Here is a 110,633-nt window from a genome sequence, read left to right on the forward strand (position 1 = left end):
GATTGGCCCACAGGCACCCTGGGAGTATCCATGGTAGGATGGGGGACTAGAACCTGGGTCCCCTTATTCCTAGTCCTACACTTTAACCACAACACCACATTGGCTCTTGGCCAGAGAAGGAGGGACTGGACTAAACTCACCAGGGCACTTTCATAGCTGAGCAACAGCTTGAACCTGGATGTCCCCACTCCTAGGGCAACCTATTCAGCTCTGTGGCACACTGACTCCCTAAATGAAATATCCCCCACTTCAAAGCCGATCTCATTTGAATGTGGCTGCTGCATGGAAACCGAAGAAGATAGCTTTGGCTGCAAGATTTGGAAAACCCCTGCAGAAGGAGGCCCAGCCTGCCTGCTCACCTTCATCCCCACTGTTCACCAATCTCCATCTGCCTGGAGGCGCCTGGTCATAACCTTCAAACAGAATTCCATCCAGGCTCCTGTCCCGTCGCGCTTTCCTTCGATCGATGTTAATGGGCGACTGGTTCTGTCCCCCACACCCCGACGTGATCTCCTTCCAGTGAGAAGGGCCTAAAGAGACCAAGAGAACAATGCAAAGCTAGGACTTTGCAAATCGTGACTGAGATGAAAAGCAGCTTGCCTTGATTGGACAGGAGGAAGCCCAAGAACAGAGCAGCTTACATATACAGTAGGAAAACCCAAGGAAGTCTAACTACACACATTGTCGCACCAACTAGCATGATGTGGGCTTTCCCGGTCAAGGCCTGGATCAGAACATGGCTATCTGCCAGCTTTGGTACTTCTTCAAATGTTACAGTCCAAAAAGAGTTGCAACATGCAATTAAAAAGAACAAATGCACTGGGAAGTTCAGGTAGTCCTCGCTTAATGACCACAATTGGGACTGGAATTTTGGTTGCTAGGCAAAGTGGTCATTAAGTGAATCCGACCCAATTTTATGACCTTTGTTGCAGTAGCCATTAAGCGAATCACTGTGGGTGTTAAGTGGGCATTAAGCAAATCACATGGTTCCCCATTAATTTTGCTTGCCAGAAGCCGGCCGGGAAGGTTGAAAATGGCAATCACGTGACCACAGGCTACTGCAATGGTCATAAATGTGAATAAGTTGCCAAGCACCCAAATTGTGATCATGTGAGCGTGGGGATGCTGTGACAGTCGTAAGTGTGAGGATCAGTCACAAGTCAGTTTTCCCTGCACCATCGTAAGTCCGAACCATCACTGGTTGTTAAGCAAGGACTACCTGTCCTATTTTAAGAACTAAACCCTTTGGCAATATTTAGGAAGCACATCTTTCAGAACGCAAGGACTGTCTTCTGTTTGTTACAGTATGTACCAAACCCTGGGTCCATCAGTGGCTAGCTTCCTGTAACAAACAAAACCACAATTCCTGTATTCATATGACATGCTGTGCCCAGACATGATGATCTGGTTTACAGTACATCACCTACTAAATGGTTGGTTTGCCACAACAGACTGGACCTCCTCCCCAACCCCATTTAGGAATACATTTAGAGTATTACCGGAACCCAGCCAATGACTAGCATGTTATCTTCCCAATAGTTCGAAGGGGTCCTTGGTTGGATACCCTATTGGCTACTTTTGGTGGCAGTTGGCTTCAAAACAGGGCAAAGGACATTACCATTTCTAGCAATCCTCCAGAAGCTGCCCAGAGTTCCTCTTAGTGAGCCTTCTTTTCCTTTAGCTAATTTAGTTAATATATTATACCACCTTCTGAGGTCTCTCCTTCAGCTCAGCCCTACTCCCAAGTTGGTAAAACTCTTGAGAAAGAACTGGTAAGGCTGAAGATTGCTTGGATGAGAAGATGAGGAGCTTCACCTATTTTTCTGGGCCTTCCACTTTCCTTCAACGTACTCAACAAACAATTAGGATTATAAATAGTCCTTTCTTGACCTAACAGGTACCACTGGCAGGGAAAGCATTCTCCATATATATATTTCTCTGCTCCCAGATCAATGTTCATTGCTACCAATTATGACAACCTTGATGTACCAACAGGAAAGAGAATTTTCTTTCAGCATCTCCATCCGGCATCGGTTAAACAGAAGCAATTTATATTGATCTCTTTTTCTAAAAGCAGGATTCTGGTAAAGATCAACACTCTGTCAGAAAATTCTTTCTCTACAGATGCTACCCACAAGACGATCATTAGCTTTCCTTTGTTGCTTTTCTATCTTCCTTCTGCGACAACCTTCCTTAAACTTCACAAGCTGGGTTTTGCTTATTTATAATTCAACAGGATTTCCTTGCTGGGCCTATATTTAGTCTGACAGATTAAAAAAATGCTATTCTAGCACCTGTGACTGTTTCTAAAGAGCCCCAGCTCCATTCTCATTCTGTTTTACTTTTGGCATCTCTATGCTACTGGTTGTAGCCAAGAGGTAGGCAACAAGGGCCTGTGGGCATCTCTCTTAGAGTTGGTAACCTCCTTTCTCCACCTGACCATTTTGGGGTAAGTTTATTTTTAATAAAAAATCTAAAACAAGGAAGCCACCACACCTGGGACTTTTGCCAAAAAGGGTTCTGTGCTCCAAATAGATTCTAGAGAAAATAAAAAGGTGCCTCTGTGAGTCAGTGTTTTTTTTAGATGTCAACCCATCTGGCTAGAAAAAAAATGAAGATACAGAAGGAAAGCCAGATTGGTAGAGCTGGGCCACCAGAAAGAATGGTGGAAGCATGCTGTCTGGTTTATGACCTGAGGCATGGATGTTTTGAGACCGTGTCTTCACACCTGGCACCCACAGGATGGTCTTGAAATTCCACAAATGCCCATGGATTTTGGAAGCTTTTGTTCTTCAAAAAATGTGAACTTTTATTTAAAAGTTAATATTTAACTAAGCAGCCCATCAACCTCATGGATACTGGAGCAGCATTCAAAAGTATGACCTTCTAATAGACATGCATAATTTTAAAAAGAGGAGGGGGGGGAGGGAAAGGGAAAGGACCTGAAATAAACACAGAATAGTTGACTGTTAATTTCATTAATACCTCTGAGAGCAAAATATCTTAAGCTTGGAATACAAATATAAAGCAAGCGTGGGGTCTGATTCACATCATCACTAGTGATGGTCTCTCAAATAGTTGCTCCATATTGTACTGGTAAAAAACCTTCCTGGCATCTCCCAACCTGATGTCCTCCAGAAGCACTGAGACTACTACTTCCATTGGCCATGCTGGCTGAGACTTGTGGGAGATGCATTCCTACTGCATCTGATGGTACCGTGTTGAGACAGGGTATCTCAGATTACAGGTGAGAGGTACATTTGCCAAAAATCTTTCCAAGGAGTATCTTCAAAGTATATCTGTCGATTTCAGAACTCTGTCTCCAGTACTTACCACATTTGGGATCCTGGGAATCATAGCACCAAAGGCCTGGAAAAGCAGGAGATGTGGGGTGGAGAAGAGAAAAGTGTTAGCAAAAATAGGAAGATAAGAACTAACAAAGAACTAAATCTGTTGGTTCTGGTGGAAGAACACTTTGCATCCTCTGCAAATATGAACAAGGTCAAGTCACTCAAAATATTCCATCACAATCAGATATCCTCAGACAGAAGAGACAGAGAAGGTGGTAAGACCCTTCCCTCCATGAGGTCTCCTTTTTCTTTCAATTCAGAAAGTTTTTTTTTTTTACTTTTGTCCGTTGAAAATTCAGAATCTTCCAAGTCTGACCCACCTTGGATGTACCTGATGCCATTTCCACAGATGGCACCATTTACAAATGGTTCTCTCAACTCTTGAACATTCAAAAGAGTGTTGGAAGTTCTGGCAAATCCAGCATGCCTCATTTGCATGTGAATTGACATGTAAATTGAGTTGTCCCACAGTGCAACTCTGAGGAAGCTGTTTGTTGCCACTCCCACTTCCTTTCCCTCTCTTCCTTCTTCTCCACCAGAAGCAAGCACATGGATGTGTGCTGCTCTCCTCCGTTCTGGGCACCATGTGGTGGGCCTGGAATTCCCCTTTCTTCCACACAGCTCTTGGCAGCTGTAGGGCTGAGAGTTTAGGGCAAAACTAAGAATTTAGAAAGAAAAGAAGAACAAAGGCACTTCATCTTTTTCACCAAGATAGATATAACAAAAGCAACAATAAAGTCAGTAAGATTCTTTTTACTTCTTAACCTAAAATGTCTAAGCATGTGATTCTTCATGCTTGGGAGGGCTGAGTGTGTAAGATCCATAACCTGTGTTTCTCTGACGTGCTCATTGAAGCTATCTAAGATAATTTTCTTCTTCTGTGCCAGCTTCTCAGCTGTGTTATAAGCTCTGCTCCATTGCAGTGGTTTTAGCAGGCCACTAAATTGGCTTCAGAGGGAAGGAATCGCTAATGCGCTCTATGACAAAGCAAAGAGAGATTCCTTCATACCCATAACACTAAAATTTCAACCCAATGAAAACCCCACAGAAGCACAAAAAAGAAGGAAAACAAATCATGTGCAGGACACAAATGTTGAACATCCAGCTTGGTCAGGCCCAGGGTTCCCAACAGTGACTTACTAGGGCTTCCAGATTAGTTTTTCCCAGCCCTATGTGAAGATTCTGGGGTAGAAGACAGCTCATGTTCCTTCTGTATAACAAAAAGGCATCTCCCTTCTTTGTACATGGGGACAGTCAGAGACATCTTTGATCTATTTTGGCAGCATCTAGGGGACCAACAGATTGCAGTGCTGGTGCAATGGCATCGCCAATGGGGTGGAACCAGGAGGTTCAACTATTTTAGGATGGAGTTAAATAAAATGACTTCCTTCAGCTTATTACACCTCAGACCCAGAAAATCAGCCTTCTGTACTTGGCACCCTATGATTTGCTTCTGCTGAGCCTGAGAAGCTTGCAGGAGAAACCCTGTGAAGAACAGGTAGAAGAACTGGATGTGTTTAGCGTAAGGAAGAGAAAACTAAGGAAGAGACATGATAGCAATCTGCCAATCCTCAAAGGGCTGTCCAAAGGAAGAGGGGACAGATGTAGAACAAGAACCAATGGGTTGGAAGCTTAACAGAGAGAGATCAAAACCCAAAATAAGGAGGAATTTCCTGACTATTACAGGTCCTAGGTATTGCCTACTTGACTCATGGGTGTTCCATCACTGGAGGTTTTCAAGCAAAGGTTGGACAGCCATTTGTTCTGGGATGGTCAGAGGATTCTGGGCAGGGAGTTGGACTAGAAGACTCCAAAGTCCCTTCTCTGGGCTGCAAAAGGGTCCTGTGGACACCAAGCCTCAGCTGTATGATTGTTCTGCAAAACAGTCACAGGATGCTCAGTCTCTTGGGGGTAAAATCCATTGCCACTCACATCATTTTGTAGTGCAACATGTACAGTGTGTGTCCATTCAGTTACCCTTCAGCATCTGCATCAGCATTCAGCATCCAGTCTGCATGGAAATCATTTTGGCCTTATCTTAACTATGCAATGCAACTAGTGCTCAGGCTAGATTCCTGCTATAGCCATTAGTCAGCACAGCTCCAAGCATTTCTTGCAGCTCTCCACCCTTTTATGTAATAGCAGAGCTGAAGAACCAAGAAATGCCATTTTGTTTTTTAGTGGAGCAAAAGAAGAATTAAATAAGAATTAAAATCAGGTTGCAGAAGAAAGGAGGCGAGATCTACGGCATTTCTTCTGTAAAAAATTGACTGAGTGGCTCCAAAGAAAACAACGATTCACATACATCCATCACGCTTTAGGGACAGTGATGCCTCCAGCTGTTTCTCTGAGAATAATGTCAGATTTAGCTTTATTGCTTGCAATCCAGAATCATCAGGAACAGAAGACTGAGAAAGCTTCGTAATCAGTTGAGTAATGGAAAACTAACATCAGGAACTTTTAACTGAGCTGAGCTCATTAGAAAAAGGATTGGATTCTTCTGCCCTGATTGATGAGAAGGTTTTGAGACAGGCTCAGGTGGGAACATGCCGCAGGTAAGCCTGAAGGAGGTGCATCTGGAAAGCAGCATCAGAATTGTTTTTCCATTTGGGATATTCTTCTTTTTAAATGAAGTTTCCAGTTTCTAATCGTTCAACCCAGACCAGTGCAAACATTTGACAAAACTGGAGCCTGAAGGAAGTCTGGTTTGATTTCCTATCATACTTTGTTGGGGAACTGAGTTTATATTTAAAACAGTTTATAAAAATGTATATGCACACATGGATAGGTATAGATATTTTCCCCCAGGTTGCATTAGCAGACATCTCCATTGAGACTGTGAAAGGTGAAAGGTCCCCTGTGCAAGCACCGAGTCATGTGTGACCCTTTGGGGGGACGCTGCTTTTGCAACATTTTCTTGGCAGATTATAGAGCGGGGTGGCTTGCCATTGCCTTCCCCAGTCATCACCTGGATCCTCATTTCACTGACCTCAGAAAGATGGAAGGCTGAGTTGACCTGAGCCAGCCACCCGAGAATCCAGCTTCCGGTGGGATCGAATTCTGGTCATGGGGAGAGTTTTGGTTGCAATACTGCGGCCTACCACTCTGCGCCACACGAGGCTCTCTCCATTGAGACTATCTTTAGTTTATTTATCTATATTTTTATTTATGATATGGAGGCTATCAAATCCCCAGAATCTCAGAAAGGTCCTACCAGGAGGCTTCTGGGTACCAAATGGCTTGGCTGAGGAACCATCTATGAAACTTCACCAGGGCCAAATATTCCAGCAGCATTATCAAACTTTGTGTGAGTCGTTATGGCGATCTTCAGTGGAACCCTGGAAGTTGCTGTCTGAATACACCAGACCAGGGACACTTAGTAGTGGAGCTTCTAAGCTTTATGGCACAATTCTCAAATTGTGGGCCATGACTACTACCCACCACCCAAGAGGTTCACAAGCAATTTGGAGAGGGGGGGTCATAATTTAGTATTTCATGGATTAGGGTTTTCAGAGACAATTGAAGGGTCCAGAATTCCAATTTCCAATAGCCTGTTGACCACATGACAAACCATAATCTTTTCTTGTTTAACTTCCATCAATAATAAATCTGAAAAGCTTTTTCATCATTTATTGACAGCGATCTCTCATTGCTCCAAGTTCAATATTTGCATTTCTCCTCTGATTCTCCATGAAACCCACCCAGGTTTATTTTTATAACATCCCCTTTGCAAGTTGATTGACTTCTCACCCATCCTCCAAATGTTCTCAAGACTTCCAGGATTTTCTGTTTCTTTTTTTTTACATCTCCTTTAAACAAACTGGTTTCCATTTCCCTTTGCGATGCTTACTACAAATTTTACCCGAACGACAACTTTCTAGTTTCCCTTCCAGCTACTCTTTAAATATTTCTGCATGAGCTCCCACTTCTTAATTCCCTTAAGAAAAGGACTTCACCTGTTCACAATCTGAGGGGAAAAAAATCATTATCCCTGAGGGAAAAAAAATCATTATCCCTCCTGCTTGCTCTCCACAATCATTCTATCATACCTGTGAAAATTCTCCCCACCAGGATTGCGTAGTTATAGGGAAGTATACTAGTTTTCTGCATAGGGAGAGTCAGAAATGCAGGTGGAGCCATATTCCTGAATTTGGTATCTACTGTATCTACTGATTAAGAGTGAGGCTTAGTCAGAAGGGAAAAGTTTGCAATCCATATTTGGCCTACCACCAAGCTGGGAGTTCTGCACCAGCCATATCTGCTTCTTTTTTGTCCTGTTTTTCCTTAACTTCAATTTCCCTGGCACGTGCATGTTGTTTCCTTAAAACAAGGCTATAACAGTGGCACACCACTTCCATCGATTGATTAATTACATGCCATCCAGTTGGTGTCAACACAAAGAAAGGCCTTCTCCAGGGTGATCTGTCCCCAACTTGGTCCTTCAAGTCTCCCAATGGTGCACCCCTCATCTAATGTCTGCCTTCTCTGTAGCAGTGCCTGCCTTCTGGAATGAGGTTCTCTCAAAAGCCAGATTGTCACCACCCCACTGTTGTTTAGAAGGGCCTTGAAGACCTGACATTTTGTCCAGACCTTCGGCAAGGGAGAATGAAGACCTTTTACTTCATCCTTGTCCAGTTCGTATTCTTATCATCCTTTTCTTGCCCATGACACTGAGAACATTTAAGCTCAGTAGATGAACATGGCTGTGAAGCCACCAGAAGCTATGCTTGAACAGGAATGGTCAAAGTGCAGCCTATGCACACTAAGATCATCCAGCAAAACTCACTGACCAGATAATTGAGAATTTCAGTGATGTGATTTCAGGCTTTTTTTTTTTCCCAGTATGGAGGCTTCAGAGGGATATGGTACCAGTCTGTTTCTCAGAGGCCTCCTGCTTCCATCCCCAAACTTAGGTCCTCCTTTCTGGTGGCCCCCACAAAGATCCTCATGCAGTCTCCAGAAAGGTAGGAGGTGTAGCAGCAGCTTTTGACTTCATGAACATCGAAGGCCTGTCACCTCCCAGTGGTGTCTGATATTTATTTGAAACCACAGCAAAAAAGGCAGAAAAAAATGAGAAGAAGGAAAAGAATGAAGGCCAACTGTTAGCGGTGCATTTGATGAGGATGCTTGGCATTTAAGACCAAGGTGTTTTACTTACTAGAATGATGGGATGTAATGAGATGAGAAGAAGGGCATTCTGCTCACCTGTCGGTACCTTTCAGTAGCCAAATTGAAGGCTTCTGACGGAAGAGGTCTCAGGGACAGTTGCTTGTTGTAAAGACTTGTCACAGGCATTTGGAGTAAGGTGGGAAACAAAGCCACCTGCATTCAGAAAAGGTGTGTGCCAGCCTGTGTTGGAGCCCTTGCAGCAACAAAAACAGCAGCTCCTCATTCTCTTAAAAGTCAGGCCAATTAGAATGATTTACCCACCCCATCCCTCCTTCACTCTGTCGTAAAGCCTTCAGTCTTCAGGAGCACCACCAAACTCCCAATCTTTTTGACCCACAATAATATTCACAGAAGCTCATAGAAGATCTCAACTGACTTGCTATTTAAATCAAAAGCTAAGCTTGGCCGTTATTGTAGAAATCTCCTCTTGAAAAAATGGAGGAGTTCATTTCCCACTAGAGCGTCAATGAAACTGAATGTTCTCTTTTTATTTGCCCTGGTTTATCGCACATGTTATTTTTCTTTCCATTTATATAGGGGCTTTATTACTGGTGCTTTCAGAAGCCACCAAGCTCAGGGACTGTGAATAACTTGTGGCCTTTGCGTTCATTTCCTAATTATTGACCCTTAACTAAAGTTTATCCGCAAGGTCATTGCAAATTCTCCACTAGTTGTGATTGGAGGTATGCACCACGTTCAAGGCAGTGGGCTCAGCTTTCCTAACATCATTATTTTATAGAGTGAGTGTGTGTGTGTGTGTGTGTGTGTGTGTGTGTGTGTGTGTATTCCGTTGAATCATGTCCAATTCTCGGAGACTGCCTGGACAAGTCCCTGCAGTTTTCTTGGCAAGGTTTTTCAGAAGTGGTTTGCCATTGCCTTGTTCCTAGGGCTGAGAGAGAGGGACTGGCCCAAGGTCACCCAGCTGGCTGCGTGCCTAAGGCGGGACTAGAACTCTCCTACCACGCCTGATTGGCTCTTGGGCTGAGAGAGAGGGACTGGCCCAAGGTCACCCAGCTGGCTGCGTGCCTAAGGCGGGACTAGAACTCTCCTACCACGCCTGATTGGCTCTTGGGCTGAGAGAGAGGGACTGGCCCAAGGTCACCCAGCTGGCTGCGTGCCTAAGGCGGGACTAGAACTCTCCTACCACGCCTGATTGGCTCTTGGGCTGAGAGAGAGGGACTGGCCCAAGGTCACCCAGCTGGCTGCGTGCCTAAGGTGGGACTAGAACTCACCGTCTCCCAGTTTCTAGCCCATTGCCTTAACCACTAGACCAAACTGGCTCTCAGACCATATATTCAGTTATAAAGTCAGTGTATTACATATAGTTATATATATAACAGTTATATAGCCAGTTTATTACAGTCTTAGACCAGTACAAGAAGTGTGTCCATAAGTGATCTGTGAGCACTTACAAACCTATCTAAGAAATCGATGAATAAAGTTTGAGACAAAATTAAATACATCTATAAAACAATCGGACTAGAACCCGTGAGTAAAGTCCCAAAGGGGCGATCTATGTCTAGGCTGAGGAGGTATCTAAAAGGACATAAAATGTGATAACGTCTAAAATTAGAAAAAGGTGACAGTATCTAAAATTTATGTAGAGGGATGATATCCAAAATGACGTAAAATTTGATAATATCTACAATTATATAACATACATCTGTGGGGCAGGAGCTTGGCCTATCATGGTCCAGTGGCTCTTACATGCTGCTGCGTAAAACCTAGCCATGTGCGCTGTGATAAATGGCATTCATCCGGGCATAGGCCGAGTCTGAGTAATCAGGATATCTGCTGATCAGGAGGAGCATAAATCTGGTTTGAACATCTCTATAGAAAGAGCAACGAAGAAGAACATGTTCTGTGGCTTCCACCTCTCCAGAATCAAAGGGGCAGAGACTTTTCGCCAATACTATTTTTTTTTTTAGTATTTGCCATCCAATACCATAGAGGGGAGAGCAGGACATCGGGGGACACCATAGAGATTGAGTGCCAGATATGCAGAGAAGAAATTTTGTTCATTTTCAGGATGATGTAATGCACTAGAAACAGGTCAGTTGCCCATGGAACAGTTGCACAAAAGAGAAGAAAATTTTGGAACCCCCGTATCTGTCAAAATTAACTTCAGCAGTCAAATCTGTAACAGCTTCCTTTGGTCTCTCACAGCATCTCATCATCATAGAACAGTGTTTCCCGATTTTAAGCTGGGTGGACTACAACTCCCAGAATTCCCCAACCAGCATGAGCCAGAATTCTGGGAGTTGAAGTCCACCCAGCTTAAAACAGCCAAGGTTGAGAAACACTGCTTTAGAAACTTATTTAGGATTAGCCAGATGATAGCCCAATCTAGCTGGGATTAGCCAAATATAGCTGCAATCTAGGGTTCATCTAAACCTGCATTCCAAGGCCTGAAGAACTTCAACACACTTGCAGTGTCATGCTCCTGTACATAACCCTACATGCCTATCGGGATTGCCATATTAAATGTTTTCTTTCGAAAGATTCACTGAACTGGATATGCCAACTCGGTTTGTGTGGAGCAGCGAGCACCATCTAGTGACGGTGGCATCAAATTCCAATGGCCCTTAAGAAGCCAGAAAACCAGAAAAAAATCAAACTTAACTCCCTGTCTGAAAGCCTGCTCACCTCACCAATTTTTTACTGGCTTAAAAAAAAAAAACGAAGACCAACTGAATTACAAGAACGGCTATTGAAGGAGACAGCTGCAGCAAACTTTGGCATGGAAAGCAGTCAAATATGCCGATGCGAAGGATGCTCCTTTACCATAGCCAATTTTCACAGAGTGGAATTTCTCCAACACTGTTCTAAACAAAGCCTGTTCCTTGGTGAGAGGTTGGAAAGATGCTTTCAAACCACTTCCTTTCCAAACAAGCCTCAAATAAAGCTTACTTAGGCCTCCCTGCTTTACCACCACTCCACAGAGCAGTTTCCCAACCCTGGCAACTTGAAGAGGTGTGGACTTCAACTCCCAAAATTCCCCAGCCAGCTTTGCTTTGATGGCTGGGGAATTCCGGGAGTTGAAGTCCACACCTCTTCAAGTTGCCAAGGGTGAGAAACACTGCCATACAGTCCACATTTGCACACTCAACAATTCTCCTTCCCCTTGAACCAGATGCAATGCTTGCAGTAGCTAAGCTACCCTTCGCTTATATTTCAGCCAAGCATGCCAGCCTTTGCATTGACTTGTTTTGCATTGCATTGTTCTGGGGGGGGCGGTGAAGAATGAGAGAGAGAAAGAGGGAGGGAGGGAGGGAGGGAGGGAGGATCTTCTCTAAGTAAAAATTCTGTTTGGCAGCAAGCAAATGTGCTTTGCAGGCAAAAGCAAAGAGACTTCAAGTGGACCGTGCCACACTAAGAACGCCACACTCATTTATCTGTCCATTTCCCTGGCAACTCAGGAGCACAGAGGTGAGATGCCACAGACCCACAGCATGGAGAAGATGAGCCAAGTACAATTCAAAATCTGCAAACATCCAGGGGAGTGATCTTCTCCATGCAAAGGCTGGGTTTCACACAACACAATGAATTCTAAACCTGGCTTGACACAACACCTGGGATAGGTTGACTTAAGAGACTAATCAAATGTATCATGGAATCATGGAATGGCAGGTTGGGAGGGACCGTGATCATCTGCCAGTGCAGGAATCCCCTATTATAGCTACTACCATCACCTGCTCAATACAACTCGCTACAAGAATGGGTGGGTTTCCTGACACAAGCTACCCAATCCTAGTTTATCCTTGTCTAGCAGGTCATGTGAATCCTCCCAATGGTTAAACTACAGTTGAGGGATTTCAGGATGTGGGGTTTCCCTCTTGCTCCCATAGGCCACTGAATCAAGTGGACAAAATGAAGGAAATCAAATTGACATAGGATGGCAGGAAAGACAGCAAGGGGGGTGGGGGGGTCAGATAAATGGTCTGTATTTTGGGCTTCTTAGAATTGAGTCCTGAAGCTAGTAATAATGAAAGGCCTTAGCTCCAGCCTTTTCCAGAATCCTTTCTGTCCACCAGCTAAAAATCATCTTCAAGAAAAGTCAAAGGGGTTGCGCTTGGCTTGAGAAAGCTTACAATTTGCTCCAACCCAAAGATTTTTACGGCCAAATGCAAGTTAAGGTCTGTCATTTTCCTGCAGAAGCCAAGAGGAAGAGCAGTTGAATGTTTATTTCAGCCCCCATGATAGTTTTAGCATCTTCTGTTACCTTGAAGGCATCAGGCTAGCTTGAAGATCCAGAATAGAACAGATGCCAAATAGGAAGGCATTTCTCAGTTCTGAAATGTATTAATCCCATTCATAGGGCACATTTCCATTTTGCATTACATCTCATCCTTCAGGTGTTAGAAGGCAGCAGAATAAACAAAACTTCTTCCATCCTTAATAGATCCTTTTACAACTTTTTGGCTAGATTACTACACAGTGTTCTACATGGGCTGCCCTTGGAGGTGGAGTGAAGTTTCACATGATCCAAAATCAGGCTGCTTGTATTTTGACAGGGATAAAGGATTGGAAGCTTGTGCATCCATGCTTCAACACCTTCATGATTGCCTTCTGGTCACAAATTTTGAAGCATGGGTTGAAATTTTCGGTACCACAAAGTTGAAATCCCCTGTCATTTAGATCTGTTCCTCTATTTCTTATGGGGATGTTATCAGGATTTTTTTTTAATCCATTCAGTTGTGTCCAGTTCTTGGAGACTGACTGGACAAGTCCCTGCAGTTTTCTTGGCAAGGTTTTTCAGAAGTGGTTTGCCATTGCCTCCTTCCTAGGGCTGAGAGAGAGTGACTGGCCCAAGGTCACCCAGTTGGCTTCGTGCCTAAGGTGGGACTAGAACTCCCCGTCTCCCAGTTTCTAGCCTGATGCCTTAACCCCAACACCAAAGTGGCTCTTCATGCAGATGTCACCTTTTAACAATCCAATCATTGTCCTGGATTAGCCAAATATCAGACAGCTCTTCCTGAAAATGCCAAGAATTGAACTTCACTGGTAGAAGAGATAATCCACCACTGAACTAAGGCTTTTCTCAACCAAGCATTACACCAGGATCAAAGGAAAGGAATGCTGAACTAGCCCAACCCCTAGGAGACCCAAGCTGGAAACCAGCTAAAGTTTCAACAACTGAAACAAAAAAGAATAATTTGTTTTTGTAAAGCTAGTCCCACCAACCTCCACAGATGGAACTGGATACATATTGATTTTATAATTATTTTACTGTTACTATTATTATTAAAACTGTTAATAGTAGAGATAAGACTACAGTATGACACTTCAGTATCCCACTAAAGAAGACGTGTGAGCTTGGGAAAAAACAGCTTCTAAGTTGAAGCCGCTCTTGAAAGACTCCTGCCAGCCGCCTCCTTAAAATGTATTTCCAGATCTGCTAAAGTCAATTCAGCTCTGGCTATATGGATCTTCCCTGCCTGAAGATGAACCTTTCTCAGTCCGGTCAAGCCAGGATTTGAATTTGTTGAATTCAAGAAGCCCAGCACAACACTCACTTTTGGCATTTAAGGAAAAAAGGATTTCAACTACTCTGCCACAGGATGAACTCTTAACACTTCCAAAGACTGAGGTAGGGTGAAAAAAAAATGTGGACATGGGCTGAAAATTTACAGCATTTCATGCAGCTATGGAGGAGCCAACACAGTTCATTCATAACACTCCTTACAGCAGAAGGGTTTGTTACCAAAACTTTCTCAAGTTCTCCTAAAGAGATGCCCTCAAGCTCTCAAGCCCCCTGAAGTTTCTTCCATTTAAAGAAAGGAGACTCCTTCTCAGGAGTTTTGGCACAAAGATCTTCTCCTTAGTCAACTCTACCTTACAAAGCATGCACTTGAATAGAACTGACACCAGCTGAGGACAACACCGAGCGCTGGGTCTCCAACTGAGAGCTGTCACTGAATGAGGCAGACCACGAAAAGGGTCGGGATGCTCCACCTCAGGGAGTTAAATCCAGAAACTTTGACATTTGTGCAATAACATCTGCCAGAGGCCAACAGGAGTTTAGAGCAAGCAGATCATAAATGGGAGAAAAGAGCAGGATTAAAGGTAGATCGAGATCTCCTCCAAGCAGGTCTCAGCAAAGATTTCTCAGCTCCCCATTGCCTAACAGGAGCAGCGCCCAAATTCTTCACCCACCCCAAATTCATATTGAGATGAAGGATGTTTGGAGGAGAAAGCAGGAAGTGGAGCTTGGTCTGGAAAAATCACAAACACTATTCTATTGGGGGACTTTATTCCTGAACCCAAATTATTCTATTCCAAGTATATTGGGGGTGGGGGGGAGGGTCCAACCAGGTTCCTTTTGATAGATCTTGTGGTTCTGCTTCAAGAACCCAAAAACCTGCCCAGCCACAGTGTAGTTACACAATTGCCCCCTCCCCAAACCCTGAGGTTTCACCTGACAGTAGAAGTGTCACCCAAGCTCACCTGTTGTCCCTGCATGGACCATCCAAGAGAGAGCCAAAAAAGTTATCCCCAGAAGCCCTGGCATTTTCCCTGGAGCCTGGGAGACCTGAGACAAACTCTGTCGGGAATTCCAGATGGGGAGACTCCACCACACAGCTCCTGCGTGTCCTTGGCTCCTTGCTACCACATCGGACAACCCCCAGCACGGCGTGGAGGGCTCACGGATGCGATGCGTCCTTGGAATCTTCTTCGCCTCCTGAAACGGATGGAGGGTGCTCGGTCAGCCTCCGCTGTCAAAACCAGGCTGAGAAGAAATCCGGAGGTTCAGCCTGGCGGCTGTTAAATATTCATCGCAAGGAGAATGTGGCTGAGGCTTTTTTAACTCCTTGCCTCCTGAGAACTGGGCGGGGAGGGGGGGAGAAAGGCTAAAAAAAGATGGAGAAGATGCAGGGCCTATTTATAGGGGAGGGAACCCTAAGAGGAATTGCCCTGGATCCCACACGTGATCTCAACATTTGGTTGATTTCTTCTTGATTTCAATGGAGACCAAAGTTGCAGTGAGGCCGGATGCAGTGAGGAAAAAAAAGGGGGGGTCGACATGTATATTCTGCCCCCACCCCCAGCCTCTCGCTGTCTTAACAATACCCAAGAATGCAGCCTACATGCTCACACCGTTCCCTCCCGGTCTCTACTCAGTGAGAGAGCAGCCAGTGATGCTGAGCAGGAGACAAATGGAAAGGATGCTATGCAAGCAAGATCCCCCCCACAATCAACAACTGGCCCCTGTGTAAGGAAAGAAGTGGTTTTCAGCAGTCTATCCCTGAAGGTCACTTCCCAGTTTGAGTGTTGAGCATGCATTCACTTCATCCCATTGCATTGAAGGTTGATGGTCACCAAGAGCAAGGAGGACCACCAGCTTGCCAGCACACCTTCAGAAGTCAACCCCCAAGAGACTTGCCCAATGTCATGCACTCACCCCTGCAGTATTGGGTGCTAAATATAAAAAAATACCATGGACTGAAAGGCTTTGCCCCTGTGACTCCAGAGAGGTGGAAAGTGCAGAAGATGTTCTTCTGTGTTGTCTCTTCTATGAAGACATTCGAACCAGTTGACACTCCCAAGGTTTTCAAGTAGCTTCAGGAGCTTCAGTCGTAGCACTGAGAAAAGTAGTATATAAATTAAAGACGAGGGACAGTATTAAGCATACCTGTTCTTTCTGAAACAGAAGCTTGGTCTGAAGAAATGGTGGGGCTTGGGGTCTCTGTTGCAATCAAGTGACATCTCTGCAATCCCTAAAAGTTTTGGGTGCATTGCCCCTGAGCTATAACATTTAATGGGGCAGAAGAAGAACAATGATTAAATCCATTTTCATCTTTACCCTTATAGTCAGAGGAGATTAAATTCATGAAGAGTAGTCAGGTTACTTCTATTGAGCATAGAGAATTCAATGCAAATTGACTTGAAATGTCAAGGAAATTGAATCAAATTCAGATTACTACTCTTGGCAACCCAAACAAGCTGCACAGCTCTGCTGCAAAAAGAATTCCGTTTTTTTATGTGGATGCAGCAATGAGCTTTGGGAAGGATCCGTAGCTATGTACCTGCTTGGTGTGTCCAATTTCCTGGTTTGATCCTCAGCAGTTGCAGATAGAGGTGGAACAGAGATCTGCCCCTGGGGTTTCTTCATTCAGTACAGACCAGCCTACCCTGCTGCGTTACTGTTTTCTTGAAGAAATCTTTCCATCAAAATCTAAAAAAACTGTCTGGGAAGATTATGCCTCTGTGTGTCTTCTGCTGGGCTTCATGGAAGCAGAAGTCAAGGAGACTGCAGGTTGCTGGAGGAGATCTTTGCACGTATCTCTTGGCTCCCTCAACATAAGTGATGAGAAAAAATTCCGCATTCTTCCTCTGCGAATTTCACCAAAATTCTCTTCTTCTTCCAAAGATGTTTCAAGAGCAGCAAAGTCTCTTTCATTGTGCTGAATGACAGCAGGAGGGGGAAGAAAACTCACATGGAATTTTCCACATGCCACCAGTTTCAAAGTTCTTGATGGGGCAGAAGGTAATCCAGCTAGATCAAGCTGATGCTTCTGAGATGGTTTCCTTGCAATTCCGACCACCACCCATTTTTAAAAGAGACAGATAATATTCTGATTCTCCAAATGCTGCAGGTGTTCAACCTTGCCATGCAATCCTAGCAAGGCTGGCTGGAAATCATAGGATCAGTAATCCCAAACATTTCTGCAATAATCCCTCCTTTTAGGAAAGCCGCATCACCGTTCATCAGCACACAAGCTCCTGTTTTTGCCTTTTGCTCTTTTAAAAGAAAGCAAGCAAGCCGTGGACTGCAAAATGTCAGCTACAAGAAAGGGCAAACAATATTTTTCTGGCACATAATCATTGATCACTGCACATACAAGATCATTTCATGTCCATGCTGGAGATGGGGTGGGAACTCCTGAAGTGAAAGCAAATAGCAAAATAATTTTTTACTCCAAGTAGCCAGATTTGGCACGTCTGTGAATTACTGGAAAGCAACAAAAATGTGCAAATATCAGCTGCTGACGCAAAATGGATTTTGCTTCTACAGGCTGTTGAGGTGGCTAAGGAAATCAGACTGTTTGGCTTACATCAACCAGATTTCCTACCCAGCTCCTGTGCTCAATCCTAATTCCATGACATGCTTTCACTTTATGAAGACTAATGTTGCTATCTTTCCCCACCGCCACCAGTTTTTGTCAACATCTCATTTTTCAGACTTCAGGATTTATTGTACACGCACACAAATCTATACATCAAGTGACTTTGTGAGCAGGCTGCTATTAAAAACGAATGGCAAAGTGCTATTTCAGAGCTTCACCCTCCAGGGATGTGTTCATCCTAATGTTTCAGTTCGCTTGGGTTGGGAGGTCATTTTTTTCCTGGTTTTTAATTTCTTTTACTCGCCACCTGTCACTCTTTTTGTTTGGAATCATTCCAAAGATTTGGGGGGGGGGGGGTTAATAGCTAGATTTGAATGACAGGATCTCATTCTGCACTTTGAAGTTGCTTCGGTGTTTGGATCCCCTGGGAATTTTCCCTGCTTATTTGATCACCCTAGGTTATTCCAGATTTTTTCTGATTGTCCTTGAATTATCCTGCAAAACGTACTATCATTTTGTTTACCGTGAAGGGGAATAGCATGACATTATGCTGTGTGTGTTAATTTTCCTTCAGTTCCACCCCTTTTCTCACACAACACTCCTACTATGGCACTCCCCTTAACTAAGAAGAGGTTGTCTACTCTTGGAAAGTCAGACGGTTCTGATCCAGGCTTTTAAGCTTTTCCAAGTTATTTCCATTTCTCACCCCTAGTTCCTTGCTTTCTCTGGAACGGCTGGTCAAAATTCTACAGCCATATTGGGCATCTGTCTGTGTTCTCCCTTACTGGAGAATCTTCCCAAAGGATTTATGGGGTGCTGCAAAACTCTGGGGTCCTCCAAGTTCATTGACATTACCCTGGGAGGCATAGATGGGGTTCCCATGGCTATGCAAAGATGGCTACTTCGCAGATAAGGTTGCTTTGAACATGGCATGGGAAGTCAACCATTTTGGTTTTGAGAGCACCTGGTAGACCCATTCCAAAATTATCTACCATGGTAGAGATGGATGACTAGCTGATCTGGTCACGCAGGGTATGGTCTAGCATTCCAATGGATCTTTATGGGGTCCAAAAACATTTTTGCAAATAATTTTTTTTTTTTTAAATCCATTCAATCATGTCTGATTCTCAGAGACTGCCTGGACAAGTCCCTGCAGTTTTCTTGGCAAGGATTTTCAGAAGTGGTTTGCCATTGCCTCCTTCCTGGGGCTGAGAGAAAGTGACTGGCCCAAGGTCACCCAGCTGGCTTTGTGCCTAAGGTAGGACTAGAACTCACAGTCTCCTGGTTTCTAGCCTGATGCCTTAACCACTACACCAAACTGGCAATAATAATAATAATAATAATAATAATAATAATAATAAAAAATTAAACTTGTATGCAGCCCAACTCTCATAGGATGTTAGACAGTGCTGCTTTTTTAAACAACATGCTGGTTCACTTTCCAATTTTTAATTATTAAAATCATTTTTAAAAAATTCAAAGACTGGTAGGGCCCTGCTGCCTGCAAACCTTGTTGTCTAATCCTAGTCCACATGTTAATATAAGAAGTTTTATGACCTGAACTATGCACGAATTGATCTTGCCTACATGTGCCCTTAGCAGGCCTCTTTGGCCATCTGGGGGACCAGAGGATTTACTGATGGAAGAAAGAAAATAATCATTTTGGAGACAGACCCTCAATTTCTGATTTGTCCAGAGCCAATAATTAAACGAACTATTTATCCTTACTGCTTTTGCTTTTGAAATGATGTTATGCCCAACCTGATATGAGATGCTATAAAACTGAGTGCAGACACGCACACACACACAAAGTTTTGGGAACTATAGCTTCCTTAATGATGCTCTGAAGGACAATTCAAGGACAGCAAGAGAAATCTGGAATAACCTAGGGAGACCAAATAAGCAGGGGAAAATCCCAGGGGATCCAAACACCGAAGCAACTTCAAAGTGCAGAATGAGATCCTGTCATTCAAGTGAACAATTAAAAACCCAGAACAGCATTTTGCTGAGGCTCTTGTTTTTCCAACCTTTATTCTTCATCAGCTTAAGTTAAAAGGATTCTAGGAAATTTGCAGTTACCCGTTTCTTTCCCTTAATGTGCTCATTGGTATATGGTCTCATCCCAGTGCATGCATTTTGTGAGTGTATGTGTGTGTGTGTCTATTTCTCAAATCTATGCTTCTGTGCATGCCTTCTCTGCTATGCATCTTTTATAAACCTTTTCCTAAAACAATATATCTTGGTATGCGTGCGTCTGAATACATACGTTTTCGCCTACACTTTCCCCGAACATGAATGCACTTCTTCTCATCATAAACCCCTTTGTGCAAAGTCTTGGAGTGGCAAAAACTGAGAAACAGGAGACGATAAATCACATCAGCAAGTTTCATCTTGCGTACAGTCACGGAGGGTACAAATTGGTTTTATTAGAGATTGGAAACCCCTGATGGATTTTTGCTGAAAAAACAAAAAGAAAGTAATTGTGATTAATGGGCTTGATGATTAGAAAGGGTAGCTTATGGGAGAAGGGAATTATGATGTAACATTACAGAGAGAAGGTAAAATAGAAATGCATTTATAGCTGCTGTCAAAAAAATTGGAAGCCACTTCTTTATCATCTTTTCTTTTTCTATTTTCTTTCTTACTTATTTACGAATCTTCTTTATTTTGTTTCTTTTCTAATACTTTTATTGCTTTTATCTTGTTAAAAATTTATTCCCATAAATAAATAAACAAACGAATGGATGGATGGATGGATGGATGGATGGATGGATGGATGGATAGATAGATAGATAGATAGATAGATAGATAAGGAAAGTAGAAATTGGCTAAGGTGACATTCCCATTTCTCATCTATTTCCTGGAGCAATCGCAGGAAAGGCGAGGTTTGGTACAGCTGGTTAACTCTAGGAGACTGGAGGTAGACTTTATGAAGCAGATAGGGATTCTGGGTAATGTAGTTCCAATACATCTGGAAGGTACCAATGGCCTGGAGAATACAGAAAGTTTGGTTTCTTCTAGTCCCTGTCTCCCTGTGCTTTTCTCCAAAAGGAGTCTTTGTGTCTAACAGCAATGGGGACCAGAGATTTTTGCAGCTGCCCTGCAAGTAATACAAAAGCCTTCTTTAGAGGGTGAGTATCTCTCACCCCCCACCTCTCTGGTGCATTAGACAGCTGTGAGCAAAGCCAGATGTTCAGCCTTGGCTTTATGCTCTGAAAAAAAAAACATGCCTCTTGTTGAAGAGGCTCAGCAGTTTCATTTAGGACTTTTTTTAAAAAGTCCTTTGAAGCTGGGGAGAAGACTCCCACATTTCCGCTTCCAAAGGGCACTAGGCTGGACCATTGGTCTCCTACGGTGGGCAACCAACAAGCCTCTTTCTCATGCTGAATTTCCCAGGCCAACAGTAAGGGATGCTAAGAGTTGTATTCATGAACATCTGAAGGTCCATAGGCCCTCAACACTAAGAAAAAATATTCTCCAAAGGAGGATAGACATGACTGTGATGGCCATTGAATGACAGCAGAAGTGCCCTCTTTGGGAGAAACCAAGAACTGTGCTGTGTCTTTGAGAGACATTTCAGGAGTGCAGTGGGGTATAAACCAAAAAGTCTGAAGGACTGGAAGAAAGAAGTGGGTGGGGCCGGGCCAAAAAGAAGTCTGATTTAACTCCAACATCCTCCGAGTTACAACCAAGGTTCATTCATTAAATGAGTGATTCATTCCTTCATGCATTTAAATTGTGTTTTCTTCTTCTGACATATTAAGAATGACAATTCAGGAAGCAGGTCATACCCAAGGCTTTCAGGGAAATATGGGCCTTTGGGGAGCTCCCAAAAAGTGCATCCCCCAGAAAGAGACTAAATTGGGTAATTTGGGTTTCCTTCCTTGTGTTTTGACCTTGACTGCCCCAAAGATCAATATATCTATCCTTTCTTTAAAAGGAAATATTGGGAATGGTGCGGGGGCGGGAGGGAGAGGGAAAGTCTCTTGGCAGCTCCACCTGTCCAAGCAGGCTTTAATTGTTTTGTGTGTCCCTGTAATTCTGGAGGGGCCAAGCTGCACTCAGCAAAGCCAGTTCTTGGCAAATTCATTTGCTGGCTCGGCACACAGACTCCCATCAATTATCACTAAAAAAGTTTCTTGGCTGAGACATCCTCCTGTAAGGTATTTTTCGGTGAGGGTTGGCAGGAACAGCCCATGGCTTTTTATAGAAAGACTTGGCCATGGAATGCAGAAGATCTGGCTAATGGTCTAATAAACCACTTCAGTGGTTTGGCTGCACATGACGCTAAGCTGTGTTTTGCTTAACTATGATTTTCCAAATGAGGCGCATTGAACTGACTTTGTCCAATACACTAAGTCTTAAACCATTGCTTATTATACTGCAATGGCTAGATTTGCACCACACAGTTGCCTATGGTTAATAGAACTATGGCTTACTGCATTGTCCCACTTTTGGGCATTTGCCAACACGCTGGCAGATTAGACAACTAATCTATGCAAAAAAGGGGGCGGGTAGTTCATGGTTCAAAGTGCCATGTGAACCCAACCATTATCTTAGCAGGTTCAGTGAAACAGACCATCACCTGAAGCCATCATATTGTCTATTTGTTTAGGCATTGTGTATTAAAGGAATGGAGCCGCTGTGTTTTGTTGCTCCTGGTTGCCTGGGTGTCGTGTAAATCCCCCAATTTGCTAAATTAATTGACTGAATTTAGTTTGGTTTATTAAAAATACCCAATCATAGATCAAACACAGCCTGAGTTTAGAAGGATGTGCGAAAATCTAGAATGTACATCATGGGGCATGTACTGCTGTAGGGTAAGACAGAATTGTGTCCCCATCCTCCCATGTGAACCAGCTGACCTTGGTTAAAAAGGGTAACTTGATTCACAAAGTGCTTCCAAATCCCAGGCTGAGCAAAGCTGAGCAGTTGGCTTAACAGCAGGCAGTACAGCTTCCATAAGTTTGCTGCCAAACACAACAGATGTGGGTTGAAAGAAAGCAGCCAAAGATAGAAAACAAAAAGTCCGTCTTTGTCAGTTGTGAGGTTTGGGGGAAGCAAGAACACATACCTATAGGAGTTTGTTAGTTACAAACAAACAATATAAGAAACCTGGCTACTGCAAAACAAGGGACAGATGGAAAGAGGGCCTTCTGTTCAAAAGAAGAGACTAAGCAGCCTCTTCTGTAGGACAAACAAAAGCAAGAGATGCAAAGAGTTTGGATCTTGATTGGGGCTTGCGCTCAAAACCCAGCAGTCATTAGAATTCTTTCATTACGGCTTCCTAAGTTTTCTTTAATAAAAATTACTTACCAGAAGTTCTTAGATTCTTCTGCGCTTCTCTAATAGCTTCCATTGTGCCTGTTGGGAAAAACCTGAGAAGACTCCAGGTTGCTTTCTAGAACCACAGACAAGCAACCTGTGGACCTTCCGGTGATGCTAAATTCCCGACTATTCCAGCTAGCAATATCTAGCAGGGAGGGATGCTGAGGAGTGTTGCTTGGCAACTCCCAAAGGACCACAGTTATCCACTCATGCATTTTATCTATCTATCTATCTATCTATCTATCTATCTATCTATCTATCTATCTATCTATTTATCAGTCGATCATATTTTTATCACCGCCCATCTCCCCCACATGGGGGACCCTGGGCGGTTCACAATAAAAAACAATTTAAAATTCAATAAAATTATAAATAATACCAATAATCAATAAATATAAAATACAATAAAATCCAAGTAAGAGCAGATCAAATTCAACCCATAAAGGGGTAAGACCGCTCCCGGCAAGGCTAGGGAACTAATCAGCCCCAAGAATGGCTCTTCCTGTCATGAGTACTGATGGCGAGCAGGAGGGGGCCTCTATCCAGGTGGGAAAACGCATGCATAGTACTGAGGAATTAAGCAGCCATTCAAAGAGACACAGATCAGACCTGCCTTAGCTTTTGGGGTTTATCTGTCTGGGTTTTTCCCACGCTTCTTCGGTTTGTTAGGATTCTGTCTTATGTAGCAGCAATAAACACTAGAGACCTGTTCCTCGTCTCAGCGTGGTTCCTGGCTGTTAGGACACTTCCTCTCCCCACTCCAAGCATGGAGGGCAACAGTCTCACAACTGGAGACCCACATTGGGTGTTTAATTTTCAGGTGGCCATAGAGAACAAAGCTAGTGATATGAGATCGCCAGGTTTCAGATCAATATGCTGGCCCTTTTCCCAAGGGGAAGAAATTGGGACAAGAAAATGTGATAATGTGATAACACCTGGAACACTGTCTTAAGGGCTTGCAGACCCAAATTCAACAGAAGAGAAGCAGAAAGGTGGATGAAGCGTCCAGTGGATAAAAGATTCAGCCAGTGTTGTGCCATTCCCTTAAACTTACTTTCAAATGAAAAGATCAGAAGTCTGTGCCAACAAAATCATGGAAATGGATGAAGTTCAAACAGGAAGTCTGAAGAGGAGAGAAGATGAAAGGACTATGAAGACTGCAGAGAACAAGTACAAAATATTAATAATTATATAAAATGCTAATAATTATATAAAATACTAAACTTTTTAAGACATACATATATTTCCACTAAGGTTGAACAAAATCACCTGCTGATGGTAAAAACTATTTCTGAAGAGAAATAAAAAGACAAGCAAAGGAATGTTAGAGCAGGAGCCAAGCAATGTTGGCAGGAAAGGGAACGTTCCTGAAGATGAAAACCAAATGCATGATGGGAATATCTCTGAACTTTCCCTACTGGAGTTCAGCATAATGTTAGCCAACTGAGTTGGAACAGGTGGTGAGAAATGCAGCCAAGTCTGTAAAGCTCTGATCTGTAAAGAGAGGGAACGAGAGAGGAGGGTATTTCAGATGTTCGCAGACCTCAAGGGAGATGATGGTAGAAACTTTGGAAGAAAGGACATCCCTTCCTTTTGGAGACAGCTCAGGTCCAGAACAGCATGGGTGAAATGGAGACGGATAGAAAGAACGTATCTGCCCCAGCCCTCTCCCCAGAGAAGTGTGCCTATTCTGGGATTCAGAAGTAGTGGATAAGTAATACGTTCTTCTGAAAAAGCCAGCTGCCAACATCTGATGAAGCAGGAGCTGGAGCAGATATCGGAAATAGAACACAGTGGATGGGGAAGAGAAAAAGAATAATTCTATGCATTAACAAATGAGCAAACACTTCAGCATATCTTCTGTACTCTCCCCACCACCGTAAGGGTGACTTTTCTGATTTTGACTTTGTTTTCCTCACTTATCCCAGATCAGAGAGAAAGCATGGCTGTAATTCCCCATGCTTCTCCTTCAAAATCATTTCATTTCAAAAGCTCTGGAGGACCAGCCAGTTGCCTTGAAGACATGCTCTTAGCAAGCCAGCCAAGAACCCCCAATCCCAGGTTTTAATTGCCACTTGAGAGAAAAGCATTGATTTACGATATGACATAAAAGGGCCAGTATTCAGAGGATATTCATTCATTCATTCACTCATTATATAACGTTATTTTATTTCCTTCTCCCTCTGACATTCTTTTTACAAGGGCAAATCCTTTACATTTCTCTGTAGATGTCATTCATCTGTACAGATGTTATTCTGGGTAGAAATATGGATGTTTAAAAGATTGGTGTTTCTCCTAAGGATCAGATGTGTATTTCTATGTACACCCTATGCTCACCAAACATACATGAATTTTTCAGTACAACAAAAGTGTAAAAAGTTAAAGAAAAAATAAGGTAGAAAAAGAGAAATAAAAAACATAGAATTATGACTTCTACACTGCCATCTTAATTTTTCCCCTTCCCCTTTAACCCTTTTTAATCACCAAATCCATAAATCACCAATTCAGGAAGAATGAATATTTGTCCTGATGTGTGCTTGTCCCACAACAAAGCTTGTGCCACAACGAAGCAAAGTTTTAAAAGTTTCAAGCTTTTCTTCTACGTTCTGAAGGGGACAGGAGGAAAGAGAACACGCCATATGCAGAAAATTTGGAAGCTTCCGAGAACCATTCGTCTACACCAGTGTTTTTCAAACTTGGCAACTTTAAGACGTGTGGACTTCAACTCCCAGAGTTCCCCAGCCAGCATGCTGGTCTGCATTGTAGTGATTTACAATGTATATTTTGAGCAGCAGACAAAGTACCAGCTGTGTTGATTGTCAGTGCAAAACAGCCAACCACTAACCTCAAACTCAATAATTCAGGACTGTCAGTTGGATATGAGGACATCTTTGGATCCTTCCAAGTTTGCAGGATGATATCAGCCAACTGCAATTTGTTTGAAGCCATTGTTTTGAGCTATGATTTAAATTTATTCCAAGGGCCACACATCTCCATTGTTAATGTTACCCGTGCCGGATTAACAATTTCTCCTGCATTTTCCCCCAATGTTTGCCATTCAGTTGGATGGGGGGAGAATAATCAGCTTTTCTTTCTTTTGATTCAGAGGAGGAAGATTTGGTCAAAGTCTCACAGATGGGTTGAGAGGATTCAGATGTACGGAGGAAGAAAAAGCCAACACACGGTGCCACCCCAAAGCTCAAAACTGGAGGAAAAGAAATCCAAAAGAAATTCAAAAGCACACCAGCAAGGAAGTTGAAAAGCAGAAGCCACTTTCTTAATATATTTTTAATTAGAATTTTTCAATAGAGTAAAAGTATACAAAAGAAAAAAAAAGGAGAAAAGGAATGGAAAAAAGTTATGCCTTCCACCCCTCCTTCTACTGAGTAATTATCATCTTACACTTTTCCCCAACCTCTTTGGCCCCTTTTAATCCCCAAATCCAGAAATCATCAATTTGATTTCTTCTTTCAACAAAAAGTTCATATAAGGTTTCCAGTCAAAAGCAGAAGCCACTTTCAAAACTTTGGGGAAACTGCAGGACAGATTTGGCTCATGGTATTACTCATTGCAAGGGTTTTGATAGATTTAATTGTTGGCATTATTTTATTAGATTTTGTTATTTATGTTGTGTTTATTTTAGAAATGTGTTAAGGCCACCTAACTCTACAGTGACTCTGCGTCATGATTTATTTTCCCTTATCACTACTATTATATTTTATCCTGGTATTGCTTAACTTTTATCAATTAATGGTTATTTATCTTTGGGGTGGATGCATGAACTGTTACAGATGCTTTTGCTGAAAGTTTTGGAAGCTGCTGTCTGTATTGCTTTGGTGGTAGACAAGTAGAAATAAATAAGTAAATGTTCATCTGGGAGACTTCTCTTCCATCGCCACCACTCCAGTGGTCTCACGTCAACTGACAAGGGACAGATTGCAGTGGAGTTCAGGCCTCTGAGCAAGGACCACAATGTCCTTCCCAGAAGAGAATTGTCCTGTTTCCTGGCCATTGGCAGAAGCCAGGCTTCCTCATCACTTTGCCATCTTTGGGCAACCAGCAATGAAATCCCAGCCTTTCTTCTGGCAGAGACAGGCAAAGTCAAGTTCTGATGGAGTAGCTTGATCCACCTTGATCTCTTGTTAACCCTTTGAGGCAGGCCAGGTCAAAAAGCAGAGCATGGATTCCAGGAATCCTACTTTATTGTTGTAGATATACTAAAAGGATCTTGAAACTGCCCCAAGTTTCTCCCTATCCCAACTTATATGAAACAAAATTGAGGGATTGCTTGAGGTTTTTTCTCACCCTTCCTTCTATCTTTGGACCATTTTATCTCTTTTCCAAATCCCTCCTACAGTTCGTTCCTTTCTCCCCTCTCATTCCTTCTCCGCAGCAAGTTCTAAATTCCTTTACATCCCTTAATTTTCTTCCCACTCCTGACCTTGGGCTCCACAGCCCCAAAGTTATGTTGGGTCAAAATCTGCCATGTTCATTTATTTCATTTCCATGTTTGTTTACAGCAATATCATTGAAATCTTACAAAACTTCATGGCTTAAGAATATATTTGATACTACTGCCCTCTGCAGTTAGAGAAAGGGTATTGCAGGAGCTCTCCAAGGTAGAAAAATCAAGAGATTCTGACCAGATCAACTAAAAATGTGTCCAGCTGCACTTAAGAAGAAGATAGGTAATTGCTTTATGGCAGGTCAGATGTCTTGCCCATTCCACCCAGTACTTCCCACTCTGGACCAGCAATCAGGGTTGGTGGCAGAGACGTCTGCAATTCTGCCCGAGGCCTTAGTACATTGATGGGAATGGTTTTTTTTAATGTAATTTTTATTAAAGACTTTCACATAAGTAATAGATAAACATGAACTTTTACCCAGTAAAATTAAGAAAAGAAATAAAAGATAAAAGAAGAAGCAGAAAGGACACTTCAGGTAGAAAAGAAATGAAATTTCAAGAAGCAACTTCCAATCTTCTTTACAGCCGCTACCAATTCATTCTCTTGCCTCCCTCTTCAAAGTTACAACATGGTCCTCCTCTTCCCATATTCAACCCTCTTTAATCAGCAAATCCATAAATCACCAATTCATTTTTTCCCCATTTTCAGCAAAAAGCCCACCAGGATACATTGATGGGAATGTCCAACCCTTGAAGAAAACTTCAGCAAAATGCCAATATTAAGCATCGCTAATAAAATGAGTTTCAATTTTTTCCAGCTGCTCCATTTAGCCCTGCAGGAGTTTCATACCAAATCCTCTTGTTGCGGCTCCTTCACTAGTTAAGTCCTTAAGCTTGCGATAAGCCAACCTATAGGGAAGGAATTCTTCCAACAGAATGGATGAATGGATGGATGGATGCCCTACTAACAGCAGCAAGCTGAAATAATTTGGGCTTGCTATTAGCTTCCATTTTTGCCCCTGACAAGATCAAGAGGCATCCAAGACACCTTCCTGAATATAACCAGGGCTTGGACGGGGGACCACTTACAAACCTCTTTCTGATTATCTCTGTGAATTCCACGATGGCATCAATTCAAGTTAGAAATGTAAAATAATTTTAAGTCTTCTTAAGCACCTCATTTTGAGAACTGGTCTTCTATACCAGGAAGGACTATTAGAATTAGTTAGTGTTCACTTTCTTCCCTCAGAACAAACACACACAAAAGTTGAAGATAGGTTCCTCTCAACAAAACACAATTTATTTGGCATCTAGATGGAATGTCTCTCACAGCATCTTGAGAAAAAAGATTAGTACCCCAACCCACCCTTCTCCACCACTTCCCCAAAATAATTTTTTTTAAAAAATCAAAATATTAGAACATAAAATGTCACAGGGACCAACTTGTTACAGTATCAAATTTCATTTCTACATACTATTCCATGAAATATCAAAACTTTTTTTCCTCTTATGTTTACACACACGGGCCACAGTTCAGTTCAGCCACAAACCAACATCATGATAACCTGGCAAATTCGGCTAGGGCCAAAAATGTCTTCCGAAAGAAAATAAAAAGCAGTGACTCATTTATTGCCACGCTCACGCGCACACGCACATCCTTCACACTTCCCAAGCATTCAGAAAGTTGGGCATCCAATTTTCAAATTAAGATGTAGCTATAAAAGAGCTGTGAACATCGGAATGTGCCTTACATTGAGTCCAAATGTTGGCCTGTAGAGATCTGTTTGCCTGACCGCAAATGGTAACAGCTCCCTAGATTTTTCCAGTTCTACCTTTCCCGTTACAGCCTTGAACAAGCTGGTTTGTTTTTGTGAGAAATCAAAATAATGGGCAGTGGAGCAACTGAATGGGCAAGCAGTGGTTTCTCACCAAACCATGACTTTTTAGTTCATGTCATTTCTCCCGATACCTGAAAGTTGACAATATGGTCCTTCTTCCTCTCCACCTGTACCAGCCTCATCGAAATGCAGTGGATTTTAACCTCAGCCCTCCAACCTCCGTACCATAACTCTATCCCTTGTTTATTAGGATATCTGTACCACTTGAGAATAAAAACAAACCAAGAATTGGATTCAATGGAGCATTTTTTTTTCCAAAAGACACATTCAGGCAAAACATCCAGGTCTTATGAGGAGGGAATCCTGACCTCTATGCTGTGTACTCCCCAATAAAAAGCAAAAAAAAAAAAAAGAATCACACCCACGGAGAAACATCTTCTCTAAGAAACTGACAGCAAAAACCGAAGGACGTGTCAAACAAAGTTTGTAAGATGGAAAATGGCCTTCCCAGCCCTGGGAGCAAAAATCTGCTTTATGGTAAGAAATAGCAATCGACTGCCACGAGAGAGATTCAGCAAATTGGCTGAGTGTGGTGGGAACTGTATCCCAACCATCCAGTAAGCATTTTTAAATTTTATTTCAACATGGAAAATTTAAGGGAGCCATCAGCACTCACATCTAAGTGGTGTAGGAGTGGTGATGAACCAAAGAATAATCTGGTGCAAAACTCTTGATTTCAGGGAAGGGAATTTTTCAACAAAAAAAAAAAATGTAAGGATTTTGCAGTTTCAAAACTAAATGGTACCACTAGCTCTGGATCTGCCTGTTTCTTCCTACACTCTCATCATCTTGCACGGACTTGCTGCCTGGGCCTCAGCTTCCAATCTTGTGTTGCTCTTGTGCTTTGCTCAAGATCACAAACTCTCACCCAAGCCCACTCACACTTACACATATAAAACCAAGGAAAGAAGTCAGTACGTACAATGTATAAAACTGATGAGTGTGCTAAAAACGCACATAACCCGCTTTTTATTTTATTTTTTTCATACTTCAGAAATGCTCAGTATCTGCCCTGGATCCACAATTCTGACCACAGACTTTGGGAAGAAGAGAGAATTCTGCCTTTGCTACCAGTTTGAGACAGCCAGGAAACGGGACGGGAGTAGGAGTGGGAGAGAGAAGAATCCACAGGGCTGGTTTTCCTCCAGTGTCACGTGGCAATTTCCACGCTCATCCAAAGAGAGATTTAAGTCTCTGGCTCATTCCGGGCCTCTGGGCAAAATGGCTGGGAAAGTGTTGGCCACTTAGTAGCTTCTTAGTGTCTCTGAGGTTGGTGAGGAGAACCATTTTTCAATCAAACTTCCATATCCCATGGGGCAAGATCAAAGAAAGCCTGTGAGGTCAGTAAAGGGGAGCTGTGCAGTTCTACCTAAGCTGTACCTACCACAACTTCCGAGGGAAAGTATTGTCTAGATGCAACTGCCTAGCAACGTGATTGTTGTACCGTAAAATGAAATTCTAATGGATTCATGATTGTTTGCAAGCAAGTACCACCCACCATAAGAGCAATTGGGTTGGCTTTCTACCGAGTCAAGTCAAGATCACTGTGGTCTACGCTGATGGGCGACCACTTTCCAAGATTTTCAGCTGGAGTCTTCCCAAGCAATCCCTGGACATGTGGAAGATTAAGTCTGGGATTTTCTGCAAGGAAATCTGCGAGTGTTATTTACCAAGCTAGAACCCTCTTGTAAAATGGCCTGCACAGTGGACACACTCATGGAATTGGCCGAAAAGCCAACCCACCATCAGTATTACATCAGGAAAGATACCAAATGCAAAAGAAGGGTGAGGAAAAGGTTCAGTTGAAATGAGAAGGCACCCTGACACGTTAAGCACTGAACCATATGTTGCATGTGTCTCTCCTGTCCCTCTAGACCTCCTCCTTGCCTTTCATAAGGCAACAGGAACACACAAATGAAGGATTGGAAGTCAAGTCTCTGCTAACTAAATCTGGGCAGCCTACTCAGGAGGCAAGAGGCTAGCGATAGGTCTGCTTGGCTACATTTGAAATCAACTCAGTATTTACAAGTTCTCACCGAGATCTCTCAGTGGGAAGGGTGAGTGGATGTTCTAGGGGACAGATCCCTTGACCTTTCAAATTGGAGATGCCCCTCTCAGAGACTCCAGCTGGAATATTACTGAGGGTTTCTGGCTTCACGCATCTCCAAGCGGGTCAAATTCCAAACTCCAGATAGGTCATAATGAACAACAGGACAGCTTTTGCTAAGGTTTGTGAGGAAACCAAGATTCTGTATGATCTGTTTTCTAATCTTTGCTGTCTCCTGTTATAACAACAACATAAAGCGTCAAATGAATCCTGCAGTATAAAGAAAACATGAAATCTAACGACTGAGAATGAAAAGCAAATTAACAGGGAAAGAGCAAATCAAACGTGGACTGACTGGTCCAATCGCATCTTTTTTTCTTGGAAATTTGGTACCCCCACACCGTCTCAGTCTCAAAAGTCAATACCCCAATTAATAATGAAGAGAGAAGGGGGGGGGAGCTCATTTACAAGTCACTGAGTTAAAATGACCCAGTTGAATATCAAACGTCTTATGGCGAAGCGAGCAGATTGTTGATTTGGACCTTAGTGCCTACTTCCGGGAAACAAACAAGTATTCAATAAACCCATATAGTCCTTCTTTCCAACCAGGGGTGGAAGCCACATGAAGATGAAGACTTTATGGGCCCCACTGCCTGTCTCTTTCTCCTTGGGCTCAGGTTTCAAATGACGAGGGTTCTGCAAGCTGTTCAGATACCCAACAGCCCGAAGTCTAGTCTTCTGTACGTGAAGGTTAGCCAAACCAAGACTGGTAACGCAGGAGATCCAAAGTGATCAGCCACACACTCTTCCATTTCTTTCAGAATCTGTTTCTCGCAGATCCTAAAGCCCTGGCATCCAAGAAGCTTCTGCATGTAAAGTTCATCGTGTGGTCCTTCCCTTCCACGATTTACAAGGTGAGGAAAAGAATGATCCCCTTTCTCCAGCCCCTCCCCAAAATCTCTCCATAATTTTCCTCCTTTTTTTAAAAAAAAAATTAAAAACTCAACATCTTCTGCTCTTTTTCCACTGCCAATAGGGGGAAGAAAAAAAAAAACACACCGTTTTCACAACTTGGTTCTTCTTCTTTTGAAGAGGGCAACGCAGGAATGGGAAAGGACTGCCCCAGCCAACAGGTTCGAGGTTCAGCTAAAAGGAGAATTCGGAAAGCAAGACACAGAGTTTATTTCTGAACTTCAGTCCGTGAATTAAGCATCCACTTGTACATCTGCTGTGCAAAGAGTCGCTCGACGTTTATTTCTGGCCGGCAGGAAGGGGTCTTTCGTTTTGATTTTGTTTCCTTTATACAATGGTATTAAGAGAACAGTGACTGTGACGGCCGCCGGCAAGGTTCTCCGAAAGTGTGCTTTCACTTAAAGGGGTGTCTGGTAGGACGAGAAGGGTGCTGCTGTCAGCTGAGCTCTCAAGCTCCATCGGGGATGGGCCAACTGAAGGAGGAAGAGATTCATCAGGGAGCGGCAGAGACGTGTCGGCATTTCCTAGTGACAGCTGAGCGTTTGGCCCCATCTGGGAATGGACCCCATCTAGAAATGGAAAGGGAGGAGGAGTCAAGCCCCAAATGCATCCCCTTATGTTGTCAGCTACTTCCAGACCCTTACTGCTGACTTTTGTAGACTGGGATCCTGTGATACCATCCTGTGTGAGCCCCCGATACATGGAGTTCAACTCCCCAGCCCATATCACCATTGCTAAAATTCTGGAGTATATCAGGAAGGCAGAGTGGTCCACACCAAGACTAGGGAAGTGGCAGTTGTCTAACTACATCTGAATCTCCAACATTCTCCTGGATATATGCAGATAGACACAACAAGCTCTTAGGGTTGCAAGCAGAGGATTTTTCAGGACCTACCAAAGGACGCCGGAGAATTAACTGGACACTTTCTACCTTCAAAACCGGCACTCTGCCGCTGAGTGACCCTCGCTAGACTTCTGGTACTCCAAATTAATTCTTTATTGAAGGCCGAATGGGAAACACCGAAGCCAATGTCAACAGGAGGGAGTTGGGCAAGAATTCCAAGCAGAGAACAATACCTGGAGAACAAAGGACGTTGTCTGGGTTGATGGAAGCTTCGTAAGGTGGTGGTGGGTCATCTGGATGTTGAATATCTGGGTATTTGTAAGCTGTGTAGGGTGGAGGCGGGTCATGGAAGTGGAACGCTCCACCTTCACCATCATCAGAAAGATGCAGAGGAGTGAGTCCCGTTCCAAAGCCACCTGGACCATAATCAAAACCAGGCATCCTGCGGCCCAGGTTGAAGTGGTGCACTGCAAAAGGGGGGCAGGAGGAGGACATACAAGACCCATCAAACATCGTCCTTACGACTTCTTTTCATTCATTCTGCAAAGCCTCCAGTTTAAAGTGGAATAGTGGAGCTTTTTCTCTTCAGCCCTCAAAAACGGTGGAAAGAATTTTAACTTTTACTTTCCAAGTAGGTCTTCTTAGCGAAGACTCTGATTTTTCTGTTTAAGTCATGTTTCCTGTGTCAGCAGAAAACTGCACAGAATTAAGGAAGACCGTTGTTGGGACAGAAGGCAGATAACAAGGTGTAAATATGTCCGGGAAAGGGGTCATCTTACAACGCTTACAAAATGAAGGAATGGAGATCAAGGTGAAAGCAAGACTATGGTGCCAACCTCAAGGCCTGGTTTTGGATGATAACTTTACCACCAATATTAAGCTGGGTATTTTTTTTCCTGCCTATGCAAGTGTAATTAAATATTCAGAACCGTCGATGCCTCTTTTCTATACAGAATGCCATAAAACATTTCCTGAGGTCAACTCCCGATGTTTGACTGGGATATACTGTTCAACAGTGGCTACTTGCAAGGCAGATCCATCTCTCCCTGAATTGTTAAGAACTTTTCCAGTACATTAGCAGCTCTGCCACTGTTGAAGGCATTGAGGAATCTGGTAAGGAAATATCTCTGGAACGACGACCCAACAGGCCACAGGTTGTCTAGTGAGTACTAATGCTACCTTTCTTGTAAGGTTGCAGGAAGAGAATCTTGCTAATCTGAAAGTGCTCCCTCCTTCCCTGCCTTTACTTTCCAGGGAACTAGGGAGGGCCCCTTCTGAGAGGCTTTCTCCACCCTCATCCCTCCTCTGGGCTCAGATCTCTCTTATCAGCCCATTGTCTAGGCTGTGCCTCTTCCTCCTGTCTCCCAAGGTCATTCTCACGCCCCATTACACTTTCATATCAAAGAGAAGACTAGAACTTAAGTCTCCTGGTTTCTAGTCCAGCACCTTCACCGCTACACCAAAGCGGCTCAAACAGAGAACCACCCCTGGCTTTGTGTGGCATGCCAAGGGCTGCCCCCTATGAGCAGACAGGGCCAACCCCCATTTGAGGAGGGCGTGCAGGGATTTCAAGAGGTGAAACAAGGGCCTTTAACACGTGCAAGGTCAGACATAAACATTTGACTCTTACAAACAATTGCAAAACAGAGCAGAAGTGTTTGGCCTCACAAGCTCGGCGGGGAGGGAGAGTCTTCTGCAGGCCACCCTTTTAGAAAGATTATTTAGACACCTACTTTTGCTGGAAAGGGGGTTCCTGGCGGCAGCTGCTCAACCCCAACTTCTGAAAGTCTACAGAGACGGGCCATGGAAACCCTCATCTTTGAGGCGCCCAAACTTTCCAGTGGCCTTCATAAAAGGCGACCCACACTTACGGTTTGCTCCAATCAAGGATTCGATGCGCTCCCGGCGTCTCTGTCGCAGCCGATGGACCATGAACAGCAGGAGAGACAAAATGAGGAAAGAAGAGACGCAGCTGACGATGAGACGCATTCCGCTGGCCATGGAGTCAAACAGGCTGTTGCCGTCTGCAAGAGGGAAAGAGAACGGCCCCCATGAGAGAGGAGAGGACAAAACCTCTTGGGGTTCACCCTTCTGAACCAACTGGAGAGGGAAGGTTGTTTTTTTTTTGTTTGTTTTTTTAAAAAAAGATCATTCTACCACCAATAGATCTTTTTTTGGTTTTGCTGGAGCACTAATGGAATAGTTTTGTTGGAAACATCTGCATTTGGACATCTGAGCATGAGGATGCGCAGCAAGAGTTTCCAAAAGTCATAATGTGCCAGCCCTTGGGAGGCAGGCCAGGTCAAGAAAGAGACATCACAAGCAATGCTAGACCTCAGTTGAGATAGGAGGATCTTGAAAGCCTGACGTCATTTCCCCTTCCCTCTCTCTTAACCAGAGACAGTCAAAGTGGGGTATCTTGAGGTTCTTTCTCATGCTTTCCTGTTTTCCCGGACTGAGCTCATCTTTTACGAACAGCTGTCGTATATTTTCTTCAAGACACCTCTGTACTCCTCTACATAAATATCTTCTCGATACTCTGAATCACATTTAGATGGGAGTCTATCACCACTGGGGTAGGGTAATCATATTCTATGGATAAGTCAATTGACCGTATCAAAGCACAGGTATCAGCCACAGAAAAATACAATTAAATGAAATAAGGTAAGATACAATAAAATAAGATAAGATAAGCTACGGTGAGATTAGATAAAATATAGTCAGGTAAGATAAAGCAGGGATAAAAAAAAACACAATAGTATAAGATAAAATACAGGGCAGAGATATATAATAAAATGAATATCAAACTCGAAGACAGTATGTGTTTAGGTGAGTTCATCACCTCTGCATGCAACCCCAATGCAGAAAGGGTGAGATGGAAGCTTGTGAATGGGTTTGTTGGGGGTACCCAAGGCTGAGGCTCCAGTTTCCTTCTTTTAAGGTTTTTATTATTGGTCGGTTTTATTCTTGTTGTGAGCCACCCAGAGTTGTGTTCTAAGATGGGCGGATGTGCAAATCTTTTAAATAAGTAAGTAAATAAATTTGTTAAGCGAGATCACACACTGTTGAGCTATGCCTCAGCAGGAAAAAAACAGCAGCACTTGTATCTGAGAAAGGGGGTCTCAACCAGACAGTATTTCAGTCCCAGAAGAAGGTAACTTACCAGTCATTGGAATGGGCAAAATCAGACCTCTAAATTAATACATGCACATCTGCTCTAAGACCACTGAACTCGAAACCAATCTTAAGAGTTCGGCAGGCTGCAGAGGACTTTTGGGTATCTTCTATTTATTTATTAAATGTATGTATGCATTAAATTTATCCCCGCCCATCTCCTCCCATCGTTCAGCTGTATGGATTTCAAACAAGTTGCTTGAACCGCTCCTGTCTGGAACTCAAGACCGTGGCATTGCTCTTGAGACACGTCCCGAATGGCTGAGACAACCGGGCTCCAATGTGAAAAAAAACGCATTTGAACTCAAGATGGAGAGTTTCAGTCCTGAAACATTTCAAATTCGAAACATTTCGCGCACTTCTAGGCATAAGCGCTAAAAGGGTTGGGCATAGACTTGATGTAAGTAAACGAGTAAGGAGATGATAAGAAAAAAAAAAAGATCTATCTGAGATGCAAGATCAAGAGGGAGGAGGGAGGCTGAAGAGGAGGAATCAATTTCATCTGCTGCCTGCCAGGAGAAACACATACCAGGATCGGAACAGGTAAATTTGCAGCACTCCTTGGGGTCCTTGAGATAATGCTGACAGCCCTGCGGCCGCTCGCACAGTGCTGCCACGCACATCTCTGGCTCGCCGTTGTGACACGTGCAACTTAAGCAGGGGTCGTCCCCTTTGGGGGTGAAGTTGTAGCCTTCGTCGACAATATTATCTTTAATATCCACACAGGTCTGGCCTGAAACGGGGGGGGAAAAAAAAACAACTTCCTTACTTTGGCCGACTCTCTTCCAACAGGTTCCCAGTTTATCCACCAGGTTCGTAAAAGGAGAACAGACAACTTACTTCTCTTGCAGAGGAAGGACGATTTTTCATAGCAGTTTTCAGCATACCAGCTGTGAAAACCATGGTGCCGGAGAATTGGGAAATGGGAGCATTGAAATTGGGCACAAAGGATGTTTTCATTTTCAGACAGAGATGTACTAAATGTAGGGTTAGGGGGCAAAAATACTTCTGACGAGCCTGAGATGACAAAACAGAGGAAGAGGGTAGGTTACACTCTGCTGCGCAATCCGCTTTACCATATGCTGGAAAATATTACAGGTAGTCCTCACTTAACAACCATTTGCTTAGTGACCGTTCCGACTTACAACGGTGCTGGAAAAAACGGCTCACAACTGGTCTTCACACTTATGACTGTTGCAGCATCCCCACGGTCACATGATCATAAGTTGGGCACTTGGCAACCGGTTCATATTTATGACCATCACAGGGTCCCATGGTCATGAGATCACCGTTTTCTACCTCCCGGCTGGCAAAATCAATGGGGGAAAGCGTGATTCGCTTAACACCACATGGTTCACCTAACAAGGTGATTCGCTTAACAACCATTGCAAAAAAGGTCATAAAATTGGGTCAGATTCACTTAATGACTGCTTTGCTTAGCAACCAAAATTCCAGGCTCAATTGTGGCTCTTAAGCAAGGACTACCTGTAAAAAGCCTTTATAAGAAATACAAAGGATTGATCCATGCTGCTTTGATTTGACTTCTCATTTTCCTCACTGATACGTTAGCTAGTTTTCATTTGGTTTCTGCATCAGTTCTGCAAACTCAGCCAAAAATACTGGCCATAGGGTGATTAGGGAGTTTGGCGTTTCTCCCAGTGGGCAAAATATTCCTATACACATTTCCCTAGTCTGTGCATTTTTGTAACTCATTTCCCCTAATGCTTATAGCTTGAACTTTGTCCTGAAAACCTTGGTCATGCCTTCCAGCCCCCCTGGAAGTTAGCACCAGTTTATAACGTTTCATGTAACAAAAGTAGGAAATTATTAAATACATGGGGAGAGATAAAGCGTATTCAAGCTGCAGGAACAAGGAGTTTGATCAGGTTCGAATTTTAGCTAAGAAGCACAAAGATTCAGCCTCCTTTGGGAAACCTACCTTTATAAGCGACCTCCCAGTGGCCTTCAAGAGAGTTATTCCGGTTGGTGACGACAAACTGATATCCAACCCAGAACCTTCCATTGGAAATTTAGGGGTGGGAAAAAGACGGGTCAGAAAACTTCAGTGAGGATAAAAGACTGCGTTGGAAAGTTAATACAAAAAAATAATGCAAGGAATTTCAGAAACAGAGGTTCAGAATTTGTCTCGCATGTAACAAGCAGTTAATGAAAGCCCCAAGAGTGCGCAAAACATTTCGTAAGAACTACCCCAAACTTGAAGCACCCCACTTTGAGGTCAGAACATCCCATCCTGCCCTCGAAGCAACTGTTTCTCAAATAGGGTATGGCATTTCAAATTTGAACCGGTTCAAATCTAAACATTTTGCATACCACAAATCAGGAACGTGATGAATAAAATTAATAAAATGAGGAACCGGTGAGCTGAAAAGCAGAGGTCTCGTTTTGAGCCTTGAGAAGGTTAAGCATTTTGACAAGATAGCTGCCAGGGTGGTGGGACCAGTCGATCGTAAGCACCAAGTTCCCCAAGATGAATTTACAAGGTCCTCTGTCATCTTAATGGGACATCTGAAGGCCTAAAGGCATCGCTGCAATCAAATAAGATGCCACAAATTGGTGTTCGCCTTTGCTTTACTCAGCAAGGATGACGAATGATGTGTTTGTCAAGACTTTTTTTGCATTGCGTTGAACAAACGTTAACAAGGAAGCAGAAACAGTGGTCAACAGATGGAGGAACGTGCAATGTGAGATAAGATACTTGGACAAAACGGCTCATCCACCACAGCATGGCTGGCTGGGGCATTCTGGGAGTTGAAGTCCACCCACCTTCAAGTTGCCAAGTTTGAGAAACACTGCTCTGGGTGAACCCTGAACAGAATACGAATTAAAAGGGGATAGTAATCTCTGAGATACAAGCAGGCAAAGGCCAAACTTCACATTGCTGACCTACAAAGTTCGAGCTTCCGAAGCTGCCAGAGTCAATGGTGAAGCACCAACATTGTGTGCAGTGCACACACCCCAAACCCCCTCTGGTGTAACAGTGGGGGTAAGTGTCTTCGACCTACCACTCAATCCTGAAACCCTGTCCAAGGGTTGCGGGGGGTGGGGGGGAATTAAACATGTGAAAGGCTCGATGTTGAAAAACAGGATGCAGGCAATGACACACAGCAGCTTTGCAAGCAAACCTCAAGGACTCCTGTTGCTCAGTTAGCAGCTTACTGCAAGGAAGAAAACATACCCATCCAAAATCCAAAAGAAGAAGTGGTTTTGTTTCCCAATGAAATGCTGCCGTTCCGCGCACACTCACCGGCGTTGATCTTTCCTCCCAAAGGCCTTCTCTTCGGAGTCCCACTCTTGCTGAAGAATGAATTTCAGCTCCTGGTCAGTGGTAAAGGTGGCCAGGGAACCATTCACCTTCTGACATGTTTGCACAGCATCCCAGTAGTTCTCTCCATTTAAGTACACCCTGTAGCAACTGGCAGTACCCTCGTAGTGGTGCCACCCTGATGGACACTTCCCTAGGAAACATGAAAGAGAGAAGGGAAAACAATTTCCCACCCAGTTAGGACCTCAACACAAAAAAGCATGGTTTAGTCATTCCTAAGGCATTGGGCTTAGCTCAAATCTAGCAAAGAAGAGAGGCAGGACCTGCCCCGTACAGGATGCAGGAAGAGCATCATTCTAACACTGCCTCCATTCCAAAAACAATCATGTCTGAAATGAAAAGTCTAGCCTTGGAATGAAATATGTGCAGACTGTATCTGGAATTATTGCTGGCAAGGGTGCTGGGAGATACAGTTGCCCATTTTCCAGCAACGTCAAATCTCTCCTGGCAAATCAAAGTCAGCCTTTCATTCTCATACACCAATATTGCTGGTTTAATTTGAGGCATCTCCAGAGAGGCCCAACTGCCTGGAACACGACGTTATGGCAATCGAGAGAGCTGCTGACACTCAGCACAGTCAGTATTGAACTGGATGGATGGATCAATGGTTTGATTCAGTGAAAACTACTTCCCTGTGTTTCTATTTTTAAAAAAATGCAAGGTTCCTTCCTAGCAACAACCCTCCCATCCAAATGGATTTTTAAGTTTGGCCTTGAGGTTGAATCTCTGCCTATAATCCAGAGCAGCTTCTATATTCATGATTGCATTATCCTTTCCTTCTACATATTATTCTGTCTCTGGTAATCAGATTGAGGTGGATGTTCTCATTTGAGGATATTTTGTGCTTATTTTATGAGCAAGGGAGAAAACGGCTTGTGATATCTTTTGGAGACAGGCCAAACTGCATTAGCTTCACACTATAAAAAACGGGATTTATTTGCAGCGTTAAGAGACTGCCTGCAAGGACAGTTCACCGTGCTATTATCTTCCTAAAGGAAATTAATTGGAATTGCTTCCTTTTTGAGGTTTCATTTAATGTAAGTACAAAGTGACTATTAAGTTCTCAGAGACTTCTCAGTCCTGACTGGGCATCAGTTCCATACCACATTTGCCCCAGATTCCCAAAGTATCTTTCGTACAGCCTCCGCAGGTCCCTCTGATCAAAACCCAGAGGCAGCTTCTTCCTATTTGGAGGCAGGACACACACAAAAATTGTAGTGCAAGCTTGAAAACAGCCAAGAATCACCACCCCTGGCCCTCACACGTAGCTTTGGAGCATCATCTCCCCAGAGAACAGATTGGCCCCAAGCCTACTGGCCTTTCATAAGACATCAAAGAATTGGTTTGACCATCAAGCTTGAGAATCCGGGGATGTGGTAGAGCTTGTACGATGGCTATGCTGAATGTTGGTGGTGGTCCTTGTTATACCTCTGCTACTGACTGTGTTGTTATATGATTTTTTTAATATCATTCTTAGACATGATTCTTGTATAGTTTTTATATAGTCTTCATTTCTGTGAGCCAAAGTCATGTATTTGAAATGAGTGGGTATATAAATTGATGAACGGACGCATACATATATACATACGTACGTACATGCGGGTAGTCCTCATTTAGCAACCACAACAGAGACCGGCAACTTGGTCATTAAGCAAAGCGGTCGCTAAGTGAAACTGTGACTGTGTTGATGATCTTACTTCAGTTTCCCTTTGCTTTACAGACCCGCAAAGGTCATAAATGTGAGAATTGGTCATAGAATTATTCTTTCCTCACCACTGTAACTGCAAATGGTTGCTAAAAGAGAACTACACGTACATACATACAAACCTATTACAGCTTTCCCCACTTTTACATCAGCCCTTAGGCCCCTGTACCTCCTATTCCAAATGTAGTGTGTAGTTTCAACCACCAAAAAGTGGCCCATCCATTGCCTAGACCAAAGGTCCAAATTGATAACGAGGAGGTTTGGTGTCAGCCTAACAAGGGAGAGCAGACTACGAAACCGCCATATAGGTCAGGACTACCTTTATGGTAACAGCTGTATGTAGTAACAGAATCTTCCAAGTCTGAATGTGCTTCCCCATCACTTTATCTTCATGTGGACTAGGAAGGGGCTTGTCTGAGATGTCTTCGCACGTTACTTTCTTGGTCCAGACTCAAGCCCCTCTTTTCTAGCCATTGCCTTGATAACAGCTCTTCCTCCTGTCCTTCAAGGCTATTCTGTATGCCCTCAACACCTGGTTCTTGTTTCCAAGTCTGCAACTTACTACTAAATCGAACCGGCTGTGCCATGTTGATGGTATGGAAGCGAGTCGTGTCCCCTCCTCTTCCACGGCTGTGCCTGGAATCCACATTCTCCTTCCCGTGATAAATTCGTTGGTCCCCTGTATAATCTAAGAGAAAGGAAGTACGTGAGGCCTCAGGTAAGCCAGTATGAGCGTTTATTTTTCATATTTAACCACAATTTAATTTAACCACTAATGTTTCCTCAGAAAATAATTTAATTATCTATTATTAAAAATGTTAAATAGGCATATGATTTGCGTTTAGTCATGAAAACGTATAAAAGGGTGTTGGGAACCGGACAAATTTTACAAACGTTAGATCAATTCAGCTAATTCCTTTGGAATAGGTTCTGATGGTTACAACATTGTGAGATTTGCTTAACATCATTCTTTGCTTGATAAAAGTGTGACATTATTTTGCATGTGTGTTTCTTCTGTACCGTGATTCCTATTACACCGTTACTTTCATTAGTAACGTATAACAACAGACATAAAAGAGAATAAAGACACATGCAGAATGTTAACTGGATGTTAAAAGAATTTTTATTGCTCTGCTTGTGTCAGCAAAATTTTTGGCTCAAAACCAGTGGGCGAGATCCTTCAAGGTTTGCTGAGGAGGGCTGACCTAAATGTGGAGAGGGAATCTGCCAACAGAAATCTTGGACAAGCTGAAAATGCATAATATACCACCAGGCTATGCATTATTGAGGTGTTCCTAAGAGGAAAAGTTTTGAGGCAGACTCTGCAACTTTAGAAAATGTCATATTAAATATTTTGCCCTTTCTCAATGGGAGGCACAGTATTTCAACGGCCAGAATCCCTCCAGTGTAACAGCCGTGGATGGATTCTGGAACCACTTCTACTGGCCTGAAAAGAAAGCTGAATTCAAACAAAGCAAACCAACATCTAAGGAAGGTTCAACTTAGGTTTACCCATCATGCCCAACATCGCAAACCAAATCATCACAAAACCTGGCCTTTAAGTGGGTTTTACACAATATAGGTTACACTGATTACAGTTCAAGATTCACTCTATTTACAGAGGCTGTTGTCTAACAATGGAGAAGATTAGTTGGGATTTTAAGCACCTTTGAGTCATTGTTGATCCTAATAGAAGCTTTTAAGTTGAATTACTATGATAGGCCATTGCGTCAAGGTGTAGCCTTCCTTTGGTGTCTACTCAGCTTCTCCAAGAGTCACTTTAGCAGCAGAACAAGTTCCCGGCCCAATCATTACACAATCTGCCATGGGCCTTCTGTCATATCCTTTCCATATCCCACCTCTCAAGTTAAAGGGCTGTAATTAATGCCACATTCAAGAGGATACCTATATTGTTACTCAGTTCCCAGAAGGTCCAGGCAATACAGCCTCTGAATCACAATGAATGAGTGTCCTGACAGTTGTGATGACAGAGAAGATAGGATGGGAATGGCCCTCAGAGACTATAAATTATGGTCATGTCGTCTCCAAGCAAAAGCAAAGCTTCCTTCAGCGATAGCTTACACGGAGACAGACTTTTCTCAAAACGATCAACTAAGCAGGGGTAGATAACCCTACTGCACTAGACATGCATTGAGAATTTTGACAGCGTGCACCAGATTCATTCGCAAAATAGCTGCTGTGTTAGGCATGGCCAATCCCAAATCAAGAAGTCCCACACCTACAGCCACCTCTCAGGATGCTCTGCGCTACCCATCGGATCACAGTGGGACACAAAAGCATCACTCGAAATAAGTATGACCCTATAGAGATTGGCGGTTGCTTTTGCACCATGCTAGATCTCATTCTCATCATCACCATCTCAGATGGAGCAGAGAACCTTGGTGGGTACCAAAGGAGACAGCTGGAGGATACAGTGATATTTGTGGGCATCATTTTGCTTATCCCTAGATTAAACAATAATCAACAAAAATTATAATGCTGCAAAATTTAGCTAAGGGGCAGCCAAAAAGACTGCTTTGCTGGGATGGAGAACTGAAACACTGGAGACCTCAAAAAAATGAAACCATCTGTAAAGAATAAGGAACAGAGTTAAATACATGACTGAAAAGCCCCTAGCCACTATGTTCCAAGAAAAATGGGAAGCATTAAGGAAGGGGGTGTTTGGAAACCACCAGTGGTTGACTTGCTTATAAGTGAACTGCAAAACAAGAACACTATTTTCTCATTAGGTCTCAGCAAAGAGGAAAAGGGATTGTGTGTTTCTAGCCGTTCAGGGAGGAGCTGACAAAATTCGGGAGTTGAATCTCTTGATCTGAGCAACCACAATATGAGTGAGCACCCATCAGATGTTTGCTTGGTTTTGAGACAGCTTCTGCTGCTGCTTCCCCTCCCTTCAGCAGGAAAGAATCAGATAACAGGGGTCAAAAATGTGGAACTGCAAATATATACTGCATACATGTGCATGGACTGCCAAGGGCTCCAGAGGAAAAAAAATCTAAGACCTGTGACTGGGTTCACGCTAGGAATATGCAAAAATCCCAGAGTGGAAATGTTCTGAGGTTGGGACACTCTTATTTGAGTCTGAAACAACTGCTTCAATCATTCTGGAAGGGCTTCAAAGAGCCAGAACGCCCCCAAGCTCGAAGCAAAGCATTTTAAAATTCAAAGTATTTCAGATTCCAAACATTTTTGCACAGCTCTAGGTCACATGTCACATTGAGCTATAATGTGGTTTGCCAGCCCTTTGTTGACATAACATTTTGTGTAAACCCAACCAGCTCTGGCTTAGTCAAAACACCATGTTAAAACTTATGGTATAGAGCGATGTGTGAACCCAATCAAGGCCTCTAAGTCTGTAAACTTAAGCAGAGTTGGTGAAATTGCACATTTCACTAGATGTACAATTATGCCTTGAACCGTTTTAAAACAAAGCAGTTGAACATCCAGAATAGCAGCTTCTCACAGATGGTACCTCACTTGACACAAGCCCTAATTCTTTCCCTAGATGCTCTGGCTAAATTACTTTACTTCTTTTAATTCCTTCCCCATAGTTTATGTGCTTTTTTCGTGGAGTCTGGAGGCACTGAGGCTCTTCCACTGAAAACAAGCAACATGCAATAAAATAGGAGGTAGAAGTATTATATACATTAGCCACCTTGAGTAGACCCGGAAGGAAGGAAGGAAGGAAGGAAGGAAGGAAGGAAGGAAGGAAGGAAGGAAGGAAGGAAGGAAGGAAGGAAGGAAGGAAGGAAGGAAGGAAGGAAGGAAGGAAGGAAGGAAGGAAGGAAGGAAGGAAGGAAGGAAGGAAGGAAGGAAGGAAGGAAGGAAGGGTCAGTCTAATAATAATAATGAGCCAATAGCCTTCTACATTGGTTTATTTCTAAATAACATTTTAATTGTACTGCAAAGTGCCCCGGAAATTTTTCTGTTCCAAGGCAATGTATAAAGTATCTCTTCCTGACAGCCACGTATCTTCTAAACAGCAAGCTGCAAGAGAGAAAAATGCCATTCTTAAGCAAAATTGTTTGCTCGCAGGGGCTTCTAAACTTTAGCTCATGGGCTGCAGGCAGGCGCACCACTTGCCCCATCCAGAGCTAAACATGTTGCCAAGTAAACATGAAGAAAAACCCATCACTTCCCCTGCTGAAAAAGGTTGAGAAACTCTAAAACGCACACAGTAGTAACACACAGCCTTGAGGCTCTGCAGCTTGTGTTTTCTTGCTTGAACTGGCAAACCAGTTCATTCCTGCAAAGCAGCGGAACCTTGTTTTGTGAAACCGAGGCTTCGAGCACAAGGGAGCAACGTGTGTTGCGTAAATCCCTCCAGCAATGTCAAGCATGCAATCAAGGCGGTATCAGCTAGAGGCCTCCATTCTTTCAGAGCAGAAGATCAAAGATACGAAACCGCTGCTGGGTTAGGGGCATGGAGGGTAGAAGGGGCAAGCCCACTGAGAAGGCAAGAATTCATCAGTCCTTTCTTCTGGCCCAAATGCTTTGTAGTCCCATAGTTTTGATTTAAGCCGGAAGAATTTGATTCTCAAAAATCAGAAAGGTTATGTAACAAAAAGATGGGCTGGGAGCAGCAAGTGGGAGGAAATAAAAACTGAAGATTGAAACTATCAGAAGGGGCTCTCGACTGTTCTATTAAGATACCAAGTAGATTAAATTCTTCGGCTGCAAAGGAGCAGGAAGAGGCTAATAGAACAAGCAGGGTGTATCAAAGCATACCTAAGATCTCTGTAATCTGGGAAAGGGAACAGAATCCACCAAATTAAATCTCCAACAGATATTAAGAATGCCACTTAAGAATGACTACATGCACAAGAGAGATGGCCGTAGGTCCCAAAGTCATCATTCTGGGGATTCCGGAATATCACAACTTCCCCACAACAACAGCAATTGTCTTCTTTAATTTGTGCAGAACATAGCTCAGTTGGGAATCGGGGAAGAGACATGTGCTCCCTAGGTATAAAAGATTCCTGAAACTTTGGAAAGAGAGAGAGAAAGAACACTTTCTAGCCCTAGCATCTGGGCTGCTGAAACTGAAATTGACAATATCCTGCAAGAAATATACTGTAATTAAAATTACACCTTTATTCTGCACTGCTTTTTATACGAATAACTAGTTCATCACAGAATGACATCTGGCACATGTAACCCTTTTTTTAAAATAGTATAAACTATTATATCTCATTCTGGCAAGGCAAACGCAGCCAACCATATCCTGGGATACCAAAACATTCCAGTACAGAAGTAGTATCAGAGATGGAAGTCCAAAGTGCCTCTCCTGAAAAGAGATGAATTCCTTTCACTTATTTATGTTTCACTTTTTGCCGCTTAAGAGAGAGACTTCAGATGTTCCTTCCAGAAGCCAAGTGTGGAAGCATTCACGACTTGCTGTTGTTAACCACTATTAAGTTAGTTAACATTAAGTTAACTTTATTTGCAACACTTTGCTTTCAAACTGGTTTCAATATTGTATGATACTGTATGGACCATGCTGGTTGCTAATTGCCTGTGTTATTTTTATAAGCCTAGCCTGCACTTATAAACTCAGCTTTTAGAATCCACATGTTCAGAGACAGGTATGCCTTTCCCAATGGCTCTAAAAATCAGTCAAGTTTTTGCTTTTGGCTTCTTATATATTCCAGGCAATACGAGTCACTTCCTGCTAATGGCCACAAACACACTCTTGTTCTGTGTTAATTCATTTCAACTGCACACAATTTTGTTGAAAATCAAGAAGACGCTGCTCTGTTTCAAACCCCCGCGGAAATCAGGCTGCCAAAACTAACAGAAGTCGCTAGCTGTACTGAACACAACGCTGATGGTGAACACAAGAATACAGATGGTGAACACATGCCAACAATTAAAAAGAAAAAAAAAAAGATGCCTCTTATGTAATCTTACTGGCCACTTTGATTGTACGAAGCTTCGTTCTGCAGGCTTCCTGCCTGCCAAAGTCACTCAACATTCTGGTTTTTCAGCTTCAGTCAAAGCCAATTTATAAAAATAATAACCCAGCTGCAGCCGTATGAAGCAGAATTTTTGACTCATCTCAAGGTGTTTTTATATTGGATTTTGGAGCAGAGGGGGAGAAGTTTGCTGCTGAAGACCGCACTTAACGTTTGGGAGGAACCCACAACTCTTAGGGGGTGGGGTACAGGTGCAAATAGACAGGAATGGGATTTTGTCTGTCTGAGCTTTGTGGAGTTCTTGGCTTATAAAGTAACATTAATCTCGTTTTGGAGCTTCTGTAAACTTTTCACGTTCCCTGCCGCTAACTGGCAGAAAACTGAACCACTAGTCAGCAATTTGGGGGAGAAGAGACCATGCGGACATTATTTGGCCCTGGGAATGCAGGTGACTTGTTAAAAACCCAAAATACAACTACAGGTAGTCCTCGCTTAACTACCACAATTGGGACCAGAATTTCAGTTGCTAAACAAGTGGTCATTAAGCAAATCTGACCCAATTTTACAACCTTTTTGCGGCATTGTTAAGTGAATCACCATGGGCGTTAAGCAGACCACATGGTTGTTAAGTGACTCATGCAGTTCCCCATTGATTTTGCTTGCCAGAAGCTGGCCGGGAAGATCAAAAACGGCGATCACGTGACCCCGGGGCACCGCAATAGTCATAAATGCTTACCAGTTGCCAGGCGCCCAAACTGTGATCATGTGACTGCAGGGATGCTACGACGGTCGGAAGTGTGAGAACCGGTTGTAAGTCAGTTTTTTCAACACCGTAGTAAGTCTAAACCATCACTACACTAATGGTTGTTAAGTGAGGACTACCTGTAAGAGTTAAATTTGCTCAACTTAATTTGTTCAGAGTATATCTCCAGTATACCAAGAAAAGAGCTATGGATTAGAGGGGGTGTGATGTTCGGATCCAAAGTGGGCAAGGGTGGACATGTGGACACACCCTGTCCTCACTTCCTTACTCAAGCACATATGTTCCTGAGCCTACACAACTACTGCACAACCTCCAGCAAAAGCTCAACGCCTTTCTGGAGCAGACAACAGCTACAGGGAAGACACCCCCACGAGATCCGAATCGTGCGCTCCCCGGCTGCAGGCTAATTTAAAACAGACGGAGGAAAGGGAGAGAGACGTACATGCGCATCTCCTCCCTGGTTTTTGCTTACACAAATTCCGATGAATGTCCGGGAGCCTAGCAGACATGACTACTCTTCCCAGTGCCATTCATCTGTGGTGCACTTACTTGGGCAGCCAACTTCATCGCTTTCATCCTCACAGGTGGGCCACCCATCGCACTGCCACTTGGAGGGGATGCACTGGATTGAACCACTGCGGCAAGTGAACTGCCCTGGGATGCAGCGCAACTCTGCAAAATACAAGGAGAAGATTGCCCAAGACTCCAGACGAAAGAAGACCTGCAACAAAGAATGCCTCTGCTCGGAAACACGGAACTACCGTGCCCAAATTTAGCCCCTCGTGATGGTTTCGATGAGCAATGGGAAGGAAACATCAGATCTTCACATTACTGTGCCAGGAGAAAGTTTTGATTAGGTTTCTTTTTCCCCACCCTGGACGGTGGCAAATAGAGGTGGCTCTTCAGAACCCTGTTAAACAAGGATCGTGGGAAGTTACGATTGACTTCGCCCCCCTCCAAAATCGATCAGTGCTAAAGCAAGCAAACACATGAACTGTGCAATTTAGCGCAGAGTCAGAAATGTGCACCAAGTCTGCAGAAAACAGGTCCAACAGCCATCATTAGCCTAGCCAGGATTAACACCTTCACAATATCTGTCCTTCATTATATCTCAAATCAGGGAATATTTTTGCAAGAATCCATCAGAGGCTTAGAGCACCAGCATTCTCCTCTTCCAAACTAAAAGCAGGAGGTTTTGGCCTCGAGCAAATCTGGACACATGCCAATAGCTGTTCAAGCCTGAGACGCAATTCCTTTTCCTGCACATAAATTTGATTCAGAAAATAAAATATAATTATTTTGATACATGTGACTCTTTGTGTATCGCTCCCTTGCCCAAAGTATAAATTTGGAATAAAATGACTTCATGGCAAAATTGGAGGTAAAACAGGCAGTGGGAACCTGGCTCAAAACATCTATGGCGTCTGCAGAAAGAGAAATATCATACCAAGTGCTTTAAGAAGCATAAAACTAGCTCAAGTCAATGGGAAGAAATTTTTTTAAAAGGCTTATTCTGCTTAACACACTCGCTCAAAAGAAACGCTCAGGTTATATAGCAACAGCTAAGAACTCAGACGTGCTAGACAATGAGGGAGATCGCCACACGTTACACCACAATCAAGATAGTTCTGACATGTGTGTGTGCGCGCGCGCACGTGTGCGCCCACGCTTGCGCCCACGCACACTCCTCACTTTGCAAATATCATCATATTCTACAACACAACTAATCTCTTCTTCCAGAATGGAACAAAAGATCAGACTTGGAGATCAGGTGACTCTCTTAAATAATGCCCCAGCAGACAAATGGCAGGAAGAGTACGCATTATGAAACAGGCCTCATTACTCCTGTCAGTGATTCAGGTCATTCAACTCACACCATCTTCTTTAGGGGGGATTACAAGCATTTTCTACTGTTATTATCTTCACATTAAAAAAAAAAACCCTATGGTGTGAGTTGGGCTGAGAGAGTAAATGGCCTGAAGTTGCCACCCTACCTTCTCAAGAACTTTGTGGTTGAGCAGGTCTTTAACACCTTAATTACTACATTATCCTGGCCTTCTAATGGGTCCATATACCAACCTAGGCCATTACATGGATTGCTTTGTTTTGGTTAGTGGGTGATGTGTCAACTTAGGCACTATGATGTGTCCCAGATTCCTCCCTTGGTGCTCACCAGGTTTCCTGCCCTATGTGACTTAGGAAGAAAAATATTATTTTAAGCCTTTATTGTTTAAAAAGATAAACAAAAAGGAAGTTAGCATACTACTAAGTAAACCACTAGCATCATTATTTCCAACAATGCCTTTGGGCCCCATAAAGATCCAACCAGTGTGTAGACAGTATTCTGGAGGTAAATGTCATCGCTGGTGATTGGATGCTTTCTGATATGCCCAAGCAGTCCTTTTACAAACAGATGGGTCTCCCAAGCAATCACCCCCAGAGGCTCTCAACCATCCAAATGTCTTTCTGTCCAACCACCCACCTTCACACCCCTACACCCCCACTTTCACACCCAATATTGCCTATCCTGAGCAAACAACCACAAATACTTTTCATAAGTTTATCATAGCAATGTGTTTCCCTTCTACCAAGCCCAAACCATCAAGAAACATCTTTTCTTAACTTACATTTTTGCTTCATCAGACACATGGAAAGGCTAAACTGAGTACCACTTTACCAGCACAACTGAGCAAGAGATTATTGTTGAATTCACATCAAAAGGTTTCAGGCTATCTGAAGCTCTCAACAAACATAATGGGTTTTTTTTAACTCATTACAATTGATAAGGTACTTAAAATCTGTCTTGCTGTAACCTGCAACTGTCTTCCCCTTTCTCTTCCCCATTTCATCCCAATTTAAATCTTGCATCAGTTTAGCCACTCCATCCATCTGATAAGTAAGCTGTGGTAGCTGATGAAAGCTGATGCCTTTTAATAAAATGTATTAGTTGGAAAAGCTGCTACCAGACTCCTCCTGGTTTTTGGCTATTCTAAACTAACACAGCTCTCTTACAATTGCTAAGAAGGGAGCCAGGAGTAAGGATCTGCACATTGCTCTAGAGACAGAAAATGCAGAAGGCAGTTCCATTATCTTTTTTCAGCCAGCCCCACCAGCAGGAGCTGCCAAGCGGTCTTGTACCTAATACTGAACAACAGAAGCATCTTTGAAATAAAACTGTTACAAGAATAGCATACAAGGAGTCAATCCTTACCCTTGCCCAAACAGGGTGGGGTTTTTTGGGTTGAACTTATATATCACCTGTCCTCCAGGAGTTCAAATGATGCACCCAGCACTCCTCCCTCCAATTTTATTTATACACTAAAACATGTAGAATGTGATTAGATTCAGCTCCAACAGGATATTACTTGTTTATTTCAAAGCTAATTGTTAACATACAGCCTCATTCCTATGCATGTGTGTTTGGAGACACCACCTGCTTTTACCCAGGTCATACCCACAGCATTTAAAAAACAAGTTCAAGATTGCAGCTATAAATATACCAAATCAAAATTGCCTATTATATGCAGCTTTCCCTCAATCCCGTTATCGAATCTACCAGAACACAAGACTAATAATAAGACTCTGCCAGATGCTTATCTGGTCCAGACACAGATAATATCAAAGCTAATATTACCAGATAAAGCCAACACCATTGTATTCCTTTCCCACTGTTTATTCTTCTACTCTCTAAGACCCCCGCTGCTGACCAAAGCCAATTCAAATCCCCAAGAGGTGAACACTTGAAATAGACGTTTTCCAAAAGGCCTCAGTAACGGTGACAAAAGCCTGAGATTTGAAGACAAACTATTCCACATCCAGGTTAGATGTCACCTCCTAAAGAGGACAAAGCGTCACCCTTAAACTTGAGCCTGCAATAGGAAAGGCCGGTTCACACGTCAGGCTCAGCCAAAATGTGTTTGGACTTATCGTGCTGGTCAACCTGGCTACTACGATTTGTAAATTGTGGTTTGTTGTGTGGACAAGCCAACTGCAGCTTAGTCAATAGGCCACGTCTGAACCCACCCCAACGGAACCGGTCTGTGGTTGGCCTACGGAGCAAAGAAGAGATTTATTCTACATTCTGCCTTGTCCTACAGTTGTGGGTATTGCAAAAATACTTTGCAAACGAATTAATGATCTTTATAAATAGTTGGAAATATATGTTTACTACGTTTGAGCGCCTGGAATGTTACAGGATGAATTTCATCTTTTTACCCCAAAGCCCTTCTTGCTACCTGGGCTGACTGCGATTTACGTCAACCTTGCACAGACACTATTTCAGTCCACCGTCCTGCTTCCACTGCTACCACCCAAGAGCCAAGCCCACGTTTGGGTCCGTCATGCAACAGAACAAAATTAAAAGGAAAGACGGGAGCTGAACACTGTCAACATCCTATCACCTGATCTTTCATGTAGGGAATCACAGACCCTTTATAACCACAAATGATCACTTACGTATTTATCAAATTTGTCACCGCCCATCTCCTCCCACCAGAGGGACTCTGGGTGGTTTACGACAAAATAATCAGAAAGACAATAAATATAGAATACAATTACAATACATAAAAACACACTATATAAAAACAATGACAAATAACTAATAAAGATAGATGAAGATGCCAAAGAAAACGCCCAATTCCCCACCCATGCTATTTTCCACAACCGAGAGTTGCCCCGTGTTTTCTGCAATTTCAGTTTTCACTGGAAAACACTCCAGCTGATTCAGTCATTGGGAGCGGGCTTGTTCTTTTCAGTAAGCTACAAAGATGCTGTCCTTCAACAGAACATTCGCAGTTCAAAAGATCTTAGCCGCTAAAGTGGGCCCTTGATACCGATGGCTGGATGGCAACAGCTGTGTGTGTGCTTGTGATGGTCCTATTTCCCATTCAGAAATGTTGAGGAGAAGGTAGAGAGGAACCATTAAGAATGGAATTCAAGCAGCCCTCACATCTGCAGGTTTCATGGAGGACACCTCTGGCGTTCCACAACAGTTGCAATCAAGCAAGAGGCTTCTTTAAAAGAGTTTCAGGTGCGTCCTATAATCTTTCCAACATTAAAAATGATGTACAAGGAAATCATCAGAAGGGTCTCATCCATACAACCCCAACAGCGCTCCTAAGCCACTGTACTAAGCACGTATCAAAAGATAAGCCAAATCCTTCTGGATCGCGGTCCTCAGTTATAAAACATATAAAAAATTCTAAGCAGTGTGCGGCGGTTAAGAGAAGCTCACACATCCCCTGCCAATTCTGGCTGGGGATTATGGGAATTGAAATCCAAGGCATCTAGTAGGCACACCAAGCCGAGAAATGTTACTCTGGTCTACCAAGGTGTGATCTCACAATAACTGCGGCTTGGAAAGACCCCAGCGGAGTCTGAAAGCCACGGCCTTCTTGCACTTGATCCCTGAATGTGTGGCATTCAGGGATCAAATGCCACTGAACCATGAAGCTCCATTTAACTATCCGGATCAAGGGCTGTAGGCAGATCTCAATGAGCAGTCTGGGCAAGTAGATTCAATGTTGGCAAGGTGTTGCCTGATGTATTTCTGTGCCATTCAGGGCTTCAAAGGCAATGACCAGCCCTTTGAATTGGGCCTTGAAGCCTACTGGCAACCAATGCAGCAACTTCAGTACAGCTGTCATTCTAAACCAGTCGGGCTCTCCTGCCAATAATCCTGTCACTGCATTTTGTGCCAGCCGATCCTTCCAGACTGTTTCCAAAGCCAGACCCCTGTGCAGGTAGTCCTCAACTTACGACCATTCGTTTAGCGACTGTTCAAAGTTACAACGGCACTGGGCTTGCAACCGGTCCTCACACTTACAACCATCACAGCGTCCCTGCGGTCACATGGTTAAAATTCAAGTGCTTGGCAACCAGCATGTATTTACAATGGTTGCAGCGTCCCAGGGTCACGTGATCGCCGTTTGCAACCTTCCCAGCTGGCTTCCAACAAGCAAAGTCAATGGGGGAAGCTGGATATGCTTAATGACCGTGTGATTCATTTAATGACTGCAGTGATTCACTTAACAACCACAGCAAAAAAGGTTGTAAAATCGGGCATGACTCACTTAATGACTGCCTCGCTTAGCAACAGAAGTTCTGGTCCCAATTGTGGTCGTAAGTCGAGGCCTGTAGTGTGCATTGCAATCATCCAAATACAGGGGCTTACCAGAGGGAGATTTAAAAATAAAACACCCAGGCAAAACTTCACACAAAACTGTTACACTCCAAAATGTACAGAACAATGGTTGGGGTCATTAGACCCTGGAATAATCACTCTGGTTCAGACACTCATCTGAAGGAAGTCTTGTGAAAGCTAGTCATACACCTGCAATTTGAAATGTAAAAGCAATGCTTACCAAAGAGCAGGAAACTTAAATGTACCAACACTAGAAAGGTCAACCATCCTGCCATTAAGATAAATAAACTACTAAGGCCTGGAGGAGGGAGCCAAGAAATGTCTCCAGCCGCCAAGCTTGCATAACAGTTAATCCAGTATGTCTCACAACTGCAACTTAGGCTTCTTCTAAAGCTAGAGAACAGGGAAGGCAGCAAGTCGTGTTGAAACGAACACCATAATGCAAATTCAAGCCAGGTCTTCCAGCACCGTGCTGCTTACAGGTGTGATCTGCAGCATGGCTCAGTCAGTGAATGGAGTCCTTCCTTGCTTTGGAAGGACTCTTCAGCCCTTTCTTCTTCCCAACGGTGAAGCAGAAACCGAGAAAGAAATTACGTAAATTTCAGGATTCTGTCTGCCTCCCCATCAGCAAGGTAACTCTCCCAAAATCAAATAGAATGGGATCAACTTCGGTGTGACAGGAGATGGCAAGAGAAGGACTGGGGCTAAAAATGGGCCAGATCTGGCCAGGGAGCAGAGTAAAAAATTCCAGAAGAAAACCCACAACACATCCCTACGTTGATGGAGAGGCAACTGGGTGATGGCTCAGAACGTTGCTGACCGCTCCATTCTCGCGTCCTCTTCCTTCTCCTCTTGCTCACGGGGCCCAGAGCAGAGGATGTGCAGCTCACTTGTATTTGCCACCTGCATTTCTCAGGGCACACATACACACATGGCAGCAACGCATTACTCCTTCACACAGAGGAGGATACTGATGTCCCCTAGAGCTGCTGATGGTGAAGGGGCCAGAATGAATTCCAGACCCATCGTCATGCTCCCTGATCAAACGTTCCCAGAACATCTTATCGGACTTGCATCCATCTTCTGGCAACCCGTGTCAACCCACGAGTCGCCAGCAGGGAGGGGGAGCTGGACTGGAGTGTGAATCACCTTGTTTGGGCTAGGTGCTCCTTGCCCCAAGGTCATCTGGAAAGAAACCGCTCCAGCCATCTGCCGGCACGAGAAGGAGGGGCGCATACCTAAGGCGGTAGTGCGGGGGGGAATTTGAAGTCTCTGTGATTTTAAATTGTAGGAATGAGCGGGAAATGCCATTCGCAGCTTTTTCTCTGTACTGAATGCTTCGCTTCGTTAAATAGATTTCAAAGCAACAGCTTATGAGTCGTAATTGAGGGAAAGCTTGAGTGTTCCAGTCATTACACCCATGCTCTGTATGCTCTCCCTGTCTTGCTTGGTTCTATACAGTCACTCCACATACCAGCACCAGTGTGTATTATATCTGAACATACCCTGTGCCTAGAAGGACTCCGGTAGAATATTGGGAGACCTTCAAAAATAATCTGATCTTCCAGCCTGTTCTAACACAGCATCCAAGAACATTTTGCCTCTAGTAGCAGCCAGCTAGGTGCACTGGGGGAAACTACCACTAATGAAGCCTGAGAGCAACAGTCTTCCCTGCTAGTATTTCTCTCTAAAATTCCACTTGGCCAAGCAATTTAGTTTCTTCCAGATGTTTTGAACTTCAGCTCCTATTAGTGTCTGTCAATGTGGCATCTGGCCTAGAAATGGCAGCACAAATCGTCTGCAGAGCGCCAGGTTGCATTCAGCTGTCATAACTAACGAAGGGTGAAGTCAAGTACTGATTACTCTCATTGCATCCCCACAGATACTATTCTCAACCTTAGCCTAACCCTTCTGCATGAAATACAGGAATAATATTACAGCCCAGACTTAAGAACTACTGTCAAGATTACTTGGAATAGTGTACAAGAAGCACTCTGGACATTTGACACCTTGCATAAAATTGCTAAAATTACACAGGGATCCCTGAACTGTTGCCCTCTGGATAGGCTCAAAGTCAGCTCCCATAATTCCAAGCAAATACGCCCTGGCTGGGGAAATTCTGCCCCAAACCAGCAGGAGCCAAGTCAAATCTCCACGTCTTGTCCTCCTTTCTTTTACCCACAGAAAAAACGCACATCTCAATTTGACCCATATGGTTTGAACACCGAAGAGTCTCCCGCCAATTTTCATGCCACCTTAAAGACGAGACCTAGCCTAAGGAAACTGAACAAGAGAGGATGAAGAACATTTGCAGGACTCCCAGACATAACAGAAAGCCCGGAGGGGGTGCTAAATTGCTCAGGCTGGACCGGCTCAATCACAACAATCAATCCGGCCAAATTGTGTCCCAAGAGCCACGTGCAACCATTGGAGCTACACCGTACAAGACAAGACACTAAGAAAAATGAAGACTTCACCTTATTTCAGATAAATGTCTGTGGCTGAACATATATATATATATATATATACATACACACACACACACACACACACACACACACACACACACACACTTACATACACATACATACATACACGCAGGCAGGCAGGCAGGCAGGCAGATAAGAGAAACAAGCTCCTTTTGTACCGTTGTGAAAAAAAAATGCCCCAAAACAAATACGCAAGGAACTTTTGTTTCTAAACATTTACTTTTCCTCTGCTATCTCACTGTGTTAAATGCTTTAAATTAAGCAAGCAATGCTGTCACAGATACAGAAACAAACATGGTTTGAAGGAGTATGGCTACCAGCAAGGGGTTAGAAATATGTTGCCGGTCTTCCAAGGATTCAAGCACATGTTCCCACTGATACATAGATCAACTGGTATGATTCTGAAACGGGATTTGTTTCAGTCCAAGCCACTGAAAGGTGCGCATATCAATGTGGACTTGAATCCAGACTCATCACACCCTTACCCGTCTCTAGGACCCATTCAGCATTTGCAATTTTACTGTTTGTTCTGGGTGGCCAAATGCGAGCGCCAGCAATATCAACACAAAGAAGCTAAATAAATGTGCCCTTTTGGCTGAACATCAAGACTGGAAAGGACACTTTTAGCCTGGCGAATGAATCTACAATTCTTCATGCCTTCCCCTCTGCCACTGAAGACTTGGTACATTTAAACAAGAGAGCTTTTCTCCAGCTGAGAGAGGCGAGTTTTTTCAAGCTTCCGAAAATGAAAAGAGATCCCCTCCCCGTTCCATCTTCCCCAAAACACACAAAACTCATGGACTGTCCCAATTAAATAGAACTGCAGGTTATGCAATGCGGGAACCCGAAAACAAACATTAGCTTTCCCTCCATCTAAAATCCTGGCACACCATCCTTCTTTCCAAACTACTGACACAACTCACAAAACCAGCAGCTTAGAAAATCACTGCCACATGACAGACAGCAAATGGGCAGGGGGGCGGGGGGCGGGGGGGGAAGGCTTGAATAAAACGCTGTCATAAGAGGATGAAAATGAAAAGAAGCATTCATCTTTGTTCTAGAAACATTAACTGCATCCATGAGGCTCTCCGAACACTCCGTCTACGTTTCACACCTTTGCAAAGCAGCATCCTTCGGACAGAAGAAAGAAATCACAACACACACACACACACACACACACACACACACAGCCTGGTCGTGCTGGTGGCATTTAATGTACCAGATTTAAGCTAAAACAAATTTATTTATCTTATCCCTGTTTCTCCCCCAACAGCTGCTCAAATCCCTCGTTTAGGGATACCAACTGGCTTCACATTTGCTTGCTAGTATGTGAGAATAGGAAACCTGGTTAATTCTAAAGGCAGAGTGCCAAAAAGGGGAGTGTGTGACTCTGGATTTCTGCTCACAGGATGGTGGGGGGGAGAGGGAGAGAGAAGCCACCTGCCTTTGAAGGGCTGCGTGGGTGGCCAGAACAAAGCTTCCCGGGCATCGGTCCAAGTCCGCTTAAACCAGGGTTTTGCTTCATACTGGGCATATTTCTCAACAATCAATCCACCAGCTGGACTCAGGACCGCTCCAAGAAGAGCAGCGCTCCGAAAAAGGCCAATCAAAGATTACAAAATGCAAGGGCCCAACGCAGCTTTTGAGTGTTTTGGCACAGAAATACCTTCTGTCACTGTGTATTGTTCAAAGCTTAAAACCTAAATAGAACCTGTATCTGGGTCTCGCATTCAAAGACCAATCTTCTTGTTGTCACATCGATAAATGATACACACACACACACACACACACACAACGCTTTTGCATCTCTTTCCAGAGGTGAAAACTCTAACATGCACAGAATGCGTAACAAGGCTTCCTTTTTGCCTAATATGGGAAGGTGAAGGGCCTGTTAGAGAAAACCTTTCATTTTGCCACACAGAGTTTACAAGGGCTAGGAGTATGTTCTAAATAAATGGACTTGATTGGTTTCACAAAGTCAACTTTTGCAATGAAACTGGCAAAAATGGAGATGAGCAAGTAAAGAAGCAGAAAAGCCGTAATGGGGCCAATCAATACTTGATTTAGGGTGTGTTAATAGCATCAACAAATTCACTGGCCCCCTCATCTCTCAGGCCAGCCATCCATCAAGTAACCCTGAAGACAGCCAATGCTAGAGGTATTTGCACTGCATTTTTCAAGCAATAAGGTCTCTCTTCTAAGCAGAGAAAACTCCTAGTGTTCCTTGCATCCACCATCTCCAGAAAATAAACAACAGCTGTACAGCAGTACCAAAAGCTGCAGGTGCAGCCATAAGTCTGGCTGTCAGACAAGCCAACATGTAGCATCCCTCTGCTGCACGGCTGCAATAAAACCAGAAGCCGAGTATATCAAGAGTCATGAGAAAACAAGAGTGAAATAATGTTTTAATTATACCTGCAACAACCAGCCCTGCTGATAATGATTATTAGCTGAGACACACGATTTTAACAACATTAAATTACTTCCTTCAGGTAACCTTGATTATCTATACATCCATGGGGCAATGATACTAACCAGCAGTGGGAATGACTTGCTAAAAATGGACAATGGCCTTAGACAACAGTGGCTCAGTGCTGGTAACTCTTAATAAATTATTATTTTATAAAACGAACCTTTTTAAAAAAAATTCTTACTCTTCAGTAATTGTTCTCAAAAGGAATATGTAAAATATGCATTTGCCCTCGGAAGTAATAATTTAAAAAAAAAAAATTCTACACAATCAGTGGATGAAAGATGACCTGCCCTGATCACATTGGTCATTAAATTAGACAGTGTTCCAGCCCTATTAATCTTACTGTAAGAAGTGCTGAGAAAAAAAATAGATTTCTCTCTCACTGAAGGTAAAGGTAAAGGTTTCCCTTGACGTAAAGTCCAGTCGAGTCCGACTCTAGGGGGCGCTGCTCATCTCCGTTTCTAAGCCTTGGAGCCGGCGTTGTCATAGACACTTCCGGGTCATGTGGCCAGCATGACTCACGGAACGCCGTTACCTTCCCGCCGAAGCGGTACCAATTAATCTACTCACATTTGCATGTTTTCGAACTGCTAGGTGAGCAGGAGCTGGGACGAGCAACGGGAGCTCACCCCGCCGCGCGGTTTCGAACCGCCGACCTTCAGATCGGCAGCTCAGCGGTTTAACCCGCAGCGCCACCGCGTCCCTATCCTCTCACTGAAAGCCACTGTTAATCAGCATAAGCAACACTGGTTAGTTTCAAATACTACCATGTGACAAACCAGTTCTTAAAATGGGGCATCCTTATCGGAATGATCTGTATGGATATTAATGTACAGACTTTATTCTGAATGGTGAATGGCTATATTATATTTCTTTGTCTGGGTTGGATTAATGTATATAATTACTATAACAATGCCATGCCTATTGTGCTTTTTAGTTGTATTTTATTAAGATACTGCTGATCTAAAACCATAGGAAAGTTTATTCAAAATAAAACATAAATGTTTTAAAAGAAATAAATTTTTAAAAATTAACAAAAAGGAAAATGTGTTCATATTTGCCATGTTTTTAAAATTGGAAGCCACTTCAATTCTGGGGAGTAGGTGGCGTATAAATAATTATCAGTAAAAAAAAAATACATGGAAGCAGACCTGACCAGATATATGAGCTTATTAAACACCTTATAACAAATTCAATCCATTGACTCTCCAATTGGTACAGCCACTGATTTTTCAACAAAAGTTTACGAACAGCTAACCGAGATCTCTCCCCCTGCAACAGTTTCAGCTCATTTATGCTGGGTAGCAGCAATTTCCCAAGGTTTCAAACAGGGATCCTCCCCAACTTTACGTGGAGAAGCCAAGGTTTAACCTGGGACCTCTGAGGATATGTAGCAGATGTTCAATCAAACTTTTATTTTCAGTTGGCAAAGATGAAGAGAGAGAGGTTGGGGGGGAGGGAGTCCCTTCTAAAAAGTGAGGCCAATAGGTCATGAAATACTAGAAAGGTGTTACTGCACAAAGCTCCAATCTATATAAGCTAAGCCAGGTATCAGCCATGATAAACCCTTAAGACATCTCAGCACTCTAATGAGCTGTCCTTCTGAAATTTGCAAGGAAGACCGTGGTTTGTAGGTTACTCAGAAGGTTAAGAGGCCTGTGAAACCAGGCCAATCGGATCTTCTATCTTCATGTCATCGGTGTGAGGAAAGGAAGCTAAAAATATGTTAGGCTGCCCAGTGCCACACTGTAGAACACTATGCAAGACTTCAAAGCCTGAACATTCCAACCAGAGATTCTCCAGATCTAGGACCATATTTTCTTCCAGAGACGTCAATGTCGCTATCGACTCTTGCCAACACACTAACTGCCAAGATCCTGGAGACCATATTTAGAGGATGGATTATTTTTCCCACTGCTCCTGGCAGTTAGGCACAGGATTGTGTTTTCCCAGGTGGAGGATTCACAATGTTTTGGAGGCCAGGTTGGGGTGATTCAAGCAACACCTTCAGAACTTGCTCTCAGCTTCAAAACTTCACTCAAAGCATGCCTAGAATATGTCGATTGATATAGAGAAGCAGGCAGGGTGGATTCCTCAAAATATTTTTCCTCAGCCTAAACCAATGTTTCTAAACGTAGACAACTTGGAGCAGTTGGGCTGTTTGATTTCTTTAAGAAAACAGCTCTGAGTTTATTATGGGGATATGTAAATGCATTGGTCTATTTTGAAGTGGATTAAAGGACCAAAAATATTTATCTGGATGGTCTTTTGGCTTTGGAAGATTTTATGTATCATTAATGATTGGGATTATGATCATTAAGGATTTTTTTAAAAAAATTAATATTAATTCATGTTTCTTGTATTATTAATTATAATGGCAGACAATTTACATGCTTCTTTATTTTTGATTTTTATTATAGTAGACAGGAATGTATAGAATAGTAGTAGGAAGGGAATAATTAAGTAAACATTATTTTAGGGGGGGAAGTTAATTAGGTGATTTATACTTTTTCTTTTCTTTTAATATAAGGGAAGGGAACAATGCTATTTAGTGATTTTTATAATGTGCTAAGGGGTTGACTTCTACAAATAATGTGATTTTGGAATAATATAGAGTAAGGGATTGATCATGGGAAATTGCTGTATATCCTTGATGTTTAAAGTCGGAACTCACTTCTCTTTGTAATCTATTTAAATGTTTTCTCTTGTGTTTTCACACTTTAGTTTTTTTGTAGTTTTTTTTTTTTTGTTTTTCTGTATCTTTCATCTTTTTCTGAAATTTAATAAAAAAAAAATTAAAAAAATAAACCTAGACAACTTTAAGATGTATGGACTTTAAGACGTGGGGACTGCTGGTTGGGAGTTCTGGGAGTTGAAGTCCACACACCTTAAAGTTGTCTAGGTTGAGAAACACTGGTCTAAAAGGTAGGTTCTTGGTTACGTAAGTGACAAGGGAATCAAGTGCCCTTTGCCCTACAGAGAACAGTCTAAAACCTAATTCAGTTTCAGATATGGGAGCAGGAAAGTAACATGGCCATGATAGGCTGTCAAATCCTTGATTAATTGGTATTAATTAACTGGTTCCCATCATGTAGATTAAGAGTAGAGAACCTTTCTGCAACTGGAAAAGGCCATTATCTCCAGGGGGTCACACAGGACAGGCTACTGATTCTTTCTGCTTTGGCTGTCCTTTCCATGATGAAAAATAAAATCAAAAACACATGCCACTGAATTTCTAAATGAGCAAACTTAAATTTCAGCTGCAGGATCCAAGGAGGTCCACCAAAACTGGGCAAAGGGACAGACTGTCCATCCCACAGGGAATCATTATCTCCCCCATACTAAATGTATGCATAATTTAGGACTGAAGCTGCAAATATATGTTCTGCACACATACACAAACATATATAAATATAGATATAAGATTAGCAGAGATGTAGCAACAGGCTATATGGCATTTATTTCTGCTGTAACTCAGAGCTGGGAGACAGACATTTATGGCAACGCTTTAAAGCAATTACAGAACACAGAAGATATGAGTATCAAATATCACGTATTACACAATGTGGGCAATCTTTTCACAGCCATGGACCATGCTTAACATTTCTTGGGGACACATGGCCTAAAGTGGGTGGGACTATGCCACTCTGCAGTATCTTTATTGCTATATAATCATTTTAGGGGAAATCACATAGGGAAGGAAAGGCGGACTTACTTTCGAAATGGCAAGGCCATGCCGGGTAGATAGAAAAGGGAGATAATAAGCCAAATGAATAAATACACAGCAAAGCAAAACGCCAGGCTCCAGCACCAACTTGAGTGCCCACAGTCATTCTCAGAAAATTTGGAAAAGGGGTAGGGGAGGACAAAAATAAGCTGATATGAGATAGAGAGCATCATTGGGAGACAGAAATGGTGAGCGGGATTTTGCGTTCTCACCAATGAACAGGTCTGTGAGAGCGTTTACAGTAACGTGGTCTCCAAAGTCCAAATGCACCCATCAGACACCCAAATATTGTGGATTTCTAATGCACCAGGGTGAAAAGGGAAAGAGAAACCAAATTTGGTAGATTTCCTACCATCCCAGGGAAGATAAAGACGCAAGATAATAAAAACCACCGTATAAATCTCTTTTCTTCTAGCCTGGTTTTATAAGCCTAACAAAATATAGGCTCACGGCTTTAATACCATCTGCCTTTTGTGCATTCTCAGTTCTGCTCTGCTTTGTTATTTCACTTTATATACATCCCAGGAGACAGCTTTGCACTCACAAAAGCAAGCTAATTGTTTTGGGGCTCAGGGAGTGATCTCAAAGATTCCTTATCCAAGGATAAATCTCACCCTTGTTTGGATATCTTATCTTTCAACTCTCACACTGCTGAAAAATTTCCTTCTGCTTGGCAGGCGCACTTCAAACATTCTCTCCCCCGGTCTCTAACACGTTGTACTCCTTGGTGCCTGAGAAAGCACATCCTATGGGGCGCATCTGGATTTAGAGAGAAAAGGATGGGGGCAATAAATTAGTAGGGCAGGGCAGAAGCTAAGCATTAACCAATGCAGGGGCAATAAAAGTCCTTTGTTGTTTTCCGACAATGAGAGACAGGCACCAGGGAGGCATTCGGGGAGGCGGTCAGGCTAGGATTTTTCCAAATGGATTGGAATTGCTCAACCAAACCAAGAGTTGCAGGCTGCATTCCCAGGTAATTAAAACCTCCGTCTTCAACTTTTTCAGAATAGCTCTCCTCCAAAATGGGTTCTTTGAGTTGGGTGGCCCTCTAAATTATATACCAAATACTTTACCTGGTATAAAATCATTGAAAATAAAGAAAAGACCTCACAGGGTTTTGCTTTTACCAAACATCTTCACTTTTCGCTAATGGGACCCAGTGAAAAAAAGACCAACTTGCTGTATCTTAAAGACAAGCACAATGATCCTATTTTTTTAAAAAGAAAAAAAAAGTTTAAGTTTTTCCTGCAAGAGCAGCAGCAGCAGCAGCAGCAATAACAACAACAACAACAACTCTACCTTTTCCTTCTAAAGCAGAGTTGCATTAAAGGCTCACCAGATAGCCTGGGGCAATGAGAAATCACAAACAGCCCCCCAACATCAAAGCCTACTCTACTTCCAAAAGAAGCCCCCCACCCCGCCCCGCATTTATCACAGAGGAGCCTAGAAGAGCTTTCTTGTGATCTGGCGAACTACTGCAGGCTTATTTAAAATTGTACCCTAAAGAATCTTTTCCCATCCCTATAAAAAAGAAAATAATGTCTGCCTTTTATTTTTCCTGCTGAAGGAGCCTCTTTCTCTCTTTTAGCAAGCTCTTTGAGTGAGATGGGCAGTGACGACATCCAAAATATAAATAATAAGTAAAAAGTTCTTTGGTGCGATCAGAGAAACACCTTCGCACCCAGGCACCCTGAGCACATCGCAGTGAGTAGATCTGCCGGAGAAGAACCAATCGTTTGAAAATCAATTCTCAAAGTCAGTTAGCACCACTGGAAAATGCAAGGCTTCCTGCATCCTAGGCAACACAACCGCATACACATTTAGTGCCAGTGGGTGCAAAAATAAAGAATCATGAAGTGCAAAAAAAAGCGTAGGAACTATGCAAAGTGTGGGTTTCGAGGAGCTGAAATCCTGCAGCTTTCATTCAGCTTCATTATTCAGAAAATCTTAACACCTTTAACGCATTCCACTATTAACATGCAAAAAAGAGAGCCAGGATGGTGCGGTAGTTAAGGGGCTGGCTGGCACTGGGGATGCCCAGATTCTCTAACACCACAGAAAAAAAAGCTCCTTGGTGCCTTTCGACCAGTCACTCTCCCTTGGCCCTATCAAGAGGGAATACTCTGAGCATCTGAACAGAGGCAGGGCATAAATTGAACAAACAACAACATTTTAAAAAATGCCCTTCGAACTATCCAGTTGGAAACTACCACTGGAGCACAAAAGCTTTGAGCCTTCGGGATATAGCAACAGTTAATTAGTATCAGCTCTAAATGCCAAGAAAAAGCAGAAGGAGATTTTCTGGCTCAAGAAATCAGAGGTCAAGATTTTTATTTTTACAACCCAACCAAGCTTGGTAACACAGTTTTAAAAAGAGGCACAGAAGAACTGGGGACAGGTTTGAAAGCTAGGGATTTTTTTTTTTAAGAACCTCTAGAGAACTGTATTAAAAATATACAATATAGGAAAGACTTGGAAGACCCGTTCTTGGTCCTCACTGAGGCTTCGTTTTAGCGATTTCCAAGCTGAAAGAGTAGGAAGTAAGTCCATGTGGAACATGATGGCATATGAACAAAGCAAATAAATTCAAAGCGCTGTTTTCCCAATTGATTTCACTAGTTAGATGAGGATCCTCACTATTTTAAATGTATGTATAACACGCCTAGAAACTGGGCACGTTGGGAGGGGTTGGCATTTTCAATGCTCGTCCTGCCAAAGAGGCAAGTAGATTCTTAGCTGAAAATGCAGCTTGCCTCTTCCACAGTGAGAATGGGCCCTTCACGGGGAAGCGTGCATGATGACAGAGGTCTCCCAAAAGTATTCAGGGTTGCTGGATCTAGACCAACTGCTCTAGACCAACAGGCATCATCCTATTTTCCTACAGTTGCAATCACAGGTACTCAAACAAAAATAGTTCTCTGACATTTGTCTTGGTTGCTGTCAGTAAAGTTTCTGGCTACATGTTTGGTGTATTTCACGCACAGGTTTTTAAGATCAACTTAACTTTAAAAAAAAAAAGACAAAAAATTATTGTTGTTCGCCGCCCAGAGTCCCTGGTTTGAGATGGGCAGCGATATAAATTGAATGAATGAATGAATGAATAAAAATAAAGAAGCCAGTAACAATGTAACAATATAGAAGCCTCTTTAAGATAATCTTCAAAGCAAACTAAGGCAGGTTCTAAAGATGGTAGATGTTATGATTAGGTCTTAAATGTTACACACAACACAGGATTACATCAACAAGCAAGACCCAACTTGCTCTGTTTAAGCTCATCATTCAAATCCTGCCCAGGATTTTTATTTACAAGAGCACTGCAGTCCTGTTAAATCCAACAGGCAGCCAGGTTATCTGTGGCAAAAATGTTTTCACGAAACAGATGAATTTTAAAAATCTTCCTTTTCCTGGAGCATCTTCTTTCCTCTCTACCTCTTTAATTCATGATCAGGCCAAAAATGCATTTGCAATAGGTTCTTATTCAACCCCATCATATTCCACTGAATCTGCTACCTCATATGCTTTGCAGATCATTTTCTGGTAGAGCTTTCTTCCAGAGGAATATAGCTCAGGACTAGTTATAACAAGTTAGATACCACACTACCAGTGATTGCATTAACATTCCTCCCAACCAGGTACAATTAAAAAAGAGAAAGAGTGAGACATAAATTCTCAAAATGTGACGAGGACCGCAATTCAACTAATAACATCATCAGCCTGTATGTGTGCGTATACATGCATACTGATACTTTAATGGAAAAATGTTTAAGATAGATAGATTGATATGACAAGTATGGTATAGTTGTTAAGGTCTAACTTAACTAGGACCCAGGTTCTAGTCCCCCCTCAGCCATGTGAGCTCCCAAGATGACTTTGGGCTAGTCCCTCTCTCTCACACAAGAGACAGAGTGATCCAGTGGTGATGATGTTGGGCTAGGAACAGAGAGACCAAGTTCTAGTCCTCCCAGAAGCTCAGTAGATGACTAGGCCAGTCCCTGTCTCAGCCCAAAAGCCAGTGTGCAGTGGTGAAGATGCTAGACTAGGAACAGGGAGACCCTGGTTCCAGTCCTTCCTTAGGACCAGAAGCTGGCTAGGTGACTTTGGGTCAGTCACTCTCTCTCAGCCCTAGACTGGGAAGGTGAACAACACCCACTAACCAACCAACACTGGACCAGCATGGTAAATTATGATCAATAATGTTCAGTGAAGAGCCTTCCATTGTAGAGTGGATTGATCTGCATGTTTGTCTGTGTCTGCATTTTTTCAATCTGCATACTCACAAAATTTCACTTCTAGTATTTGATTTATGGTATGATCTGCCAACAAACCATATTTATCGGTTCTCTGCCACGGTACCCACTCTCTAGAGACGGGTTTCTCAACCTCAGCAACTTTGAGATGGGTGGATTTCAACTCCCACAATTCCCCAGACAGCATGCTGGCTGGAGAATTCTGGGAGTTGAAGTCCACCCATCTTAAAGTTGCTGAGGTTGAGAAATCACTGCTCTAGAGCAATAGGCATGAAAGCTGGCTGGGTGACCTTGGGCCGGTCACTCTCTCTCGGCCCAACTCACCTCACAGGGGAAAAGAGGAAGAGGAAGGCGTATTAGCTATGTTGGCCGTCTTGAGTTATTTATAAAAATAATAAAGGCGGGATAGAAAATAAATTAAATAAATAAATAAATACTTCCCCCTCTCCGATATTCATACAATTCTGATCCTACCATTCTTCAAGAGAGCCCTGAAACCTAGCTCTTTCTTCAAGAAAGACAGGGCACCAAATGAAGCCACTTCTGAACCTGTCTGGGCTGTTGTTATGCTTTTTTTTTCCGGGCATAGCACGGCCTACGTTCTTCCACACTGTTTATATTCTTGTTTTAATCCTCATAAGCCGCCCAGAGTCTTGGACAAATGGGTGGCTGGAGCAATTCAACTTAAGAATACGCCATTACAAGCTTTCCAGAATCCCTCTCCTCTCCACACATTAGGAACAGAAAGGGGACACACAGCTTCTACCACAACGAAGAGAGGGTTAATATGAACTGCAATTATGCACCACAGCCTCTGTTCATTTATTTCTCTTTTCCACACACATCCCAAACACATGGTTCATCTTTCCCTGTGCAGCCAGGTAATTTTCTTGCCTAAGGGGTCACTAAGAAATCTCTCAGAAGGCAACAACTAAGAACCTTGTGACAGCCAAAAGATAACAAAATGTTAAATACATACAAGTTCTTGGAAGTCACAGCAGAAGCTTATGCAACTTGCTAGACTTTAAAAGTACTTTGCTCTCTCTACAAAAGTCCAACACAACTACACTTCTGGAGAGTTTTTTTAACAGTGCCTATGCCCTTCAATGCCCAAAACCATTCTACCTTTTTGCCTGAATGTTACATGAATTCTCTTTTTTTTAGGAAAAACTGTAGTCTTCCCTATCACTTCTCTTTTCTACCCTAGATAAAAATGCTTCACACATTTTCATAACTTCTGAAACTCCTTTTTTTCTTCCAAGGAGTTGAAAGCTGACATTTCTGGACAAGTTCTAATCTTGGCATATTCAAAATCCTTAGAAAACCTTTCCTCCTACTTTCGGTTTTAAAAAGGAGACATTTCCTTTTCAAGGACTTCTTCCCAGCTTTTAGGAAGCTTATAAATGCAAACCTCATAGATAGCCACAGCATCCAGTAAGGACAAGCCCAATTATTTGAAAGATCCGCAGACCCAGGATTGATTCAGACATGCTAGGAGGAAAGGTTTTCTAAGGATTTTGAATATGCCAAGATTAGAACTTGTCCAAATGCATAAAACGGTTTAAATATGGTTTAGTATTAACACTTGGACTCACCTACATTGCTAGAGCCTAGAGGCGCACAATTCAGCTGTGTCTCCCCACTAAGTAATTATAATGCTCAATAATTTCTAGGATGCCTCAACAGCTCCTTCTACCTCTTCAATAAGATGACCCCCTTCATCTGCTTCAGAATACAAGGCAAACAGTGGCCACCCCATCACCCAGATATTTGCAATTCACTTCACAGTCGCTGGGAAACAACAAAAAGGGTTAAGACAGCCCCTTAATCCAAACACTCAAAGGCTGGGTGCACACACTTAATCTGCTTGGTGAATTAATACATTTTCTAGCATTGCACAAGGCACCAAAGTCATAAATTAACCAAATGATTTGGATTCACACAACTTGCTAAGCTACCAAAAAAAAAAAAAAGAATCCAACCCAAACCTAGCAGGTTGTGTGAACGGAGCTGCAAAATCCTTAATGAGCCAGGGTAACCGTGCTATGGAAACCCAGAAGATCTGCAGAAGTTCTTGACAATTATCAGTCCAGTCCTTGTAAAAGAAGCCACCAAATTCCTGCTTGCTGCAGACAGACCCCATGCACTAAAATAAACCTCTCCACTTTTAGGGAAAGACCCCACCATCCCACCTCCAGGAGAATGACAAGGACCTTCTCATGCAACCCCAGTGGTCATGCCGAAAGGCTCACGAGAGAGCTCCCCCAGGCCCATGTGCCTACACAACCAGCTGTCCCCATCCTGGCTTTAAGGCAACCTTCTCAACCTGATGTGTTCCCATCATCCTCAAGTCTCTAAGAGACCCTTCCCCAACAAGGGGTGTTCGTTCTATCACTGGGACTCTAGGAAAAAAGCTAAATGAGGGGGGGACCCCAGGATGGAAGTCAGGAGGAGCAGAAGCAAGGGCCAACGAAGCTGGAGGGCCGTGGGCCCATGGGCAGCATAGTCCGACCTCCCTGGGGGTGACGGGGGCAAGGACCCAAGACATCTGAAGGGCAGGTGGTGGCCTATGAGCACTGTAATCCAACGCGGAGGGGGGGTGGGGAGAGGAGAGAGCGGCTGCGGCCCCAACACCTGGAAGCCCCCAGCGGGGAGCGCTGGGGATTATAGGAGGTGCCTTCCCAGCACTGCTGAGGGGGTCCAGGGGGGCGTTGAGGGAAGGGGCCGCCTGGCCCCACTTAGCCCCCCCCTCCCGTGTCCTGAGGATGATGGGCGCTGTAGTCCCGGGTCTCCAGGGTCAGTGGGGGCCTCCCTCGCCCGCCCCCTCCCGTACCTGGCCGCAACGGCTCGGTGATGCTGAGCACGAGGAGGAAGAGGAGGAGGAAGGTGCCGCTGTCCGCCTTGGGCACCATTTATCCTCCGTTCATCCTCCCCCAGCGCAGCCACATCAACCCCGCGGGGCGGGGCGGGGGAACACAGGGGGGAGGGCCGCCGCCGCCGCCGCGCCGCCTCCGGGAGCCAGAGAGGCCTCCTCCGCCGCCTTCGCCGCCTTCGCCGCCGCCGAGGAGCCCCGCGCCGCCTCGCTGAGGGGGTCCGCCCGCCCGCAGCTCCGCTCGCAAGATGGCGGCCGCACCGCCCCGCCGCTCCCGCGGGCGCGCCCCGCCCCTCCGCCGCGCGGCCAATAGGGAGGCGGGGGAGGAGCCTCGCCGCGGGCGATTTGCATAGGCGCATGGCGGAGGAGGCGCCGCACTAGCCGTGGCGGCGGCGGCGGCGCCGGGAGCCTTCCAAGCGTCTCCTCCCGGTCGTTACGGCTGGGACTTCCTCCCCCGCTGCGCGCCGTCCCGGATTTTTCTCCCCCTTGCGCGGCGTCCTGGATACGGTGGGGCGATTTTCTCCCGCTCCGGGCGTCCCGGAATACAACCTCCGGCGCGACAAGGCTTCGGCTTGCCAGGCATCCACGTGGGCGCCGAAAACTCCTCGGTCCGCCTGCCGTTCTCCGCCTAGCAAGCGACGGGAAGCCATTCGCTTGATTGGAAAGAGGGGCGGGTCAGCTCCGGGCGGGGGGCCCCTGTTAAAAGAGACGGGAAGCGTGGAAAAGGAAGCCTCGAGAACCGTTGCAGCGGAGAAGCGTTGACCGAGAAACGTCGGGAAGGAGCGGGCAGGGCAGCAAGATGCTTCCTCTGCGGAGGGGAGCGAAAGCGTGTTCAGCGCGGACCTAAACTGAAGTAAGGGGAATGGAGTAGACTGCAAGCCGCTGAGTGTGCCTCTTTTTATATCGTGGTTTCGCGAAGGGGAACAGTGACATCCTACCATTCTCTCATGGAGCAATCATTGGGGTGCAGCTCCCCACCCTTGGGGTCCTGCAACTCCCATTGGCCCCGGCACAGGAGGAGGCTCGTGTGACCGAAGCCCCGCTCATCTTTAAGGAGTCCCCCAGATGCCAGCGACCAGCCAACCTGGACTGCTCTAAGTCAGCCTCCTGGGCTGATGCCCTCCGAGAGTGTGCAACCAGAATTGTCCATCGCCTGTAATGCACAGCACAAGTTACATGGGTCAAAATCACCTTCTGTTTGCATTATAAGCCCAATGATGATAAAACGCCCAAGTGCAGGTTTTTCAGCCCCGTGAAAAAAGGGTGAGCAGAACACAACAGGCCAACCTGTTCTTCCCACCACTTCTGTTCATTCAAGGAACGTCAACAATCGATTCGTACCAGGGACAATTCCAATGGGGGTGAAGGGGGTGTGCCCCCTTCCTCATTCAGGGGGCCCCAGCAAACATTTTTGCTCACCACAGACATAGGCAAGCTGGAACCCACCAGATGTTTGGAACCGTCCTTCCCTGAATTCCTTGCCATCTGCTGTACTGGCTAGCGATGGTGAAAGCTGGCATAATAAAGCTGCCAACACCCGAATATAGGTCCAATCCTATGTTTCAAGGAGAAATAAGATGTCCCTAATAAAGCAGGCTAAAGTGTAAGTCTTAAACTGAGATATCAGCACAACAAAGAAAGTGATACATCAACAAGGTGACAAAGGAAACACCAGACCTTTACAAGGCAGGATCCAAAACCCATGGTCAGATCATGTATTATGGTTATTTCATTAATTATGTTCATTTTTATACTTCTATCCCTCCCCAATTACTGAGAGGTCTTCTCTGCTTACATATTTTTATTTGTGCCTCCCCACCCATGGTTGGTTAGAAGAAAGAGTTGAGTTTTGCGACATGCTTCTCTCTCTCTCGTTGTTTTAAAGCAGACTTTCTCAACCTTTTGACCCCAGAGGAACCCTTGAAATATTTTTCAGGCCTTGGGGAACCCCTGCATATTCACGCTCAAAGATAGGCCATAAGTTACAACATTATTATATTCGTTTCACGGGTTTATTTATTTGTTTTATTTTCTATCCCGCCTTTATTTTTTTAAATAACTCATATATGCCTTAACAGTGTTCTTAAACTAAACATAAAGAATGAAACTTACCTCTTTCATGTGAAGTTGCCCGAATTTGAAATAATGCTTTAAATAAATCATGATCTCCCAGGGAACCCTTAGTGACCTCTTGTGGAATCCTAGGGTACCACGGAACCCTGGTTGGGAAACCTTGTTTTAAAGCGATCCACAAGCTTCCAAGATTCCCGAGTCTGGATTTCTCCACCACTGAAATTTCATTCACCTTCCTCATGAAATATTTTGTTTCGCTATGTTCTTGTTAAAACCATTTTTTTTGTTTCAGTCGTTATCAACTGCAGGTCCTACGTTTCTCTTCCACGGCTGATGTCTGCAATGCTCGTAACAATAAAATTCCCTTGATGGCAACCACTTTGCTGTCAAAGATACACTGTTCAGAGGACCTGTCTGGAGATAGGAAGGAAATATGGTCCTCCATTTTCTCGTGGCCACCAATTTTTCCCAGACAGCACATGAAACAAATTCAATTACTTGAAATTTATGGATTTATATTCTATTTATTTTGTAGTAGGCAACTTGATGCCCTCCACATGTTCTGTATTACAGTTCTGAGAAACCCCAGTGGGTATAGCTCAAGGACAGGACATTCTAGGAGCTGTAATCCTAAACATCTGGAGGGCATGATGTTACCCACTCCTTATGACCTTGTTCTCCAACCAGAAAGACCTTGAGAGCAGTTTAATTTTCTTCTCTTCAATAGGACAACGGAAAAAGGACACAACACAAAAGGGGGGGGGGAGGGGGGAGGGAATAAGGAGTAAGATCAAGGAAATCAAGGATCCAAGGCACCAATGCTTAAATGTATATGGTTATGGAAATAGGCTCCACAATTTAAAAAAAAAGTGACCTCAAGTTTTCCACCCCCCACCCTGGCCAGAGGTTGTTAAAAGACATGGCATGTCTTTTCCAATTCAGAGTAGACAGGCTATAATGGACGGGATTCTTGGAGAACCAGTACCTGGAGAGCAGAAGGCTTAGATGAGAACCTCACTTTCTGGAGCCCAGTAGGAATCACCAGCTTCTTCTCATCTTCTTCAGGTGAAGTACATTGAGACCCAAAGACACCTCAGCTTCCAGAATCCTGATATTTTTCCGACAAGAGTCAGTTCCAATTATTTTGTGGATGACTGCCTGCCATCATTGTGTATTTTCCTATTCAGGTCCTTAAATAACATACCCAGGCTCCTTCCAGTGAGGCCTTATGATGTCATCTGATGACATCAGCTCTTCAAAACACTGCTGGGAGACCTAACACCTGCCCAGCCTCGAGCCCCTTGAGATGGTCCTCTCTCACCCAAAGGAATGTGCCACTAAATGACAGTTCAGATGGGAGGTTGGCATGCCCACCCTTGGCATCATGGGCGATGCTGCTGTGCTTAAGAAAAAAGGTTATGTTCTGGGGAACACCTTGGGCGAGAGTTCCTTTGCCAAGGTGAAATCTGCCTACTCGGAGCGTCTGAAATTCAACGTGGCTGTGAAAATCACAGATAGGCGGAAAGTTCCAAGTGAGTTCCTGGAGAAATTTCTGCCTCGGGAGCTGGAGATCTTGTCAACCGTGAATCACTGCTCCATCGTCAAAATCTACGAGATCTTTGAGACTGCTGGAAAAGTCTACATTGTGATGGAGCTTGGCGTTCAGGGGGACTTACTAGAGTTCATTAAGAGCAACCGGGGGCTCCCTGAAGAAGTGGCCTGCCGGATGTTTCGTCAGCTGTGTTGTGCCGTCAAATACTGCCATGACTTGGATGTGGTGCACCGCGACCTGAAGTGTGACAACGTCCTTCTGGACAAAGACATGAATGTCAAACTGTCAGACTTTGGCTTTTCCAAGCGGTGTTTTCGAGATGGGAATGGCAAAATCTTGCCCAGCCAGACATTTTGTGGCTCTGCAGCTTATGCTGCTCCAGAAGTGATCCAGGGCATTCCTTATCATCCCAAAGTTTATGACATGTGGAGCCTAGGTGTGATCCTGTATGTCATGGTTTCCGGATTCATGCCCTATGACGATTCCAATGTCAAACGGATGCTCCGCCTGCAGAAGGAACATCGGATCCTCTTTCCCGGGTATCTGAGTCCGGAATGCAAAGACCTGATTTTCCGCATGCTTCAGCCTGATGTTTCTCACCGCCTACGGATTGAAGAGGTTCTAAACCACCCTTGGGTGCAAGGAAAGGACCTGAAATAATTCGGTAGCCAGATGGTAAAGTGCAAACGTAAAATGTTACCTGGAGTACTTATTGCTTTGCATAACGCAGTAAACCTGAAAGTCTTTTCTTTGAGCAGCCCTGCTCTGTTCTCCTTATTGCGTAATTCCCCATTTACTTCATATTTATCTGTTTACGTATTCCAACCCGCTGCTCCAACCAAAGCATTCCAGCAGTTTGCTTTATAAAACAATTGCCAGTGATCTAAGAAACAGGATATAAAGTGGGGGAGATATGGGGGGCTTCCAAATGCTGTTGGAGCAGCACTCTCATTAAACCTGGCTAACATGATTCATGCTAAAAGATGACAGGTAACTGTTATCCAGCATCTGGAGATGCCCCCCCAAATAACACGAGGGTGAGAAAAAAGCAAAAGAAATAAGTTTGGATGCCAACTCTTTGGCTGGTTGGAACTTCAGCCAAGCCATCCTGGGATTGGTTGCTTGTTTTGTGGCCAAGCTGTTGTGTGTACCGAGCCACTGTGGTTTGTGAAGTATGGCTTCCGGTTTATTATTATTATTTATTAAATTTGTATCACCGCCCATCTCCCCCCATGGGGGACTCTGGGCGGTTTACAATAAAATAACACTAAAAACATAACCACCTAAAATTAGCATTAAAATATACATAAAAACAAATGTAAAATCCAAGTGGAGATGTAACACAATCACTAAAAGGTGCTATGGCGCCAGCCATCCCCAGGTGGAGCTATCTCTCTCCCCCTCCCAAGCAAGGTGGCAGAACAAGGTCTTCAGTTTCTTCTGGAAGTCTGAGAGCGAGCAAACCTGTCTCAACTCCGGGGCAAGATGTTCCAAAGGGCGGGCACCACTGCAGAGAAGGCTTGCCTCCTGGACCCTGCTAGATGAAATTCCTTTGCTGATGGGGTCCGTAGCATGCCATCCCTGCCTGACCGGGTCAGATGGGTTGATGTTATGGGGATGAGACAGTCCCTCAGGTACCCTGGTCCCATGCCATGTAGGGCTTTAAAGGTGATAACCAGCACCTTGAATTGGACCCGGAAGCAAACTGGTACCCAATGCAGCTCACTTAACAGTGTGACATGGGCTGATTTTACAGCTCCAATAACTGTCTGCACAGCCGCATTCTGGACCAGCTGAAGCTTCCGAATGCTTTTCAAGGGTAGCCCCATGTAGAGTGCATTGCAGTAGTCTATGTGAGAGATGACAAGGGCATGAGTGACTGTTCGGAGGACATCTCGGTCCAGGAATGGGCGTAGCTGATGCACCACCCGGAGATGCGCATAGGCCCTCCTGGCCGCGACTGCCACCTGCTCTCAGCAGGAGTCGCTAGTCCAGGAGGACCCCCAGGTTCTGCACTGGCTCCAAATGGGGAAGTGCCACCCCATCCAGAACCAAAGAAGACAACTTCCTGGAACCCAAGGAGCCATCAATCCACAGCCACTCTGTCTTACCAGGGTTCAGTTGAAGCCTATTGTTCCCCATCCAGGCCCCCACAGCCCCCAGGCACCTAGAAAGGGTGGAGACCGCATCACTTACTTCACCCTGGATGGAGATATATAACTGGGTATCATCGGCATATTGATGATACCTCATCCCATGGTGACAGATGATCTCACCCATTTAGCATGCTAAGCTGTATTTAAAACACTACGGTTCATAAACCATGGCTTAGCACAATGTGCAAAGCCAGTTGTAGTGTGACCCAGTGGCATAATGAGGAAATGAAAGAGATACAGTGCTGGAAGAAGAGCAGAGGGCCATTGGACCCAGCCCAGCCAAGGAAAGGGGCTTTGCAAACCATAGGTAGGTAGGACAAAAACGCGGTTTCAGTCTCCCATCTCAGGCACAGGCAGACGACTCTTAATTCTCCTTAATTCTACTTCAAAATCCCCTGAACCATTGCAAACAATAATATATAGAAAGCAGCATTCTTTCCTGTCCAAAACCTTCTATTGTACAGAACACAGCACAAATGATAGTTCTTTGGACCACACCCATCAATGAAAAGACATTGCCAACATCCAACTGTAAATGAGGTTGTCTGAAAGTACTGGGATACCCTCGCTATCCAATGCACCTGTTCTACATTGCTTAATTTCCTTACGATTACAGGAGATCACTTTGGTGACTTGGTCCATGTCCACAGTGGAAGAACTGAAACCAAACCTCTATGCTTTCTCTGACCCAAAATGGTAGTTTATGAAGGGGGGGCGGTTCTCTCCCTCCCTACCATGGGGGTGGAAGCTTGGAGGGAGAGGGAACATCCAATCTGGAGGAAGGATATAGTGAACTCTGGTCTGAACCCTTCCTGTTTCTTCTAATGCATTTCCTTTTTCTTTACTCATCCTGCAAGGAACTCTTAAGTAGGCCCTTCCATCTTCACAGCAACCCTCAAAAATCAGGTACGCTGCGGTGAATGATCCAGGCCTTTCTCTTGTATGCGCAACCAAGTTGGGATTAGAATGACCAATTTGCCTGGCCAAAGTTGAGTCTTCTGACTAATGCACCATATTGCATTAGTTAGATTCTCCTCCAAATCCCAGTGCTTCTGCTTTTGGGAGAACTAGAAATCCATGACAAATCACTCTGTGTGTGTATGCACTCTATGCAGCTAGGTGTAGTGTGGTTCTGAAGTTAATCCAAGGTCCCTTCCACATAATTTTGCAAAACTTAATGAAGAAGAAATGTCACCTTTAGCGGGGAAGATTGAACACCTCCCAGCAGAGGCACAGCAATGTTCCTCATTATCTAGGACGGTGGACGTTTCAAAGCGTTTTTCCCAAGAGTTCTCTGCAACGCTCAGAGCTGGAATGGTTGAATTCCTTAAAAAGAATAGTTCCCAAACAGGTTTGCTCATCAAAGCTTTGATCTACCATCAAGGAGATGCAGTGCCTAATTTGTATGCAACACCTGTTCCAACTGGGTGTGTTCTCCTTGAAAGGGACCTTAAAAAAAGGAAACTATTGAGTCAAGGTTGTTGTTGTTTGGATCTTTGTTCCCATATTCTACTGTGTTTGTTACAAAGGTGGAAATTCACAGCCCTGACATGAAAAAGCTAAGACCTACTGTCCTAATAAAAAAAAATTGGACCAGCATTATGTTCCTACCAAGGCTGGCCTGAAGCCTCTGAGATACCCACAATCAGGGTGTGACCACAACACGCCTTCCCATTTTGAATTTTTCTGCAGCTTGAAGGGAGAACCATCCCACCTGCCCAGAGCAACATGAAGAATTAGTATACTGTCTTTCTCCTTCAGGAATCTGGTCTTAATATCCCATCTCAAGGTGGCAAATTTCAAAAATTAACTAAGTGAACTCTGCTGTTATTCAGTTGCATGGGTATGCCCTCACATCCCAATATCATCAGCTAGGGAGAAATCCACATCCACTGTTTTCCATATGTTTACTCGATTTGCAGCTGTAGCCAGGAGGGCCTTTGCACAAGTTCATCTTGTGCACCAGCTGTGCCCTTTCCTCCATCGGGAGGCCCTTCAGACAGTCACTCAGGCCCTGGTCACCTCACGACTCGATTATTGCAATGCACTCTATATGGGGCTGTCCTTGAAGACCACCCGGAAGCTACAGCTGGTTCAAAATGCAACAGTGTGAGCAGTAATAGATGCCTCTTGGTGTGCCCATGTGTCACCACTGCTACATGAGCTGCACTGGCTGGAAGTTGGCTTCTGAGTGCATTCAAGGTGCCGGTTATGATCTCTAAAGCCCTGGATGGCATAGGGCCTGGATATCTGAGAGACTGCTGGTCTCCAACTGTTTCTGCCCACCCAGTACATTCCAGGAGAGCAGGTGTGCTCCAGTTCCCCCCATTAAACACTGACATTTTGTGGGACCTATTAAGCACACCTTCTCTGTTGCAGACCCCACCCTCTGGAACAGCATTCCCCCCGAGATAAGGATGGTGCCCTCTCTCTTAGGGTTCCAGAAAACTTTGAAAGCCTGGCTTTGGTCCCAGGCCTGGAGATGATGTTTATTATTTATTCAATGGCCCGTTTTGTTTTGTTGATTTTGCTGTCCGTTGGATTATTTTACTCTGGACTGTCTGCTTGATTTAATGTTTTTAGCTGTTTTTATGTTCATTCTAGTTTTGTACACTGCCCTGAGTCTACTGGAGTTGGGCAGCCAATAAATTTAATTAAATAAATAAATAATAAAATTTCAATACAGCTACCCACTCAACCTGGGCAGTGAACAGCAAGTTAAATGCAATAAAAACATCAACAAAAACTAACAACATCATGCCTGGGGGAAGCTCACATATCCATATCAGTAACCCCCTAAAAATGGGATCACTTAGTTTCGTGGCCCAGTGCTGGGGGTAAGAAGCTAAGTTTCTAACTCCTTACAAAAGACCATTAGGGTCAGGAGCATCTGAATCTCAGGGGGATACGCTGTTCCATGGGGCAAGCATAGAAACAGCCTTGTTCAAAATATTTTCTCACAGGACATGTGCTCCAATCATTTTGGATGTTTTTTTCCTACACTTTTCCCCATTCCAAATGTCCTTTTTGGAATGTAATATCAGCTTCTTGATGGTACAAGTGACAAGAGGTTGTAAATCTTGCTGCCAATGCTTGCTTATGTATATATTTTTAGAAGCAGCAACAATAACTGTACAGAGCATTCCAATGGTGCTCACAATAGTTCCTTGTACAGGTTCACTTTCGTTTCTTTTACTTTTTTTATAATTTTATTGAAGTTTACTTATGAAAAGATAAAAAAAACTAATACATACTAAGGAAGTATAAAAAGGAAAGAGAAAGAGAGAAAAAGATAGAAAAAAGAAGATATATAAAAGGCAACCCCCCCTCCAGAAAAGTATAAACAATTTCTATAAGGTAACACCTTCTCTAGTAAAGAAAAGGGAAAAAAAATCTTCCCATATCACATCCCTTCTAAATAATCAAAATATAAGAAATCATCATTTAATCCTAACTGTAGTTTCCTTTCTCAATAATACAGGCTATCAGGGTTATGATTTTTACAGCAGCCATACATTAAGTTGATCTCCTCAGTGATTAGAAATCACAATCTTTAATCCCCCCTCTTGATCACTAGAGAGAACTGCCTTATCCTAAGTCAAAACATGATCCATTTGTGTTCATACCTGGTAGTGACTCTGCCCTTTCTGTTCCATCAAAAGAAGTTCACTGCCATATTTAGAAATGTGAAGGGCAGATGTCACCAGCTAATTCAGAGGCAAAAAAAAAAACACACCTCAACCTCACAGGCTGAATGTTCAGATCCATCCCATCATATCCTTACTCAAGTCTTTTTTTTTTATTTCAGCAGCATCCTCTTAGGATGGTGTCTCCTTGACCAAAAGAGGGGATGCTGCTACAAATTTTACTCTACCAGATCCTTCTGTTGGTTTTGTTGTGACAGAAAAACACAGCAATGCTCTGGAAACTGTTAGGGAAAAAAATCCTGCTAGATATGTCTTTGATGAATTCAAGAAGCAAACTCCTTAACGCACAAAAACACTGCATAAACACTGCATTTATGGAGGAGAGAAAAGAGCCAAGCAACATAATTCTCACAGCTAGCACCAAGTCAAACTAACCACTATAAAGACTACCATAAATTTATCTTCTGTATGGAAAACTGGGCAAAGCACAGATCTTCTTTTTATGAAGCCAACTGATTAAATTCTCTTCCAGGTCACCCTGTTTGCAATCCTCTTCAATTCCACGCAGGGACCAGTGGATTTATAGAACCTGATTGCAAATGAAAGGTCAGGACCACGGACAGTTCTCTTCAGAGCAAAACTGGATCTCCTTGCTGATTCGTTTTGATTCCAACTCCGCTCTTCGATTCACCAAAATTGCCAGTGCAATTTGTAAGTGAATACAAATGTGAAGGCAAATTTTGCACAACCTCAATGAAAAAGAACCTTAACGTGCCAACTGGTAAAAACAGCAATCAAGTGAGCATACAGCCCTGAAAGACCGAGTTGCTGAGGAAGACAACGGAATGAAAGTATATAAGCAATTATTAAGACATTAAAAAAAAAAAGATGTGAAAAATGGTTGAATTTGGAAGGCCATACCAATCTCTTTCAAGCTCAGTCACACCTTACCTACCTATTAAAAATAAGTTTTAATATCTATTCCCTTTGGGTAGTATCAAAATATTTCAATTCATTGGGGTTAGGCCCTTGTTTCTGTTACTATTTTTGATCTTCATTTCACTCCTCCAGAATTTCGTTCTGTTATACACAGGGTCACCAAGAGTCATAAACGACGTGACGACAACTAACAACAGCAACAACCTTCTTTGAATGTGATGCTTTGAAGCAAGTACAGGTGATCTGTAGCCCTCAGCTCAAGTCTGGTTCCAATTTCTAAAACACAAGTGAGCAGGTTGCATCTCTGGCATCACCCATTATTTCTGTCAGCAGCAGCAGCAACAAGACACTTCAGCCTTTTTAAGATCAAGCCAATTTCATGCCCCAACCCAACTTCAGCATGCACTAGAACTTTAAAGAACAAGACAAAAGCAAGGTTATAGGGGATCATGGGTAGTTTGCCCCCCACCCCCAGACAGTCCTAAAACAAAATCTGGGCACGCGGAGGACAGAGAATAGCAAAAGAAGCCTGTGTCTACAGATACGTACTCAAGCTGTCAAGGAGAATTGATTGATCCACATAGGAAGATCATCCCCTATCTACCAAGCCCTCTGTGTTCGCTCCCAAACTACCTAGTGTATGTTTAGTCAGCACCAGAAATGGCTTTGCTTTGTGACATCATGACAGGCTGTTGAGAGTTCTGCTGCATTCAGCCCAAGGAGAGAAACCAGGTCATTTCAGAAGACCATCCTGAAATGTGCATAAATCTGGAGGGAAAGGGGGCAGCTAAGGCGTGTGATGCCCTCTCTTGAAGCTCAGATCTCTTGCCTCAGGAGACTATGGATGATGCAGAAGTGCTTAAAAAGAGAGGCTATATCATGGGTATCAACCTTGGAGAAGGCTCATATGCAAAAGTGAAATCCGCCTATTCAGAACGGTTGAAGTGCAACGTTGCAGTGAAGATCATAGATAAGAAAAAGGCTCCCCGAGACTTCCTGGAGAGGTTTCTTCCCCGAGAGATTGAGATGCTGGCCAGAGTGAAGCATTATGCTATCGTCAAGACCTATGAAATCTTCGAGACCTCAGAAGGGAAAGTGTATATCGTAACCGAGCTTGGGGTCCAAGGAGATTTGCTGGAGTTTATTAAGAGGAAGGGAGCCATCCCCGAAGACATTGCCCGCAAAATGTTTCACCAGTTAGCTAGTGCCATCAAATATTGCCACGAGCTGGACATTGTCCACCGGGACTTGAAATGTGAGAACCTCCTTCTGGACAAAGAATACAACATCAAGCTGACAGATTTTGGGTTTTCCAAACGCCTGGCTCGTGACGATGATGGACGGGTAATTCTCAGCAAAACCTTCTGTGGGTCTGCTGCCTATGCAGCTCCTGAAGTGCTACAGGGCATCCCCTACCAGCCCAAGGTCTACGACATCTGGAGCATGGGTGTCGTGCTGTTTATCATGGTCTGTGGCTCCATGCCTTACGATGACTCAAACATTAAAAAAATGCTCAAGCTGCAGAAGGAACACCGTGTGCACTTTCCCCGGTCCAAAGTGCTATCCGTGGAATGCAAGGACCTCATCTACCATATGCTTCAGCCTGACGTGTCCCGTCGGCTATGCATCGATGAGGTCCTGATGCATGTTTGGATGCAGGAACCGAAATCTATTTCAGAGCCCTTGCTGACCAAATCAGGTGAATGCTCGCACCAACAGAATCAGATTAGATCCATCTTTACAAAGGACTCGGGGCCAGACCCTTCAGATAACGAGCAAGTTATACAAGAAGAACGGCATGTAGATATGGACAATCTCTCTGATCAGATGCAAAGGACTTCACTCTGAAAAAAGCCGTAATCTCAAGATATCTCCAAAAAAAGGGGGGGGGGGGTCAATAATGCCAAACTCAATTATTTCTTTTAAAGGCTATGTTCTGAAATTTTTGGGGAAGAGATGAAGCGTGAGTAGGGGGAAAGAAAGTTTCAAGCCCCTTCGCATTCTTATCTTGGAAGATCCAGGACCTCTAAGATCTCCACATTTCTATATTTCTTACTTGCACAAAATCAGAAACAAATGATTTTCCCCCTCAGTTAATCTTCTCCAAATGAAAGATTATAGATCAGTTAATTGGAGGGGGGTGTTACAACCTGAACTATGGTCTCTCTAAATTCATAACCAGTGTTATGCTATCATAAAATCTACTATGTCATCTACTATGAGGCTGAAGACCCATCTGTTATAGCATCAGCCAGTTTCTTGTGCTCTTTTGGATTCTTCAACCAGGGTTTCTCAACCTTGGCAGCTTGAAGGTGTGTGGACTTCAGGTCCCAGAAATCCCCCAGCCAGCCATGTTGGCTGGGGAATTCTGGGAGTTGAAGTCCATACATCTTCAAGTTGTCAAGGTTGAGAAATTCTGTTTTACATCTTTCATTTAGCAGCTTCTAGGGGGGGAAAAAAGAGCCTAGGGGTGTGTGAATTGCCTGTGCATGATTATTTTAAAATGTATATAAAAAGGTAAAGTCTCCCTCGAGTCCAGCTTGGCTCCTGGAGACTTCATATGGCTTTCTTAGCAATGATGCAGACGTGTGCTCTTCTGGAATTTTTTTAAATTTCTCAGTCTAGTTTCTGAAAAGTTTTGTCACCCTGCAAAAAATACTTTTTTTTTTATTATTCCATCATCAGGGCATTACACAATTTCTTTAGAATGTCTTGAAGTACTGTTCTGAACATAGCAAAGTAGCAGAGGATGCTGCCATCTCCTCCTCCTCCTCCTCCTCCTCCTCCCTTCCTTCCTTCCTTCTCCTCCTCCTCCTTCAAGAATAGTTGTGGCTGAACTACTTCTTCCTCCTCCTCCTCTCCTCCTCCCTCTCCTCAACATTATCAGTCACTGGGCAGCTTGGCTACCTGTGCTTCTTTGCTCATGATAGTTGTTCTTGCTGTTAGATCTTTATCCTTCTTTATATATAACTCAAGGCAGCGAACATACCTAATACTGCTGGCTCCTATTATAGTGTCTTTTCTTAGGATTTTCTTAGGATTCAGTAGAAGTGTGGGAAGCCAGGGAGACCTACAGCTGGTGTAAATAGAACAAGGAAAGGCAGACACTTCCACAGGTCTTTCAGTCATCTTATACGGGAAGGAACACATGAGAATTTCTCCATTTTCTTCTCCTTTGAAATCTCTTTCAGAAGGTGTTCCTTCCCATCAAATAGAATGGGAATAGTCAAATAAAAAAAGCAGAAGGTATTGATGGTGTTCATTACTCAGAATCTAAATTATGGCTGCATTGCTTGAAGCAGTGTCTTGCATTGTCCAACAGCAGCATTCCGTGCTCTTTGGAAATTCAAATAGTGACCGTCACCACAAAAGCTTCATTTCACTCAGTTTTTCATGTTTTCTATCAGAACTTCATTTCCTCTGGCTTCTGGATGGCTCTACATAGCCATTTAAATCCACAGGAGACTTCCTGTGTGTGTCTGCACACATTTTCCCCAATGTGCACATTTCTGTTCGCAGCTTCCCCTCAAGTAGCGCAGCAGCATACGCACTTTTCCGCTGCAAACTGTGGTACAAAATTTGTGCAAATAAGAATGTGGGTGCGTATGTGTCCCAGTTTGCATACAGCAGGGGATCACAACGCAGCACCAGCCAGTTGCCATTGGAACAATGAACTTTTCTTTCATAGCAGAAATAGTCCAAAGAAGTATTTTTGATCCAGTCCGCTAACTTCGAGGGGATTACATTTAGCCCTCTACAATTTTGCTCAGTATTAACTCTCCTTGGTCATCTTGGCATGGGAATGCTGACAGTGGGATTAACCTTTGGGGGGGGCATTCAATTGTGTCGAATCCTCAGCGATTGCCTGGACTAGTCCCTACAGTTTTCTTGGCAAGATTTCAGAAGTGGTTTGCCATTGCCTTCTTCCTAGGGCTGAGAGAGAGGGGCTGGCCCAAAGTCACCCAGCCGGCTTTCATGCCTGAGGAGGAACTAGAACTCACAGTCTCCCGGTTTCTAGCCCATTGCCTTAACCACTAGACCAAACTGGCTCTCAATCATACCTCACTTGAAATCAAGACAAAATCCTAGAGAGGCCCTGAAAAAAGAGGGCCACAATGCTCTTTTATCCCTCTGGTTTCAGGTTTCTATTCCCTCATCCAAAAATAAAATTAAGTAGAAATGGGAGAATTTTTGTGTTTCCTCTCTCTCGAGAAAAAAAAGAAAAAGGCAGAAAATGACATTTTCCTGTTGCAGCTGGGAGGATTATAAAAAATGGTCAAGGTCTAGCCCAGTATTTCTCAACTTCAGCAACTTTAAGACCTGTGGACTTCAGCTCCCAGAATTCCCCATGCATGCTGGGAAATTCTGGGAGTTGAAGTCCACAGGTCTTAAAGTTGCCAAGTTAGAGAACCAGTGGTCTAGCCGTTCCCAAGATGTGCTATCAGCGTGCACAGTGGCTCCACGGGCTGGGAACAGGGCCACTGAAATCCAGCCACTGCATCTGGGGTTGAGCAAAGAGAAGGTGAAGCTGGTGCTGCTGCATTATTTTTGCAAGATTGAAAGGCAACTTGTGAAGATAGAATCCACACAAGAAGATGATGCAAGAGCTGAGGAATTCAGTGTACGCAATGTAAGTGGAGTTCGTTTATTTGCATTTAGGGGGAAAGTCACAATACTGCAGGAAAGTATTTATTCTGAAAGCTGCATTTGTTCTGTTATTCGTACCCGAGATTATTTCACCTACCATTCCTGTAGCGTATATTGGGGAAACGGCTTGGTTTGGCAGGATGAAAGTGAACGGCTGCCTTTTCCCCTCCAAACTGATAATACATTTATTTTTTATTATTTAAATTTATATCACCGCCCATCTCCCCCCACGGGGGACTCTGGGCAGTTTACAGTAAAATAAACCTCCTGCTCGTTCCTTTCCACAAAATATATGGAAAGTTGTCAACGAAAAGAAAAAGGAATAACACAGGGAAGATGGACAGGTCACTTTCAACTAGCAATCAAGAATCAGTCACATGGTTGAAACCCAGTTGTGCAACGACTGACTGTATATTGTGTAGAGTGGAAGGGTGCCATTCATTTTTTTGAATAAAGTTACCGAGATCAGAGAACACACTTTTCTTCATTGCATAAAAATATAAGAAAAGCCCTACCAGATTAGGCCAAGAGTCCATGTCTTTAATCAGACTAGCTGATCAGATGCATTCTAGAAACTCACATAAATGGGGGGATAATCCCCCTCCTCCAGTGTTGCACCCCAATTGGCATTTAAGATATGCTTCCTATCTTCCTATCTTGTATCTTCCTGGAGTTAGCACAAACTATCAACGATGATGGCCACTGGAAACTGACTGACCCCTTATCTACTTCTCTTTCAAAGCCATCTAACTTGGTGGCCATCAACCGTGATTGTGTAAATAAATATTTCCTTATTCACTGTTACGTGTCCCAGTTCATGGGACATGGAATTTCCAAAAAAGGCAAATATATGGTTTCTTTGCAATTTTAATGAAAGCAGAGACCCTTGGAGAAACTAACTCAACGAGGATAGCATATTTGACTCAGTGAAAGTAACATTCACATGAAATAACTCTACTTGCTATAAAGATAATAAATTGGAAATTGTCAACTCAAGGTGTACTTATCTTGGGCATATTCCATCAATTCTTCTCAGAATTTACAAGCAAGCCAAATTAAATCTTGAGAAGGTAATCCAGAGTTTGAGCAATACAGGGAGACAATTCCCATTCCCATGATCACAAACCAATAAGGAAAAAAGCAAGCTTAAGAAAACCAATTTGCAAGAAATAAACATATTTTCATGCAGGACATCTCAGCATTGTTCTCTTTCGTGTCCTCCAGAATTAAAAACAAACAAACAAAAGCATGGATTGAGGTCTTATTTAAAGTATCTGTTAACACTTAAAAGACTATTTATCTCAATGAGGCTGAGCTAGAATTCTCTTGCCATTGCCTTGGAAGTAACCTGGGTCCAAGCAACAGAGATAATTTCACCAAGTACTTCTCTCAGCTTTATGACATCACATGGAGACAGCACTCTTTAAACAATGCTCAAAGTTCTATACCAACCAGCCTCCAAGAGCTTCCATGGCAAGAACTGGACCATCTCCTGATGACCACACACCATGGAACACACACTAAGTGGCTGAATGCATATGTCAACCATGTGACCAATCTTCTTGTAACAACTGCCTACAGCATCATGGATGATGCTGCCATCCTTAAAAAAAGAGGCTACATCATGGGAGGGAATTTAGGAGAGGGATCTTATGCAAAGGTGAAATCTGCCTTCTCAGAACGGTTGAAATTTGATGTAGCTGTAAAAATCATCGACCGGAAGAAAGCACCTCCTGATTTTTTGGAGAGGTTTCTTCCAAGAGAAATAGACATCTTGGCCAAAGTGAACCACCGCTCTATCATAAAAACCTATGAGATCTTTGAAACTTCAGATGGCAAAGTTTACATTGTGATGGAGCTTGGCGTCCAAGGGGACTTACTAGAATTCATCAAGTCGAAAGGGGCAATGCCCGAAGACATCGCTCGCAAGATGTTCCGTCAATTATGTGCCGCTATTAAGTACTGCCATGATGGTGACATAGTGCATCGTGATTTGAAATGTGAAAACCTTCTCCTAGACAAGGATTATCACATCAAGCTTTCTGACTTTGGCTTTGCTAAACGCCTGGTTCGTGACGAAGACGGCAAAATCATTTATAGCAAAACCTTCTGCGGTTCTGCCGCTTACGCTGCCCCGGAAGTGTTGCAAGGCATCCCTTATGAGCCGAAGATCTATGACATGTGGAGCCTGGGTGTCATCCTGTATATCATGGTCTGCGGTTCTATGCCTTACGACGATTCAAACATCCGGAAAATGCTACGGTTGCAGAAGGAACATAGGGTGCATTTCCCCAAGTCCAAAAACCTGGCCATTGAATGCAAAGATCTTATTTATCGCATGCTCCAACCCGACGTGTCCCGACGGTTGCGCATCGAAGAGGTGTTAAGTCACATATGGATGCAGCCCAGCAAAGTCAGAGCTTTGTCGACAACTTCTGTTGGGAAAAACGGAGAAAGCTCGCGGACTACGGGCGAGCAAAAGGCGGAGCTGAGATTAGAAGGGGAGCAGCATAGCAAAAGCGAATCCAAACACGCAGCAGCAGCCACCCCCCGGCTGGAAGCGGTGGAGGAAGTAGAGGAGGTGTCCGAAGGGGAGAAACACGACGAAGTAGAGAAGATTGCAGAGGTGTTCGAGACCAACCTCTAACGTTGCTCCGTCGACAGATGCCCTTGCCCCCCCAATCAGCAAGAACATCATGCAACAGGTAACCAACTGGAGAGAAAGTGGTGTGTGGGATACAGATAAGAGCTAAGCCAAAGAAGCTATCAGAAACTATAGATGATCCTGAAAAAAAAAAAAGGCATTTCTTAACCAGCACGTTACTGTATGTGAAAGGCCGTTTAATTAAATATTTTTAAAATGGATAAACGTTGGGCTGTGACTGGCACCTCCTGACGAACCTTACCCATACACGCGGAAGGCAGGAAGAAGTGGTTACACTGCCCCCCAAATCCAGCCTAGAAGCCTCTGAATAAAGGTGGGCCTGAACTATGCTGGCTGCAAATAGAAGCTGAGAAACAACTGGAGAGCTGGCCTCCCACCCTAGCGTCATTTACTTACTTACAAAGATTCGCGTGTGCTGCTCCAGGCCAAGGAAATGGGTGACTAACCCATCCTAATTCTCAAAGGATGGAGGGTCAGGCCTTACTTAAGGAAAAAGCAGGTAGTGGCTAAAAGACTGTTTAGTTGCTCCACAAAAGCCATTCCCACCTGGCTTAGTTGTCCCACTAGAAATATCCCACAATGCAAAAACACTAGCTATCCACAGACAGCCACATCTTTTGGTGTCGCTAACCTGGCTATCGTCATAGAAACTTTAACCAGAAAAGGATGTCAATGGTCCTGTTCCCTTGATGTCCCCAGTACTGAGCTGATTCAGGTATTTTGATGGGGGAAGTTTAACGCCATGTCACAGAGTCAGCTCAGTCACCTCACCTAACCCAAAAAAAAAATGTTATTTTCCCCAAAGAACGCGACACAGCATCCACTGGGGTCCCTAGGACCAGCTAGATGTTGCTGGATCCGTGTTTCAATCTAGACGGGCACGGGGCTTTCTTCCCCCAATTTTCTTTACTGTGGTTTTTTTTTTTTTTTTTTAGCTATTCCTCTGGGGAAATGGCTCGTGGGCGTCAAGGAAGACCTCACAGATGTTAGGCTGAAATAGCCCTTAACCCAGCCAACATGCTACTCGGAATCTGTAGTTCAGCAGGTTTCATCATTTGGCAAAACAAACACTGTTCTAACAGACCACCAATACTTACCATCTGACAAGTAGACTAACAACAGAAGCTGGGCGCAGCAAGATCACATACTGCCATTCAAGTGCCCCCTTACTCTCCATGAACCTTAGGATACAAAATAGCAGACGGTTCCCATCTGACATGACATGTGAGGCTACTCTTTCTCCTGCCTTTTTAAAATTTTATTTTACAAAAACCAAGGCTAAGTTTGCTCAGCTATAGATAAGGGTGATTTTGTGTACTCCTACCCTAACAGCACCTGCCTTAAAAGCACCACAGGGTCTCAATACTCTAGCAAAATTGATGGGGCACGCGCCTGCCGTTGACTTTGAATCGTGGCTAGTGCCATAATTGCAAACAGAACCTGTGGCTTTCGGAGAGGTTAGGGAGTCGCCTTAAGTTTCTCGGGTTGACCTAACATGCTGACAACTCCCTCCCTCTCTTTTTTAACACCCCACTTTGGCCGGTATCTTAGCTCTCACCACCCAGAGTTCAAAAAAATAAAACAATTCATTTACGTGTATAATGACTTATTACGTTTTATCCCACCCTTCCTATTCTGCGGTAGCTTTTCTGCTTCTCGAGGGAGTATCACCTTCCAGATGAAATCTGCCAGGGTTTCAAGGCTCCTTTATTATTATTAATATGCAGTCACAGATTAAAAAAAACAGTTAAAATACAAAGCATCCAATGTAAAAGCCCTGTCTGTAACAGAAACATTCATATGCGTAGTTGGATTTGTTCTGGACTTCGAACAGCAATTATAGCACAGAATTTAGCCACTTTTCTGGAAACCAGAATGCTGATCGTTCCGCAAGAAATGCAGAGCTGCTTTCTGAGTCTAATCAGAGTTTACGAATTAGAGGGAAGATTAGCTTCTAGCTTTAAGAGCAACATATGGGACAATTCAAAAGCACACCAGCGGCTGATTCAACTTCAGTATCTGAGCGTAAGAATGGCCATGATGGAGCATCCCAGTAACCCTACAAATGTGGTAAAAGGTATTTGGGAGTGACAAGGGGCTGATAGTAAACTCCTTGTAGAGCGATGTATCAGCTCTATTGCTCTATGCATCAAGATCTAAGGTTCTCTCCTTTTGTTTAGAACCAGCGTAGACACATGGAAGGGAAGTAAACCTGCAGATCGGACATAATTTCATTTGTCTACACAGAAGTGTGACTGTCAGTATAAACCAGGCCTAGAACTCGTCCCCACATATTTGTTTCAGGCAGTACTTTAACAGGCAGGTGTTCCAAGGGGCTCTATCCACGTCCCTAACTGCAGCCGTGTGTGGGCCACGAGTGGGGAACTCTGAGATCTCAGAACTTCTGACCAAATTGCTTCCATGAAAACACAACCGTGCAGGCTAGATGTACGAACAGGGTATTGATTGCACCTACTCCATCAAAGGAGTCAAGCAGGGACATTTCCCGGCTCCCCTTTTTAATTTTTATACTAACGAACCTGTACAAGCCCTTACCATTTCCATCTCTGGCTCACAACTCACTCTCCCACTTCTGCTGTCTTACATGTACAGTCTCCCAAAGAGGACTGCCATGAGATCTCGGCCCACCAGAGCGAAACACCGGAAATCAACCACTCGAAAACTAAAATGTATTTATTCAGCATAACAGTAGTCACCCTCATACCTGGAAAATCAGCAACATCCAAACGGAGCGTATTAAGGCCTTTATACCTCGGTCTTTATTTTCAGTCCTTCAATCCAGGAAGTAATTTCAATCCACTACCCTTAAGCTGCAGACGCAAAAACCTTCAAACACATGAACCAGACAGGCACGCCATTAAGGGGAGGAACTTTGTGCCTGCAACAAATTATTCAACGCTAAAGTCCTGGGTCTCCTGCTAAAGGGCAGTGCTATCTGCCAGGCTTTCAGCTTGTAATGTCCTTTACCGAGCGTGCCACCATGAGCTTTTAGTACAGAACACGTCCTTTCACTGGTGCCAGCTTCAGGAAGGTTCACACTTATCTTTGCTGCCCCCTTCTTGGCTTTTCGTTTTGGCTTTGACATTTTGTTAACAGGCTTTCAGAAACCTTGCTCAGCTCTGCGTGTGCCTTTTGTTTACACTGGACTGGATCCAAAAGACAGGAGGCCCCCGGTAGGGCTGCTCAAAGCAAGATTAAGTTAGACCCGACCGACTTGATCCAACCCATGTTTTATGAGCTTTAGAAACCCGAGCCAGCCTTCCTTCTACAAATAAGCAGGCCTCTCAGGATCCCAGGAGGAGGAGAATGGAAGAATATCAATATTTTTACTTTCTTTAAAGCAAAGTCTTTCTCAGCTCCCAGGCCAGGAGAAATAAACCATAACTTCGGTCAGTCTCTAAGGCGAGGACAGGCTGCCAAGCTTAACCAGGGGCAGATGCACTGCCAACCACACCAGGCCACTGGGATGCCAAGGCAGCAACACAATGCCCCGCTTGGAAACCAGCTCTCCCTGAGCTTTTCATCTCACATTGATGGGCGCCATCGCAAGGCCAGTTTCTGCCAGGCCTTTAGGTGAAACCTGTCTTTAATAAATTAAGAGGAGACCACCCCGATGCAAAACAAAAATTGCATCCAAAAGTGGTGCACAAGCAGCTTGGGCTCCTGTCTTCCTTTTCCTGTGCAACTGATTCAGAGATTTACAGGAGGGAGTTTTCAACTCAAAGGCTAATTTTCCATCCGCTACTTCATGCTGCCTATAAAGGGCTAGGGCAACCCAGCACCATAAGACAGAAATTATCCTGAAACCAAGCAAGTTTCTCCTGTTGCTTTTGGTCAACGGTGGGCGCTTTCCTTCAGCGGCACTGGTATATCGGGGCGCTGCCGAGCTGCCCACCCCCGCCGCAAGAGGACAAGGTCAAAAGAAATCTGACGCTTTACGTCTTTTGGGGAGCTGCAGCAGATTGTCCGTAATGGAGGCGGGATCCTGCGCAACTGGGGTTTGAGAGAGCGTCCTGGGGGTTGGAGTGACCGTGGGGGTCTGCAGTCCACCGGAGGGAGTCTTGTAGCCGGGTGTTCCCAGGTGCACAGGGGACGGGGTGTAACTGGCCCGAAGGGCTTTGTCGGTGAACTTGCTAGCAGTCCGGTTCACTAGGCGCTGCAAGGCGGGAGACATGGCCGGGCTTAGTCCTTTCGGAGTGAGGCTGGAAGGGAGGAAAAAAACAAAAATAAGGCGCTCTGATGAGAGGCTCTGTGAAGCATTGGTCAGCCCACATCTAGGAGGCTACATCCAGTTCTGGGCACCACAGGTCAAGGAAGGCTGAGGAGGCCTCCAGAGCAGGGCACCCAAGATAAGGAGCAACTTGTGAGGAAGCGTTAGAGGGACTGGGTGTGATTGTGTTAGAGGAAACTCAGGTTTTTCGGCTGGATGAGAAGATTTCCAAGAACCCTTCCAACTTTCCATCCTGGGATACCGTGCAGAATAGCTACCTCGGTTGGAGCCTAGAACGCAATGGCCGTTCCAGACGCTGAACATCTAACAGGCGTTGAGATACCTGCTAGCTTCAGCTCCATCGGCCCATTTCACCTCCACCTCTATGGATCTCTCACCTGGCAAGGTTCTCCGTGACTCTCCTCAAGGCTTCTTGTTTCTTGGCTCTGTTTTTAGCAGCTGCCTCATTGGCCATCTTCAGCCCTAGCCTCTCTCGGCGCCCGGGTTCCAGGATCTGTGAAAACACCAGCCGATTGGATTACCGATGCATTTCTGAGACTGATCCTTCCAGCTGTAACTTAATCCTCCTCACCCCTTTCTCACTTGCTGAGAAAGCCAAGAAGTATGTCTAGGCCAGCTCCAGATCCTATTTTCCTTTTTAAAAAAATTTTTAAATTTTTTTTTATTATTATTAACCCATGACCAGTACACTTAAATATTTGTTTGCAAGTTTTAATTGCTGCCAGGGAAAATCTAGCGATGTTGTATATAATGAGAGTAAGATTAGGTTTAAGAATAACTTTGGTTTAAAAAAAAAAAAAAAGGATTCTGAGGGAGAAACTAGAAGCAATGTGATGAGGGGAAACTGGTGGCTGTTTAAAGTTTCATAAATGGAATAACTGCAGTAATAAATACAGAAACTGGAAAACAGGATGTAAGGAACAAAGGAAAAACTAATTTCTTTCTATTTCCTGCATTGTCTGCAAGGAAATAATAGGCTTGAACTATACAACCAGAAAGAACAAATGTGGTGCTAAAACTGTTCCAGCCACAGCATTAAAAGACAGAAGGAAAGGGTGATTTAAGAAAAGTATACGTGTCTTTCAGGAATACCAAATAAAATCCATCGTTCTTTTTTTTAACATTAAGCTTCAAAATGTTCTTGAGTACTGGAACTCTTGACCAGACCCCATTTTCCAAGCTCTTCCACAAAGTGCCATCCAAATCAGGGCAGGTAAGAGTCAGGGGCTGCTGCACTGGCTCAACGATTTATTTCACGGTTTATTGAGACATATATCCTGCTCTAGTTAAAACTGACTCTGGTACAATAAAGTCACTGACTGTAATTGATTATGATTATGATTTTAAATTTGTTATTGCCACCTACTATTAGACCTGGGGCAGCTTTCAAAATCCAGACACGATAAAAAGAGTTAAAAGCAATTAGACACACGTAACCACACAGCCCAGATTAAAACCACCGGGAAAAGATATTTATTTACTTATTTATTTACTTCTCAGATTTCTACACCGCCCAACTCACAAGCGACTCTAAACCATACAAGTGCAACGGGGCCCACGGTGCATCCAGAAACATGTTAGCCCCCGGCCTGGGAACACAGCCAGGTTTTAAGGGCTTTCCAGAGCCCTGGGAGAGTGGGTGCCATTCAGACCTCTTGGGGGATGTCATTCCAGAGGCAGGGCCTTCAACAGAGAAGAACTGTAGGTTCCAAAACCCAGCTGAGCCACAAACTCACCGGGTAACCTTGAGCTACTTGCTCAATGTAACAAATTCACCTACACAAGGAATTTTTTTCCCCCTTAATCCGTTCAATCGTGTCCGATTCTCAGAGACTGCCTGGACAAGTCCCTGCAGTTTGCTTGGCAAGGTTTTTCAGAAGTGGTTTGCCACTGCCTCCTTCCTGGGGCTGAGAGAGAGTGACTGGCCCAAGGTCACCCAGCTGGCTTCATGCCTAAGGCGGGACTAGAACTCATGGCTTCGCAGTTTCTAGCCTGGTGCCTTCACCACTACACCAAACTGGCTCTCACACAAGGAATAATCTCTTTCAATTGCAAAAATACCTTCTTATACAGTCAGACTAGAGGACATTGGGTTGGGGAAGGATAAAGCAGGAGAGAAACAAATTTTGGAACTGACACAACATTTTATACTATTTCACCCAATTTGTTTAAACAACATATAGCAGTGTTTCTCAGCATTGGCAGCTTGAAGATGTGTGGACTTCAACATAGCTGGCTGGGGAATTCTGGGAGTTGAAGTCCACACATCTTCAAGCTGCCAAGGCTGAGAAATACTGGCCTATAGTGACAGGACCCAAAGTGGATGCTTTAGATCTTTAAATACCTTGAATGCTGGTCCCGGTGTCCTGTCCACATAGGGCGTGTCAGACCCTTCTAACCTCAAAGGGGTGCTTTCTATCTCACCCCAGGTCATAAGAGGGGAGTCATTCACACCTAGAAAGACACATTGGCAAATCAGTCTACTTGATGTGTCAGCAGACCACTGTGCTTGACTCAAATATTTGGGGTGAGGGATCTCTGAAAGAAGAATCAGCTGGAAGGGACATTATCACAGAACAGAAGACACTGAATCCCCCAAAAAATTTTTAAAAATTGTTTTTATATAAATATGAGAGTGCAAAATAAAAAAAAAAATAGAAGCAAAGCTTAAACACAAGTTCTCCTTGAAGTACATTCTGTATTTATGTATGTATGTATGTATTTAGCGCACCAGGGATCAAAAGTAACGATTTACTCCATGTAAATTTATGTAGTTTACTACTACTTCTTTTCAAACTTGACTATGTTCTCCTCTCCTTTTCCCACTGTATTAAGTGCTTACCTAAATACTTCTAAAATGGCATTTTTCTCATGGTGCATGTATACCTCAACTCAAATGAAAAGTCACCCTGGCAAACAAAATAATCCTTGCTGAACTGCACATTTGCTTTGTGTTGTTGTTGTTTTTTAAAATAGCACAATAAAAGGGATTTTCTTCCTTACCAGGAGCAGGGGAAGGCGTGGCCACAAATCCATATCCGTTTACCTTTGGAGATTCCTGGGGAATTAGCTCCTTCCCATCAGGCCCCACTTTGCCTTGCTTGTACTAGAATTAATGGAGAAGAATGCTTAGCAATAACCACAGAGTGTTTTAAAAGCACAGCATGCTGTCCTGCAAAATTGGGGGGAAAGCAGCTAAAAAGGCTTGGACCATTTTAAAAAAAATAATAATCAAGTTTTGGTAAAAGAAAATAAAGCAGAGGAACCAACTCTTTTCCCCAGGTAAAATAAGAAAGTTCAGAAACTGCTTTCTTTCTCTCCATTCTGCCACTGTTTCTTGTTTGATTTGATTCGATTGCCACTTCAAGGACAGTAGAAACAGACCGTTTGAAATCAAATAGATTTGGAAAATGTTATGCCCCCACCTGAGCATTGAGGGCTGCTGCTTGCTGAAGCTGGGTCTTGCTTACTGCTTGACTAAACGGGTCCTTCAAGAAGCGGCTGTTTCTGTGAATGACCTCACGTGGCTTTTTAAACACCTCTTCCTCGTCAGGAACTCCTGAAATGACACAGCACTTTAATATCAACAAGGCTCACAATCAAACAGGGGATTGGTGGCAGTTTTGCCACGTCTAGATTAAAAATGACAAAGGTCCTTCAGGAAGAAGAGGACAGCTCAAAGAAGTGAAATAAAAGTCTGAATTAAAAAAAAACAGAGGTAGAGTCATCCGAGGATCAATTTCTCCTGTCTTTGTAGAACATCTTAATCATGCCCCCAATTGCTGCATAAAGCAGTAACAATAACACACAATTCCCAATTCTGAGAAAGGTTTTAAAATATCCAGAGGATCCACTTTGGTCAACCCACACTCTTTACTGATTCGAGAATGATTTCTCAACATTTTTATAATTAAAGCACCTCAAGCTACAAATTAATGGGGAACGTATTGGAGCACTGGATCCTGGAGAGAAGACAAACCTGGAAACTGGGAATACAGCATGGATTCCTGGCTCTTTTCTCCAGAGAAAGGGCAAAGAGATGAGCAAAGAGCAAAAAAACCTCAACCCACAGAAGTGGTCTGAATCATCCACAAGGCTAAAGGATCAAAAGAAGCCTGCCTTCTCCTGTCCTGTCTCTACCGCGTCTTTTATTTTATTTATTTCATTTAGTTTTCCAATTTTTATAGCCACCCATCTCACAAACAAGCGACTCTCCAGACTCACAGAAACAAGGCCGATAAGACAGAACAGTCTCTGCAGGAGAGAGATTCGAAAGAAGGCAGGCTTTTTTTTTCTTGCGGTCTCAAAATGCAAAAACACCACCAAGTATCCAAACGGAGTAGAGATGATGCCCTCTGTTGGGCCATAATCCTGCTTCTAAGAAAAGGTACCAGTGTAACAAGGAACAATAAATGTAAGCTTGGCGGGAAAGAAAAAAAAAACCCTGATTACATCCAGCTTCCCTTTCTACAGCAATCAGACCTTGTAGGAGGGAGACAAGCTGCCTCACCTGGCGGGTAATACATGAGGGAGTTCTTTGCCTTGTATTCCCACGTCTCCACCCCGGCTTTGCCACTCCCCAGGGCCTGCTGCTCTTCCAGCGATGGAAGAGCTAACTGCTCCTGATGCCGCTGAAATGGAATAGAAGAACACAGTCAGCTGCAAGCATTAGCAGAAGGGAAGACGTACGCCCGATGATCCTGCAGTGTACCTTAAGAGTAAATTGATATTTCGGGTTTTGACCATCCCCAGCTTTTCCTCTGCTGGCCAGTATATCCTGTATACTATGAGGCCAAGCAAGGAAATCTTCAGGGGCCTCCGACCCCAAGGAGGATTTTCTTTGCTTCACGAAGGCAACGGCACGTGACTTTTTGTTGGCCGAGGGCCACGAGGTTCTGTCACATGAAGCAGAGGGATGACGCAACATGCTTGTGGCTCTGTTGGCCACGGGGGCTGAGCTGAATATTGTCTGGGATCTCGGAACAAAACCGATTTTTCCCCCCCAATTTTAAAAAAAAGACCTTAATCCTGTTTTCGGTTGGAAAGCGTTTGGCTGGGTAAGCGGGATATCTGGAAGCTGCACAAAAGGGCCTTGGAGTGCAGGGCTGCCCATTGTGAAGAATCAGACTGTAGCTCACTGATGTTCTGAAGGAGAGTACAACTGAAAGCTCTCCACTTATGAGGCGGAATGGCAAAGCACTAATCAAGATTCTTGTCTTCTTTCTAAAGCAAGGAACGTAAGAAAAGAAAAGCCTCTTTTCTTTGACCGCCCAGAGCCCCAACCCACTACAGGTAGTCCTCAACTTTCGACCGTTTGTTTAGCCACCGTTCGAAGTTACGATAGTGCTGGGGAAAGTGACTTACAACCGGTCCTCGCACTTACGACCATCATGGTGTCCCCCTCGTCACGTGATCAAGATTCAAGCAATCAGCATGTATTTACAACAGTTGCAGCGTTCTGTAGTCACATGGTCGCCATTTGCAACCTTCCCAGCCGGCTTCTGACAAGCAAAGTCAATGGGGGGAGCTGGATTCACTTAGCCACCATGCTATTCACTTAATGACCATGGAAGGAAAGGTAATGAATTCAGGCACGACTCACTTAATGACCACCTCACTTAGCAACAGGAGTTCTAGTCCCAATTGTGGTCGTAAGTCGAGGACTACCTGTACAAAGAGAAGCTGCTTCTTACCTGGGCATATGCCTCTTCAGCTTCATAAAGCCAAGAATGCCTCACTTTCTCCTTCTCTTTGGCCACTTCCATGATCTGCTCGAAGGAAGCATTATCCTCGCTGGTGTGTTTGGCCAAGAATTTGTCCAAACTGGGCAAGGCATCTTTGCTTTCTTCTTCCTCCACTTCTCCTGAAAGCAAAGAGGAATGCAACTTAAAAAAAAAAAAAACCAGGCGCACTTTCCTATGCAGCCTCTGTCTTTTGAAAGACCAGATGTTCTAAGCCATGGTGACAGAAAGAAGGTAAAATCGTGATCTAACGGCAGAGCTGAGATCAGCTACCTTCATTTGAATGAGATCAAGGAAAGCTACAAGGAAAAAAAGAGCTATTGCTTCCCAAGCCTTAGTATCACACATTTATAAAGAAAGAGAATTTGTGGATTGCTTTTGGCCAAGTCTCTCCTCATTCTACTAGCCAGTTTTAGACTATATTAAAAGTGTTGATAGCTGCACATCAGTCAGCAGGTACGTAATTGCACAGCTCATAGGATACAGCCAATCAACTTGTTCTCCCAGCATCATTTTCTGTGAAGAGTCTCAGTTGGTAGGCCTGAGTGTAGATAGAAAGCAATAAATCCCACACGGCTGAAGCTTCTTCAGCGGTAAGGAACTTTCCCTTATCTTGCTTGCAAAATCCTTTTGGATATTCTCAGTTTCGCCGATGTCAGCATTCGAAATTTAGGTTGAAATTTAAGCCAAACTTCTTAAGGCTAAGAGCAGCTTGAGAGTAGAAGCTATGGCCACAGGAGATGGTCGGCTTCCCTTCGCTAGATGTGTTTCAGTAAAGGCCATTTTGTCAGGGGTGCTTGGATTTGGATTTCTACACGAAGCAACAGAAGGTTGGGCTTCTAAAGGGCCACTTCCAACTCTAGGATCTATCACTGTAGGCCTTCCCAGTTTAATCCTTAGAGATGTAAGAGGTAATCACTTCACAGCCCCTCCAGGTCAAACTCAAAGGGCCATGCCCTGAACATCAAAAGCAGTAATAGAGTTGCTTACCTTCATCTAGAGATTTCACTGTGAACTTGGGCTTACTCAACACAGAAGAATCACCAGGATGAACTTCAGGGGTTTCAAAGGTTGCTGGGGTGACATCTGTCCCAAAGAACATAAAATACAGATTTACAAAGTACAGAAAACGATCGTTCTGAAACTTCCCCACTGAAAAATCTTGAAACACTCAATATCACTGATCCTAATCAACCTAAGAAGTTATGGGGCTACGACTAGTAGGGGAATTACGGGGCCCAAGTTTGTTTCTTGGTGAAAAATCAAGGTAACAGTCGGATAAATTGGTAATAAACCAGGCATCTGCTGGTTTCTTCAAACGCCAATGTCTCCCTAAAGTAAAGATTACATGTGATAGATCACACTACGGATTGCCATTATTCAGGACTGACTGTCTTATGTTTGTTAAATTTATATTCTGCCTTTTTTTTTTAGGAGCTCAAGAATTGCATTGGACTTAAACCTGGGTCTCCCAATCCTAGTCCAGTACATTGACCACCATATAGCAGTAGCTGTCTCCTCTCTTCCTCTACACTCCCTATTATCTGCTCCATGATCCTTTATTTACTGGAGTTGAATCAGGGCCCTTTTAATACATCCCACCTATGCTTTATCATTGGCCATTACTGGTAGTGACCGAGCATTTCTGAAATGGAAAACAAGGCTGCAAAATCCTGGACTATTTTTTCTAGATAATCTAGGTCAATTTCCCCTTTACATGACACCTTCTACGTATCCGGAGATTATACCTACAACAGCCATGCAGGCAGAACTCTGGGAGTTACATTCCCAACAGATCTGGCAATTATCTTAAACAAAGAGGAAGACTCTTGCACCCAGCCAAGAATTAGAAGAAGAAATGCTCAGGTTAAGATAAAATGTATAGAGGCCCACTGTCCTAACAGTCAGAAATCATACTGAGACGAGGAGTAGGTCTCTAGTGTTTATTAAGGTAAAGGTAAAGGTTTCCCTTGACGTAAAGTCCAGTCGAATCCGACTCTAGGGGGCGGTGCTCATCTCCGTTTCTAAGCCATGGAGCCGGCGTTGTCATAGACACTTCCGGGTCATGTGGCCAGCATGACGACACGGAACGCCGTTACCTTCCCGCCGAAGCGGTTTATTACTGCTACATAAAACAGAATCCTAACAAACTGAAGAAGCGTGGGAAAAACCCAGACATATAAACCCCAAAAGCTAAGGCAGGTCTGATCTGTGTCTTTTTGAATGGCTGCTTAATTCCTCAGTACTACGCATGCGTTTTCCACCCTGGATAGAGGCCCCTTCCAGCTCGCCATCAGTACCCATGACACCCACAAAATGAGCAATGTTGGTTCTTGCTAGACAAAATCATGCATCAGGAACAGTATGAGTGGGCTGATTTGGTGCTTTATAAAAGGTAAAGGTTTCCCTCGACGTAAAGTCCAGTCAAGTCCGACTCTAGGGGGCGGTGCTCATCTCCGTTTCTAAGCCTTGGAGCCGGCGCTGTCATAGACACTTCCGGGTCATGTGGCCAGCATGACTCGGAACGCCGTTACCTTCCCGCCGAAGCGGTGCCTATTGATCTACTCACATTTGCATGTTTTTGAACTGCTAGGTGAGCAGGAGCTGGGATTAACAACGGGAGCTCACCCCGCTGCGCGGTTTCGAACCACCGACCTTCCGACCGGCAGCTCAGCAGTTTAACCCGCAGCACCACCGCGTCCCTACTTGGTGCTTTATATAAGCACCCAATTTTCTTCCCATCATTAAAAACAATGAGGGTGCAATATGCCCGATCTCTGCACTGTGCATTAATGCTACCTATTAGACACTCATCCTCGGAAAGGTGGAAGGAAAATAAAGAATAGGATGACCAGCAGCAAGGTGGGTGGACTCAGTTACAGCGGTGATGGGTGCACTGTTGGAAGAGCTGAAGGGCCGGGTCAGGATAGATCATCCTGGAGAAAATCTATCTTTGCGGTCATTAGGAATCGAATGGCACAATCAATCAATCAGCACTCATATTTACAAGGCGCAGGAGTGTCCCTGGAAGATTTGCCCAACGAGGGGCCAAACTTGATGGCTATCTGTCTCATCTTCTCCAAGTCACCACTCTCTTCAGCCTCCAGATATTCCTTCTGGGCACGGAGCTTCTCAACGTCAGGGAAAAAATCCCTCTGGATGATTTTCTCCAGATTCTGCAAAACATTCACAAGAACCAATATCATGTTTCCCACCCAATAAAGATTTAAAACAAGAGGCATTTGGATTGTGGGATTCTGAGCCATTAACTTCTGAGGCAAGCCCATCAATGTTTCATGGCACCTTACAAGCTATTCACGAAACCACTTCTGTAACAAAGAAAACTTTATGCATAATGCTTGACCTCGAATTTACCAGATATACACTGGTCTAAGAGAACTCCCAGTTTATATAAAAAGCTAGGAAACTGCCCCACTGTTGCTCTTCCATTTGTTACTGTAACTGTAATGATTGCCTGAACCCAAATAAAACGCTCAGACTCCAAATCAAAGTTTAGGTTCTGATTTTATTTGGAATAGAGTGCAAACAGAAAGGAAGCTGAGAATGAGAAAAGCGCGCCTAAAGTCAAACTAAATAGCCCCACTTCAAACGACGTCCCACCCCCCCACTTCATTCATTACAAGTCCACATTCCCAGGTGCTCCTAACGAGCTCTGCTGATCAACTGGCAGAAAGACCTTGACATTAAAGAGATAACCCAAACACATTCCTCCATGGCTGAGGCAAACAGAACTTTCTATACAAGGTTTATCAGCAGCACCCTCCCAGCCAGGAACGCGTGTCAACATTCTGGCATGCGAACCGTTACGATGTTCAGCAACATTGAAACAGGGAACATGACAGTAACCCAGTATTGGCTCACTAGATGCATTAAGCCAAGACATAAGATGGTTTGTTTAGTTACGCCACAGGGCAGGGTGCAAACTCAGCCGTTGCTTTCTATTATTTTTGCTTTATCACTGTGCAAATTAAGCCACCGTGGCTTGTACAACCACCATGGTAAAAATCAGAAAGTACACTTCCTTGGGATTTCTGGCTGAAAGGCAGGATTATAAACATTACAACATTAAAGAAATCAATATTCAGACATTTAAATTGCAGGGAAGAGGATTCTACCTTAAAGCTCGGTTTCTCAGTCTTTTTTACAATCACCACGTTAATATGCCCACCTCCTTCCCCATCGCAAATGGAAATTCAAGATTTCCTTTTGGAGGAAGACAGACTCCAAAATAAGTCATTTCAAAACTAAAGTATGTTAAGGTACAAATGTTAGCAAGTGGGCTCTTTATTTCAATTTAGGACAACAGTAAAAACCTATCCATTCACCCAGCCCTTTTAACGTTTAAGTGTATTTATTTATTAAATTTACAGGCCGCCCAACTCACAGCAAGTCTGGGTGATCTTTACCAGTAACGATTCCTTTTCCTTTTCCTGAATTTGGTACTATTTTGTCCTTGGGGACATTTGTTGATCGCTCTTAAGAACAATCAGGGAAACATGAACAAGAAAGACCCAGAACCGTTAAAACAGAGGCTTAGGCTGGTTCAATAAGCAATAAAAAAATACTAAGAAATTGGAGTAACAGTAAAGCTAGGACAGTATTAGAAAACTATAGATTTGGGCAAGAGATGAAAGGGATGGAGTGTAATACTTTAGTTTTTTTTAATACTTTTATTTTTTTGCCCTCCTCCTCCTGCCTCCACACAACGACCCTGCGAGGTAGGCCAGGTGGAGAAAGAGAGCGCTGGGCCACCAACCACGCAGGAAGGCGCTCGGGGACTGAGAGGCGATGGGTAGCCGGGCCTCCCGAAGCCCTGCCCGGCCTCATCCACTCACCTGAATGTAGGAGTCCTCGTCCAGGACCCTCTTGCGGCACTTGGGGGCTTCCTTTGGAGCCTCCTTCAGCAGAGCCACGGCGGAAGCCTCGGCCTGGACGGGCACCAGCGCCTGGGCCGAAGCGCCGCACCCCGCCGCGGCCCCCGGCGGCTCCATCTCGCCCTACGAATCGCCTCCCGTGGCAACGCAGCGAGGCCTCGGCCGACACGAACTCCGACTTCCGGAAATACTCCCACTTCCGGAGAGAGAACGGAAGTGCGTCCCCCACGCCGTTTCCCAGCATGCCTTACGCGCCAAGCGCACGCCCCCAGCTTGTCCGAGCGCGGAACCGCCCCCTCCCGAGGGAAGACGTCACGCGAGCCGCGTCGTAGAGGTAAGTCAAAGGGGCAGCGCGTGACCAATTCGGGTTCCGTTTGGCGCTGCAGCGTGGAAGCCAAGGTGGCCGGGCGGGAAGGCGAGTGTGCCCTGGGAACGACCGAGCCTACTCTGCAGGGTCGTCGTTCAGCCGGTCTCTCAGCCTCAGCCCCTCCAATTCCCCATAAAAATCCAGGTGGGTATTTGAAAGGCGTGGATCTAACCCTCTCCCACCATCACCCCTCTTTCCAAAAATGGGTTCCATGTTTAGGATTAAGGGATCAGTAGTCTCCGTGCAAAACTGCTGCTGTATTACCTCGCATTCTATATCTATTCTTGCACTGATCTTGCATAGAGAGTCCAAAGTGGTGTACAGGAGCGGATTGGGGGCAGGAGGGTCTCCCTCATTGTACGTACAACAACCCTGCAAGGTAGGCTTGCTTCAAACAGACTGACCCACCTCTAGTGATCCAGGGGGCCCCTCTACTACAGAGGGGGACGTACCCCTGGCTCTCCCCAGGCTGCCCTACCCCTGAGCCCCACCCAGCCTTCTCCACCTTGGCAGTACCCAACGCCCCCAAAATGATCAATGGCATACTCTTAGCTGGCGTTCTCCAGACTTTGAGAGATCACGACCGAAGTTGAGATCATGTTTTTTGCAGACATTGTATTTATTAATCATTATATAAATACTATTTTATTACACATAAAAGGATTATATTTATTACAATGTATTACATATGTATATCTTGCCAAAAAAACTGCAGGGACTACTACAGGCAGTCACCGAGGATCAGACACAATTGCACGGCCAAATATGTGTGTGTGTGTGTGTGTGCATGGATTCTAATACGTAATAAGTATAAATAATATATGTGTAATAATAACAACAAATAGATATGTGTACTTCGTCTTGTTGTGGCATTGCTTTCATCTTTCCTTTTTTTCACATTTTTCACTTTATTTTGCTTTGTTCTTTTTTATTAAAGGCAATTCTTTTAGAAGACTGATCAGGGTTTTTTTTTTTTAGAAATTGCATACATTGTAGGGTACTGATTCCTAGCACTCTTCGCTCAGTTGCCGTTGGGTTGTTTATAATTCAGTGCCTCACGCAAAGACTTCTTGCCTGCAGAACGAGGACAAATTTCACTAGGCACGCAGGTTGCTAATAAAGCATCGGCCTTGAGTTGATCAAATGATCAGGATAAAAATGCATCGTCGTCATCAGTTTATTTTTTCCTAGCACAGGAAACGGGTCTTATATACATACATGCACACATACATACATACATGCGTGTGTGTGTGTGAGAGAGACCCCCATTTCCTGTGCTAGGAAAAAATAAACTGGATAATGATGATAATATGATGATGATATTTTTATCCTGAGATTTGATCAACTCAAGGCCGATGCTTTATTTTACATACGTAGATACATATATATATTTATATTCCTACCCATCCCAAAAGATCTCTATTTGAAAGTGCAAGAATTTCTTTTCAGAAAAGCAAGGACTGATAGATAAAAAGTCCGGTCTGCCAAATAAAGCCATGATCAGATCCCAAATTTTCCCTGTGTTTAGGCTGTTTTGGACTACAGCATCAGTCATTCTCAGCATGAACCCAGGAGTCAGGAATGATGGCACCTGCATCTGGAGGACACATGATGGTGGAACCTGGCATACGTCATTGGGGGTGAATGAGTGGAAGCCTCTGAGCTGATAAAAGGCAGATTTCTATATTCGGTCGATTCTGACACTGTGAAAATGTTGATTGGATGGGACAGGAGGTATAGCAGGGACAGGTTTTAGAAAAGAGGATTGGCTGAAAAATAGGCAAGATTGTTCCTGTTTTCTGTATTTAGGGACATTGGGATTTGCTCCCCATATCTCTCCAGACAGATGTTTGCAAAAGTAGCTTTCAATTCCTTTCTCTGATTGTGCTCCTCCCCCCGCCCCCAAAAAGAGAAATTGCTTTTCCTAACGTGCAAGAAAGGAAAACAAAAACAAAGTCTATATTTCATTTGTCTCTATTTTTATTTGTGTGCGTGTGTATCGATGGAGTTTTTGTTTTTAGATCTGGGCTGAAAGCAAATAAAAATGAGGATACATCACATTGCCGGAAATGTTAGATTGAAACATTGACTTGGTAAAACGTTTAACCTTTAAATCCTACTCTGGGCATTTGGGTTGGCTAGCAAAGGAACGATATCAAACAGACAGGGCAGTGAATCATAATTTAAGGATGCTCCATCAGCAACTGAGCTTGCATCCGCCTGCTGTAGAGGGAATAAATCAGGCTTCAAGCTTTTGCAAATGTCTGGCTCATTAGTGATCTTGCTTGCACGTTGCATTAAGCCACAGTCTGCTTAGCTGTCATTTGTGGAAAACACCACAGTCGGCTGGATTCAGGAATCCTGCTGAGCTGCCCTTTTCCTATGAGATAGAACCCAGCTATTATTGGTAAATCAGGACTTAGTGTAATGAGTGAACACAGCCTGATGTGGGTTGCTTGATCAATCACGATTAACCGAAGCACAACTCAGTGGGACACATGAACCCAGCCAGCCTGTAGTTTTTTCCTGTATTGATATCTTAGGCGCTGTGATCAGCTCAGCTTGACCTGTCCATCAGCAGCTCTCCTCGGAAGAAATCTTAGAGCCTGGAAGGATGAGTGATGAAGCTGAAGCTCTCTTCTGATGTCTCCACTTGGCACGGCGGTTTTTAAACCAAACCTGCGTGTTTACAACGGAGAAAGGACGTTATTTCAGCCACCATCCAATGCCATTCTTTTTTACGTGAAATTATATCCAAAAGGATAAACAGAAATACAGGGTAGAGCCATATAATGGATGTAAATATTTAATCAGCACAGTAATCATTGTGGATTCATGAATTAATGAATTAAATTAATTAATGATAATGAACTCTTGGTCATTTTTAATATAGAACTTGTTTGTGGGTTAAAGTCAGCAGTCCCCTGTCCACTTTTATTAACTCTTCCTTAAACGGGGGGTTTCTTGCTATAATGTTATTTTTTGCCAGACCCTAAAACATGCCAGAATGATTTAACCCTGGAAGAGCCCTATCCAGCATGTGAAATATAGTTGCCTGGAAATGAAGGTATACCCACTGAGTGGGTTGGCATGTTGCATTAAGCTTTCTTTTCGTTTGGGTTCTGGATGTTGTGTGAACCCAGTTGTTCAGGAAACAGACTCATCAGAATGTGTGAACTCAGTCCTAATCTTCAAATTCCTCGCAACCAGACAGAAAGAGGTCTTTGACCTGGGGCAGAGGAAGGAGAAGAGGCAGAAGAAGAGAAGATGGGGTAGAATAGAAAAGTTGAGAAGTATAGACAATCATTCACCATGCAAAGAAAACAGGCAGAAGTTTTTCAGTGTCCATCATTCCAGTGGGTTCCAACAGGACGCTAAGCCCTGGTTTGTTAAAGATGGTGATGTGGGGGAGGTAAGCTGTTATGGCCTAGGTTTTCACATCCTGCTAAGTGATAAACCAGGTTTTAAACCAGCAGGGGTGAATCCATGCAACGCACGGGGCCAGATCCAAAGAAAATGACAGCTTAGTGCCATTGAACGCCCTCAATTCAACGTAGGGCAGTTTAACCTCCCCCAAATCGACTTGTAATTGAAAGCCCTGGATCCCTGACCTGGTCTTCTGGAAGGGGCCTGAACAACTCTGCCTCTGAATTCCTTTCGGTCCTGCTCTTTATAAACCAACCCCCCTCTGAAAGTTACCTCAACTCTCTCTTCTTTCAGGTGGATCCGGCTGGCTAAGTGCTCCCTGGTGATGACATCCGGATATTGATTCTTATGGAAAAGGGTCTCCAGGGCCTGAAGCTGGTCCTCCGTGAAGATGGTGCGATGCCGCCGAGTCCGTCGCTGGATCTGGTGGAAGGTCTGCAGCTCACTCGGGCTCCCCCGGTGATTCCTGCACGGCCTGCCCATGGGGTGGAACAGCCGCATGGGCCAGGCATACCTGGCATCAGCTAAAAGGAAAATGCAGTGTGTTGGGTTGGCCTCCAAAGGAGCCATGATCCAATCCTTTAGTCCCGAGGGTGGGAAGATATGGCCACCTGCTTATCTACTGAGGGTGGTCTTCCCCTCAGCTCAAGAAAGCAAGGTGCTTTTACTACACCCAAAATATAACACCTTCCTCTTGGCTGGTCCCTACACTCCTTTGTACCCGCGTTTTCCAAATGGTTAGAAATTGGCTGGCTGAGTTTGCGGGACACGTAAGCAAGTCCTTCAACGGCCTCGTGGTTGTGTTGACGCATTGAGCAAAGTTTTGTGAACGGTAGCCTTGGTTAGGGTTGGGGAAATTCATGTGTATCCTGTCCATTTGGCAATTTCAGTGAAGAAGGCAAACCCAGAAATGGTTTGTACAAAGGGTACAAAGTTCTGGGAGTTGAAGTCCACCCATCTCAAAGTTGCCGAGGTTGAGAAAGGCTGCCCTAGAGAGCTAAATGAAGACAAAACGTTCTAAACTTATAGCGCAACCACAGACTGAATTTGTACATCGCTCCATTGGTTTCTTGTTTGATGTAAAGTGCGGCTTAGCTTTCTGCGTGCACCAGACCCTTTGGCTTGCTCAAACAAACTGTAGTTTAAAAATCGTGACCTAGCCTGGCCTAGAGAACACCAAGTCAGGGTGTTATCTCAAACAAAATGAGTGATTTGTCCTGTGCCATTTCGGGGAGGGGGGTGTTCCTCAGCCGTTCTCCCTTCACTGGGTGGAAAAAGAGTTGGTTTTGAACTGCACAATGCCCCCTCCCCAAAAGTCTGCATAAAATGCTTATGGGTGTCCAGATCTGGCACTTACCTTAGTTCTGAGAGGGCAGGTGGAATCCTATCAATATCATGTCCTTCATTGTCCCCTCGTCTTTCCTGAAGCCTCCTTGATTTCCCCATATTTCTGAATTCCCCAGAGGAAACCAGGGAGGTGGGTGAAACAGAGACACAACCAACAACCCTCTCATCCCCCCTCCCCAACCTTGGAACAGTAAAGTCAGTTTAACACACACACACACACACACACACAGACACACCCCCAAGGAAATTCCATTGAATGAAGTAAAGAAACTGAAATCTTTGGAACAGATGAAAACTTTTAGGAAACTACAAGACAGATTTTAACCCTGGGGTCCTGGTTCTCTGTAAAGTTATGGCCCAAATGGGAACCCCCCCACAAGTCTTTTTGTACCCCACCCTCCAACAGGACTCCTTACCGAGCCAATTCGCGCAGTCTTGCCACGTGTGAGCGCCACCCCGAGAACAGCAGCAACAGCTGCACAATCCAGCTCTCTCTGCCTCGTCCGTTTCTTCTTCCTCGGGGAGCCCACCCAGGTTCCCCCAAAGGCACAGCCCTTTAGGCTCGTGGTCCCAAATGCCTCGGAAACAGAAGGGGAAAAGGATGGGGGCCCTGCTCTCTGCTGAGCCTGACAGGATGCTCTCGATGGTGAAGGAATAGGGCTTCTTGGGGCTGTTCGGCTCAGCAGCTGAAGGAGGGTCCGCTGACATCCTTCTCTGCAGGATCTCAGCTATGCCTGACAGCCCAGGAGGTACAGCCGCTGCTTTATCAACTGGTAAACTTGCAAAAATGGAGGGGGGGAGAAAGGGGGGGATGCCCATCAGAACAGGCACATGCCCTCCGTTTGGTGGTCAACCGTTTGAAGAGTTACAGCCACCCCCTTCTCCTCACCTTCCTCTGCCTCCCCATAATCTAGTGGCTCTATAAGAGCCGCGTAAATATATATAGACCCCCCTCTCTGTCCCTAATCCTCCTTGGAAAGAAACCACATCACCCCCCCTCCAAAAGCTGGAATAAAATAAATTCAAACTAATCTTGACAGCTTTGTGAAGAGTTAGTGTGGATCTAAGATTTAGCTAATCCTGCAGGAATGGCTGGGTGGAAATCTGATTTCTCAATCTCAAGTGCAGGTTGGAGTTGGTTTATGGTGTTCATTGTATGGCAAGTCTTGCCTTCGGCGTGGGGGGAGAGAAAAGCTGTTTCTCAGGCCCAGAAATGGCCCAGGAGGATTAGCTCCTTGAAAAGAAGAGGAAGAGGAAGAAGAGGAGGAAGAGGAAGAGGAGCGAATTATCCTTTTCCTTTGACGACAGGAAAGCCTTCTCATCAAAGGACGCAACTGTCATATTGCACAATATAAGGAGGGAGGTGGGTGGAGGATGGCGGGGGGGATGGGATAAGTGCATTTAGCTGTACAAGACGAAACCAACAATAACAGCAGCATCAAAGAACTCTTTTGCAAGGTGGAAGATTTTTCTTGAAAGGCAACGTATTGGTGACTTGGAGCCTAGCCAGAGGTTGGAAAGTTTCAGTGTTCCTGATGGGGAATCAACCCACCGATGTTTGTGTTTCATACAATAAGCAGGAAGCTCTCTTATTGGAACGTCAGGGCTGACGAGGGATTCCAGAATATGCTACTAGGAGTAAATCTGAAGAAGAAGGGACACCCTTAGGGAGATGGGAGGAGAAAGGAATCTTCATTTACCAACACTAGAGTTGAAACAGAGAGAGATGGGAGAGAGGGATAGAAAAATGGATGGAAGGGGTAGGAAAGGATGGATGGATAATGGATGCATGGATAGATAGATTAACAAACAGATGGATGGTGGAGGGAGGGAGGGATGTGGGAGGGAAGGCTGGAAACCAGGAGACCATGAGTTCTAGTCCTGCCTTGGGCATGAAAGCCAGCTGGGTGACTTTGGGCCAGTCCCTCTCTCTCAGCCCAACTCACCTCACAGGGTTGTTGTTGTGGGGAAAAGAGGAGGAGGAAGGAGTTCTAGGTATGTTTGCCGCCTTGAGTTATTTATAAAAATAATAAAGGCAGGATGAAAAATCTAATAATAAATAATAAAATTATATATATATATATACATACGTATATGTATGTATATATACACATACACACACACATACACACACACACACAGTATGTCTCTCTCTGTCTCTCTCTCCTGTGGGACTTCCAGATCCAGACAGACAGACAGTTACTGGCCAATCAACCAGACATCATGGTATTAGACAAGGACCAGAAGACAGCGGTGGTGATAGATGTAGTGGTGCCAAGTGATGGCAACATCAGGAGGAAGGAGTATGAGAAGTTGGAGGAATACCAGGACCTGAAGGAGGACCTAGAGAGGATGTGGGAAGTGAAGGCCAAAGCTGTCCCAGCGGTGGTAGGAGCACTCAGGGCTGTAACCCCCAAGCTGGGAGAGTGGCTCCAACAGATCCCAGGAGCAACATCAGGAGCAACATCAGAGCTCTCTGTCCAGAAGAGTGCAATGCTAGGAACAGCTAAGATCCTGTGCAGAACCCTCAAACGCCCAGGCCTCTGGTAGAGGACCCGAGGTTGAGGTAGCTATGTACCACCCATAAGGGTGAGAAGGGGATTTTTATAATATAACCCATACAAACAGAAGCTCTTTTGGGGTCCTCCCAAATTTTGAAAAGTGGGAAGGGATCCCGAGAGCCCAAAGTTTAAGAAACACCGCTCTAAGCAGTTTCCCAGGGAAGAAGAAGAACTCAGAAGATGCTGAACTTTCCTTCCAAATTTGTACCCAGAAGCAAATTGATTTGAGAGATGCTCGAGGGACCGATTTCCTTTGAAGGGATGGGCTAGATGGCTTCCTAGGTCCCATTCCATCTCCATGTTCCTGTGAGTCCCAAAAGTTGCTGCTGGCAGGGGAGTTAGAACACCAGTCCTCCACCCTGAAGCCGATCAATTCTTCCACTGTCTCCATGACGGCGACACGCACAGAGCCC

At 44.0% G+C, this 110,633-nt stretch overlaps 7 protein-coding genes across 9 annotated transcripts in view; 3 read left to right on the forward strand and 4 right to left on the reverse strand.

The window, feature by feature from the left end:
• Positions 1 to 3,691, reverse strand: part of LOC134505917 (carbonic anhydrase 15-like) — a 12,119-nt gene extending 8,428 nt beyond the window's left edge. The window contains exons 1-3 of the mRNA XM_063315834.1: positions 3,682 to 3,691; positions 3,334 to 3,369; positions 360 to 530 (exon numbers count right to left, since the gene is read on the reverse strand). Coding sequence (XP_063171904.1) covers positions 360 to 530; positions 3,334 to 3,369; positions 3,682 to 3,691 — 217 coding nt within the window. The remainder of the gene's footprint in view (positions 1 to 359; positions 531 to 3,333; positions 3,370 to 3,681) is intronic.
• Positions 3,692 to 28,594: 24,903 nt separating this feature from the next.
• DGCR2 (DiGeorge syndrome critical region gene 2) lies at positions 28,595 to 70,189 on the reverse strand. 2 transcript variants are annotated; one of them, XM_063315773.1, is made up of 10 exons: positions 69,914 to 70,189; positions 48,552 to 48,674; positions 41,866 to 41,991; positions 39,521 to 39,731; positions 38,195 to 38,271; positions 37,096 to 37,272; positions 36,785 to 36,988; positions 34,953 to 35,105; positions 33,315 to 33,548; positions 28,595 to 32,806 (listed from the first exon to the last, which is right to left on the reverse strand). In XM_063315773.1, exons 1-10 carry the CDS (start codon positions 69,990 to 69,992, stop codon positions 32,565 to 32,567), a joined length of 1,626 nt encoding a protein of 541 aa, XP_063171843.1. In that variant the 5' UTR covers positions 69,993 to 70,189; the 3' UTR covers positions 28,595 to 32,564. The 2 variants fall into 2 exon arrangements, with proteins under 2 accessions (XP_063171843.1, XP_063171844.1); XM_063315774.1 differs by lacking the exon at positions 48,552 to 48,674.
• Positions 70,190 to 73,409: 3,220 nt separating this feature from the next.
• On the forward strand, positions 73,410 to 74,237 carry LOC134505734 (testis-specific serine/threonine-protein kinase 1-like). Its single transcript, XM_063315595.1, has one exon. It carries the CDS (start codon positions 73,410 to 73,412, stop codon positions 74,235 to 74,237), a length of 828 nt encoding a protein of 275 aa, XP_063171665.1.
• A 6,922-nt stretch (positions 74,238 to 81,159) lies between these two features.
• Positions 81,160 to 82,167, forward strand: LOC134505703 (testis-specific serine/threonine-protein kinase 1-like). Its single transcript, XM_063315551.1, has one exon. It carries the CDS (start codon positions 81,160 to 81,162, stop codon positions 82,165 to 82,167), a length of 1,008 nt encoding a protein of 335 aa, XP_063171621.1.
• A 4,384-nt stretch (positions 82,168 to 86,551) lies between these two features.
• Positions 86,552 to 87,613, forward strand: LOC134505713 (testis-specific serine/threonine-protein kinase 1-like). Its single transcript, XM_063315566.1, has one exon. The coding sequence runs from the start codon at positions 86,552 to 86,554 to the stop codon at positions 87,611 to 87,613; it is 1,062 nt and encodes a 353-aa protein (XP_063171636.1).
• Positions 87,614 to 90,388: 2,775 nt separating this feature from the next.
• Positions 90,389 to 102,693, reverse strand: ESS2 (ess-2 splicing factor homolog). 2 transcript variants are annotated; one of them, XM_063315535.1, is made up of 10 exons: positions 102,481 to 102,693; positions 100,632 to 100,800; positions 98,615 to 98,710; positions 97,577 to 97,743; positions 96,394 to 96,514; positions 95,309 to 95,442; positions 94,887 to 94,989; positions 94,228 to 94,337; positions 92,261 to 92,376; positions 90,389 to 91,854 (listed from the first exon to the last, which is right to left on the reverse strand). In XM_063315535.1, the coding sequence occupies exons 1-10, from the start codon at positions 102,634 to 102,636 to the stop codon at positions 91,569 to 91,571; spliced, it is 1,458 nt and encodes a 485-aa protein (XP_063171605.1). In that variant the 5' UTR covers positions 102,637 to 102,693; the 3' UTR covers positions 90,389 to 91,568. The 2 variants fall into 2 exon arrangements, with proteins under 2 accessions (XP_063171605.1, XP_063171604.1); XM_063315534.1 differs by having other exon boundaries at positions 97,577 to 97,746.
• Positions 102,694 to 105,460: 2,767 nt separating this feature from the next.
• GSC2 (goosecoid homeobox 2) lies at positions 105,461 to 108,367 on the reverse strand. The gene is made up of 3 exons (XM_063315835.1): positions 108,076 to 108,367; positions 106,586 to 106,836; positions 105,461 to 105,565 (listed from the first exon to the last, which is right to left on the reverse strand). The coding sequence occupies exons 1-3, from the start codon at positions 108,365 to 108,367 to the stop codon at positions 105,461 to 105,463; spliced, it is 648 nt and encodes a 215-aa protein (XP_063171905.1).
• Positions 108,368 to 110,633: the final 2,266 nt, after the last annotated feature.

This window comes from Candoia aspera, chromosome 15 (genome assembly GCF_035149785.1).
Source record: "Candoia aspera isolate rCanAsp1 chromosome 15, rCanAsp1.hap2, whole genome shotgun sequence".
NCBI classification, from domain to species: Eukaryota; Metazoa; Chordata; class Lepidosauria; order Squamata; family Boidae; genus Candoia; species Candoia aspera.

Excerpts from the sequence above, each read along its gene's own strand:
- DGCR2 (XM_063315773.1), bottom strand. The coding sequence starts at position 69,992 with ATGGTGCCCAAGGCGGACAGCGGCACCTTCCTCCTCCTCTTCCTCCTC. Across the intron at positions 48,675-69,913 it reads CACCGAGCCGTTGCGGCCAG|AGTTGCGCTGCATCCCAGGG; the intron begins GTACGGGAGGGG and ends TGTATTTTGCAG. Across the intron at positions 35,106-36,784 it reads ATTTACCTGTTCCGATCCTG|ACGGCAACAGCCTGTTTGAC; the intron begins GTATGTGTTTCT and ends TCCCTCTTGCAG.
- LOC134505734 (XM_063315595.1), top strand. The coding sequence starts at position 73,410 with ATGGGCGATGCTGCTGTGCTTAAGAAAAAAGGTTATGTTCTGGGGAAC.
- LOC134505703 (XM_063315551.1), top strand. The coding sequence starts at position 81,160 with ATGGATGATGCAGAAGTGCTTAAAAAGAGAGGCTATATCATGGGTATC.
- LOC134505713 (XM_063315566.1), top strand. The coding sequence starts at position 86,552 with ATGGATGATGCTGCCATCCTTAAAAAAAGAGGCTACATCATGGGAGGG.
- ESS2 (XM_063315534.1), bottom strand. The coding sequence starts at position 102,636 with ATGGAGCCGCCGGGGGCCGCGGCGGGGTGCGGCGCTTCGGCCCAGGCG. Across the intron at positions 100,801-102,480 it reads ACGAGGACTCCTACATTCAG|AATCTGGAGAAAATCATCCA; the intron begins GTGAGTGGATGA and ends AATGTTTTGCAG. Across the intron at positions 94,338-94,886 it reads CACGCCTTCCCCTGCTCCTG|GTGTGAATGACTCCCCTCTT; the intron begins GTAAGGAAGAAA and ends GTGTCTTTCTAG.
- GSC2 (XM_063315835.1), bottom strand. The coding sequence starts at position 108,367 with ATGTCAGCGGACCCTCCTTCAGCTGCTGAGCCGAACAGCCCCAAGAAG. Across the intron at positions 106,837-108,075 it reads AGACTGCGCGAATTGGCTCG|CTGATGCCAGGTATGCCTGG; the intron begins GTAAGGAGTCCT and ends TTTTCCTTTTAG. Across the intron at positions 105,566-106,585 it reads TGAAAGAAGAGAGAGTTGAG|GTTTGGTTTAAAAACCGCCG; the intron begins GTAACTTTCAGA and ends GTAAACACGCAG.